The 144,179-nt window shown below is 41.7% G+C and overlaps 3 protein-coding genes across 3 annotated transcripts; 2 read left to right on the forward strand and 1 right to left on the reverse strand.

Annotated features, from left to right (window-relative positions):
- The first annotated feature begins 19,393 nt into the window (after window positions 1-19,393).
- On the forward strand, window positions 19,394-76,670 carry LOC135498959 (plasma kallikrein-like). The gene is made up of 7 exons (XM_064789534.1): window positions 19,394-19,467; window positions 39,067-39,329; window positions 40,355-40,461; window positions 49,222-49,347; window positions 56,413-56,564; window positions 65,233-65,375; window positions 76,428-76,670. The coding sequence occupies exons 1-7, from the start codon at window positions 19,413-19,415 to the stop codon at window positions 76,587-76,589; spliced, it is 1,008 nt and encodes a 335-aa protein (XP_064645604.1). The 5' UTR covers window positions 19,394-19,412; the 3' UTR covers window positions 76,590-76,670.
- On the forward strand, window positions 52,060-53,452 carry LOC135499150 (uncharacterized). Its single transcript, XM_064789824.1, has 3 exons — window positions 52,060-52,637; window positions 52,908-53,071; window positions 53,278-53,452. The coding sequence occupies exons 1-3, from the start codon at window positions 52,251-52,253 to the stop codon at window positions 53,426-53,428; spliced, it is 702 nt and encodes a 233-aa protein (XP_064645894.1). The 5' UTR covers window positions 52,060-52,250; the 3' UTR covers window positions 53,429-53,452.
- Window positions 76,671-77,668: 998 nt separating the features above from the next.
- On the reverse strand, window positions 77,669-80,998 carry LOC135498664 (arachidonate 12-lipoxygenase, 12R-type-like). The gene is made up of 3 exons (XM_064789048.1): window positions 80,771-80,998; window positions 79,738-79,977; window positions 77,669-78,585 (listed from the first exon to the last, which is right to left on the reverse strand). The coding sequence occupies exons 1-3, from the start codon at window positions 80,996-80,998 to the stop codon at window positions 77,797-77,799; spliced, it is 1,257 nt and encodes a 418-aa protein (XP_064645118.1). The 3' UTR covers window positions 77,669-77,796.
- Between the last annotated feature and the right edge of the window lie 63,181 nt (window positions 80,999-144,179).

Below are 144,179 nucleotides of genomic sequence, written 5' to 3' on the forward strand. Positions count from 1 at the left end.
AGTCGCTTGTTGTTCAGCGAGCGGTTTGTAGAATTGTTGTTCACCTTGTTCAACTTGTTCACCTTGTTCAACTTGTTCAACTTGTTCAACACACTCTTGATTACACTCATAGCAGCTCGTGAGTGTAGCGCTTTGTTCAATTTTATAATGTCCTAGAGCCAATGTACTTATTCCATCTGGTAAAATTTTTCGCTTATCATCCGCTGCATCTAATGCTACTTTGGTGACTTGCTCTGTGTAAAGTTGATGATTTCTTGACCTAAACACATTCATCTTTTCTCGATTGGGATTTTACTCAGAAGCACAGACTTGTAGTCTTCGAAGGTGACTTCACTTTTCACAACTTGGCGCTTAATTCCTTTACACTTTTTGACTTCTTCTTCTTTGTCAGTTGTATAGGAATATAATTTAGCCCTCAAAGCGATGAACTCACTGATGACATGTCCTGCTTCTTCGTCTTTGAACTTGCCAGTGATCTTCTTGTTCGTTTCATCAAACAATGAATGATCTTTAGGAAAATTAAAGAAGTCAAACAAGTGTGCATCTTTCTGCATGTCTTTGTAGGTATCACTAGTCTGTATGTTATAGACTAGTGAATCTGTATCAGTGTAAAGTAGTTGTGCTACTTCAGGATACTTCTTTAACATGTGATTATAGTGAAAGTCAAACATGCACTTTAGAGAGGTCTAAAATCGCTTGCCCCATAAATATGGGCTTATTGAGATAGACTTCTGCTTTTTGGCGTTCAACCATCACTAGATCTTTACAGAAGATTTTATGTGATGTGTAGTTGTTACTATTGACTAATTTTCGAAGCTGATCGGCAGTTGTAGCTAAAGTAATATCTTTTCTACGCCTGACTGACTCCATAGTCTTGCCAAATATCGAATTATTCATCAATTTGAAGAAGTCTTTTTCGAAGTCATTTTTGGCATTTGCGCGTTGACTTGTGTTGAAGTCAATGTATTCTTTCAAGAAGTTAGACTCTTCGTATGAGATGCCTCTATGTATCTTAGTCAATTTGAGACCTTGACTCAAATAGAACTTCAAAGTTTCGTGATGCACAATGTAATGTACTTTATCCTGTAAGTGAGGAATGAGCTTATCATTCAAATGCTCAGGTGCAAGAGGATAGTCATTGTGCAAGTTGTGTAAATGCTTAGGATATTCTAAGTCAACTTCAAGTGTGCAAGGGAACTCTTGCCAATTTTTTAAGTCAGTTTGAGACAACCATTTGAAATGTTGATACGGTAGTTTTTGACTCATAGCTACTCCATACAAGTTATTCGCATCCAAGTAGGAAATATAGCTTGTAGGCTGTTTTTCATCATAGTCTTTCAGGAGTGGATTATTTGCTTTGGCATAGCGATGAGTAGCCATGCACATTCATCCACGAATACCTAATTCGAAGAAGTTATACATGTCTACATCTGTGAGGAGTTCGATTTCAACTTTAGTCATTTTTAGCATCGCTTGCCATGACAAACCTGGTGATGTGTAGAAGAATGCGGGATCTAAATTATAGATATCCATGCAGGTCTGTCTAAAGTTTTCCAGAATGTCAGCGAGTTGAACTTATGCCACACATGTTGTGTATGTAGGTACTCTTCTTGTGAAATTTTGGTATAATTGAATGTGGAATAAAATGCTTCAATTGGAGGTAATTGTTGATGTTCAAATTTTTCATAAGAATCTACCCATTCATAAGGATAAACACCTTTTCTTGTTAAGAGGTCAAAGTGTTCACCATTAAACTTTGTAGCTAAATTTTTCTTTTGCTGATTAGGCAAATTCTTAGCTAGATTTGTTAGTGATGACTGCATTAACCTATAAGAATCTAGGAATCTTATTTCAATTTGGCTATCATTGATAGGTAACACCTTGCTGAAAGATATGTAATTTTCAGAGTTTGACGCGATGACATTCAGTCTACCTTTTAAATTTTTCACAAACAGATGTGCATCATAGCCTGACAGATTGTGTAAGTACACAGGTATGAACTTTGGGGAGCTAAAGAGTAGATTACAATTTCTATGTGCTGCTCCTCTGTATTGACCTGTGAAATGATTATGATCACGAACTTTGAAATTTTTTGCTGTGAACATTTTGTCACAGAGATAGCAGTTTCTAGCATAATTGTAACTAGTTTGCTGCTCGTGAGTCAAAGCATCCATTGACTTAGGGTTGAATAGTAATTTTTCCCCAAGTTGTTCACAGATAGAAGTGATTGAATCAACAAAGTGTTCGCCAATGTCTTCATCTTCTGACTGTTGAATGTATGTAAATATTTTATTTTTCTTTGCTATTTCTGACTGGTCATATTGGATGTAGATCGAATAGCTGTTTGGAATATGTTGTTGTATTTGAAGTGTTTTTTTGCCAAGATTTTGACTCACTTTCTTTAACGAGCATTCAAAGTCAGCGATGATCACAACTGGATGTTTTTGTTGTGCTTTTAAGTTAGTGAATAGCAAGGTGTTCTTTTCATCAGAAGGCATCCTGACTTTAACACATTCAAATTGTATGCAGTTATCAAGATGTTCATGATATATTTTATCGAGGAGTTCACTCGTTGGTGCCGAAATAACTTTCATGCATCTGAAGCATACTTTGACTTGTCCATTGTGTTTTGAATGCGAAGCACTAACAAGTCTTGAAAAAATTTTAATCCAAGCATAGTGATAATTGACATTATCTTTGACATCTTCTATTTTTTCACTCTCAACGAACTCGTCGAAAGCGTTAGGATTGTCTTCCATGCTGTCATCTTCTTTATAGTGAAGAAGATTGATGTACTTGTCTTCTGATAAAATTCTCTCAGAGATTCTAACAGGAGAAATTGGGAACATGGTAGATTCTTCACCATTTTTATTCACTACTTGTCTAGGTACAAATGTAAACACATTGACTCCAATGTCAGGATTGTTGTTCTCAAATTTGTCTATATCTTTTATTTTGAGAGGATAGTCAAGGCCTTTGAACATGTGATCAAATTCAGGCTTGTTGTAATTTGACACTCTCTCTGTGTTGTTTGAGATATTTAACAACGCAGCTTCAACTGAGTATCTGAAACATAGCTGATCAGAATTTTGTACATTAATCGCAGCTTTTTTCTTATGAATCTGTTGAGGCAAAGGAATGTAAGAAGATCCTCCAAGTGGAGTGTAATTTACAGTGTGTAACTCAATCTTTGTTACTTCTATAAATTTCCATCCAGATCCTTTCTGAACTAAATTTTTCAGTTCTTTAAGCATATCTTCGATGAGTGTGTCATAATTAACTTCTTGACCCACTCCAAGGATGTGCCTAGATCGAAGCTGAAACTCTTGAACTTCAGTCTTCCTTTGCATTGAAATATATAAGACAATGCTAATTTTTAAACTGCTATGCTGAGTTTCTTCTTTAATTTTATCTTGTAAAGTGGTTTCAATTTTCTCAAGGAAGGGCTGTATCCCAAATTTAGGCAGTCCTTGCATTCTAAAATGTTTGACATAACCTTTGAAAGCAGAGTTGACCTTTACGAAGGAAATTGATTCAGAATGTTGTTTGATCAACTCCTGGATGAATTTTTTAGTCATTGATCTTTTGACATTGATGCCAAACTCTTTCGCTTGTTTGAAAAGATCAGATTTTAGTAATCTTTTGACTGGTTCTTTGGTCAAGAGTTCCTTCAACTTCTCAATGTTGAGATTCTGAAAATTTTTATGACCAAGTGCTTTAACTTGTTGTAAAAGCGGCTTTCTGATAGAAATTTTTTGTGCCACTGGTTAAGGTTTAATATATTAACCAAATTTTTTTGCTGAATTTTGCCTTTTAAAAGGGTGTTCAGCTGTTCTTTTTTAAATTTCCTAGGATTTATTCCTAGTCTTTGAGCAAGAACCCTTTTTTCGATTTGAGACAAGCCATCAACTGGCTTGTCAATTTTCACTTCAACATCATTGAAACCATTCGGAATTTGTTGAAGTTGTTCAAGTAGATTAGCTCTTGAAAGTGATCCATATTTTTTCACCTTATTTCTGTAGGCGAGTATTTTCAATTCGTCAGTAGATAGGCCCTCAGCTGAATAAACGTTCAGTCCTTTTGGGGCAAAATTGTTATATTCAATTTTGGTTGGGGTGTACGTGTTTGTGTACATTTTATTAATACAAAATAATTTTTTATTGGATATAGGTTTGGAAAGGGGATTCCCCTTTTTAGTTTCGGTTTTGGGTAGTGAATTTATAGTCAAGTTGTTTTGACTATAAAATGACAACCACGTAAAAAAAAGGACGAACATAACAAATCTGCCCAACAAGCCTGAACTTGTTTGTGAATTTTAGTATCCTATATAATCACCACTTGGTCGAAAACGTAGGATTCAGGGCTCACCACACCCATGATGATTTTAGCGAGTTAAATCATCATGGAGGTGATCATTTATATACAGAGTAAAATTTTTTTATTAAGTTATGTCATGTGATTACTTTTGAAGAAGCGCAAACTCGTTCCCCAAATTTGGGGAACGAACGCATGCGAAATATTTTTTATTCTACCAGGTCAAACCCGTAGTAATTCTTACCATTGTTTGACTCTTTCATACCTGTGGACCGTATATACTGATGTTCGGGTGTGATTTTTCGCTTAATCACACTCGTAGACCACACGGTGACATTGTCACCTTTTGAATTTTCGAGTGAGAGTAACATTGACTCACCCACTTTAGTTGTTAAATTTGTGATAGAGATGATTTTGTACCATGTGTTCAACAGGAGCTCTTTCCACTTTAGATAATTTGTTGATCTTGTGATACGTGATTCAAGTTGTTCGTCGGAGAGGAAGGACATACTTTATTATGTACAAAAAATTTTTTTTTTTTTTTTAAATTTTTTGTATTTTGTGTCCGTTGAAGAAGTTGTTCCGTTGAAGAAGTTGTTCCGTCGAAGAAGTTGATCCGTTGAAGAAGTTGTGTACTTTTGTAGAATTGTAGAATTGTAAAATTGTAGAATTGTTGTTCAGCGAGCGAAGCGAGCGGTTTGTAGAATTGTTGTTCAGCGAGCGAACACTCACGAGCGAAGCGAGCGAATTGTAAAATAGTTTGACTAGTGTTTGACTGTGAGTCAACTCTCCAAAATTGAAGAGTTGTTTTAACTGAAGAAGTTGTGTTTTGACTGTATTTGACTGTGAGTTGTGTCTTCAAAATTGAAGAGGTGTTTTGACTGGTGTTTGACTGAAAGGAATTGAGAGAAGTTGTGTGAAGTGTTGACTGGTGTTTGACTGAGAGAAGTTGTGTGAAGTGTTGACTGGTATTTGACTGAGTTTTGTTTGACTAGGATTTAACTGAAAGGAAATGAATTAAGTGTTGACTGGTGTTTGACTGAAAGGAAAGTCAGTCAAAACGTCAGTGAGTTAGAACTCTCATTATTACCCTACTCCGGCTCTTAAAAGGGGTGATGGTTTACGACTGGGCAGCCGAGATTCCACTCGGAAGCGTTCGGTGCGTCTTTCTGGATTCGGACACCCAAACTTTGGAACAGTCTCCCGGCTCAAATACGTATTTTAAAAAAGAACACTTTTAAACTCTCAATAAATGTTTTATCTGTCAACAGGTTGGATCGTCTGGATATTGATTACATGTGCACCTTCGTCACTTTCTGCCGCTGTACAAAATGTCGGCCTGCCTAGTAGGTGCGCATGCCGCCTGCATCCCGACGATTCCTGCTTTTCTCCAGGTGCCATATAATAGGTCTCGACCTACATGGTCACATGTGTAGTACATGTACATTTTATCATGTTGTATATTGGTTGTAAATGTCTTGTTATGTTAATTTTAATATTGTACATGTATTTTACACGAAATAATTAAACTAAATTAAATTAAAAATCATTAGGGCATGATGGTCCAAAGATTGATGATGACATTGACACAAATAGTGACTCTAATAATGACCTAATTAATTCCAGTAACATAAATGGAGAGTGATAACATAACTCAAGTTACAAGTAATACAGATGATACTAAACCGGTAGTAACTAAGAAGGTTAGAACTGATGAACAATTAGAATGGTCTAGAGAGTTGGGTAAAAGGTCTCAGGAATTTAAGAGAAATAAAAAAGAAAAGACAACATTCAAAGAACCTAAACCAGAACCTAAACCATATAAAGTATTATTACTAGTAATGAAGAAAAATATAATAGAAGTTCAAAATCTAGTGCAACCAACCTCTATGTAGGTGTAGGTGTAGTTATTTTGATTAGTTTAATTTACTTCAGTCCTTTTGTTAAGAAAACTAATAAGAAACCTGTAGTTAAGGAACAAATAAACAAGCTAAAAGTTCTAGTAACAGTTATTTTATTAAACCTTCTGTCTTAAAAAGTAACACTTCTATTCCTTTAATGGAATGATTTCCACATCAGTTATGATCTCGTCAGTTATGACCTCATCATCACCTGCGTTAATACAACGGCTCAACTCTATTAAGAATTCAAGAACAATATGTATTTCTCTGAAATCAACGATTTTACCACCATCATTAGTTATTTCAAATTTGATATGATTAGTACATTTGTTAACTTCTTTAGTACAGTTAAGTTCATACCTTTGAAGCTTAATCTGATTACCATCCTCTACAGGTATGATACAGAAAACATCTCAAGGTTTATTTTTTATGAGTGTTTTACTAGTATCAACCAGATTTGATCTAAAAAACTAAATGACCTTTTAAAAGATTTAGGTAATTAGAACCGCAAATTTCATAATGTTTTAAAAGGCCATATTCATGAAATGGTAAAAAATCAGTTGTCCACGTGTTGTAAAATGTTATCGCTTTCAAAGTAATGGATTTGATGTTTAATTCCCTTGATAAGTAGTACTCAAAAGATGCTTCCTCACATTCCTTCTCACTAATAATGTAATCGAGCTTTGCTCTCTTGACGAAGCGAGCTTTGCTCTTTATGATGAAGTCATAGTCATAATCCATTTATTTAATTAACACTTAAAATTAAAAAAAAATACTTAACTCTAATCTACATCCCGAATGGTAACGTAGTTATCCCATCCTCTAGTGTGAATATCTTGTCATCAAAAGGACTAAGACTTTTCTTCTTTACTTCTTCTAAATAAATCTGGTGTTTATCTGATATTAAGTATCTCATCTTATGATTAAATGACAGTCAACATAATCATTGAATGCAATACATGTATTTCTCTTCACTACATTATTTCCAATACCCTTTAATTTCTTAGTATCTGAATGAGAATCAGATAATGTTTCTTTGATCCAGTCTTCTAGCTTCAATCCTGACACTTTGTCATGTTCTCTGGACAAAGTCATAGTCATAGTCTTGGTCCTGTAAGCATACATCTTACTTCTAAGTGCAATAAATTCAGTCATCTCTTCTCCTCCTAGCTCATCCTTAAAATAACGTGGCACATTCTTCTCGTTAGTGTCATTTATTAGTGTTGATTTATTCCCAGATATTATGACAGATTTGTAGTTTGGTAGTTGACATGAATTAATTGGTGTGGATGAAGGCTGTCAGTATTGAGGGTTTTCTAAGATATAGTTGCAGAGAGAGAGTGTGATGCCTGCAGCTGATTGCATGAGTGAGACTGGACATACGCCATAACAGAGATTGGCACTATGATGATGATACCACCAACAGTTGAGGAGTCTGGTATTTGAATGATTGAGAGGATATAGTGCTGAATGAATTAGGGGCAATGTATGCAATTTGAATAGCTATATAGTCTACAAATAGAGAGGAGCAAATAGACAGATAGGAATCACACTGACTTGGTAATTTTGGCTGTTCTACCAGAGGGGGTTCATTCCTGGCACTGCTTTGATATTGTTGTAAGTAGGCATGCAGGCTATTTACATACTTACTGTTGAAATATTGCCTAATTTAGCTATAGTCTTGAAATAGAGAGGAGCAAATACACAGAGAGGAATCACACTGACTTGGTCAAGTCATGTGTAACCTTGGGAAACACAATTTTCTATAATAATGTCTTCATAGGATTTTACAAACTTGACCTACTTATCACTGAAAAGTTGGTCACATTGACCTACTTTTTGGTCAACATGTAGAGATGCTCAATAAGTGTCTACATACCAAATTTAAAGAGTCTACAACAAGTGATGACGAAATGTGCCACCTGCGGTGAAGTTATAGAGTTTGACCTCTGTAACATTGAAAAGTACGTCAAATCAAAAATCCGGGTATTATGTCATGAAGTCTCTTCAGAGGTATCCACAGAAAAAAATTCAAGATCCTAGCTATCAGCATTCATGAGACATTGACAAAATAAGGTTTTCAAAGATGGCCGCCTAGAGCCCAGGAAGTAGGTCAAATTGCAATGATTTTCGGTATGTCAGGTCCTGCTGTCATCAGACATCCACACACCAAGTTTTAACCTCCTAGACTCAATGGTGAGCAAACGTGCCACCATTGTTGACGGACGTCGGACGGACCGACGGACGGCCCGACGGACAAGACATGACGACATAAGCTCACCCAGGTGAGCTAATAAAAGGCTAAAAATGTTTAGTCGTTTACGGATTTTACATTCTTCAAAACACTGAGTGTGGGCACGAGTGGCATTTAAAACCCTGGGGGTGGCACCGAGGGCCTGCAACGCCACATTTAAAAAACATGAGTTACCAAGATTTGGTAACACAATGTAATCATAATCTACAAAACAAAAAGAAATACATAGTGGGAGAAAATTTTTTTTGCAACTGATTTGAAACATATCTTAAACGATATGTGCTGGAGATGCCGAGCCTCTTTCATGCCGTCATTGCCATTGCTGGCTGATGCTATTGCGTCCTGTCAATCAAATATCCTTAAAAAAATTGTATTTTGTAAAACATCTTGACAGTGCATCATGCTGTGCACACATGTGCTACCCGCTGACCGACTTTCGAATGTGGTCTCGAGCCAATGTGCATCCTTTTCTGTAAAGATCTATTGTAAACATGGTTTGTTTTGGCGACCCTAGGTGTTGTGGCTCACAACAGACGAACTCCTGGAACTGGCTCTTGATTATAGACAGGACTGATGAATTGACTTGACAACGGTTGTATTACTCATCAAACGACAGAATCCTTTATTCTTGACACGGTGTCTTGTATCATTCAATGACGATTGAAGGTTTAACTGCAAAACATAAACAATATAAATCATAAGTTCACTTACTTCACAAATCACAACCTGTTCCCTGGTCACAACCACCAGAGGACAGAACTGAAGACAATATTTCGTCCTGTACGGTGGCGACGCCTATACGAACAACGTTCAACTACAATGTAGATGATGGATAACCAGCTGGCAGAGGCTCTCATCATTAGGATTCTAAATACCTCAAATCCACAAATATTTCACTGATTAACAAAGCTTAGACAATAGTTGTTTATCAATAATATCTGGACCTCCCAAAGTGGTATATTGTTACATAAACAGACAGAATAAAAGAAAACCTGAACTTTAGGTTGGTGGCGGGAAAAGTCCGGACAGCTCCTGAAGACGACAAAGCACTGCCGCCTAAACATGTCTTATACGGCCATACTATGGCTCACCATTCATGTATTTTAGCTTCTACATGTACACTTACATCTCGTTGTTCCTTCCACTGTCTATAAACACTATGGGGGCACAGCTTGAGCCAAAACTTCCCATTCTTTGGGACAATTTACTAAATTTTGGTTGTGAAAATCTCGTGGTTGTTGTTAGTGTCGTTACACTGGGCGACACCGATTCCATCTCGGACGCGGAGATCCCCGAAGACCAAAACAAAAGGGAAGGAGACACGACACTAGGTGGTGCCGGCGTATCTGGCAATGCTGCAAAGGTCCTATAAATAGACAAATTCGAAGAAGTTTGTTTTGGTGCTGACCACTCCCTCAAGTGCATGCACACAGTCCCTTCACTGCCAAAACCTTCTACCAAAATAACATTGCGCAATATTGTTTCACCACTAGGCCTACACCTCGTTATTTCACCAGTTACGTCATTACGTTGATAGACGAATTCGAAGAAGTTTGCACTGACCCTTGAACAAAGGATCGCCGTGTCTCTCAAGGCACTATCCGAAGTCGGCTTTCTACGCCTTCCGACGTATTCCGAGTGTGCGCATTCGATTTGATTTGGCACCGATTCCGTCTTCTTCCAATTCGTCTATTCCCTAAGTGGTGATATAGACCTAGGCCTAGTGCCGATATATATAGTATGCACTCCACGACGTGGTGGCAATACAATATCATGATTAACGCACACCCAATTAACAGCCACAGAGTAAGACTGAGCTGAGAGTGACACTAGGCTTACACAGACATGATGTAGCCTGTAGCCTGAACGCCTGTTGTCTTAAGTCTGCACACACTTGACAGTGTCAATGACACACACGCCATGCATTGATTGAATGAATGATGATGCAAACGCAAAGGTCTGTACTCTGTGGTACCGGTACGGTAGACCTACGGGTAAACGTCTTTTTCTCACAGAATCAACGAAAAAAACTTGTTCGTCTTCTACCATACTTTTCTCTAAATCATCCAGACCGTTAAGAAATAATATTTACTGATTACATGATGGCGAACAGCAATCCCAACGCTAGTATTTCGGAACAAATAAAATGAAAAGGCACAAGCAGTATAACATGTATAACAGCGGCAAAAGCACGAAAAGCAGCGACAAGACAGTGTCCAAACGCAAGGGAAATCGTCGTTAATTTGTAAAGTACGCCCTCTCGCGGAGAACGACTGACCCCGTCTCGGCCATTCCAATAGTGACCTATTACAGACGCCCATCTGAACGAAGGGGACCTGACCGTCAAGGACACGTGGTCAGCGGAGGATTCGTGCCTCTCGATCAATACATACTGGCGGTGAGGGCCTTCACATCTCGGTATTAAGGGGTCACAGGGTTTCTCTCTTCTCTAACAATTCAACAGTGGTTGCTTATATTCAGAGACAAGGGGGAACGAGGTCCGACACTTTGTGTCGCCTCACTTGGCAGCTCGTGCAGCTTTGTCGCCGCTTGAACATTCAGCTCCTCCCCGTCACATCCCAGGCAAGAGGAACATACTTGCCGACGCCCTTTCCAGGGCGGAACGTCTGGTCCCGGTCGAGTGTCGTGGACTTGTTCGCGACTCGGCTAAACAAGAGATTCGCCCTGTGTTATTCGCCTCTTCCGGACGATCCGAGGAGGCCTTCGGATGGACAGCCTGTTGGCCTCCTCGGCCGGCCTCAATGCTTATGCATTCCCGCCAACCCCTCTGTTGCTTCCGGTACTAAACAAAGTGGCCACGGTTCTCGGGTCAGAGTTTGTCTGATAGCCCTAGCTGTGCTGTCCGAACCAGGCTTGGTTCCCGGTTCTGCTGGAGCTCCTGACTGACCAACCCCGCCGTCTGCCGGGTGGGACCGTCTGTTGTATCACCTGATCGGCCTGGTCTATCATCAAGACCCTTCTTTCTACAGGCTTCACGCCCGGAGACTATCGGGTGTTTCCTCCGAGAGAGAGGCTTTTCGGAGGACGTTATCCGTAAAGGCGCTCAGCCTCAGAAACAATCTACCCCTGCTTCATACGACAGAAAGTGGGATGTCTTTCGGGACTGGTGAAGGGAGCACGGAGTTTCTCCGATCGGTCCCTCTCTCTCCTAACTTCCTCGACTTCTTGAATTTCTTATTCTCAGTCCGGAAGTTTTCGGTTCAGGGGTGAAGGGCTATTTCGGTCACTTTAAAGTTGACCGATTCCTGGCAACCGTCTTGGGAAGACGCTGTCTCATCGTTGCTTCGCAATATGTTTCTTTAACGTCCCCGTTCCATTCAGCGTACCCCCAAATTGGATCTCTCGATGGTAGCTCTCATGACGTTCCCGTTTGAGCCTATGCACCAGCCATCTGACCTTTAAGACCGTCTTTCTCGTAGCTTTGGCCACGGTACAGAGACAGTCCGAGCTCTATGCCATAGCCTTTGATTAATTGGCTTTTATTGAGAGGGGCGCGGTCCTAGAATTTGTCCCAGGTTTTCTTACAAAAAACCAGGCGCCGCACACCTTCAGGCGCCCGGTTTTCATCCCCTCCTTGTCCGCTACGGTATCTAGGGATCTCCCGTACACAACTCTCTGCCCGGTTTGGCCTTGAAGTTCTATTTTGATAAGACCAAGGAGCCTGCCGTTCGCCTCAGCAGGAAGTGCCTCTTTGTGTCTTACCGAGAGGGGTTTACTAGGGAGATAGCTGCTGCTACGGTTGCTAAGTGGTTATTTTTTTCTTATTCTTTCTGGCCCATTGGCTGGGTTTGATGTGATGTCACCATTGTTCTCTCCTTGTGACAAACCCGTCACCGTTTTTTCTTAACACCAGAAAGGTTCTAACACTTCAATTGTTTCTGGTTTATATTTTTTTCCTTGTCGCTGGTATTCTATAGCCAACACGAACATTTCACAAACACCCTAACATGTAACAGGCACGAACTACATTTCATTCCTTGATACACTAGATGACCACAACGATGCCACTCTGGACGGGCAAGAACCATTAACTTTTCTACATGATTCCCCATACACTGATGATAAAACGCTTATAGAGATCGGTAAAAAATACTCAGATAACTTTTTTATCTTCAGCATGAACTGTCAGAGCATCAATGCAAAATTCAATGACATTATAATATATCTCGACCTCCTACACAAAGAGGGTTTCCACTTCAGTGCTCTGTGTTTTCAAGAAACTTGGGTTTCCGATAATCATCAAGGTAGCCTTTTCCAAATTCCTGGTTATATCCTCATCCAACAAAGCCGAACGTGCTCAGCACACGGTGGACTAGCGATACCTGTATATATAAAAGAAGGCCTCACGTTTAATTTAATTCAGACTCCTCGATATAAAACTTGGGAAAACCAGTTTATAGAAATAATCTGCGCTAACAAACGGCTAACTCTCGGCAATCTCTATCGACCACCACGTGATCGTAACGAAGACTATTACTCCTTCATCGATGAATTCTCCCAAACACTTACTCAATTTCAAAATACGCATGGCGAGCTTGTAATTGCTGGTGACACTAATATTGATCTACTGAAACATAAGAACAAACCTGCATTCTCCGACTTTATCGAAACTATTTTTACGCATTCAGTTTATCCAACTATTACATACCCAACTAGAATAACCACACACAGTAAAACCCTAATTGATAACTTCTTCTATAGGTTCTCCCCCCTCATCTCTAAAACTGTCACTGGCATCCTCACCAACCGAATATCAGATCACCAAGCCTATTTCATTGGAATAAGTAAAATTCACTCAAATCAACAAAAACATAAACAAATAGTCAAATACCGGAAGTATACCGAAGCGGCAACTGAGAACTTCAAATTATAAATAACAAGGGAATTAGCAACTCAGGAGACGACTGACAATGACGTTAATACAAATTTCTATAAATTTCATGACTTACTCTGTAAGGCAAGGAACGATAACTTTCCCTTGATCACAGCTAAATTCAACAAATATAAGCATAAAAATTCCCCATGGATAACAAATGCACTTATAAACTCGATTAAAACACGAGACAATCTTTACAAGAAACTAAAAGCCACTCCGCAAAACTCACCCCACCTTGAAATACGCACGTTGCAACTACGAAACTATAACAAAGTCCTTAGACGGCTTATCAATAGCACAAAAAAAGTTATTATACTAATGTTCTAGAAATGAATAAAAATGATACCCGTAAAACTTGGTCAACCACCAATACCCTTTTAAATAAATCATCGAGGTCTAGTACCAAAGTTCCAGAATCCTTTCAAATCAACGAAGTTCAAACCTCTGACAAAACCGTATTAGCAAATGAATTCAATATTTTCATGTCAAATATGGGCCCAAACTTATCTGCCGCCATCGGGGTTTCAACTTTTCACTTTACAGGCTATTTTGGGCAACCACAACCTTACACCTTTAGTTTCGGAAACATTACCGAGAACACAGTTGCCAAAACAATAGATCAAATACAATCAAAAACAAGTTGTGGGTGGGATGGAATCTCAACCAAGTTATCAAAAGCATGTAAAAATGAAATAGTGAAACCACTGACAGTTATGATAAATCATTCAATGTCCATTGGTGTTTTCCCTGATCGTCTTAAATTAGCACGTGTTCTCCCATTATACAAAAAAGGCGACAATGCCTTCTCAGACAACTACCGCCCCATTTCCCTGTTGCCCTCAATATCTAAGATTTACGAAAGAATTATCCACGATCAATTAAGAAACTACTTTGCCGAAAATAACCTTTTATACTCCAGTCAATACGGTTTCAGACCAAAACACTCTACCGACTTGGCCGCAGCTGAACTTATTGATAGAATTGTAAAAACACTTGACGCAAGGGCCCAACGCGCCGCGTAGCGGCAAAAAAGCGAAGCTGGCGAAACATTTATAACGGGTCACCGTCACTTATTATTGGACTTATAGCGCATTTACGGGGTTGCAACTAATAATGCTTTAAAGTGTCACCAGGAAAGAAAAGCATGCGACCTAACGCCGATCTATTTGTATAAAGTGATATTTGGAAGGTATATAGTAGGAAATATCAATAAAATAATCATTCCATGTCGTCTTTTGAGGGCATTTTTGATTGTAAAAAATATATGTGTACGTCACCGGAGTCTCTGCAATGATAATTTTATCACAGCAGTCTCGCGCAAGTAGAAGTTCTTTACCTATTAGTTCTTCACTTATTAGTCTCAATGTCTGGCGCAAAGCCAGACGTTTTCCATTACGATTTCGCTACTATGTTTGACAAGAAGGAGCAGTGCGCGAGATATGCTAATGAGCAGACTTCCCTCGCTTGAGTTTCGGAAGAATGTTCCATATCGCGCTAAGCTGACCACTGCTGACCATGACAGGCGTGCATTGGACTGGTACAGGTTGGAACTGAACATTGAATATGCTGGTGGTGACGGTCGTGACTGATGCAGTATCCTTGGACTTGTCCACAGCATCGTTCAATCATTGCTCTCTGAGCTGCCTTGATTCTGTACTTACCCAAATACTGAGACCAAATGCCTGTTGACTGTGCTTTAAGAGAGACTGGCGCCATGCCTAGTCTCTCTTAAAGCACAGCCACAGTCAACAGATACCAACCCCCTCAGACTCAGAAACCACAAACGCCCAACCCTTCCTGCTACCTTAATACTTCTGGATGCTGGCAATAAATCTCTTTCTATTTTTATGGACCTTAGCAAGGCTTTCAACACTCTATAGATCACAACATACTACTGCGTAAATTGAAACATTATGGACTAAATTCAAAAGCTCTTTCACTTATGAGTAACTATCTTTTCAATTGGGAACAATTTGTTGACTACTGCGGTACAGAATCCACTCGTGCAAAAATCAAAACAGGGGTCCCCCAAGGATCTATTTTGGGTCCTCTATTATTTATCATATATATTAACGATCTCAACAAAGCAAGTGATAGTTTTAACAGCGTCATGTTCGCTGATGACACTACTCTAGAGAGCGAATTAAACAACCTTGGGTCTGAACTAAATCTGAACGAAATGAATGTAAATATTAACACAGAATTATCAAAATTGGCAGATTGGCTAAAAGCCAATAAACTGTCACTAAACCTCCCCAAAACTAGATATATCATCTTCGAACGGTCTAACTCAAAAGCCATCAACATCACTCCAAAAATCCACGATATCCCGACGGATCGAGTGGAACAATTTGATTTTCTTGGCTTCACACTCCATAAATACCTCAGTTGGGTCCCTCATACACGTAAGATAGCCTTAAAGGTATCACGAGCAATTGGAATTTTGAAACACCTCAAATCCTATGTTAATCAAAAAACCTTAGTTACTGTTTACCACGCCCTCATTAGTCCACATCTAAATTATCAGCTGCTGTCCTGGGGCTACGAACATGACTCCATCATTAAACTTCAAAAGAAGGCTTTTCGAGTGATCACAAACAGAAAGCTTATTGCCCATACTGAACCTCTATTAAATACTTTAAAAGTATTGAAATTAACAGACTTACACTCACTTCTACAAATGAAATTCCTATACAAATTTTTTAACAATGACCTTCCGGGCTAAAACAAATGACCAAGTACATCCTCACAATGCTAGAAACGGGCAGAAATTGACAACTCCACGATGCAGACTTAACTTTAGCCAAAAAAGACCACTTTATAATATTTTCGCTATCTTCAATTCCCTCCCTTCCTTGGTCTCGGACAAAATTCACACTCACAGTCTTCATGGCTTCAGTACCTATTTAAAAAAATATTCATTGGGATTATACAGTTCTCGCTGTGTAATTCCACACTGTTATGTATGTGCTCATTCCTGATTTTTAATATCAAAAACATTACAATTCGAGTCGATTTCATACTAACCCTTTTGTGTATCTAGCTGTTCCATGCAGGTTCTTACCCAGAGGTACTTTTGTGTTGTTTGTTCTTTCTCTTAAATGTATTTTATTTCAGCAGGGGCACAGCCGTAAGCGATCTAATTATTGATCTTGGCTGTGTCCCTGGCCGTTATTTTCACTGTTAAAAATCTCATACATGTACTTTAATTATTATGTTGGCAAAATAAATTACACATTACAAATTACAATTAGTGGCCACCATCCAGCTGGCCTATTCTATGACTCTCGTTTCTCCAGAGCTTCGCCGCCTGGGCGCCATAACGACCCAAGAGATTCGTGCCATCTCTACTTCTTGGGCCGAGTATAAGGGAGTGGCGGTAAACGAGGTTTTAGATGCGGCTATATGGAGTTCCCACTCCACTTTCTCCAAGTATTATATGCGCGATTGTTGCGGTCTGTCATGCCCCCGCATTCGCCCCGTCTGGATGACTTAGGGTTAACCACCTAGGTGTCTTGGGCACCAACTAAAACCACTTACCACTTCCCGGCCACTTACCACTTAACGGGCACTTACCGGGCACCTTCGTTCCAGCCCATGTTCCCTGTTTTCTCTTCACCCATGTAGGTTGGTTCCAGGTCTCACGACAGATGGCAGCACCGTTCAGGTTTGATTTTGTTCAGGTTCAAATTTGATATACATGTATACTTTGAAGTTACCCACCTATTTTTTTTAATTGGCCATGTAAAAGCTCCAGAAACCATCCTCAGACTAGATCCATACAAAAAAGTACATGCACGGACCACAGCTTTGTGTTATCAATGTGCGTGGTCCCCTAACCCAGAAACAATATGTGAAAAAAGTTGGGCGCACATAACCAACTTTTTGAGAAGGACAAGATTCTGCCTGATTAACATGAAAAAAAGCTATTTCCTAGAGGTGGAATTCACCTGATTGCGAACCGACTCCAAATTCCCGATCTGTGTACACTCCAGTGTAAACAATTCTTACAAATCGGATCATTTTCAAGGCGGGCTGGAGGTGCACCTCTCAGTAGTTGCTCCGGTACCCGGATATTTCGCCCCTTGACAACCCCCCCACGGATATTTCCCTGTGTCCGGTTGGGGGCAAATGTCCAGGGGAAAATGTCCTAGGATCGTTGCGTAGTTGGGGTATAGGGGGCAAGGATGACATTGCCAAGTGTTTTAACCAATTATCCACACGTTACCAGTGGCATTACCAAGGGTATTGTCCAGGCCCCACACCTTACCACTGGCATTGCCAAAGTATCGTGTCCTAGGCCCCAAACTTTACCACTGGCAAGGCAAATTATCTTGTCCAAGAAGGCTGAAGCCGTCGCCAAGGGCACAAACATTACCAGTGGCATTGCGAAAGTGTCTTGTCCAAGGACCAAAACATTCAGTGGCATTGGCAAAGTGTCTTGCCCAGGGCCCCACACGTTACCACTGGCATTGCCAATGACCCAAACATCACCAGTGGCATTGCCAAAGTGTCTTGTCCAAGGACTAAAATATTACCAGTGGCCAAACTGCAAAGTGTCTTGTCCAAGGACCCAAACATTACCAGTGGCATTGCCGCAGTGACTTGTCCAGGGACCCAAACACCACTAGTGGCATTGCCAAGTGTCTTGTTCAAAAACTGAAACACTAGCATTGCCAAAGTGTCTTGTCCAGTGACCCAAACATCATCAGTGGCATTGACAAAGTGCCTTGTCCAAGGACCCATACATTACCAGTGGCATCGCCAAAAAGTCTTGTCCAAGGACCCAAACATTACCGGTGGCACTGCCGAAGTGTCTTGTCCAAAGACCCAAATATTACTGATGCCACTGCCAAAGTGGTTGTCCAGGGACCCAAACATTACCAGTAGCATCGCAAAAGTATGTCTTGTCCAAGGCCCCAAACATTACCGTTATTCCATAAACCGCGATCATTGTGTGCGTGCCTGGTGTAATACATCTGACCAGTGGCATTGCCAAAGTGTCTTGTCCAAGGAACGAAATGTTACCAGTGGCATTGTCAAAGTGTCTTATCCAAGGAACGAAACATCACCAGTGGCATAAAGTGCCTTGTCAAGGGACCAAAAACAAGTGGCATTGCTAAGTACACGGCCACAGCAGCAGTAGCGCCCCCTTGTGGGAATAGCAAGAGGTAGTCACAAAGCCTGATATTCATGAAATTAGCATAAATCACTGAAATTATACTGTCAGGAACCGCCTACCTGAACGGTGCTGCCAGCTCTCGTGAGACCTGGAACCAACCTACATTGGTAAAGAGAAAACAGGGAACATGGGCTGGAACGAAGGTGCCCGGTAAGTTGTAAGTGGTCGGTAAGTGGTAAGTGGTTTTAGTTGTTGCCAGGTGTCTTGAGAGTTATTCCGTGAGTCCCGTTTTTGGGTTCTCCCTATTTTGAATCGCAGCATTTCTTGTAATTCCACAGTGTGCCTCTTGACGAAATGTGCTGAGCGTTTACCATGTGAGGTTTTTTCCCCTACTCTAGCAGGGGTGGGTTCCCCAGTTTGGCTCTCCTTTGTTTTTCTCAAAGGGTATTTTGGCCACTAGCCCGGGTTGCCCCATGCTTATTTTCTGGGTTCCCTTGGTCTCACCCGTTAGGGTTCTGCTATGCGGCTCTGGAGACTCACTTCACTACATGGTAAGTCACCGTTTACCCACCTTCCTGAGTTGTTGGTATTCGATGCAAAAGTCTGACTACCCGCCCTGCCTGTCCCAACAGCAACGGGACTTACTCTTGTGCTCGAGTAATGAGTACTATAAAGTAATGGCGGCTTTCACGAGGCAGAGGCTGTATTGGGGCGCCACCTAGGTGTAGCTACGTGAACTAGCTAATCATTTTTCTATTTTAAATAACTTAATTTTTCCTCGGGTGTGTCCGATAAGGGCACACATGCAAAAGTCTGACCTGGGTTGGTATGAACTAATAAAATGACATTTCCACAGGAAATGGAAATTCGAGATAGTGGCTTCGCTTGCCAGATGTTCAGTTGAGCTTCTTTCGTTCGGACGTGATGTGGTATATGCTCTTGCTGCTGCCCGCTGTGGCCTTCGCTCAAGATACCGCAGGTAGGGAGAATTGAAATATCTAAAACTGAAAACAACATCATTTATTAGCTGAACGTCTTTGAGTCGGACACACGGTGGTGTACTAAAAAGGTCACTAGTGACATTGTGCAAATAGAATTGATCGTTGATGACTTGTTTGGTAGAAGGCTTGGTGTGCGGACGTCAGTTCGCCGTTCTCCTCTTAAGTGTTTGTTTGAGGCCCGGTCTGTTGAGTTGGGTGTTGGTTCTTGGCCACGTTCGTGGCCAGCAGTTGTTAAGGGTAGGCAGTACGTAAGAAGAAAATCTCTAAATTGTAGCCAAGTGAAAAAATTACACAGTGCAATAACTATGCAGTGGAACACACATAGCTATGCACCAGAGCGATGTACACAATTTATAGACACAGTACATCATATAGTGTTCGACTAGAAGTCTATTGTTTTCAAAAACAATGCATCACAGCAGACCAATTAAATCACCGTCTGGCACACATATTGTAACAAAGTGTTGTCGCCAAAAATGGTTACACCTCGCATCTACAGCTTCCCACATAGAAGGGAGTGAATTTCCTCTGTAGATGTTACTGTTAGAAATCGATGAGGGACCTCCACTGGAAATTACGAAAATGTATGACAGAATCTGCCATATTTGTTTGGAACTACTTTGACCTAGTTTTCGTTAACCCTTTGGGCCAACCTGTTGTTGTTGTTGTTGTTGTTGTTAGGCGCTCTGTCCATCCCTATGGCAGCTGATGACGATATCATCCATGCAGTCCACCAACTTCGTTTATTTCATGGGGGGGGGGGATACCCAGATGTCCATATTTCCTTCAAGTGGTGTTAGATTTAGGAAATGTTTTGGGACAACAATGCATTCCACTGTAACACAAGAGGACAAGGGCAGCATAGGCAGCAGATGTAGATTTTGTCCTCAGCAACATGCAGAAACTCCCATCCCACATGTATCCCAATTTTGAGGGTTGTTTCTAAGTAACATCTTCATTCTTCTACGCACATGGTGCAGCATTTAGTAAATAAACACAAATTTTATGATAATGTATTTTTGTTATATTTTTTGAATGTAACACATTTACATAATGAAATGGAAACAAAATATCAACAAATCAGATTGCTGATTTCGGATTTCAACACCATCAATCTAATATTTTTTCAAGTCAACAATTTACCATCGGTGTAGAGAAATGGCCACACTTGCCAAACCAGCAACAAAGACATAACACATGTTTGTACACTTGAAATATATTGTGTTGGATACTTTGGATATTGTTTTGGGTACCGGTATGGAACTCGACAAATAGAGGGGATCTATGGGGATCTATGCTAGTTTTAGGTTCTACAGGTCTCGAACTTGTAAGATCTGTAACCACGCCTCCAAATCCCATTTTGGTAATGAAGAGATTGCCCCATATTTGGGAGACTGTTTTGAAACCATCACTAACTTTGGAAGATCGGTGCCCGGCTATTTGGTTTAAAAACCCCTATTTTTCCCCATCAAAACAGCCCTTTCCATTATTCAAATGATAACTTATTGTCTGAAGACTTATTTCATAGCAGAAAATTACTAATAACTCTGATTTGATGCGAAATATCTAACTTTATTTGATGACTTGATTTTCCCTTGGCCGTGGATCGAGTTTGTTTACAATCTCCAGCGCCATCTTGGAAAAGCCGTGACGTCACCGCGGAATCCTCCTTATTGGTTCATCATACATTTCATGTAACTTCCAGTGTCTTCCTCAGTTCAAATTGCCCCTTTCTCCATACAGTGTTTACCATACCTATTGCCTGCAACCTTGCGAAGGCGAGGGCAGATATTGTGCTTTGCGAAGGGCAAAAAAGCCCTGCGATGGCCAGATTGTGTAGAGCCGAGCAAGGGTGTGCCAACCTCTACATCCAAGATCTAATTGATTAGCAATTCAAAATGGCTGCACCGTAGACCCTGGACACTCCCCTATAACATATGCCGCGTCACTGCCAGAATCTTGGGTTGACGTAGTATGTTTGACCTATGACCCGTCTTCTATTCGGGTACTACGTGTCAGCACAGTTTCAACATCACCAAAAACCATTTGTAGCTGATCAAATAATTGTAAAATTTAGCAATTATTTAGGTGTCCTGTTTCTCTTGTGGCCCCAAGCACCATACCGGGAGGAAAGTATTTTAATTTCCAAGGCTGCCTGAGAGACTTTGAAGCCCCTCACTCAGTTTAGCTGTGATGTTTAAAATGACTATGCTATCTCTAAGATACTATCTACTATAGCGGAGCTTTAGTCTCTCTGGCACATCCCCCTTGGCTACATTTAGACGGACGCTTGTTGTAAAATTCCCTTCGTGATGATTGAGTATTGGGAGAGTTTTGGGGGAAACACTCGATCATCTAAAAGTATGGAGGGTACTACTATTGTGTAGTACATAGGAAAGAGGGGAGTTGACGAATGCCATTTTCCCCCAATACTCTATTGTTAACCTGAAATGGGAGGTGCGGGAATCCCCATAGGGTCACGAGTGACATTGAGCAACGAGCATTGATCGTTGATCACTTGTTTGGCAGAAGCCCTGGTGGAGCTACAGTGGGAGATGGTTCGGAACATTGTCGGTATCGTGGACAGGAGTATAGGCTTTTTTCTAGCCCGCCGCCCCCTTTCCTTTACTCCTATTTAATTTGTCATCTCTCGTTTCTCGTTGACGAATGTCATTTTCCCCCAATACTCTATCTCCAACGTGAAATGGGAGATACGCAGTGTCCCTAGTGCTCTTTACTGCTGTCGTATGTATGCCCTAGTTCAGTAAACGGCAGTTATTGATAATTAATGCCATTGTTGCTGACCACTGTAGCCCTTTCTCAGGATTCTGCAGTTAGGGAGATTTGACTTTTTATCAGATTCAGAATTCAAATTAAAGAAAGACTAAGAAATCTACTTGAGTTTGAATGAAACTACGATATATATTACTGAAATAAGCGGTCATATTTATGAAAATACGATGAGACGTATTTTATTCAAATTACCAACATTGTCCGACGCAATTCATCCAGCCACTGACACTGGTGCTAGGAGTCTGAAGGTGAGTGACAGAAGTTTCTCCGGTTTTTTTTGCTCCCTTTTAATGAATGTGTGGAAAGAACTGCTTAACAGTAATTTTTGCTATTCTGGTAGTTAATATTGCACCGACTGTAAAATTAGTTGTTTTTAACTATCGAAATAGTACCGTTATTCTTAAACATTTTGATCGTTAATTTTTTGCCTTATTTTTTTACCACTAACTTTTTGACTCACCGTAGGGGAGTCTCTACAATAGTGAGTTTTTGCAAAACCCCGAAACGCCAATGTGAACGCCTGTCCCATTGTTCTACATCATGATCAGCAGCTCGAACAAGGCGATTAGGCATTCGCGTTGGCGTTTCGGTGGCTTTGCGAAAGTTTCCAAATACCGCAGTCTCCGGCGTCCGTCGTCGTCGTCTGTATCCTGTTTGAAAACAGATCGCAAGGGCTATGAACTTGGAACTTTGTACATAACCCCTGGGGCAGGTATCCTCCGACACTGAATTACCACCTGGTCTAATTCTTCACTTGGGCACCAAAGGTGTGAAAACCTAAAGAGTGAGTTATCTTGCTTCTCCTTCGGTCACCTTGGTCACAATGGTGTACATCACAATGCGGTGTACTGCACTGACATGCGGTAATTTAGCAGCATTCATTTACACTGTCCACAATTGTGAATCCAAAGGCTTTCTGTAAGTATGAGTCAGACTGTGCTAATTTATATCAGATGATAAACGTTGGGGAATCTACATGCTTGACACTTGGAGTGGCCCCTCTTGAAACTGGTGTCACACTTTTTTCACCCTTACAATACAGAAAGAAAAGTAGTCAGTGCTCATAGAAGGTTTTGGGCATGTTTGTTTACCTTAGAAGGGGCTGAGTGCTTAAGGAACAATCCCTTGGATTGTGATTGTATGAAAAACTACTTGAAACTTGGAACACATGACCTTCTAGGTCAGATCACCTCTGACACTGACTCGGTCCAATCTGATTCTCCATTTGGCCACCAGGGGGCAAAACTGAAAAGGTAAAAAGTGCAATATTTTGCTTATTGGTCAGACTTGTTTTCGATGATATGTTTAAGCAAGCATATGTCACGTTAATACCGATTTTGATTTGACCAACCTTTCAAGGTTGCAGATGTCAAATGGCGTTAATTGGTCGTTAGGCTTTAACTAGGGCACCTTTCTTAACTGCAGTGAACATTGATCTCACATTTGGTAACTATGTACGGTACCCTATAGTAAGGTCATCCCAGGGACCGAAGTTCGGTTCGCTTTGATTCACAATTCAGGGGGCAAAATCTGAAAACCTTAAAAATGCGATTAATTGATTATAATTAGTTGCCCGATTGCCACCAATCTGATATCATGGGTACATCTAACCACCATACAGTATTATAATATGTCACGTTGGTTTTTTACTTGACCTACATTTCGCGGTCACAGACTAGGTTAAATGGCATAAAATATCCAATTGGCCATACATAAACTGTACTATAGCATGTTTCTTAACCAACATGAATTCCTATAACCAAATAACTATACGGTGAGCAAAATGGCCCTTGGCCTTTTCGTTTTAAGCGAGAACAATTAATGAATGGTTTGTTTCAAACATATTTTAATAACTGCACAGTTGCGGGTGCAATAGGAACTACCAAGTTAATAAATGTTAAGACTATGTGGAAGCTCAAATACATACAGCCTGTGAAAATTTCTGCACGGCCTTACGTAATATGCCACGTTTTCATTGTTAATCTAAACATAGTGGTTGGGCTCAAGTGATACGAAGTCGACGATCATGTCTGATTGACGATCAGTCATTTTGAAAACAGTGTGCACGTGTGCATATTGATGGAGGTCGTGCGTTCGATTCTCGGAAGGGTCACCGCTGTTTCGTCTTTGTGTCCTTGAGCAAGCCACTTAACCCTACTTGCTTCTCTCCACCCAGGAGTAAATGGGTACCTAGCTGGCAGGGATGGCAAACTATGAATGTTAGTCCTGAGCGCTGTATAGCTGCAGCTCGGACCTGTGATACTTCCAGAGAGTAGAGCTTGAATCACGAATGCACAGGTCAATAGCTAGGGGTAATAATGTGAAGCGCTTTGAGCGACTGAAACCAGTTGGATTTATGATTATTATTATGTTAGAGGTCACGTCAAGTAACGGCCAAGGCGATTTAACGGAAACTGCGGGTTCTACAGAAACTTGGCTTTCCATCCTAAAAACTGTATGAAAATATCGATATTAAATATATGATAAAGATAAGTAATATTTGCCACGTTTGTCTTCTCCTCACCGCGGCCGATGTGTAAATGGGCCTCACGCATGTTGCGGTTGGAACAGACCTGAGGAGCATTGACCGCTATTACTCAATCTTCAATGTTGTACACATGCACATCTGCTCTGGTCTCCTGACAGAGAGGTCGCGGATATGAATCCTTCAAAAGCACTTTCCTGTCAGTAGCTTCTCCGTGGCAACCCTGGAAGCTTCTGTGATGGTGAAGCGCGTTGAGCAAAGATCTGACTATGGAAAAGTGCTATATAAGAATTGAACAATAAAATTGTTTACACACTTGAGAATAACATGTCCAATAGTGTAGAGTGAACCTCAAAAATGATCTTAATAGATTCTGTGACCCCTAGGACCTATAATTCGATACCAAGATATTCATCCTGTGTCAAATACGAAGCGAGATTTAGCCCACAATATGTTTTGGCGATCCTTCTTTGACGTCACATTTTGAACCTTTACGGAACCTAAACCTTCCGAAAACTTTGACATGTTGTTCACAAGTAACGCGGAAACACCATAAAATGTTTTCTATCATTTTAAGGGGGGGGAGCAGGTGCCATATTGTCCCCAATGTGACAGAAAATCCAGACTTCCCCGTAATTTTCAGAGTTGTGACCTTCAAATTACAGGTCATAGGTCACCAAATTTAAATACCCCATTCATATTACCTTTCAAAAAACATCAGGGGGTCCCAAAGAGTTGATTCCAGTTGCACTTTCATTTATAACTGTTTCGGGTGGTAATCTTTTAAGCATTTCTTCGTGAAAAGTGCTAGATGTTAGGCTCAACCCCTTTTGGTGCCCTTTTGACCTCTGGTGGCCTTGAAGGTCAATTAATCAAATTTTATTCAATACCACCTTGAAGCTTACATTAAGACAATGACTAGTCATAGAATGTTCTACTGCTACGCTTTAGCCAATTTAATTTCCCCTACTCCCCAAAAATAGGCTTTGGTGATGCTGTCCCTCTATCACAAAAACGTGTCTGGAGAAATTGCGCAATTGAGTTCATCTGTCAAATAACAGTTTTTATATGTCCATGTCACCCACCGACATGGTCCATGGGTCAAATGAAACGGCCAGGGGCCATTGTGCTCACCGTATAGATATTTGGTGGTTAGGAATTCATCCTGGTTAAGAAACATGCTACATGTATATTACATGAATATTGGTCAAATCAAATTCAGTATGACATGTGATGTATCGTTGCTTGGAGTACCTACCATAAAAATATCATCGAAAAACAAGTCGCTAATAGGCGAGATATTGTACTTTTTACCTTTTTTAGTTTGGCCTCCTGGGGGCCAAGCCTAGTCTAGGAGCAGATCGGATCGAAATTCGGTGTCCAAAGATACATGACAGAGGGAGTCATGTGTACCAAATTTCAGGTTCACAGCTTTAGCGGTTAAAAAACGTGCAATAGTTACACTCAAATGGCCAATTTACGCCATTTGACCTATGTGACCTTGAAAATTAGGTCAAATCAAAAAACCCGTAGGTTATGTGATGCATCCTTGCTAGGAGTACCTAGCATAAAAAAATTGAAAACAAGTCACTAATAAGCGAGATATTGCACTTCTTTACCATAAAAATTTCATCAGTAAGCGAGATATTGTACTTTTTACTTTTACTTTTTTGGCTCACCGTAGGGGAGTCTATACAACACCGCTGTGTCCGTTGTCCGTCGTCGTCGTCGTCGTCTGTCGTCGTATCCTGTTTCAAAAACAAACAGTGGCACCTTTCTTAACCACTGGGGCTGTGAACTTGAAACTTTGTAAAAAAGACCCCCCCCAGCTCAGGTGACATCTGACAATGAATTTCGGTCCGATCTGATTCTTGACTTGGCCACCAGGGGGCCAGAAGTGGAAAACCTAAAAATGTGATATCTTTCTTATGAGTGATTTGTTTTCAATAACATTTTCAAGGTTGGTTCTCCTAGCAAGGACACATCACATATCATATGAGTTTGTGATTTGACCTGCTTTTCAAGGTCAAAGAGGTCAAATGGCGTAAATCGGTCGTTTGAGTGTAACTATGGCACGTTTCTTAACCACCGAAGCTATGAACTTGAAATTTGATACACATGACTCCCTACGTCATGTTTCCTCGGACACTGAATTTTCATCTGATCTGGTACTCAACTTAGCCACCAGGAGGCCAAAACTAAAATAGATAAAAAGTGAAATATCTCGTTTATTAGTGACTTGTTTTTGATGATATTCTTATCGTACTTACTCCAAGCAACGATACCTCACATGTCATACCGAAAACGAGTCGCTTATAAGCGAGATATCACACTTTTTAGGGGGTTTTTGGCCCCCTGGTGGCCAAATCGATAATCAGATCAGACTGAAAGTCAGTGTCAGAGGTCACTTGACCAGGGGGTTATTTGTGAAGAAGTTTGTAGCCCTAGCAGTTAAGAAACGAGCCAGTATTACCGGATACAGACGACGACGACGACGACGGACACTGCGGTGTTGTAGAGACTCCCCTACGATGAGCCAAAAAGGACAGCAGGGGAAGTGCTTTTTTGCACTTTCTGACTAATAATACAACTACTCGCCGTTGTGTAGAAATATATAGAAACACTATAGTATGTCCAAGAAAGTTTGTCGAATTAAATTTGATAAAAGTGGCTGTACATCGCAGCGATAGGGTTAACATAAGATCTTATCCAAAAGGTTACTTGTCATTGTGACGGGTGGCGTAGAATTACTGCCCACGCGGAACTACTAGACGTAACGCACCGCTCGCGGTTCACTGCGTTGGGCACATTTGTAACACCATGCCGAAATTATGCAAAGCCGTTGGTGATAATTGGTTTTAAAGCCGTTTTTGAAAAGGTATGAACTGCCGTGCGTGGTCGACTGATCGTGTTTGGCGTGGATTGTTTTACTCGTTTTCAGATTTTATTTTCTGAAGGTTAGATTTTTTCATTTATTGACATTTGTCAACAGTTTCATCAAAATTGGAATTTTTTTGTGAATCAAATTTGTTTGTTGTTTGCCCTAAGGTTACGAAGTAAGGAGGCCCTGACGCCATGCCCGGTTGAAGGTGAGCGGGTCATTGTCCTGCCGTACAATGGCTTGAAGTGGGCTCCACTGTTTTTCTATCCAGTAATTCATACACTTTTTTCTCGGTTTTAAACGACCAGTTCAGAGTGTAGTTTGTCCATCACCTTTTCAAAAATGATGCGGTCATAATAGCACTCAGGCCAATTCCGAGCATAGGCCTTAGCTTTGCCGCTTATTGAAGAAATGGTGTCGATTTCTAGTGATTCGTCAGAATACCAGAATGATAACCAGCAGGTTATGTCAAATCTGTCAATTCATTGCTGAACTAAACAATCCAGACAAAGTTCGTGCTTGAATACATGATGTGGCTATGCAGTATTATAATCGTGGGTTGGGGCATGGCCAACGGACTGGTCGTCTAGAACCGAGAATAAAGTATGCAAGAGGATATGTACACAGTTGCATAGTTTTATGTTTACAGCGTTTTATATTAATATTCATTAGGCTCATTGTAAAGCCCCGCCTTTGATTTTATGCTAACTGATGTGAATCCCAGCAAACATTTTCTCTTGAACACACAACATGCTGTGTATACAATGTACAAGCACGCGCATTGCCTAGAGTACACAGCAGGCTTCGTTGGCTGGAGAAAACTGTTTTGGTCATATGGCACACATGGCATCCAAAAAGCGGGGCTCCATGGGGGGGGGGTCATAGCCAGATATATAATGGGGTAAGAAACATGACCACAGGAGGTTCTAGAGTGCCGTATTACAAACGTGGTGTTGCTCCTGATACCAAAGGAGAGATTTTTGGATGGCGGGAAAGGATGAGAATTTGGCCCCAACTTGAAAGGAAGCGGCGTGTTCTTCCACCGCCACCGCCATTTTTTCTCCAGGTAACGTCATTGATGACGCGGTTATGTTATTTCGTCTCTGCCGTGCATGCAATCAACTTGTTCCTGCGTACACAGCATACTTCGTTCATATATTGACCCTCTTCAGACGGATGGTGCCGCATAAATGCCAGTTTAATTCGACGAACTTTCTGGGACACACTTTAAATACCGGGTTTCAGGAAATTCGTACGCATAATATCAGCACCACGGCATTGTGTATGTCTGCATTTCTTTTTTCCTGGATCACCAGAAATTACGAACGGCGTACCCTTTTTAAAGCTTGCAGAGAAAACGAACATGCAATGACACAAAGGCATCAATTGAAATGCATGATGTGATAAGATAGTGCTAAAACATATACAACACAGGTGTGACATTCTCCCATCCTAAATGTACATAGCAACAACAAACGCCTTTCGTCATGACTTGTTGTTTGATTAAGTATAGAAAGGGAAATCGTATAATTTGATCAAACAATGTAACACGGTTTTCATTTTAAGAGTTGCAGTTATCTTAAAGTGATACTATAGGCAAGAGGTAGGTAGGTCAAATTAAGTCACGCAAAGGTCTCTCCTCAATTGCAGCACATCGAAACTAGTGCTAGTCCGTGGAATACAACTTAAAGCTGAACTGCATGCACAAAACCAGAGCGTCCCATGCGGCAATAGTGAGAAATTCAAACGACCGAAAGGTCCTTCTGAATACGGCCTGAAACATGATAGACCTCCAATGCTTCGATGTGCTTGATTTCGCAAACCAGCAAGCCACAGGACGATGCGGACAGTCTCGGAGAATTATGGAGGAGAAGAAAATCTAAATCATCTCCAGGGATTCGAAGCCGGGAACTCGGGCTCAGAATACGACCGCTCTAACCGTCTGAGCTAGGGGGCTTTCTTGTGAACTGCTGCCAGCAAATATATCTTATATGAATGGCGATTATGCATTATTTTTTAGAGATGAACCAGAAATTTGCTCAAGTACATGTAATAGAAGAAGATACCAAGACAAAGGCGAACATTTCTGAGAGAAAACGTAAACTCCGCATACTTAATCACGCACAGCAAAGAAAATATGACTTTCTTCCTGCAGTTGCCCACTGGAAGCCGCTCAAAGATGTTGAACGAAGATAACACACAAATGTTTGCACATTCCATAAAGGTGTATAAAACGACAGGCATTTCAAGCAGCCCAATAGCCTTGAGGATAAGAGTGTTGGCAAATAAAACCAGAGATCTCGAGTTCGCGTCCCGATGAGAGGACTTTTTATATTTTTTTCTTCCAGAATTCTCTGCGAAGGTCCGCATCGTCCCACAGCTTGCTGGTTTGTGAAATCAAGCGCATCGAAGCATTGGAGGTCCATCATGTTTCAGGCCGTGTTCAAAAGGGCCTTTCGGTCGTTTGAATTTCTCACTATTGCCGCATGGGGTGCTCTGGTTTTGTACATGCAGTTCAGCTTTAAGCAATAGGAAAATGGAACTACGACAATCCACGACGTTTTTTTTTAAACGACCCCAAAAACATTGTCTTTGGCATTATTTTTAGGAAAAAGACAATTCCTAGAGGCATTTGAGCTCAATTTAAAAAAAGACAATTCCTAGAGCCATTTGAGCTCAATTTCAGTAAAAAGGCAATTTCTAGGAAAACGAATTTCCCTATTACTACTATGATTCCTTGTAAATTGATATTTTCCCTAAAATTAATGCAAAAAACAATGTCTTTTTCCTAAAATTTATGCCAAAAACAATGTTTTTGAGGCCTTTTTAAAAACTGTCTTGGATTAGTCCTACCATTTTTCATATTACCAGGGTTTAACAATAAACATTTGTTTTACCTTATAAGTTAAATTTGGTGGCAAAAATACTTGTTAACTTACGGGCGTTCATAGCCACGCCAGAGGTCAAGTATTTTTTTTTCAGACGAAAGGTATCTGCGAAACTACGAAACGAAAGCTATCTCAGCTTTAAAGCTGAAATGCATGAACAAAAACAGAAGCGTCCATGTTTTTAAAAAAGAGAGAAATCCAATCGTCCGAAACACCCTTCAGAAGTCTGCCAGAAACATGATAGTCAACGCCGAAACAGTGGCGCTGCCGTCAGTCTGTAGCAGAAAACCGGAAGTACTGGATCATGAGTGTAAGTACATGTACAAGTGCACATAGGCCATGTTCTGTATGCGGGCGGCCTGCAATGTACATGCATTGTGTGCGTGTGTCCTGATGATAACCTGGAAAAAAAACAAACGTCGACAGCGCCACTGTTTCGGTGTTGACTATCATGTTTCTGGCAGACTTCTGAAGGGTGTTTCGGGCGTTTGGATTTCTCTCTTTTTTAAAAACATGGACGCTTCTGTTTTTGTTCATGCAGTTCAGCTTTAACACCATAACATGTTTTCTCTCATACGAAAGTTATTTATGAGATCCTTCATTGATGTAAGGAGATATTATCTCAACATAAACAGACATGGTCATGTCTCTCTCTCTACACATATCCATCACAGGGGTATTACATTTTCTAATTGATTCTATGTAGGCGCCATACATAGAAACAATTTGTGCGTAATACTTTAATTCCTTGCGAATAAGAACCGATCCTGGCCACCAGTGAGGCCTAACTTGTCCCGCCCACGACATGTGAGTAGGCGTGCTTGATTTGACTACATGAATAGGCTTCGGGAATTGACATAAAGGGGAATTCTTTATCGATGTCGTTGACTTGTGGTCAAATCCCACCATGTTAACCCTTAGTATACCATAATGGGAAAGATGGTTACACACTGTTTCAATTTTATGCTCGGCAGGGTGACGTCGGTGAAGGAATTTTGAATGCATTTTAACCTCTAAGAAAAAAGCAAGTTTTGCGGATGCCTGCAAGAAACAAGATTTGATGTGGTCATTTAATGGCAAAATGAACACTTCTACAGGGTAGCCCAAAAAAGGTAATGGCATGAGACGGCTTCAAGAAGCCTGCAGGTCCTGTTATTCATCAGGGTCCTCGACAAGGTCTTCCTCTGGCAGGTTAAAAAATTCTAGTCCCTCATCGACGTCCCCAGCAGGTTGTTCGAGATCTTCTGCCCCAACCAGTGGAACCCCACGCCCAATACCAGCAGCATGAAATGAATTTTGCACCACCTGTTCGGGTACTTCCTGCCATGCGTCTCGGACAAGGCGTGTCACTTCTAAAATTGAAATCCTTGGACAATTTCCATCCGGCGTCGTGTGTTCCTGTTTCCACAATCTCCATAGCAGACGAAGACGGACTTTGAAGCTGTGGATGACAGAAACATCCAAGGGCTGCGCAATGGGGGTACAACCTGGTGGAATAAACTCAATAACACCGCCATTCTCAATGATGAGAAGGGCAACTTCTTCTGTAAGATGCACACGGCAGCGATCCCATATGAGAAGGAAAGGTAGATACCCGTCTTCCTGGTCGTCCTGGTCCTGATGCATGAAGGGGATGAACACCTCTCCGAGGTAATCTAACATAACATTTGCTCTCATCCACCCCGTTGGTGATTGTGCCACGACTACATCTTCAGGCAGATTGTCTTGAAGCTCTTGCCATGCGGCTGCAGTTGGACGTCTGAAGGTGATGTGCGGGGGTAATTTTCCCCCTGCCATTGTGACTGCTAAAGTGACGGTACATCCCAGCCTAGGATTGCCCCACGAAGATTTGATATCAATCTGCGTTGCCCCTGTTCGGTTGTAGGTATAACTGCCATGGTTGTCAAAAAGGGTGAAAACCTCGTCTACATTTGCCACTTGATAATCTTCATAATGTTCATGCTGTTCATGCACGCTTTCCCTAAATGCAGCTACTAGGGCGTCAGCATTATCTGGCACCTGTCGGCTGTCCTTGGTCTTCCTTCTAAGGGAGATGCTGTACCTTTTCTTAAACCCTGATAACCAGCCATTTGATGCTGTAAAGTGAGATTTCCGTGGGTAATCGTTCAATATACGGGTCTGTTCTGCAATAGCCAATCCAACCCACCACTGTTGATACAGTTCCCTCGATGCATCTTTGATGTTGTGATGTGATATCGCCATTCCCAGGGCACGCCTCTCATCGAGCCAATCAGCCAGGTCTGCCTCCATCTCTTCGTATAGGCCTAAAAGATAACAGTTCATTTTACTCTGTCAGCAAATCACTAAATTTGTTCTTTGCCACATTCCATGCAAAAATGCATCCTTCAGTTTCCCTTCACTTTAGCTGTACCCTTAATGTTCAGGGGGCTTTGCCATGGTTCCCTAGACTTACCAGTGCCACGTTCTCTCCACGCTAATTCTGAACCCTTGGCTTTTGACGATGCTCTATGATGATGAATGTCATCCTCACTCATTAACCATTTCATCATTGTAGATTTTGGCAAACGGTTTGTGATGGCAAACGCTCCCACGGTTTCATTACCGGCATGGAAGTCAGCGAGAAGCTTTACTTTTTCGCGCAGAGTGTAGCGCCTGCGTCTTCTAGGATGTTCAGCCATAGTGCAGACAGACAATCCCAGAATTACCCTTCCTTTTATTCTCATCCTGGTCCACATAACCATTTCAGCATTTCAGTAACTAACATGTCTCATTGCATCACAGAAGAAACCACAGATTGTGTCACGCAATAACTGGTGCTAGGCCTGGTCTCGCCTATATGCATATGAATGGCAAGGGCGGCTGTCGTATGCATTATGACATTGGTGGATCTGCCCAGACAAAAATGGCCGCTGGTTCTTATTCGCAAGGTATTAAAGTATCTGTGTATGCATATGTGGTGAGATTCATGAGAAACGAGATTATTCCTAAGTAGGCGCCATACATAGGAACAAAGACACATTTAATTCACACCATCTCACATTTGAACAACCCTACTCAAATTGCATATTGTCTTCTCCCACTTAACCGAGCGCGGCAGAATCGTAATATGAGTCCAAATGAATAGGCCGATTTTACTGGTGGCACGCGAACATAAGAAAGAACAGCCACAGCTGATAACTGACTCCCTGTTCTTGGGCAATGCCAATGCCTTCCACGTAAGTGGATAAAAGACATGAACATTGACATGGGGTAGTCCTGTACTGAATGAATGAATACATTACAACTAGCGTCCTCATTTTATGCCCACAGTGTTGATTGACCAGAAATTTCTAATCTGGGGTCTATGATAAAGCCAGCTTCATGGGTCTGCAGATTGTCCCAATAAAGAAGTCTTGCTGTCAACTAATAAATTAAAGAAGATCACAGATTTACTTATAAATTTACCAATCAATTTTATTATCCAAACGGGGTTTACACGTCATCATCAATAACATAATCATCCTCTTCTCCTTCCGAAAACTCAATCCCCTCAACAAACTCCTCAATCTGATCATTTACCATCTATACCCCCTCCCCGACTTCGTCATCGTCCTCAGGAACTAGGCCACTGGCTCTCTAACCGTTCATAATTGTCTGTTGTGTGACCCTCTCCCAGCCGAGGCTGATCATCCTGACCACTTCCCGCCTGGTGATCCGCTCACAATGTCCTTGATCATCGGTGTGGCCGATTTTCCACACTTTCCATATGGTCCTCAGGTGGTACTTGAAGCTCCTCTTTACGCTCAAGTCCAAGAGCTGCAGCAGCGAAGTACATCGTCCTGGGATAAAAATGTCTGTCCCATTCTCTGCGGTGATTGCATCACGAAACTGCTGAGTCACCGTGCATCCAAGTTTGGGGTTGCCTTGGGATGATCTAATGTCAACTTTCTTAGACCCAGTCGCTTCGATCCGTTCTTGATCTTGGCACCATGTCGAACAACACGAATGTCTCATTCATGTTGATGATGACATCAAAATCAGCGTCTCTGATGAGGTCCGCAAACTCTCCCCGGTAGTAGTCGGCAACCAAAGCCTGGGCGTTGTCAGGTAATCCCCTTGAATCTTTGGTCTTCCTTCGATAGCTCATTTGTTTCCTGAAATGAAATTTGCATATTATCAAAATTCACCGAATGCAATCCATTCCGTACGTTAAGGCCGATCCATGCAACAGAGAAATAAAGTTCACCTTTCCATAAATTTGCTAAGCCAATGTGCAGATGCATGGAAAAGGTATCGCAGGGGTCTCTGTTCTTGTCTTTCGGCCTTCGTTTCGATCGGAAGCTATGCCCACCATTGCAGAAATTCTCTTCCAGTTTGCCCTTCAATATTTTCACCAGAAACAGGAAAAAACCAAGTCTTCGGCGCTCAAGGAACCAGGGGCCTTCTTAGGCCTTAGTAAGCGTTTACGTACTCGTAGGTCGTTCTTAGCGAGTTGTGTCATATTCATGAAGCACTCGTAACTTCAATCGATTTCGTAAGTCGTTACTAGTGTTACCTGGGGTGTTTTCGGGTTCGTAGCGTTTTCATAGACAGTTGGCGACACCTTATGGCAGCGGCGTTGATCTGGTTAGATGTAGAAGCCAGACGGGCTTTACGAAGGCAGCGTGTGTTTAGAGACCGATTGCAGCCTTTTGACATCTATGATGACGTAGATTTGTATCAGCGCTACCGGATGACTAGACCAGTCCTTCTTGAAGTCATCGACCTGTTGGAGGACGAAATTGTCCCGGACACCTTGCGCTCCCATGCCGTACCAGCATCTCTCCAAGTTTGCGTTGCGCTCCGATTTTTCGCTACCGGAAGTTTGCAGCTTGCCAATGGCGACATGGCAAGTGGCTTGAGTCAACCTACAATATCAAGGATTGTCACCAGAGTTGCAGCCGCTTTAGAACGCAAAGCACGGCAGTTTATAACATTTCCTCGAACGGCTGACGAGCAAGAACGTGAAAAGGAGGGGTTTTACACAGAACGGCACCGGATTCCAAATGTCATCGGCTGCATAGATGGACCCCTTATTCCAGTAAAGTGCCCATCCGTGAACGAGGCATCATACGTGTGCAGGAAACAGTGCCATGCGATAAATGTGCAGGGTATTTGTTCTCATGATATGAAATTCACAAATATCGTTGCCCGATGGCCAGGTGCCACACACGATGCGTTTATTTGGTCAAACTGCAACTTGAAAGTAAATATGGAACGTGGACTACTTAATGATGAAGGATGCCTGCTAGGTGCCAGTGCCTATCCACTCAGACCCTGCCTCATGAAACCAGTATCCCGCCCGGCAGATGCAGCCGACAGACGATACAACGTTCACCACAGGCGAGTTCGAAGTATCATTGAACGTACGTTTGGAAGATGGAAAAATCGATGGAGGCTCGGTTCATCACCGTTTTCCTTTTGGCAGCCTTCTGCTTTGCCTTCGACTTCAATCATCCCATTTGTGATGAACCGCTTTGGTAGTCCTTAGGATTTTTCTTGTTATTTCTGTCCACGTGTCGGCCTTCCTCTTAAGCGTTACGACATCGGAAAATTTGTTGTTAATCACGGACCAATTCAATTCGACTAGATCAACTAACTTCATAATTCCGGCGATTCCCCTTTGCCTCCTCACCTTGCTGGCTAACGGTCTTGCTCCTCGATTTCTGACTCTCCATGTTAACCGTGTGACAAATATCTCCGAAAAGACGTTAGCTAGTCCAGCCACTGTATAAATATTCGTTTTAGACAATGAGGTCGTGCGCAACGGAATTACATAACACATCCATGACTGTTATGAATATGGTCCCAGGTGTTCAAATTGTTTTCCATTTCGGGCCAGTATGCTGAAATAAAAAAGCTAACACGTTTAACATCTTAAGAAATATTGATTGGCGATGACCACAGGTATGAACGAAATGTTCGTCCTAGGAATAAAGGTCCCAGGAACAATAATACTGATATTGTTAAAGGCATGGTCAGGGTCAGTCGCTTTGATGTATCATGCGACTTATTCTTCCATCCATGACACAGAAGCGGACTTATTCCAGTCGGAATAGGCCAACAAAGAAGGAAATTCATTTAGCGAGGAGTAGAATGCTTGAAGACACACTACCTTGTGCATCAGTGCCGTGTTGCCGTTGTCTCCTACCTAGGCCTACCCACAAAATCCATCGGATTGCGTGCATCTTACCAGAAGATGTGGTCAAAGAAAGATGGCTGACAATAATTATGGCATTTGACACAAAAGTGCCCTTTATTGGATTTCGCCCACAAGAAAACGATTCCATAATCGATTAGATAAAATAAATTCATTTAAAATACTCTGGATTGGTCAACCATCTACATGGACTTGTAATAGACTTACGTAACTTCAATACTCATCACCCTGACTGCAGGGATTACAGGCCCTGGCCGCCACCAGGCGTTATTGAATTGACAACATTTACAAGGTTGTCTTCCTATAACCTTTGATCACTATAATTGGTTGTCATATTGCATGTTTGCAGCCCACGGGTAAAAAACTAAAGACTACCATATTTCTGGACTAAGTCATTTTCGAGCCATTTTCCTGGCACTCGGTTAAGTGGGAGAAGACAGTAATTGAATCTTTTCTGGTATCGCTTCTCTGAAAATCACTTTAAATATGTCTCTTATTTCTTCTCCTCTCTTACTCTTCACTGGTAGAGCCCAAGCGTAATGACTGAATAAATCTATTACTGTCAGTAGTATGTATCTATATCCGACTTCGCCGAACAGGACAAAGTCCTGAGAACAGAGCTCGAGCAAAGCTCTCATGACAAAGTCAGGCTCGAACAGAGAACAGAGCTCAAGCGAAGCTCTCATGACAAGGGGTGATATGAATAAAGACTAGCAAATGCTTTTACTTCAATTTTGTACAGAAAGGCCAAGTGTAAATGTACATGGAGTTTCAGATAAAAGCATTTACTACTCTTTATTCAGGTCAGGTTTATTTTTACTCTCAAACTTCTGCATGTCAACCAGGTCGGCTTGCCATTGTTGATCCATGTAAGATACCATTGTCTTTCTAAAGGTGAATTTCCTTATAGCTGATTTATGTAGTTGATAGGTTGGCAGTGTGTCTTCTTTGTACGAAACTTATTAAAGCATTAAAATATTGAGATCGTTTAGGAATTGTTACTGGGTTATCCTGGTTTAAGTGATTGTACAATGAAAGTGCAGCGTCAGCATTTCTAAAATCTACATCAGCCTCCTTCTCTCTCTTGTTTTTTCTTTTCTTTTCTTTGTCTTTTCATTTCAGCTAAGGAACCATTCTTGTCTAATGAGTTAAAAAGGAAACTAGATCCACTGAAGCAAGTGCATTGACCAAAGCACCACCAATCATCATACCAATACCTGCCATTTAATTAGGTTGATTTCCCTTTATTAACAATTGATATCTTACGTCAAAAACATCAAGGTCGATAATGTTATCGTTTGTATCAGTTAATCTGATCTCTATTTTATTGAATCTTGATTTACATGGTATTTGTATTGGTTTATCAAATGTGTATGTAATAGTATCTCCAGTATCAGCTTCCTTAATCGGTCTAATGGCTAGAACATCTGATGACTCACCATTACTAATTACTTTATTAGTGTTAATTATGTCACAGTGAAAAACAAAATAGTGTATTGGTCTGAAATTCATTTGATAATCACATACGATCAAACCATCTTAAAAAATTAAAGCCATTCAGAACGTTTAAAACCATACAGTTCATTGCTTTTATCCATAAGCATAATTTGATATCGATTCTCATTTCTTCTTTTAGGTAAGTGTATGATAACCTTACCAATGGGTTATTCTAAATCAAATCTAACAGCATTTCTACTTAAGAAGTTTTTTTTCAGTTGATATGAAAATGCTTTTGAAAAGCTTTCTAGGTCATAAAAACCATCAGGTATCGTAATAAGTGTCATGTTTTTATCCCTTAACTAGAATTTGTTATTCTTTCTAGCTTCACTTATGTTGCGAAACGAGCAATGTATTCCTGCATAAATTGAACGAATACTAGATGCATTCTGAATTTCTTTGTTCGGACTGATAACTAAATCACTTGAACTATGTTCTGGTTAGTCTCTAGAATCAACGTTCAACACAGTTTTCATTTCATTTAACTTAAGGTAAAGTTAAGGTAAAAGTTACCTTAAGTCCAACATTGTTGTCAAGAGCACAGCTCGAGTCGAGCTGTGCTCTCTTGACTAACTCAAGCGTAACTTAAGCTAAAAGTTAAGCTACTCTACTTCATTATGTTTCTTGGTAAGATACCTTGATCGTAAAGATACTCTAATGTACTCTAATGTTCCATTGCAAACAGCTACAGTTCCACCTAGTTTAAGAACCTCTTCTAAGTTTGCCTGACTTGATGAACCAATATTAATTCTTAAAAACCTTCTTAGTAAGTTAGAGTAACCAATAGTTGTGGTTGCTAATAGTACACTTTGGTACAGCTTTGAAAACTATAGCTACATTACAGCATGTTCTGCATTAACATTGTAACTTCAGATTGCTTTGAAGATTTCCGCGGCGTTTGCGTTAAGCAGTCTGTTGGTCGCTGTCCATTCAGACAGGGGGGTTACTCGTGGTTAGGATGTGCCAAGGATAGTATATGCTGCTTCCCCAGCAAGACTACCACCACCAAGCCCACGATCACCACGACCACACCAGACCCCGGTCAAGGCGCTTGCGGACATTCCTTTGTGAACGGGGCGGGGAGTTACCGAATTGTTGGCGGATGGGCTGCACAGAAGGGCGAGTGGCCCTGGGTGGTAAGACTTCTTTGCCTGATACCTCCTCTTCTTTACCCTCCGATCGACGACCACCAATTCTGAAATTTCCATGTCCTTGCCCCTCCCCCAAGCATATGCGGACAAGTTGACCTTCGTAGTACCAGATGAAATTAAATGTATTAGCCAAACACATATTTGTGTACAGTTGAAATCCCTTATGAAAAGAGTGGCGCAAAGAATTGAAAAAATATTATCTTAAAGATCATATTCAGCCTGAGAACATCAATCACCATTCTTGAGTATTTAGCTAAAACCTAGTACAGTGGTCCCGCGCATACCTCGCAAGTCCAACGAATTTGTCAATTTTTACCCTAACAATAGCGATGGTGACCAAAAATAGACATTGATGACCAGGGATGCTCCGTTACTCTGCGTTTGCGAACAATGTTGCAACACGTTACATGTGTAGTCAAAGCTTCAGAACATTGGGCTGTTCAGCCAAAACCAAGTACATGAACATGCATGTCCAAATTTTAGAGAAACTTGTCTAATGCATTAGGTGGGGTTGCTACATTATACTACAGCCTATAATGCGTATCGATTATTTTATCTATCTACAGAGATAATGTTGAAGTAATACCTAGTAACTCCATTGATTTTCGGTACTTTTAAAGGCTATTGAAAAAAAGCCTGGTAAGTCTGGGGAAAAAATCTGCTTTGAAAAGAAAAATCATCTCATTTTTCTCTTTTTTTAAAAGAAAAAATTATGTCAAGAAGACATGCAATGTGTACATAGAAACTTCATACAAAACAAATTTGGTTCTGAAGTGTAATTTGAGATGATTTAAATTTAAACCTTTTCTCAAAACATGAAAAAAACTGACTCACTCAGTTTGATCTAATACTCAATCATTGCTAACCATCATTGTCAAGTGAAGTCTAACTTGGTGTATTAGGAGAATGTACTGGTTGTGTCTAAAAAGTGACGAGAGATAGAGAAAGATGCAAGGAGATTAGACACATGCGCATTCGTCAATCGGTATAATTCATTATTTTCCTACTAGGTGTCTATTCAAATCCATCAGGAGGGATGGGACGACTTCATGCACTGGTGCGGCGGAGCAATACTTGACGACAAACATATTATTACTGCTGCTCATTGCTTTATGAGGTAAGTTGGGGTTTTTTTGTGGAGAGGTAATGTCGAGGATGGGAAAAAAACAGTCTTGCTACTTTTAAAGCAAAACTGGCAATTTTGTCTAATACTGTTTCTTGCTAATAAATAACTTCTGAACCACTACCATAAAGGAATAAATATAACGGTTGCACTCAGAATTACGTAATTGGGGCATTTTCTACAGATAATTGTGTAGCAATCAGTCATATCTGCCCAAATTAAAGATATCAATCTCTTCTAACGAGAAGTATTAGTTTCGATTTAATCTGTCAAGTACTTTTCGAGAAATTCGCCTTAAAGAGACGGGGTCGGGCCAAAATTCATATACAGTAAAAATCACTTGTTATTGGTGGTGGTCAGAAATGTTGTAGGCCCTGGTTTTGAAGATATTGGAGGCTTGGAATAGGGGTATTATGTGGTAATGTTTGATGGCATTGTGTGATCAGTGAAGCAGACACAAAAAAGCTATGACTGGCGTTGATTTCATGATGGACATTTTTTCTTTGGTGTCCTTATTAGGCCCATTGCGCTTACACCACTGAAAAGAGTGGAAATATCAATGTCTGTCTAATTTGTCGATTATCAAAAAATTTCCGTGGTCAACTACCAGTTTATTTTTCACCATTTACTTGCCCGACTGTCCGGAATATCATAACAAAATTTCAGATTCACAACCGCACGCAGTATTTGATGCGTCGCGGTCAAACATTGACAATTTAACTGCTAAAAGGCTTAAAAAATCAATTGTGGTTTTGTCTCGGAATGAGCCACAGGGACCAAGACGGCATGACAGCTACTCTGTTGCAGCCGGTCTTAGGCATGTCCTAGTATGTGAAACCGCTATCGAATATGGTCATGTACGTGATGTTGCCGAGTATGCCAGGCGTTATCGCCTTGCGGAGACAAGTCTTAGACGATGGATTAAGCGGAACAAGCGGACACTAATGCTGAATCAAGGCGGATTAGTGATGGGGGTCAGGGTTTGTGGTCTGAAGCTGAACAACGAGTTCATGAGGATTTCCTGGATAACCGCCGTCTCACTCTTCCTGTGTCTTGTGCAGATTTACTGCAGAATGCTGAACAGCAATTACAACGTTGGTGGAATAAGCTTGACACGCAGCAGCGTGATAAACTTAGCTTTAAAAGGCCTGAGGTATCTCACTTCAGAGCATCTGTAGGTTGGGTGCACAAGTTTATGCAAAGAAAGCATATTTCAATCCACAGAAAGACGAATGACACTGATTCGCTACCAGCCATTGCAACTGAGCGTGTGCGTTTGTTAGAGCAAAATGTGAGGGACACTGTAGCTCAAAACCAAGTTAATTCTTTGTAAAACCTGAACGAAACGTTCATGCAATTGGACTTATACATTACACACTGCACATACGGCACTGAATCATTGTGTCGTGGTTGGAAAGTGACATTCATTTCATGCGCAAACTGTCTTGAAAAGTATTGGAGGGAAAAATGCCATTGTCGGGTCAAAGCAGGCCATGTCTCTTTGCAATCACTCCGGTGACGATAAGTGAACCCAATATCATATACGCGAAGTATATTTGGAAAAAGGTCCCTTTAATCATTTGCGAATAGAGATCGCCACCTTTGGTCTACATGTAATAACCATAGTGTTCTGTTAGTTTTTTTTTCAGAAGAGCCAAACCCAAAGGAGAAAACTAATTGACTTGGCCATTGATAGAATGGACTGGTGCAGTATTCAACAAAAGCTAGTTCATATGCCAGAAACTCGAATTATGGCCGTTATATAATTGGGGTCTTCATGTTGGCTATTTCGCCCTGTACATACCAGACCTTATTAAATGTAAAAGCCAGTATAGTATGATAAACGTAAAATAGAAGGTGTATTATGGCGGCTTAGATACAGTAGACTCGCGTACACCCCACCGTCAAAGCCAAGGCGCTTCCGAAATTTTCTGAGTCCAGCGAAGTTGTCAATTTTTACTCCAACAATAGCGGGTTCGAGACGGCGCATCAAGCACCTTTTGCCTGGGATTATAGACGTAATTTGATCATAATTGGTCTGACTATTCCCGCACAAAAGTAGCAGGATAATAGTACCGATAATTGACTGAGACTTGTGTGAAGCATTTGCCCGATCAGAATTGTATTACTTGTTTCAAGTAAAGTATTGGTGAATATATATTGATGTTCCTGAGCCGTTGTACATGTATGGCCATGATGACAGATGATGAAGATGGTGAAGGCGGTAATGCTGACATCGATTTGCATCCCGAGCCCAAGGCGACAAATCCATGCCTATTCATCAGCTAAAAAGATTCGATATTTAGATGAAAGTCTGCATCCAGGCCCACCTATTAGGCAATGCGTATGCGAGGACACCGTCGCAAAACACGTGCCGATATCGAGTCCATCCATGGACATTTTGCGATTGGTTAGCAAATGAAGATGACCTCAGAAATTCGTATGAGGTGGTCTCAACTGCAGCGACGATTCTGGCACGTAGGTCATTAATATCTTGTGGAGGTGACTTGTAATCTAGGTTCTTAAGATCCGAGCCAAAAAAATCACAAGGGGTGAGGTCAAGGGCTTTGATGGCCACTCGATCTCATGTTTGATCGCAATTATTCTCGTGTTGAACAGCTGTCGCTGCCGTTCCCTCACGATGAGGTGGAACTCCATCCTGGGCCCACCATAAGCGACGAAACATTCCACCGTGATGTTCAAAGTGTTGCTGCAACTGCGGTACAATTTCGTTGACTTGGCGGGAAAACGCTGACCAAATGCATCTGCTACTTGCTGGAGGCTTCTAGTCCTCAATCACACTGCTACCACGAACAAACGCTGCTCAGTTGTAAGCTGCATTTTGCTGCTCTGAGAAAATTAACAACCTTTCCAACTTTTTAGGAGTGTGCAATGAAAAAACAATCAAAGGATTGCATAATTTGGAGCCCCAACAAAAGCCCTCCACTGGGCAGACAAGGTTCATTACCAAAACATCTGGCGCAAGACCAGTTCTGACATGGTTGATTGAACGCAGTCATGCTCAGTCATCTGTGACGGTAAATTGGATTTCCTGGTGTCATAAGAAAGAGGACATCATTAGGTAATCAATGGTGGTTGCTAATTCCAAAAATATTTAGCCATGTCCAAGAAATTAACAAATTAATATCGGTTTCCTTTTTTAAAACACTGTATAATCCTTGTGAAGATACAAGTGACCTTAGCAATATAGGGGAAAACATTCTGATGAAGACCTGTGATGATAAATCGAATCAATAATACATGTAATAGTCAATGGATAAATATATGTTCAGGCTTACTTTCTTGCCTAACCAATTTCAACATAATTACTGACTACATGACCAATAACTTGATTACATGACCAATAACAAGAATTACAACGCTTCGTTTTCGGGCTGCTTTGCAATATCTTATTGCTTTAGCAAAAACCACAAAGCATATCCCAAATTAGGTAAGGGCGGTTTGTGGAGCTGTAACTTTTACTTTCATCAGTCTGCTTTCAAGTAACTTAGACCTGAACTCATTGGGATAATTTCGCCGAATGGAAGGCTGCGTAAAGTGGCCGTAACAATGTATTCGTATTCATTAGCGAACTGTAGCGCCAATCTGCGCCCTATCTCGCCTTCAACGATGTAGAGATCCTTTGTTGGCAAATGAATTTTAAGCTTTATCTCTGAATTTTCCTTCACCTTAAAAGCTGAAACTAGAGAACAATCCCAGTCGCATTAACAATGTGGATGAAAGTGGAATGCCATTGGATCCATCTAAGATAAAGGTGCTCTGTGATTTATTCCGAATGGTTGGGGATCTGCATCTGTTCAAGGCTGTACGTCAGGTTCGGTACAGATCATACCACCATATGTAGTGTATCCGGGGAAAACTTGTTTTCACGTTGGACGTCTGGTGGTCCTGCTTGTGCCCGCAACAACAACTCGAGCAATAGATGGATGGATACTAAAGTGTTTTATGATTGGTTGAGAAAATGTTCATACCAAATTTCACTCCCGCAAGGCATGTATTGCTGATGTTCAATAATGGACATAGTTCACATATTACGCATTGTCTGTGTGCGGGCCAATGAAGCGCGCATGGCAAAAGGACTTGGTCAAAATCACGCGGCAGAGTATTGGAAAAGCAGTGACAAAGGTCGAATTTACAAGTTACAAGTTGCTCCCACTACGTCCGCTGCCAGCAGCAAAGTCCAACGAGTGAAATATTGCGCGGACTACGTTTCGGGGAAAGCCTTACAGAACAAGAATCTCTGGACCGACTGGAAAAGCAGGGAGCGGAGAAGAGGATATGGAAGAAGGAACATAAAGAGGAAGGAAGAACGAGAGAAGAAGAAACGCGAACGAATTGAAGCGTAATAGAAACGTGAAAACGGAGGGAAAAGGTTGCAGAGATCTTGTAAGGCTAAAAAGCCTTGTACAAACTGAAATCGATGTATGTGCGTTATATTCATGAACAAAATGTTTTGATGGCTTCAATTTTTGGTATCCAGAAGATATTGGACAAACATACTCAACGCTTTTCCAGGAGTTTTGGACAGTCTATTTGTAAATTGTTTTGTTGCCGTAAAATGATTTCTAATTCAGGCATTTGTCATTTATAAACTTAACAAGATTTATTTGCTGGGAATTGATAGATTGGAAAATATCTTCCTTAAAGGTCACCTGCAGCACTTTTAACTTTGGGAATAAATTATACGGCATGTAGAGTAAAGATAACAAACACAGCGGGGAAAAATGCAAATATCGAACTATCCATCCTCAAGTTATGGTAGGTAGAAAATTCAAACATTCCAGGTGGTGCAGGAAGAACAAACAGATGATGTACAGTCCCTCCAGAAAGTAAATGTCCATAGGTTTTTAAAAATATCACAGAGATAGAATTAGACAAGCCTGGTGGCGACTGGGACATGTAGGGTGTGGCTTTGGTCTTCGGTGTGGAAGGAGGGGTCTGTAGGCATGTTTACGCAAGTTGTAACACTACGCACTCATCGCATTTGTAGTCGAAACGGTCAGCGCCGTGTAGCGGAAAAGACGGGAACCAGTTTAATCACATGCCTGGGGAAACCGATAAAGGCTAAAGGATAAAGGCTAATTAGGCGAATGGGTCAGAAATGACTGATTTCCCCCTTAAAATGGCCTTGGCATTCTTCAAAAACAGCCAAGTAACTATACAATCATTCGTTACAATTATTTAGTTGAATTCGTTACCAAAAAATACATATACATGTAATTCGCATATAATTCTATCTGACACGCATTTTTGTTCATCATACCGTCCTGGAATTTTAGGGATTCCCCGACAAGCCAAAAATATATTTGCTAGAAGAACAACGGATTTCCCCTCTTAAAACCACATTTACATTCATCAGATACACCCCACAAACTATACAGTAACGCATAAACATAAGATATAACCATTCATCAATTAAAGCAATTATGTGATTCTATTCAAGACAACTTATCGTTGACGAAAGGAGTTATGTCACAGATGTTCTGACCGATTATAATGGACACTTACGTGATCCAATAATTGAATGCGGTTTTCAGCAGAGAATGGTATATTTAGTTGGTAATGTATCTGTTTTATTTGGGCCTAGCTAATCCTGTCTCTTCATTATGTAACAGGCAATTTTTAAAATGTCCAAAAACAAACTTTTTTATTCTATTTTATTTTCGTTCTTTTTCATAATGTATGGGTGAACTATGCTGCAACAAAGTTTTTTTTGCTTTAATTAGAAAATACCTGCTAAATTCTTCATTTTGAAGACTAGTTTTAGCTCGCTGTAGGTGACCGTTTTTTAAAGACAACTAGTGACCTTTGAGAACTCCCCTCATGGTAAGCAATGCAGTCAGTCAGGGACTTTTTATGAATGGGGCCATATGAGTTGATTTATTGTAATTGCATGGCCCTTGGCTCACACATGAAGGATTGGGGGTCTTTATCAAAGGTAATGGTTGAGATTAAAATCATAACATAAAAATCCGAAGCAAAAAGGTGCATTTGTCACTATTGAACACATTCTTTGGGCTTGCAAGTGCCACAAAATGATGGTCATAAAGCACAGCTCATGGGCTTGTGTGAATTTTTGAAAAAGCACATGAAATAAAAAAAGTAATTTTACGACCTTTTTTGAAATGTTTGTTACATAATGATGGGGTGGAATAGGTGCATCCAAATACAACAGATATATGACCAACTTAAATACCATCCTCTGCTGAAAACCGCATTCAAATATCTTATTTTATCTCTGTGATATTTTCAAAAAACGTTGGACATTTACTTTCTGGAAGGACTGTACATTGGGCTGTACTGAACTAATTTTCTTATACTTTCATGCCTATATTTCAAAATTGTACATTAACATGTTCACTTAAAGCTCATACCGGTCACAATGGGTGAGTTTAAAGTAGGTGTTGGTGTTAGTGTTGGAGATTAGTGTTAGTGTTAGTGCTAATTTCAACCCCCAAAGACTTGGTGTCGTGTCAACACCGGTGTTAGTGTTAATGTTAATACTGGTGTTAGTGTCAATTCCAGTGTTAGTGTCAAGAGCTGCCATTTTGAAAAAAGTTGTTCATTTTCAAAAGGTAGGCTATAACAGTTACTTTTTAAATTGAGGAATCTAAATTGAATAGGCTGGCCTGCAATTTGAGGGCCCTTGCTGCACTTGCAGTACTAAAGTTATCCTTGTTCTGTGAACATACCTAGTCAGCTGTAGGCCTGGCCTAGTAGTCAGTAGTGGTAGCTCCAAAAGAAGCTAATAATGTTCAGCCATCCTAATTCCAGTCCCTGTTATTCCCAAGGTTGCGGCAGAGCGATGTGCCGCGGAGTTATGTCTTGCATGAAGTCTGCAACCAACTTCATGGGTGTATTTCAAAGTAGTGCAAGTTGTTACCCCACAGCTGTAGGCTTGCTGCCTATAATAACCTCTTGGTGCCAATTATGACAGAAAAATGTCCATTCGCCGCTGGGAAGACTTGAAAGAGGCACGACCTTGTCCATGGGCTATTCTGTGCTGATGAAATTCGATTCATAAACCATGTAATTGTTCTTCTTTTAGCCGCAATTGTTTTTCTTGAGGCTCTGTGGAAAAAGCAGCTCTTCTTACATGATTTGGGCCTCTTTCCTGCTCCAAAATACCTGCAACAACTTCTTGAAATGGTATGAAAATATTTTTCTTTTTCTTGTCGCTCACTCTATCCAAGATGGCTGCTAACACCAGGGAAGATCTATAAACTGACATCGGTGTTATCACTTAGGGGTTAGTGTTACTGCAAAGGAAAAATCCATTGGAATTCTGGCCAAGATAACACCGAGTAGAAATTATCGGTGTTAGTGTAAAGCCCTCTTGAACACTTAACACCAACTTTAAAATGAATTAAGCTAACACTCGTTGTTAACACTGAACAGTTTATTTCTGGGGTAAGCCTAGGGGTTAGTGTTGCCTTAGTTTTGACACCAAGTGTTAACACCTACTTTAAACGCACCCAATGTATTTAAAATATAAGCATGAAACTATAAAAACTTTATTTCAGTACAGTACTCTTTTCAAAAATTTATTTCAATGCAGTTTTCGGCTTTCATAGTTGGTCAGTCAGAGATAGGCCCAGTGGCCTGGTTTGCAATTGACCACAAGTGACTACAGAATATCGGAACAGTAACAGGCAGTTGTGGGAATGAAGTGAATTACAATAACAAAGCTTTAACCGGCGGTTGGCACGCGATAATTTCAGTTTTCTCTTTTACACATAGATATATTTGAACACATAGATATATTTTGCACATTATAGCCATCTCTACATTTCAGATGCTTAAGATCTTTTTTTAAACATTTGGGTGGAAATAGGCAATATTTAGAAAATTGTAAATCGAGGCCTTTCAGGGCATTAATTTGTTTTATACCAATTAAATTGAATGTATTTTCAGAAAAAAATGATCGTTAGCACCTGCACGCACCATGCCTTGATGTGAGAGCCCAAATATGAAACGGCTATGTCGCATCATAAAGTCTGCAGATTTGTTCAAAACTCAAATTATGACATCTTATTTTTAAAAAGCTAATTAACTCTATTCTGATCGGTCAAATATGATATTTAATGGGAAGATAAAGGTTGGAACTAAAATATACATTGAAATAATTGGGTACCCTTTTGTGATCAATATGTTATAGATAGTTTTGTTGGAAGCGCACAACAGATGTCGGCATTAGGATATTAAAAACAAAGTCAGTCCCGCCGGTTGTCAGTTGCATTGCATAGACTCAGACCAAGAGATAACTGGCAGATATCTGAAATAAGACCAGCAGAGTGACGTATTGTTTTGTTGGTCTGATGATTGATACATTCAGTTCATCAGGTGCTAAATTTATTATTACATCGTCATCATGGTTACAAAAATTAAAATACATGTATATCCTGTTTGGTTTTGAGGTGAGGATCAATATAAAACTAAATTTCAAAGAAATATGACCAGTAGTTCCAGTATTGCTTTCACATTCTTAGTATTTATGATATATCCGCCAACAACTGATGACCTGACATTTGCAAGGATGAAGATGAATAAGTTTCTCAAACAAACATTCACCAAACTATTTGGATTGATCTCACGATACACGATATTACCCAAGGAGTATTTTTTTCGACACAAGTCCAAATAAAATACCCACAGCTAAAAAAGATGCTGCTTCTAATCGATAGCTGGTTCCATCCAATACTCAAATAGCGATGTCCTTCGTTCTCATTTTAGCCCTGCCGACCCGAGTAAGCCAGCTCAATGGAAAGTTATCGTCGGGGAGCATGACAGGTACCGGGTCGACGAAGGAGAACAGATCATGTCAGTAGAGAAGATCATGCCACATACAGAGTTCAATAAGTAAGTTGACCTTTGACCCCCTTTTCAACAATCCTACCATAAATCATATCTTACAGTTTTTGCAATGCACTTGAGCTTTACATGCCGACTTACCAGCGGTGAACATCAATCTTAAAGGCTCTTCCTTTCAGTCTCCTCTTTAGCTCACCTGTCGGGTGAGCTTATACGATACTGCGGCGTCTGGCGTCCGTCGTCGTCGTCCGTCGTTAACTTTTGACAAAATAGTGGCACGTTTCTTAACAGTTCATACTTGGTGTGTGGGTACCGTTAGGAAAGACCTTCCTTCAGAATGTAAATCAGCGCAATTTGACTGCTTGTCTGCCATATAGGGGGCGGTGTTTGAAAACCTATTTTTGTCATTTTGAAGCTTATGGTTAAAGCTAGAGCGATGAAAATTTTATGGTGGGTGTATCTAATAAAGGAACATCACATATCACACTGGTTTTTGATTTGACCTTCATTTCAAGGTCACAGAGGTCGAACTCAAAAATGTCTTTGATGGTGGCACGTTTATTTACTATTGGTCATAGACTCTCTAAATTTAATATGTAGACACCTATTATGCATCTCTACATGCTGACACAGATTTAGGTCAGTGTGACCTACAGTTCAGTTATAAGTAGGTCAAGGTTAAAAAAGCCCATTTGCTTTATTCCAGCAGATTGAAGTTTGAAATGAAGTTTTAGAGGTCTACATAATATAGAGGTTTCGATATCAAATAGATTAGTTACGTTTCACATCACTAGTTGGCGGTATTGGGCAAACATGTTGGTTGGCACATTGCCAGCAGTTTTGGATTTCGCGGTTCGAGGCAATCCGTCGGTATCCCAGATGCGCAGTATTGTTCTGCGCCGCTAGAGCTGCATGCTACAAGTATGGACGGCAGCCATTTTATAAGTTTGAAGCGAGACGAACAAGGCATTAAATCACCTTCAATCAATGGTATAAGTCGATCAACCGCTCTTCAGACCAGGTGGTATGTGTTGATTACATTCTTGTGATTGTTTTAAAATTATTAGTTTGTTCTCATTGCCGATTGTTTCAGAAAATTTTGACTATGATTGGAAGGTAAAATGACAAACTTGTCGGATTGTCCTTCGGTTTGGAATGGGGAATATTGGTCAATGCAAAACGCAGTTGTGTTCAAGCTGCCATGCCAATACGGGTGGCATAATAATACTGCTAAAGAACAATAAAATGATGAATTGTAGCAGGGTGTGTCAGAAATTATGTGATGTCCATTCCATTTGACGATCCCGAAGTTTCGAGAATACGACAAAAAGGCGGATGCCGTCATCGGAGATTAGCGTCAAGCCGGAACCTTTCGTTACACTATGCGCTTTTAATCTCATGTAACGGCTTATAATGACCCAGACGCTACTCACTGGGTAAACATCCGCTAAAAATAGTTGCTTTAACTTTTGTAAACGTGTCACGAGTGCTCAAACAACCATTTTTGTGAGTGATGGTTTTTCCATGTTCCGTTCTGCGTTCACCGCTGTATAAATTAATATAACAGGACTATACAGCAAATGCATGCGGGAGACGCATGCACTGAGCGTGCAGTGAACGGGTAAATCTTGGGAGTATCATACAGTATGTATACTCCAAGGGTAAATAAATTAACACACGATGTCAACTGGTCAACAATATGATATTGCTAATGGTCATCCAAGCTATTTGAATGTAATATTCATAGGTAATCTTGTGACTGTAAGCAAATCTTTTGTAATAAGTAATTAGGCCCCACAACCCAATTTTCACTTCGAGTACTGAGCTGAATAGGCCTAGCCCTATGCCATGCCATGGATATTTTCGCTATCTGCTATTGGATAGGGCCTATGCTTGACCGGGAGTATGAGTTGACTAAATTGATGATCTTACTCTTCTTATAGTCATATATTTACTACCCCATTTAGTAGCCTTGGCCAGGGCAGGCTTTATTGTTGATGTGGCGAACTGGTGTGTCCATTGATTGTGCCTGCATGACTGCAGCTGAATGAAAAAACATTCAGGGACTGTCTTGACAGCTGTGTTCAAGACAAACCACACCATCCCACAACTATTGCATGATTAACCCCTAACAATGACAAGTTCTTCCTCAAACTCTCCCTTTCATATCGACAGGTGAGCACAATGGCCCTGGCCATTTCATTAGGTGTAAAAATCATTTCAAAGGGGGTAATTTAACTATTCCATACAGAAGGCCATTGGCATAGTCATGTCTGGAGACTACAATTTTAGGGAAGGGAATTTGTGGTAATGTGCTTGGCAACTAGCATCAACAAAATGACATCATGTTAGATGACATGATGGCTAGCGTGACTTTGAACAACTCAATTTCAACGTTATGTTAAATAATGTAGCATTTCGGGGTTTAACGTTTAATTTTATGATAGCATCATGTTAAGGAATGGGCGGCTTTGTATTGCAGAATGTTTGTTCTTCGTCTGGTTCATCAGATCAGTGAGCTATTTTTCTGAACATGTTTGATACTTTCTAATTTTGTTTCAGCTCTTAGATAGTAGAAAAAACGTGTTATTCGTATTTTTAGTACGCACAAGACCTTTCCTGCCACGTGAGTGCGTGCCGAGATCTGAGTTCACGACACCCCACTATTAGAGTTTCTCCTATATCCTGACAGTTCATACCCTTCTAAAGTTCCCAAGTAGCTCTTTTGTATAGGCATTGTTGACGGGACAGTAACCTGCCTTTCACTTGGCATGAGTGCACAAACCTAGGTGGGCTGTTCAGCTTGCCATGAAAAGGATCATCGGCCTGTTGTCAGTAACCTCATGGTGTGTACATTTCCTGAATATTTCTTGGGTCATCTCCCTCTAAATATTATCTAATGGGTGGAACTGTTCAATGAACTTTTTGGCACTTTTGAATGCTTGAATACAATGGACTGGGTGGATAGTTCTTGGTGTACTATCCTTACTCACTCCAAGGGCACAGTTCCTCTGAACAGTTCGGAAATGGCAGCAAGAAGAAACAGACGAGACGCCGTCACCGACGCCGAGATTGCGGCCTACCAAGAGGCAAATCATCGTTTCGGAAATGATAATGTGCGGATAGCTGCCCACATGGCGCAACGGGAGGTGTTGACGGAACACGCCCGCAACATATATGCGGGTCCTGTACGGGGCGTGGCCAACCGCCTGCGAGTTGTCCGCCGGCACATACAGCGAAGGCAATTGGTGAATGGGCATTTGCCGGAGGACCCAAATCGGCGGGACGACCGTTTTGCTTTCAATCTAGAAGGCCTGGTTGATCCGAGGGAACTGCAGGTAAGTAGCCAACAACGACCTGATCACCGATACGCGTCAGGGTTTTAAAAATAGCCCGAAATCTTTAAATTATTACCTAAAGTGAAATCCTTTGACAGGTGTCAAAATACTTCCAGGCATGATGAGAACTAGGGCAATTCTATTTAATCAAGGACGCATTTTAGACCTTGATGAGCTTTACCAGTGCAGTTTAAACAATTAATTTTTAACACCCTGTATAATCCCAGGTGAACCCCCATTGGAATACTAAAAGTTGTTTTCCATTTGCAGGATAACATGAACAATGCGGCTGAGAGAGAGGCGGCGGACCCCCTGGCAAATGAGGGTGAGGCAAACAATCCGGAAGATGGTGGAGTTGCCCAAAACAACCAAGCAGAAGGTGGTGATGGAGCCGGATTTGAAGACAATGTCAATGAGTTGAACCAACTTCCAAGGTAAGCCAGCATCTATGGTTGCCAACATTTCAAAATATTAAATTGATCATTGGCACTAGCAATGTTGCCATCAATTTTTCAGAGGCTGGTGCTACTGAAAGTGTTAACTCGTCCAGAGACTCCTCATGATCCTTTACTTGAGACAACTCTTCTGCGTAATCGTCAATCCTTCCGCATTAACACCAGGACCTTTCCTTTCTTCACAGGGGTGGACTCAGACAACTGCAGGTGCAAAACCAGGTGCTTTTGCAGAGGATCCTGACGAGACTAGAGGCCAGGCAAGATCAACAGGATCACCTCACCAGGTTGCTCATCAACCGCCTGGAACCAGCCGACCCCAACAATGGGGCCAATTAATTGTATTTGTCTAATAAATATGGTAAAAAATGGTAATCCAAAAGTATAGTTTTAATGATTAGGTTCTTAGCAAAATTGTTATTTGCACCATAATCTCTGTTCCATCAGTGAGGTTTCGATCTCCGAGGTTAACATAAACGCCAACGGTAATGATGTCAAACTCTATTGAAATCCATTGGAACATGGCCTGTTGGCATTTACGCTAACGTCAGAGATCTAAACCTCACTATTTGAACACCTTGGTTGAAAGACAGATGACAGTACCCTGTCTACACACAATTTATTATCCTCAAACATGTTCGTTCGCATCACAATGTCCCTTCGAGTCAGATGTGAATGTTACTGACCACCAGCTTATCCAAGAAGAACATTTGCTCTTCTAAATGAACCACGTCGCATATTTCGAAGACCAGCGGCGCATGAAAAAATCGGCGGCACAGTTTTCCTGCGGTGTCGTGATCTTGCACATGACCTGAAAATTTTGACATCGTGCAAGCAATGTTCTACCCTAACTCGGGCTGCACGAAATTCCCTTCCTCGACCACCAGCAACTAGTAAAGGATGCTCATCAGGATATCCCTGGTCGGCTAGTATGGAATGACCATGAGGGACATAAAGTTCGGGTATCATCCTGTCAATGGAATGGAAATTAAATTATGGACTGCGTGCAAGAACAGGGTGTCACAGAAAACCTTCTGTAGTTGTTCGTTGGCTCAAAAGGGTTAATCCGTTGTCACACAGCATAGCGCAACAAATCAACATTGATTCATACGGGTTTAACAGAAGGGCGTCTTCCAGGCAAGAGGGAGACTTTTTGAGAACCCTGTATGCTTCTTTTACCACAGTACTGGTGACTACTGATAAGTGCAGTGATTTTGTGACTCGAGGGATTTTTGGTTTTGTTGTTTTTCGCATCTTTCCCTTTCATTTCTGTACAGGAGTACCATGCAGATTTTGCCAATAGTGGCGGCGTTGCACGTCGTTCTAAAAGTGCTTGTCTTAAAGGGACACATGCGAAAAGTTATTTCACGCCGAGAACTACAGTACTGCCATCTAACGGCAGTGGCAGCAGGCGTTTTCCCCCTAAGATAGAATGCTTCTAAAATCACCGCATGTCATAAATGCGTAATGAAACAGTCTACAAATAGATCATAGTCGCTATACACACACTGTACACATGTGTAGTTGTTGATTTTGGACCCAATTCTGTGGAAATTTACTGGGGAAAACACGTGCTGCCACCTGCCGGGAGACGGTGTCTGGCGTACAAAAACTTTTCGCATGAGTCCCTTTAAGTCAGACTGGTGTTCTTACCGATATGCCAGGGCATCTGTGGTTGAACCTTGAAATCCTGGGCGACACATGATGACGTAGTTTTCTGCGTCGACAACCATTTGGGAATTCATGACATGACAATGCCTGTGTCCAGAGAAGAACAGTCTTTGCAAGTTTCCCCTGAGTGGCCGTTGGATGGGCTGTGGGGTGCCATCAATTATACCGACACAGTTACCAGGAAGTCGTCTCATCATGGCCCATTCCTGGCGGTTCGGCCACCTGACGTATCGCCGGTAGGTTGAGAAGGCTATGACTGGTAATAGCTTGGTAATGGTTTCGGAAATGTATTTCTCGCTTACTCCAAAAATTACTGAAAGAATGGCATAGGATGGGTATTGCCTTGCCCAAACGAGAAAGAGAAGTAATTTGTTTTCAGGGGAGAGAGGTCCAGGACGTCGAGTGGGAACCAGGTGATCACGAAAAGTATTGAACATATCATTGAAGTCGTTTCTGGTAATCCCTGAATGGGTAAAGAAAAGTCGTGGCCGGCCCTCCAGATAAGCAAGGACGTCGACACTAATGTGATCTTGGTAGTATCTGCCAAACAGAGCGTTATAGATGTCACCGATATTGGCTTCTGCTGTAACAACTGCAGCCACAGCCAGAGTAAAATCCTCCAGTTGTTGTTCATTTATCACATAGGCCAAAATCAACATGTTCTCATTATCAAAATCCATGTTCAGTACGGAACGGCGAGTCAAATTCTATGGCTGACCAAGGTAGAGGTGGAACTGGTTTCGTAATTCCCAGGTTAAGTTTCCCAGGAGAGGGACAGGCCCAACAGCATGCGCGTAATTTATACTGGGATGAGGTCAGACAAAAAGGGCATGACAGCACTATTCAATAACCCTCATTAATAGCTTGGACAATATGGTCTCCACAAAATGAATGCCTATTTCATGATCTATAAATTGGCATTGTCCCGTAGCAAGGCCTGATACAAAGGAACTTTCGAGGGCTGTGAACTGTCGGGATTTAGGAGAAACTATATTAGGAACTCATGCGCCAAAAGTGTGACGGCAAAAAAATCGATACCTGCACCAAGTCGTCACAGGGTAGATCCATTGCTCTAGGAAGCGCCTTACTAGCGCATCGTTCCACATGGATAGGAGCTAACTCGGGTCAAATTGGAGTCATTATCGTAAAATTTTGAATTTTTCCATTTTTGTGCAACTTGTTGATGGAAACTATTAATGTAGAATGGGAGATAGGAGGTGACTGGGCAGCTGACAGCTGGGTAATATTGGCCTTGATAATACCGATGGTCCTTTAAGTCATGGGGTTTTGAACAACCGGCCCAGGAGGGAGATTCCCCTATGCGATAAAAACAATCTTGATCACACTACTCTTGCGAGATTCATATCAAACGAAATGAGGGTAGGACCTCTAGCTCATTTTCCGGCCATTATGGTGAAAAATGTTGTTTAATTTTGTTTGATTAGAAAACCAGTCAGAGTCACCGATTTTCTCCGGCCTGGAAGCTCTTGACCGCAGAAATAATACCTGCGGCCATGAGCTTTCAGACCTTGGCCCCCGGGTATTACTTTCATCAGAACGTCTGGAAAAAAGGTTATCAGCCGCTAGATGTCGCCAAATTAACTGGTTAATGCATTAGCATTTCATTACTAATGTGTACCCTTTATTTCTAGCCCACCGAAACAACATGACATTGCCATAATCAAGCTGAGCTCGACCATCCAATACACCAAGTTTGCTCAACCAATTTGCCTCCCGGAGAAGAGCGACCTTTTTGTGGGACAGGTCTGCACCGTGGCTGGCTGGGGGTCAAACAACCCTTACGGTAAGGTTATGAGAAAATATACTGTTGCTATATAAACACCTCAACAAAACTAAGTCCCCCTCTAAACAATTGGTTATAATTTCTAAAGTATCCACGGCATTGTAATAAAAATCGCAGGACATTATTATACCAACATTAGGCAAAACGAGTAAAAAGGACAGGGGCATACCTCTTGTTACGCATGAATGATCTTCAATTGAGTGAAAAAAGTGCCGTTTCAGAAATAACAACATTCGTGGGATGTTTCAGTGAGTACTAAATCACAACTGATTGCATGACCCATACTGCCAGTCAATTTCAGCCTTGGTGTATCAGTTCTGTTATTTTTGAAATGGGACATCTTTCATTCAATTGAAGATCATTCATTCGTAAAAATAGGCAGGCCTTTGTCCTTTTCATCCGATATGCCTAATGTCAGTATGATGATGTCCTGCCATTTTCATTGCATTGTCGTGGATACTTAGGAATTATGACGAATTGTTTAGGGGGGACTTACTTTTACTGAGGTGTTTATAATCAAGTTAGCAAGAACTATCATTGAGATTAACATTGTTTAGCTGCATGAGGCAGTGCGCGGTGGTTAATTGGGTCTGCTATGCGGCTCTGGAGACAGTTCATTTCACTATATGGTAAGTCATCGTTTACCCACCTTCCTGAGTTGTTGGTATTCGATGCAAAGTCTGACCTGGGTAGAGTATGAACGACATAAAATTTCGACTACCTGTGGAAATGTCATTTCATTAGTTCATACCGACCCAGGTCAGACTACCCGCCCTGCCTGTCCCCACAGCAACGGGACTTACTCTTGCGCTCGAGTAATAAGAACTAAGTAATGGCGGCTTTCACGAGGCAGAGGCTGTATTGGGGCGCCGCCTAGGTGTAGCTACGTGAACTAGCTAATCATTTTCTATTATAAATAGATTAATTTTTCCTCGGGTGTGTCCGATAAGTCTGACCTGGGTAGGTATGAACTAATAAAATGATATTTCCACAGGAAATGGAAGTACATTCACTTATGGTTAGCTCTGGCAAGAAAAGCGTACGAAATAAGCCTCCATTACAATTCTAATTCAAGTATGTCACCTCAATAATCATTGGCCAAAGCATCAAGATTCGCAGGATCTGATTGGCTAGTAATTAGGGTTCTCAGACAGGACTCAAAGCAGAAGGTCGTCTTGATACATAGTTCACCACTAAGTATCAAAATGTCTGTCACCAAATTTCTGTCGCACTGAGATTTTTCATCTATCCGTTGCTTCGGCATGTATGGTATCTTGGCCCATCAAAATATTGTGGTAGACGGGTAAATGTTTAGTATCAATACGCTTGCTACTTGCCTACAGCCATAGCGCCAGGGTGGAATCATTTCATCAAGCTGTAGCATTTTACCAACAATAGTTCATTCATTTTCCTACATCCAGATCTGTTAATTACGGTACAAGCACAAAATCCCAACCCGTGTTTGAACAGATTTTTGTGCATTCTCATAATGGTACCCCTTAGATTCGAAGGGCTGCTAAAGTTAATGGAATGACACGATAAAAACGCTAATGACGTGGCATTACCGTGGACTTAAATCCTTCCATTGAAGTACCATAATGGAACCTCATTAAAAATCTTTATGATATAGCCGCCTGTTACCGAGGTCCCACAGGACGGAACCATACAGTGATATACAAAAAGAGTGAAATAATTTCACTTTTGTTTCGAAATTGCAATGATGAAATCTTGATAAAAGGACATTCACTCTTCTGTTAAAATCAGATATTGCCTTGATTACATTTTTATCTTGCGAATCAGGGACCTGTTTCATAAAGCCTAATAAAGTGCCTTTAGCCCTAATGCTAGGATAAAGTCACTCCTTAAAGGCCATATATCAAGGTTTTTTGCCATTTTCTGCTGTAAGACGATTTCAAAAGTGTACCTAACACTTTATACAATACAGAAAACCAAATGCAATTAGCTCCATCCATTTTGAAGATATAGCCAAGTATGTGTTTGACAACTTGATTACCTAATCAGGCTAGCAACTGGCTTGTTAGAGCCAGGCGGCGGGTTCAGCAAAAGTTGTGATGTAGATCAGGTCATCTGTACATGTCATGCAATCATAAAAGCAGGAGGGCCTTAATTAATTATGCACACCTGGAAGTAATGTGTTTCATTCACTATGGTGTATTGTGTGGCTCCGAATTGTGTCAAGGATAGCACAAAGAACAATCGAATGACGGATGGGACCCATTTTCATGAATTTCCAAAGCCAGTTGAACGAGAGAGGAGGAAGCTGTGGATTCGGAAGTGCAAACGTTTGGAGTGTTGGAAGCCTTGGCCTTCGGCCAAACTTTGCAGTGATCACTTTATCGATACGGATTATCACATGAAGCCGGATATCTGCATCCAACTGAATATTAAATGCCACTTGTTAAAAACAGCTGTTCCAACCATGTCAATTGCATTTAATGCCCGAGGCTGCTGAGGTCGGTTGTTATACATAATGTGTAGGCCCTATTGGGGCCTGTGATACCGCATAGTGTCTTCTTGTGTTCCAGCCATAGCAAGGTGACAGCGACACAGGTCAGTGTCAGTGACAGCCACTGTCAATGACAGATTATTGCCATCTGACATCTAGGCCTATCTAACGTTGCACGGCATTATATCGTCACGTCAAGATGATTGTGCATAATACCGTCACTTTTCAATAGTAGTTCAGCGTCATGACATAACTGGCGATACAACACAGACGAGGCGAAACAATATTGTGCAACATAGTCTGTTCAAAATCATACATGTTATGCATCTGCAACCGTCTATCAATGTCTTCTTTGCTATATCGGCAGGTCTGCCATGCAAATTGATTAACCACAAATTCTAATCACTTTCGTCCGAATGATCACTCTCATTATGATCTAGTGATATTAATGGCTCGAACATGTACGGCTCAACGTTTAAATATCCTTCTGTATCGACCAAAACATCCTCAAATTCACTGCTCTCACTCTCTGAACTGTATGCGGAAGCCATCTTGCTTTGTTCTGACTGACCTGATCTACGTCATCAAAAAAATCCCTAGCGGCCACATGTGGAACTAATCTAAAGTTGTGTGTGGTGGGAAATTCAAATAGTTTAAAATTGAAAATTGAAATAACTAAATAATGACTTTATTATTAGAATTTTTTTAATGTCTGGGATCTTGTTTTTTTAACCCTCAACATATTTCATGAGTATCAAGCATGTTTTCAAACCTTGATATATGGCCTTTAAAGGAAGAACGCATTTCATAAACGTGCCTTTAAAATATCTAGGTTAATGTTACCATTAAGAGTGTTTCAGGTAGTGGTTTTATCCTGTCTTTATTTTATTCGGTTCCTTTAAACCTGAAGGTAGTCTAGAGTTCCTTTAGTCGCGAGGACTTCGTCCAGGGTAAACGTGGAATCATGTTGCGCTTGATTCAGGAACGGAATAGGCGAAATCTTCGACGAGAACGGGTATTCAGGGATCGACTCAATCCGCTGGATTCCATGAGAGATGATTTATTCATCAAGAGATATCGTTTCCCGAAGAACATATGTTTCGATTTTTGTCGTCAGCTGTCGGAGGAGTTGGAGCATCCTACTCAGAGAAATGACGCCCTCCCAGTATCATTGCAAGTGTGTATAGCATTACGATATTTTGCAACCGGGCATGATCAATCTATTATCGGTGATATTCACCATGTGAGCATTGCGACAACATCGAGGTGTATTGGCGCTGTGTCATCCGCTTTTGCAGCACACTTGACCAACACGTTCACTTCGAGAGGGACCTCCAGAAGGTCAAAACCAAATTTTTTGATTACACGGGTTTTCCAAGAGTAATTGGATCGATCGACGGGACCCATTGTCGTATACGCAAGCCTCACATCAATGAAAACGTGTATATCAATCGGAAAGGATACCACAGCATTAATGTCATGCTAGTTTGTGATTGGGATATGATCATAAATAACTGTGTGGGATGTTTTCCAGGAGGGTCTCATGACGCCATCGTTCTCCACAGTTCAGCCCTTGGCCAGGCATTTGAAAGCAATCCACCGAATTGTTGAATGTTGGGAGACTCGGGGTATCCTTGCAAGAGGTGGCTTCTGACACCTCTTGCCAATGCCCAAACCAGACAGGAAAGGGCATTCCAGGATGCAAATATGATGCAAATATGAGCCAGATGCATCATAGAACGTTGGAACGGTCTCCTAAGGCTAAGGCAACGGTTCAGATGCCTCCCCAAGGAGATTCAATACACACCACAAAAGGCAAGCATTATTATTCAGTCCTGCTGCCTGCTCCACAACATTGCTGTCCGGGATAGATTGCCCTTAGTGGAGGATTCAGATGACGATGATGATGCTGACGAGGACTCTGATGATGACGCAGGGGATGATGACTTTCCTCCTCGAGACATGGATGTGAACGGCAATCAAATTCGCCAGCTTGTAATTGAGTTCTGAGTAGAACTCCACTAAAACATCAAATTCAGTCTCAGTTCAATTGCCGGCGAGATCGCTGTCTCTTGGCCATGTTCCTGGCACAGAGTTAATGCATGGAAAGGAAGTTTCGTATTTCGAAAGGGCATTCATATAGTATATAGGAACCAAAGACACTGAAATTGACACATTTTGCCACGGCCCGATCATGTATTACGAATCTCAACACAATAAATCACTCGGCGTTCGAGTTGTGTTTTTTTCACCAATGAGGTACACCATACAATCATTTATCAATGGCAGGCCTGTTAAATTTAATGTAATGGCAGAGTAAAAACGAATTATGAAACGCTTTTAATACGCAGCTTCAAATAGACGTTATATCCTTCCTTTATGGTACCTTGAAGGAAGTCTGTTAAAAAGTTTTATGAAACAGGCCCCAGGTCTAATGATATTTTCAAGTTGGGTAGCTGTTGCTTGAACAGGAATATCTTGAAACTTTATTACTATATCATCCACTGTTCCTTTATCAGTCTGAAAAAGTAGGAGTTGGCACTTTGTTGGGTTAAATTGTATCAGGTAATATTTGAAAACTCAACTGCTATTTCAAGCTGGGCTGACAAAGAAACTTTGTCGGATATAGAATAATTATATCGTCAGCGTGAGCATACACTCCTGCGAATGTGACACCAATATAACAACCATATCCTGAACCTCTTAGTTATATTAGTACTCAGCCATATACTGTAGTTTCATGAAAATAACACCACTTCATTAACAGCCGGTGTCGCCGCCCCTGACTCATAGGGTGGCGAACAGAGCTGTTAAGAAGGCCGATCATTGGCTGGGATTCCAGAGAGGGTTGTCCAGGCCTCATATCCAATATACTTCAGTTTCGAGTCCAGTCCTTATTGTTTGGGTTGTTGAAACCGATTCGTAGGTCTCCTATGAATGGGATAATGGGATCGGGCCTTCGGCCATTGTACTGAGTGTCCCAGAACATTTTCAACTAATCGTCATTGGTAGTGTAAGGGGTGTCCCAGTGCTAATGGCTGATAGTGTACAGGGTGTCCATGAAAAAAGTCCAAGTGACATATTGGCTTCTGCTGGTTTTAGGGACTGACCTGCCCTTTCAAAGTGAGGCACTGCTCAGGGAGGTAATGGAGCATGTCTTCGGGTCTTATCATCCCTTACCAGCTTCGGGCTTTCAAAGATACTTTGCAGTGCGAAATTGGTAAGAATGAGAAGTTGTCCGTCACATATCGGGAGACAAAACCGAACATCCCTCTGAATGTACAGTCTTGTCCGAAGTGATCAGTGAAGGAATAAAAAAGAACGATGCAAATCCCGATTCAATTTTTTTTCAAAGCTAAGGATACACATTATTAGATTGTCCAGCTTTCAGAATCGTACCCACAATCATTCACAACACCCACAGTCAATTCAAGTCCATCACAATGTCCTCCTCGACTACATTCACGAACTCTGGTCCATCCACGGCAGTCTCCTCTTCTTCCTCCAAGATAGCATGTGGTCCAGCTTCGATTGGCCTTGGTCGAAACGATGCTTTAAATCAGTTGACGATAACGTCCTCATCAACACCATCCCAGGCATCTCTGATGATGTTGGTCACGTCTCTCAGGCCGATGTGAGGGCAGTCTCCTCGTTCGTCCGTGTGGTCCTTCTTCCACGATTTCCATTGTCGCCGTACGTGACATTTGAAGGACTTCATGACTGCAACGTCTAACAGTTGTACGAGGGATGTGCAACCAGCAGGTACGTAATCCAGGCTGCCTCTCATGTCGCGGACTCTCGCCCGGAAGTTCTCTGTCCGTTGGACCCGATAATGATCGACGATTAACAGGAACTGGTCGGTCTCGTTGTCGGTGACGTAGGGTGATAGGACTTCATCTAACCAGTGGTGCGCCGTTTCCTCCCTCATCTAACCAGTTTCCGATTGGGTAATCTACATCTGCTGGTGGGTTGTCTTGGAGGGCTGCAAACACCCGGACGAAACCTCTTCTGGGGAAGGTGATGTGCGCCGGCAACTTTGCTCCAGCGGCTGCGATGCAGAGGGTGACGGTGTATCCCAGCTTCGTATTGGACCTGGATGATCGGACGTCTATGGCCTTCTCGCCCGTGGTGTTGGCCGTGTACATGGTTCTCATATCAAACAGGACAAAGGTTTGGTCCATGTTAAAGAAGAACCGCATCTGTATATCAAGACGATCGATGCTCCCAGTAACCGCATCTCGGAAGGTCTGGATCCTTGCAGCAGCATCAGCGGGGACGATCGTAGTATTCTTGGTCACCTTCCGTAGGGACACCTGGCGTCTCTTCATCAAGCACTCCACCCAGCCATTGGATGCGTTGAAATCCCATAGCTGAGGGCGACAATGCTGAATCCCTTCTCTGACATCTTGGGCTTACTCATTCCACCAGCTTTGCCACACTACCAACGCCTTATCTTGAATGTCGAGAACGGAGACTGCGAGGCGACGCTCTCTCATCTGCTGCAGCCATTGGTAAAGCTGGTCCTAAACCTGTGGCCATAACAGATCACGGGTCTCCATTACCGTCTTCTTCCGGCCATGCCCTTGTTCTTGCTTCTGCTCGAGGTCCTCGATATTACACCTTCTAAACGTCTCCCAGGGGATGTTATAGTGGGAGGCGAACTCACTCATACTGCGCACCGTACCGTTCACCAGTGCCTCCTTCTGGTCTCTCAGGTAGGCAAGTTTTTCTGTCACGGTGTAGCACCGGCGTCGTTTTCTCAGCAGCTCTACAGCATCCATTGTCGCATAGGTTGTCTGCAATGTGGGTACCCTCAGTTGGGCTTCATTTATAGGCCTAAGAGGCCCTAGAATTACACAAGAAAACCACAAATCCTAGAAACTTCGATTCCGTTTTCTCCCACGTAGGCCTAGGGAGTCTAAATAAAAAAAGAGGGTTGTAGAAAAACAGAGGATGAGCTCCTCGTTTTTCTTCGGAATTTCGTGACTACTATCATTGCCTGAATCTCACTTTGCTTTACTAATGCAAGCATTCGTAGTTTTTCCTTCAGAGTTTCAATAAGGACTTTTTTTGTTTTGGGGGGGTTTGGATCAATCTAAAAGGTACTTCAGTTTTATGAGACAACCTGTATAAACGGTCGGCGAGTGGCCTTACCATTTACGTCATTCCACATGCGCACTCATCGACCAGTAGGCCCACAACACTTCGAATCAATAGGGCTGCGGTAATAAGTGGTTTAGGGTAACCGTGACAGCTCGGCTGAGCCATCACAAGGGCCAGCGAAGTCACTCATTGGTTACCTCTGGTGAATAGACTCGAGAGAAGAGGCCGGGCCTTGAATATCCCAAAGTGGTGTTATTTTCATGAAACTACAGTAATTTACAAAGAGAAAAGGAGAAAGTATCCCTCCATGTTTGACACCATTTGAAACATTAAAATAATTTGAATGGGATTTACCCCAGCGTATCCGCATTTTCTGTTAAATGTACAAGTACGCAATCATCCTTGCAATAACAGGACAAATATCTGTTTTAAACAAAACTTTCACTAATCTACCCTATCAAATGCCTGGCTCGTGTCCAAGAGCATTGCATAAAATTGTCCTCCACCATTAACATGGTATATGATGACTTTGCTTACAACAAAGGTGCAGTCATTGGACGACATGCCCTTTTTGTAACCAAACTGCATAATCATCTTGACATTTATGTAATATGACTATTTCAAAAAGTTTACGCAGAGGACTATTGAGAGTTTTTCCACACCAATTTGCCAAATCATTCAGAGACTTCCTCGAATGTTTCGGTATGGCCATTATTGTACTACAGAGCAAGTTTACTGTAGCATAGCCATGCTTTGACATGCTATTGAATAGAAGCGACATCATTACACATAACTTATTAGTTCCATACTATATTTTAGGAAATGAATGAATATTATTCTGGGCTGTAGGGTCTACTATTATACATTAATTACAAATGGGCTGATTTTGAGGCGTCCTGCAAATTTCATTACTATTTAATAATTCTAATAGCCACTGTGTTTTAATTTACATGCGATATGTAGAACAAAACATCTTTGATGGGTGCATAAATTTTGGACAAGTTTTGTCTATCAAACTTCTTGATGCAGAACTTTAAAGACAGGTTGTTGTTTTTTCTGAATAACCCAATATATCCATCAAAGCACTGTCTCTTTCAGAACTTATCTACAGTCAGATCCCCCAGGAGGTGAATCTACCAATTATGAAGCAGGAACTGTGTGGACAGTATAATGCACCATTCTACTACCCCACCAGTAATGTATGCGCTGGATTTAAACATGGGACCCAGGACGCTTGCGGAGTAAGTTCTAAAACGGAATATTTCTGGATGCATGTGTATGGTAGCTATAGTTGTAGGAATATTCTGGCAGGTCCGTTAAATAGCTTCTCAACAACCAGTCTAAATAGAACAAGATGAGGTTAGTGATCCTATATTAGCTAACCTCCAATCATGGACCTAATCGGACAACGACCACTGGGCTACCCATTAGGACGGCCGGGATCGCTCTTCTCGGCTGATGATTTTTTCCCCTCATCAGCCCAGACCAGCAGAAAGGCCAAAGGGGTATTGCCGAGGCGGTTGCCCTCTGTCCGTCTAGGCATTTCATCTTTGGGTGGTATACAGAGAGGCTCAATAGAAATGTTACACTTACAAATTGGTTGATATCTATTATAATGGTAGCTATAATTGTAGGAATATTCTGGCGTTAAATAGCCTCTCAACAATCGGTCTAAATAGAACAAGATGAGGTTAATGATCCTATATTGGCTAACCTCCAATCATGGACCTAATCGGACAACGACCACTGGGCTACCCATTAGGACGGCCGGGATCGCTCTTCTCGGCTGATGATTTTTTCCCCTCATCAGCCCATCCCAGCAGAAAGGCCAGAGGGGTATTGCCGAGGCGGTTGCCCTCTGTCTCTGTCCGTCTTGGCATTTCATCTTTGGGTGGTATACAGAGTGGCTCAATAGAAATGTTACACTGACAAAATGGTTGATATCTATTATACTTTTGGCATTTACCTCAAACACACATATGTGCTTGAAGAGCAAGCTCTACCAATTAATTTGACACCAACAGATTCAAAATCCTTCCATGGTTGACTGCGCAGGACATATTTTATTTACTTGTGTGAAAGCTGACTTGTGCCAACCTTTCAGTGGTTGAATAGGGCAAAGGACAAAGAGGAAGCAATGTTTAACATTTTAAATTTTATTCACAGTTGAAGATTGACATTAACAGATTCATTCTGTAATTTTCTTCACAGTTGAAGATTGACATTTATCAGATTCAGACTGTAATTGTTTCCCGGAGTTTGTGTAGGGGGACATGGTATTAGTACATGGCACCAACTTTGTGCTCGTTTCAACCCTACAACTTCTAAACGACTCAGGCATTTTAATCGATATATGGTGGAAGGAGTGAAGGACATCTGAAGATGTGTCCCACGGTCAGATTCCCGGCCTGGCCAGGAGGGGCAAAATGTTGCGCCGCTCGGCGCTCGCCTCTCGCCGGACGCACGTTTCCCTTCCGCTCTATAACTTCTGAACGACATAATATTTTGGATTAAAATTTGGTGTGCTGATAGAGGGTGGACCAAAGGTGTGTCGCGTTGAAAAATCGGCCGAGTTTCATCCTCCATTTGGCTGCCAGGGGGCCAAAACCAAAAACACATAAAGTGTTAGAACTTGCTTAATATTCGTCTGATCTTCACCAAATTTTTATGGTAGACTAAGTTAACATAGATACACGATATATCACCCGGGTTTTTTTTCAGTTTCATTAATTTTTCTGCCCTATAGGGGCGTTTCCTGAAAATCATGAAAATTCCCTTCTGCTCTGTAACTTCTGAACGACAAAATATTTGGATTGAAATTTGGTGTGCTGATAGTGGGTATGACAAAGGTGTGTTGCGTTGAAAAATCGGCTGAGTTTGATTCTTGATTTGGCCACCAGGGGGCCAAAACAAAAAACACAAAGTGTTAGAACTTGCTTAGTATTCATCTGATCTTCACCAAATTTTTATGGTAGACTAAGTTAACAAAGGTACATAATATATCACCAGGGTTTTTAGTTTCATCCATTTTTCTGCCCTATAGGGGGCGCTTCCTGAAAATCATGAGAATTCCCTTCCGCTCTGTTAACCAATGAGCCTCAACTCTAATTCCAAATGGAACTAAACAGATCTTTTACATACCAGTGACTTTCGAGTCCTTTCAATCCATAAAAAATGTACAGGAGTACACTTTAGAGGCCCAAATTCATACACCCTCTCAGTGCTTACATACAAAGTGGATGGCCCCATAGTCAGAACATGTCTTAATGTCTGATTGTGACCATTTCATGTTTGAACATCCATGGACACAGTCACAGTCTGACACAGTCTCAAGTTAGACTGCCCAGAGAGGTTTTATACAGACTGTTTAAAACCTCCCTCCACTGCCACACCATTTACTTTTTAAAACTGAGCATGCCTCTTCCACATTTTCAAAATGACCCCCTCCCCTATTGAAGGAACGCTACCAAGGATAAGACCTTACAACTCCCCAAATTTCCTACCTGAATTTCAGACTGAATTGATTGAAATCCCTAAAATGGGACACCCAACTGAACCATAAACTTCAGTCAATGACAGCCAACAACACCACACGGATTCAAACTACACATTTTTCAAAAAACACCCAACAGCGACGAGGGACATTCAACACTATGCTTGTTTTCCTATTTGTGTTCAACTGTGAATAAAATTAAATAATGAGAATGTTTCCTTTTTGTCCTGTTTAACCACTGAGAAATTGGCGCGAGATTTCACATGAGTCAATAAAAACTGTCATGCGCAGTCAACCATGGAAGGATTTGATTCTGCTGACGTCAAATTAATTGGTAGAGCTTGCTCTTCAAGTACATATGTATGTTTGAGGGTAAATGCCAAAATAATAAAAGATATTAACCATTTTTTAAGTGTAACATTTTAATTAGCCACTCTGTAACTCTTAATCTTACAATGCCATTGTGCCTTTCGGTAGCCTTGATGATTTTTCAAACTACGCTCAGTCCCAGGGGGCACGACATGTTATAAAGTACTTTTGGCTATATCTCATGAACGCTGCGAGATATAATCATGAACTTTTTACTGTGAACACTGCTCATAAAACACCATCACATAATGTCTGAGTTTTTGATTTGACCTGCTTTTCAAGGTCATCGGGGTCAAATGGCGTAAAATTACCGTTACTGTTTGTTTTGCTGAAAATATCGAAACGAGTGTTTGAAAAGCTCGCGTTAAAAGTTAGGCCTTTGGCGCGAGTTGCACCTTGTAAAGATCGTCACGTGATCTTAGTGCATGACTTTTTTATGCAACTTCAAGGTATTCGCGCTTTTTGCGGCCATAAGTTAATTTGGAGGAACAGCAGACGGATCGCAGCCCAATTCAGGCAATCTCTTTCTATCATATTACAAAAACAGGAAAAAACAGGATATATGGATTCGTAAGTTACATTTATCATATCTAAACACTAGTTTAATCACTTTTATTTTGTATAGGCTTTTTGGTGCTATAGACATTTGGTTAATTCGCTTATTTCTCTCACCAGCTTAAATCATTGGCTGTGAGAACATTTGCGTTCAAACCACTAGGATTACGGCCAATTGAGTTTAATACATGTTCTATGATTTTGTGCAATATTTAAGATATCATGAAAATTGTTTATTCACAGGTTTTAAAACTGCCATTCTTCTCTGTGTTAAAAATGTATAATTTATTACAGGTTTCGAATAAAACTATTATCTCGAAGATCCAACATTTCTTCCCATCCTTCTGTGTCCTTTTCGGAGATTCGAAACGACCATCGGCAGAAACGAGCTGGAACCCAAAGCGCCAAGAACTGACCGAACCGCCCTGGGCCAACGCATAAACACGACACAGAATGCCTGCCATCAGAACTGAGCTGAAACGACGACAAAAGACATCCTCTGGAAAGCCAAAATCAACCGGATTATGTGAATCACCACGACCTGTTCTGTTCAGATGATCGTGGAATACTGTTCTATTCAGTTAGGAAGTGTGATTCAAAATGTCGTCGGACTTAGAATATGCCAAGAAACGACACAGTGTTGCAAAGGGGTTGCTCACTCGATGAAATTCATTCTTGGTGAAGAACAGCCGCTACTGGGACTGGAGAATGCAGAGGGTAAGTTCAAAGAGGTATTGGATGAAGTCCTCAAACGCCATCAAGATTACCTGATGATTACAGACGCTGATAAAATTGATGACGAATTTGTTTGGATAGAGCCAACAATATCACCGACAGTTTAGATGAACTGAAAATCAATATGAACGATTATAAGTGTTCATTTTATCCCCCACCGCCCGCAACCCTGTGATGAAATCAAAGCCAAGTGCAAGTGGAGGTGTCTCAACCGTCACAACCAGTGCTGATCCAGGTTCCAGTAGAACATCAAAGAAATTGCAGATCAGAACTGATAAAGCCCCTTTGCCCTAGTTCTCTGAGTATTTTGATATCAAACATTGATTTCAAGTTCTTGGATGAAGGTCGTTATTCCCCTGTGGAAGCTTTATACATCCTAAAAAATGTCTTGGTCAAAAACCAGCTGATTGGATTCAGGGTGAGAAACATTGCGATACTGATTGGGACGCTCTTGACAGAAAAAAAGGGACTCCCCGTTTGGCGTTTGATGTCTTGATTGGCACACTCAACCGTTTCAAAACAGTTCCGGAAAATGACCTTGTCCATTTAATTGAGTTGCATCATTTGAACAAGAAAATTTATAATGCACTTAGTGAACTGAAACGTGCAGCTGATTTGGACAATTCCACTACCTCAGGACTGATTGAAAAGTAACTGCATTACAAAGACAGACTGAAATGGGCATCGCACTAGCAAACTAAGAACATTCAACCTTCTATTGATACTTTGCTAGATTGAATGAAAGGTGAAATTAATGGGTCCTGTAGGTTGTCGGCGCGGACATTCGTAGTTCAAATGGTCACGTAAAGCATGCGGTGAATGTTTCTAGTTCGGACAGTGGTGTTCCATTAGACAAAAAGACTGTGACCGCACAACATGAATCAGGTAATAGGCCTAGTGATTCATATTCTAGCGCCAATTGTTGGGTTTGTAAACGTCAACATAAGCCTCACAAAGTTCAAAGCCATGAATTTTGATGAAACTAGATCAGCGGAAGTAAGGAAAGTTAAAGCATGCTACTTCTGCCTGCGCACTACACCGTGGGCCATGTCGCGTTAGAAAGCGTTATGAAATTGTCACCGATGCAAAAATTGCCCTATTAGTCATCATCCGCTCTTACATGGGGCTCCCTTTGACCACGCTGCTAGCACTTTAAACACTTCAGTTCTTTTTTGTAGCACAAACATGTTACCTGTCCTCTCAGTAGATGGCATAAAGTCTGAAACTCAAGCAACCAAAGCGGCACTCTGTTGTTTGATAGTGGGGCGCAACTGTCATTGATCTGGGCCAAATACGCTTGGGACTTAGGCTTGCTGGGCACAAACATTGTCATCAATATCAGTAAAGTAGGTGGCCAAAAGGAATTAGAAACCAGGAAGTACAAAATGCAGGTGTAACCCGTCAATGGAAATTCACGTTTCAGTATCAAAGCCGTAGCCATTCCGAAAATTGGTGAGGGATTTCGCGCGTTGACCCTGAACGTTTAAAAAGGGTTGTTGGAAGCAAATTTGCCGCACTGAATCGAGGTTCAGGACCCATTTATATCCTGATTAGCATTGACCATGCAAAATTTCATGGTGGGATCACGGAGGTGAATGAGTGGTTCGCTATTCGGGATTCTATTCTTGGTCCTGTTGTGTTTGGCGCCTTATCCCTTAATCAGAAGTTACATATGGTGAGTATCATGTCTCCCTGTTGGAACCGGTTGACATCACCGCTTTCTGGGCCACTGAGCAGATGGGAGTCGCAGTAAATCCTTGCTATGCCAAACAGACATACTCAGAAAAGGAGCTGACTTCAGTGGAGAGAGACGAAGCACAGATGATCAGGGACAGTGCAAGAAAGGTGGGAAACAGATGGATGATACCATTACTGTTGCTGCGTGACCCTGCTGAGCTGCCAAATAATTACAGCCAAGTGAAGGCAAAACTGATCAACACGGTGAAACGGTTGGCGAAAAAACACAGACTACGCAAAGATGTACGACGACCAGATAACCGATCTTGTGGAACGTGGTTCAGCCCGTGAATTATCCCAGGATGAGATTGAGAGCCACAAGGGTCCCGTGCAAGCCATCATGCTGTGTATCGTCCAGAGAAGACAACTCACCCATGCCGCCTGGTCTCCAATACCGCCGCAAGCTTTCAAGGACACATCTTGAACAAATATCTACGGAAAGGCCCTGACCTACTGAACAACCTGGTTTTGACAAGATTCCGCGAAACCCCAGTGGCTATAATGGGAGATGTCTCCAAGATGTATCACCAGATACTGGTGGATCCAATCCGAGATGCACACACACATCGATTTCTGTGGAGGAACTATGAAAATCGGCCCCCCAGATATCTACATGCAACAAGTGCTGACTTTCGGAGAGGTATATTCACCAGCAATTGAGAATACTGCGTTGGACCTAACGGGAGAGGAACTGCCCGAGGCTGTCGCAACCATCAAGCATTGCCGGTACATGGACGATATATGCGATTCACTGAAGGATACTCAAGCAGCAACAAAGCGGGCGAGAGAGATTGACAAGATACTCGAGAGTGGCCATTTAAAAAATCAAAGAATGGTTTTCTAATGCACCGATGCATGGAGAGGAAACCAAATCAGAGCTTCCGAATGAAAAGGTTCTAGGAGCTGTTTGGGAATTAGACGCAGGATGAATTTGCAGTCACTGTGGAGCCGCCAAAATCGGTTGTTATGAAAGAACGCCAACTAATGAAAATCCCTAACAAGCTGACCAAGCGAATGATACTGAGCGGGTGTTTTTGACGTCATAGGCTGCCCCTGTCGTCTTGACTGCAAAGATCTGGTTGCAGGAGTTGTGGAAGGAGAGCTACCGATGGGATGAAAGCCTACCTGAGCATGTAAAACAGAAATTGGCGAAGTAGTTCAAAGACTTACAGAAGCTGAAAGCATACCAAGTCGAGTGATGCCTTACCCCTCCCGAGTCTGAAGGTCAACCCATACTATTGTGCTCCGTGGAAAACTTGGCTGAATCTTGGAAGGACGGGCCCACGTTTTTGAAGCTGCCTGAATGTGAGTGGCTTATCGTGAAAAATACTGACTATCAGGATGAAAGTGGTTCAAAACCCGCATGCATGATCGCGAGCGTCTGTGTAGCTGCGCTTGTTCTTGAAGACATGAAGAAATTCTCGTCTCAGTCATGCGTGATCAGAGTAACAGCGACAAAAATGCAATTCCTACGAAACTTCTGCGACAAGTTGAGATTGAAATGCCAGCCAGGCTCAGGACCATTGTCAGTGGAAGAAGTTCAGAATGCGGAGAAAAAACTTCTCATCCATGCGAAATCTTCGCTTCATCCGTTTGCTGGGAACACAGGAGCTTGCCAGTGTTTGTGCCCGAATGACAGAAGGAACTCTACTCGTAGAGATGATACGCCATGTTTATTACAACTGCGTGACAACTGCGTTACAGCTGCATTTCGCTCTTTCAGAGTTACGGTTGGGAAGGCAAGACTTTCAAAAAACATTTTGTGAGGATGCGTGGCCTGAGGGTGTAATGGTTAGGAAGTATGATGATTAACATTGACTACAATGAATGTGTTGCTATTATGTTCATTTAACAGTAATGGTCATGGGCCTGCTAGAAAGCAGTACATGAGGGATCTCCTGGTGAACACTGACTTTCTCTTGTTACAGTAACATTGGCTTTTTCATGAACAACTCCTCAAATTAAGGGGGACATTGGAAACAATGTGAATATCCATGGTGTATCTGGCATGGAGGGTGAGTCATTGTTTTAGTAGACCGTATGGTGGCGTTGCAATAGCTTGGAATGCAAGCAGCGAAGCGAGTATAACTCTTGTACAGCACGACTCAAAACGAGTGTATTATGTTAATATAAAAGCGAGTGTATTGAAAACGGTTTTCTGCTGGTCAAGATTTATATGCTAACCGATTCTGGTACGAGGAAAAATGTATTAGAGCTCAATAGAGTATTACAAGAAGTTTCTGCCATTCTAGCTACAAACAATGGAGAGGTTAATAGGGGAGACCTGAATACCGCCTCCAGTAGGCTTTAATCGGGGCACACCAGAGCTCTGCTGGATTTCGTTGAACGGGAAAAACGTATTTGTGGTCTCTCGCATAATTCACGTAATGTTGATTTTACCTTTGAAAGCAAAATAAATGGTGAACGTTCCCTACAGGATCACTTTATCGTACCTGAAGGTGTTTTTAACAAGATTGTAAATTACAATGATCTCCATGAAGGAGATGATACATCGGATCATTCCAGTCTTCATATGGGTTTAGAAGTGAATGTAAGATCTGCTCACGATGATTTAAGACATGATGTTGAGGCAAAAAAGAAACTGGCATGGGGCAAAGCTACACCAGATAACCATATTAACAAGGGAGAGCTCCGGGTAGAGCTGGGTGGAATGAGGAAGTAAATGAGTGTAAACAAAGGGCTATTTTTTGGCACAATTTGTGGAAGGAAAATGGCAAACCACGTCACGGAGTTGTAGCTGATGTACGCCATCATACAAGGGCACAGTATCACCTAGCTGTTAACAGAAATAAGAAAAACGAAGGCAGAGCAGCTGCCAACAAATTAGCAGAGTCTCTTGGCAATAATAATAACAGTGAATTTTGGAAAGGTGTAAAAAAAGGTCAAAGGGTATTAACAGTTCACAGCTGGCTTCTCTGCCTATTTTATCATCAGTATTATTTGGAAGAACTTTGTCGGACCGGACCCTTTGAACTTTTTTAAATCTTTCCAAAATTCACTGTTATTATTATTGCCAAGAGACTCTGCTAATTTGTTGGCAGCTGCTCTGCCTTCGTTTTTCTTATTTCTGTTAACAGCTAGGTGATACTGTGCCCTTGTATGATGGCGTACATCAGCTACAACTCCGTGACATGGTTTGCCGTTTTCCTTCCACAAATTGTGCCAAAAAATAGCCCTTTGTTTACACTCATTTACTTCCTCATTCCACCCAGCTCTACCCGGAGCATATGAAGACTGGAATGATCCGATGTATCATCTCCTTCTTGGAGATCATTGTAATTTACAATCTTGTTAAAAACACCTTCAGGTACGATAAAGTGATCCAGTAGGGAATGTTCACCATTTATTTTGCTTTCAAAGGTTTCATTGAAAATGGTTTCACCAAGAATGGGGATCTCTAGGTTTTTCATTATTTTACATATTTGATAATAAACAAGAAATCTGTAAAATGACCTTATCATTGTATGACTATGGTTCAAATGGTCTTTAATTGAAACCCCACGGCCAGTTGTTGCAAACCATACAGCCATGTTAAATTGATTCTGGTAAAACGATAGTGGGTTTTTCATCAGTGTTAGACATTCCTTTTTATTTTTCAAACTTAGGAGTTATGTTAGACTATTTTACAGTGAAAAAACTATTTGGGGTAACATAAACATCAAAGTTAAAGAAGTCATATGTAAACATATCCTTATGTTGTGTTGCTAATGGGTAATAAATCATTTATTTAGTGTTAAACACCTTGTTTAGTATTTAATACCACTACTAGTGACATAAGCTTATCTCTAGTGAAGGGAAAAAGTGGTAAGACTAAAAATGGCCTTCTTCCTCAATTTAGCTAGAAAACGAATGTTTTCTAGGCTTGTTTTAAGGAAGGTCTTACTTTGTCTTACTCACATTATCCCTTTACTACTACAAGAGGTGAAGTCTGAAAAGTTCACAAACAATGACTCATCAGTAATCTCATAAGTGATTTGAATTTCTTTTTACCGATGCAACATTCTGTCAACTTTTTAACTATTGATCATGACATTCCATCGCATCATCAATGAGCAAATCAGAGTTTTCGGCTGTTAGAGATGTTGGCTTTTAAAATGAATAGATATAATTGCAGGTGATTTAGCAACTTTAAAGCAATATTTCAGCTACATGTAGTGCAATAAACCTTATGATCACAATGCTTTCACACCCAAGTTGCACTCATAGTTTGTCCACCATTTTGTACGTACTGGTACCATATCTGTTATGGACAAAGTGTCAACTGAGCACCAGGCCCTAGGGTCGCTGGTTCCTATTTTCCGAAGCCACGTAAGGAAAAGGTGACAAACGTACCCAATATACCTTTATGTGTTAAAACAATAACAAGTAGTCATCCGCCACCGACATTGATTTTGGCTATCTCTGATTCGCTAAGCAACAAGGAAAAATTAATTATTACAGGGTGACGTTAGACGTGACGTCAACGTGTAGATCAATGGCCCCAGACTGCACCTAGTACATCAGTCTACATGGAGAGGATCGATGCACAGAGGGCTAACTTGGGTCAAATCTGAGTCAACATCAGAATAGCGTGATAATTCAGTCAGATTTTGAATGTTTCCTCTTCTTTATATGCTATTTCTTGATGAAAAGTACTAATGTGGAATAGGAGGTGACTGCACCCTTAGAATTTATCAGTAAAAATAACATTTTGGTAGTTCCTATTATTGCACCACCTGTAAAATTAGTTAAAACTAACCATTCATTAGTTGTTCTAGTTTTAAAAAGTAGTAAAAACTACCATCCAAATGTTTCGATTGTTAAATAAAATAATTTCACAGTTGGTGCAAGAGGAACTAAAAGAGTAGTAAAACATTACTGATAAAATAGTTACTTGTACCTTAGAGTAACCAGGCTGGTTACTCTAAGCTTTTACCAATTGATTTCAAGAGTGTGGGCATCCGACAGCTTATTAATGTTGCCCTTAATAACGCGACTGGTTCTTTAATGCTAGATAAGGTGCTATTTTACTCCTGTCACATTCTTGGTCTTTTTCAGGTCTTGATGATACGTGCCCAAATAAAACGTGCTCATTGCCCATGCCTTGCTTTGAATTCCAACGCTTTTAAATCAACCCCAAGCCAGAGTTCATTATCCAGATATTTCTTATATTCAAATCAGTATTAGTGTTACATAACTGACCACCTCAATCGAAACCCTATGCCGATAAATCACCCCTTATTCAAAGTCCAGTTTCCAGATAGATCACACTGTGCCGCCATGTTCTTGCAGATAGAAATAGAGGCGAATCGCAAAAACGAGTCGGCGCGAATAATGGCGGTTTACAGTACTCGTATCAGAATTCGCTGATACTATTGATAGCGTGTGCATTGTTTTTCTACAGGGTGATTCTGGAGGACCACTGATGTGTATGGATGACTCGATAGGACGATGGAAGCTAGCTGGTGTGGTCTCCTGGGGTACCGGGTGTGCCTGGAAGGAGAACCCAGGCGTTTACACGAAGGTGTCGGTCTACAAAGACTGGATAGCTGCCCATACAGGCTAAGAATGGAACCACTTTCTCAATTTCAATATAAAGATAATAAATTACATTACATTAAACGCAGACATTGAGAAGAAAAATAAAAGTTTGTTTTTTTTGTCTTGCTCATTTTCTTCTTAGCTTTTTCTTGTTTGGAAGCAAGCATGAAGGTGATTTTTTTAAAATTTCACAAAACTACTTGATCTTAGGATTTTTTATCGTTCCGGAAGCCAAAACGTAGCAGCAAATGCGACGGACGAAAAATGACGTTTTCGTAGAGTTTACATTGATCGTTTGATTATTAAACATTTCTATGCCAAGTGATCAGCGATTCCAACTGACCAGGGAGAGCCAAGTTGCATTCAGTTAGTTGTCGAGCAGTAAGTCTCCACCTGCCCAAAAGTCCATCAGATGTGAAATTGTTAACGCTGACCCTGTCAGGAATTCAATCGTTCGCCCATACTGTCATCGACAATCTTGAAAAGTTACATGGTCATGTTCGTTCCCTTTCTCCATGGCCAGGTCCGGCCTAAGACCTACCAGACCTAATATTGCTCAATGCGGGTTGTTGATTATCATATTCTAAGCAAAAGTACTTCGGTTGGTATACATGTATATCGTTTGTAGACCCGATGAAGATTCTTTAATACACTTAGCATTTTTCACTTTTATCCTCCATTCAAAAACACTTAAAAATTCTATAATAATTCTGTATAGAATCTATGAACATTCTTTACAGAAACTTATATGATGATTTTGTATTTATCTTTTTTTCGTAGATTTTGAAAAACTTGGTAGATTTCTCTTCTTTGTTTTTAATGCCAATTAATGTCAAGTCGGCGACTAATTTGTTTTGAACAACCACATCGATGGTACACATCGATTCCAAATTCAGTTGATGACGCCAAATAGACACACATGTACAATATATCATTATTTACATCCATCTTTGGAAAGAATGAACTAAAATGACCAAGCAACCACCACCCGGAACTAGAGTATATTGATTAATTAGTTAAGTTACGTAAAATTATTTCAATGCGAATCGGGTTATTTTTACAATTGGCTCTACCCCATATACATAAAAATGCGCCTTGTCCACTCTATGCAACAATGAATTGGGTCATTGGAATGTTCTCTCTGTCGGTATAGCAGGGTATGCAAATGACAGGCATTGGAGTATTTGGATCTATTTTTAAATCCGCCTACATTGTATCATTGGTGGTCACTTTTACCCATCTTTGTTATTATTTACAGTTCCTTCTGATTCAAAAGCTCGAAATTTTGATGCAAACTCTTGAAACAGGGTACAGAGAGCGAGTATAGAGGGCGCCTCCAGTCTTCCCGGAAATGACGTCATCAGTGTCATGGTCTGTACTAATCCTTTCATGAGTGGTGGCGTCCTCTTCATGACCAGTGGCGCATTAGCGATGACAGAGGCGCGCTCCCATATGTTTGTTGTCAGCGCAGGGAGACGGAAACTGGCCTCAAATACCATCCATGTGATGAGGGTACAGAGCTGATTAACAGTCCGAATTTTTCCAGAGTATCTATAGCCCTCTGCGTCATACTGGGGAAGGGCGTCCCGATAGATCTCCCGCACCCAACTTTGAACTTCCTCATCATTCATGACGTCATCATTATTTGTGTAGTGCGCTAGGATGAAATCTGTGACGTATGCTGACATGTTGTCCCATGCACGTAACGCCTTCTGGCGGTATGGGTAGTGAGGTAGCTTCTTTGGGTCATGTGTTCCAACTGCTTCAAAACAATTTGGTACAAACTGCTGATCAATGTGGAAATCTCTGTACAAGTGTTCTCCGATTTTGCTGTACTGTCGCCGGTTTATTCCTGTTATTTTCTCCACGAGAGTAAGTACTTCTCGTGAGGACATGTTCATGGCGAGAATGGGTCTAAAATACGGCATCAGGAGCGTGTGGACTGGGTGGAACGAAGGCATTTTCCTCAACGTGGCATTGGCAACTGCTTCCACGATTCTGGCGAGCAATGAATGGTGGATCTGAAATTGTGAGGGAGATGGAGGGCGTGGTGCATCAGGGTCACATCAGAGTGGAGGTTTCAGGGAACGAATGAAAGGGTACAAAAGTTTGGTCACTTATCATCATTCTATCCACAGAAGGCATAATCAAAGCATTACACCTCTGCTATATGAAGAAGACATAATTTACATTAATTTATCAAACCCATGACCCAATTTATTCTGAGAAATTTGATCTTTCAAGCTTAAAAATTCCAACTTGAAATTATGCGAGGATCAGAACTTTTCCTCCAAAGGTGAAAAGTGCCGACATTTTATGGATTAAAATCAACTTATCGCAAGCCTTTTCATGCATGTGTTCGATACTTATGTTCACAAGCGTTTGTGCAAGAATAGTTATCTGATACGTTTTATTGTGTTCGTATTGAGCATTTAGTAGGAAACCGCTTTACATCAGTCGGTACGTTTTAGCCAATCAATTACTCTAGCAAATACCCAGCAACCTTCTTCGTACAGCCGAGCAGTTGTCCCGAACTTTTCCGAGCATAAATTAGGACACGCTAAGGTATCATCGATTTTCCATGACAGGTCCTTACTCAAAGCGCCTCGTCTTTCGGGGATATTAAAGAGCGGGTCCTAACCTAACCTTCGAATTCTAACAGTTAGAGAATCGAACCCCATGATCTTTCGGTCATGAGTCTGGCACTTTCACGACGACGTACGCCACTGCGCTCTCTCTCCCCTATATAGCACGTACACACCCTTGGTAATAAAGGCTTTTGGGGTTTTAAAGACACTTTGAATGTTTTTCGGCCAACACCAATAAACGCGTCACCTTTAGATAATTTTCAGTGAAACGAAAAACCGTTAAAGGTTTTTTAAAATCTCAAAGACCTTCAAGGGTTTTTCATTTCCCTGAAAAACCTCTAAAGGAGCACATTATTGTGTTTAGGTTTTTTAGAAGCTAAAAAACCGTTATTTCTATGGGCGAACTTATGCATTGCACTGGCGGGAGAAAATACTTCCCGTCTGAAGCTTTTTAGTTCATTAGCTTCAAGTAAAAGGCCGAGGAAGTCACATTCATTCCGAGGGAACAAGAGTGTTGGGATGAAGATATTGCAAATGTGAGTTAACTTTAATTGAATGCCCGCTTTTCTTGTTTTTGTAACTTACCAAGTCAGCCTGCTGGTCAGAACACTTCACATACGCTTTGGCTAGCTGCCACTCATCTTCGGGATCTTTTGGTGTCCAAACCTCGCCAGGTCGCTGCCCAAGCTGTACGGCCAAGGGGACGAGTATGCCATCATCATTGACGTGGAAGGCGGCAATTGGTGCGCAGTAGTAGAACCCACGGCCACTCACTTGGGTGAGAGGTGTTAGGAAGGAATAATCGGCAAGGTATATTTTACCCTCCTGAAAGTGCACATTTTTGCATATGTTTTATTCTGTCTCTTTTTAGGAAAATAGGTTGATAATACAATCAATGAGAAAGACGATTCGGCTCTCGTTGGGGTAGATCTCGAATGTAAAAAAAGGAGGATGAGCTTGAGGCCAGTTGACCCTATAACAATTCTACAAATACAAAATGAGCCACACACTAACAACGCCAATTCACCATCTCTGGCCAACCCCTGTTGGACCTGGCTTTTAACATGTCATTTGCACTCAGAAATGCGCCAAATCCCTTTTCGGGGTTCGACGAAGTTTGCGGATTGCGAATTGCTCTATGAGATGTCTCCATTTCAGAGACGAATTCAATTTTCATAGAGATCGTGATGGCCAATTCGGCCCAATTCATGAATAAGCCCTACAACGTCTTTATATGCTTAAAGATTACATACTATGTATGTTTTAAAATTTCCTCAGCAAGCAGCTGCGTGGGTATCCCCGCACCCAAGGCTAAAATCTTGGAGGCGTAATCATCATATATGCGCGCCAACTGTAGCTGGCAACGTGTATTTAAATGCTGCCATTTTGACCTACCATTGGGCCGAATAATGTATTCCAACTAACCTACCTTGGAATTCATCAGCGAGTATTTGCCTAGGCTTGAGAACATCCTGATAATGAGTGTGATGGCATCAGTTAAGAAGTTATGGACCGTCAGGTCTACTTTAAATGCAATGTCATTTGAACTTTGGCCGAATTAATGTCCCGAATCGCAACACTATGAAGACAGTCATTTGGACTTTTGAATGTCGCCTACCTTTATTTCCTCATGAAGCGGTCGCCTTTGCCCAATGATTTCCTGAATTGTGCTGTCATCAACACAGAAGTTCGACGGTAGTCTGTTCTTGCATCGCCTCAGTAGCATCGTCGGGGCAAGGAATTGGTTAACGTACTCCGTGTCCGTGTGCCAGGTAGAGGCGATATGCTTGACTTCCTTGCTATAGGGGAAGACGGCTTGCGCATAGTCTCTGGAAGCAAAAGCCATATTGAATACGAGGAGCATTTGGCTTTTGAGAGAATTCTACAGGGTAAGTCAATGAAAAGGTAATCCAAAAGTAAAGAGTTTTGAATACTTCAAGGATGATTATTTTTGAATGACTTTATAGTTGTACCATAAAGTAGGAGCTACGGCTAATCCACTGACACCTTGATTATATTGCCCCGATCATGCTATGCTGAGCACCATCGTTTTGAATTAAAATACAGTATCGTCAAAATTAACGATTCTTATATGTACATGTATCATTCATTTGATACATCATTTGTGCAGCTTTGCATCAAGGAACGTCATCAATTTAAAAAAACATGACACCGAAGCTTGCTAAATTGTCATGTTCTGCCACGATTCTTAAAAAAACTGTGGTCACAAAGGCATTTCCAAAGTAGTTGTGCTCACCGTTTACAGACCCCACAAATTCGGTAAGGGTATCATTTAAAAACCAAGGACCCCAGCTGTATTAACCGGGTCCTATATTTTGGATTACCTTTTTGGTTCACGGTAGGGGAGTCTATACAATACCGCTGTGTCTGTCGTCCGTCGTCGTCTGTATCCTGTTTCAAAATCAGTAACACGTTTCCCAACCGATAGGACTATGAACTTGAAACTTTCTACAAAGGACCCCTCCCAGGTCAGGTGACCTCTGACACTGAATTTCAGTCCGATCTGATTCTCCACTCGGCCACCAGGGGCATAAAGTTGGAACCTTAAAGTGTGATATCTCTCTTATAAGTGACTCGTTTTCGATATGTTTATGATAGGTTTTCCTAGCAAGGGTACATCACATATCTTACGGGTTTCTGATTTGACCTAATTTTCAAGCTCACAGGGGTCAAATAGCATAAATTGGCCGTTTGAGTGTAACTTGGCACGTGTAAATTGGCACGTTTTGTAACCGCTAAAGCTTTGGTACACATGACTCCCTACGTCGTATAACCTCTGACACCGAATTTCGGTCTGTCCGTTTCTCGACTTTGCCACTAGGGGCAAAAACTAAAAAAGGAAAAAGTGTTATATCTCGCTTGTTATCATATACTCTATGTGCACTGATCCGGCAGACAAGACATCGGAAAAACAAAAAAATACCCTGAAAAATTCATTCAAACTTCACCAGAATCAAGGACAGGGTACAAAAAACCAGCTTTTGTAAGATAACACCGAACTCATCTCACCTGATATCATTGCAGAGTGTATTTTGAAAAAGATTTGCTAAAGATGCACGAAAGAAATATCGCATGGCTGAGTGCAGTCCGCCCATGCAGTAATAATATCCAGACTGCACGAGCGATTTTCTCGTTCGGTCAGGACCCTACGCATTCTCCAAGCGTCGTCAGTGGTGATCATCGTTGCCAAGGCTCACTCGACCTACTGTCTCTGCCACAGTTGGCACGCAAGTGACCTCTTAACAATGGGAAGAATCGCCGGCCATCAATGGTCATAATGGGACGTCTCTAAGGTTGGATACGCATGCGCGCAATATCATTGCGCGTTCTATTTTTTTCTTCAAAATGGTGGACGAGGGCTTGCGAAATGGCTTTTTTTCCTTGAATTTTGCCAGAATGCGATCCGTTCATAAAACTAAAAACAAATCAAAAAGAGGGTTTTCATTGCCCCAGTGACGTCGAGGAAGGTCACATGCCTGAGATAATAGATCCATGCTAGAAACCTGCATTAATACACAAATCCTAAAGTGAGGCGAAATGGCGAAATGGTGCCGTGATCAGTCGTGTTGTCACCTGAACAAGGATCACGGCAATACTGGGCGCCCGTGATCACTGCGCCACTGCGCCATTCATTGTTAAAATCTATATCTTTATCATGCATCTATTTGACACAAAAACGCTTCACAGTGTTATGAAAATGAAATGGTCCAGGGACCATGTGCTCACCGCGGGTAATGTAATGCATGTCATTTGCAGTGGATATGGGAGAACAGTTTTTGGCTAGTTTCACCAGTTTTGATTCCATTGAATAACATCATTCTTCTCGACTCAGTGGCACCAAAGAAAATTACCGGTACCATCTAACTATAGCATTTTGGTTATAAAGTTGACTTAATGTCAGGGTTATTGAAGAGTGTATATGTCACATGGAAATTGGTTGACATCTGTTCAACAGTTTAGGAGTACTAGAACTTTGTTGGATTTTCAAGATGGCGGCCTCGCGCCCATATTTGTCACGGGATTTGACTGAAAATTAGAGATATTGATAAGATTACATTGATACATAATCACATGTAGTTTGGTTTAAGGAATTGAACCCGAGGCGGAGGACCTTGGTTGAGTTACCAAGACACTCGAGGGTGGAGCTAAAATACAGTCCAAACCCGAGCCGATAGGCGAGGGTTTGGACGAAATTTTAGCTCCACCCGAGGATAGGAAGTCCGCATCGGCTCGCTCAAGTGATGCTAAAATCCGCGCAAATGGGCTATTTGGAGCGTTTTTCTCAGCAAATATGTGTAGTGCTCATTAAAAAACTTAGGGTGGTTGATGCTTCCTTGGCTGATTTGTGTTTGAAGCAGTGTTTTGAGAGCCTCAAACTTCTGAAGTGAGCTGTGTGCATGGTTTCCACATTTTAGTGCAACCCGAGGGAACTTTGGTAGAGCATCTTGGTTGCGTGTCCAAAACACTCCACTCTCAGAACGAGGCTTATGCATTTTCCATTTAAAAGTTGACTTTACGGTACCAAGGTATTTTAGAATTAAGGAATTGAACCCGAGGCGGAGGACCTTGGTTGAGTTACCAAGACACTCGAGGGTGGAGCTAAAATACAGTCCAAACCCTCGCCGATAGGCGAGGGTTTGGACGAAATTTTAGCTCCACCCGAGAGTGTCTTGGTAACTCAACCAAGGTCCGAAGCCGAGGGTTCAATTTCTATTCTAAAATACCTCAAACTTAAAAAGATAGGCCACGAAAATAACTTGAATATGTGCGAATTTGGCAAATTCCATCCATCGCCTGCCCGGAGCGCCGGTAGCGCCGTTGTTTACATTATGTTACGGCAGCGCGTATAGGAAGTCCGCATCGGCTCGCTCAAGTGATGCTAAAATCCGCGCAAATGGGCTATTTGGAGCGTTTTTCTCAGCAAATATGTGTAGTGCTCATTAAAAAACTTAGGGTGGTTGACGCTTCCTTGGCTGATTTGTGTTTGAAGCAGTGTTTTGAGAGCCTCAAACTTCTGAAGTGAGCTGTGTGCATGGTTTCCACATTTTAGTGCAACCCGAGGGAACTTTGGAAGAGCATCTTGGTTGCGTGTCCAAAACACTCCACTCTCAGAACGAGGCTTATGCATTTTCCATTTAAAAGTTGACTTTACGGTACCAAGGTATTTTAGAATGCATCACAATCATTAGTTTCGGGGAAATAGGACTTTGTTTAATTTTCAAGATGACCACCTGGTGGCCATATTGGTAGATGGATTTGACTGAAAATCTGGGATGTTGTAGACAATGAAATTTGGTTGCAATCCGACTTTGTTTAATTTTCAAGATGGCCGCCTGGCGGCATATTTGAAGTCCGAGCGGACACATTTTTGGGGTAGGATAGAGGGTCCTAGATACATGTCCTCTCAAGTTTAGAACCTTCTAGCTCAAATAGAAACGAAACGTGCCACCTATCGGTGATTTAGTTAACTTTGACCTCTGTGACCTTGAAAAGTAAGTCAAATCAAAAACCCGGGTGATATGTCATTTACCCACCATAAAAATGTCGTCACTACATACAACCATTAGCTTCAAAAAGGCAAAAAACAATTTCCAGATAGCAGCCAGGAGGCCAGAAAGTAGGTCATATCACGAAAAAGAAAAATACGTCTGGGCATATCGCCCAAAGCCACCATCACACCAAGTTTTAGCCATCTCGCCCTAGCGGTGATGAAACGTGTTCCGCTAAGAGATGACGATGACGTATAAGCTCCCCAGAGGTGAGCTACCAACTATCACGACTTCCTTAAAATGTTTTTTATCGAAACATAACAGGAGGGCTTTTCAATCCATGTTACGAGCAGTGCACTATACACACTGACTCAGTGTGCGGACGATCAAACTATGACAGAGGGACTATGTGAGAATTTCAGCGGGTCCATGTAACATTCGACAGCCGGACCGAAGACCGGAAAATTGGACCCTCCGTTGTTGAAATACGTTTTTCTTTTGCAGCACTTTCATTGTTGCTATTTCTGACGTCATAAATTTAATCCTCGCGTCAATGATTTTGTGTGGTCACGACGTCATCACATCGCTGTCCAATCTCCCGGGCGCCGGGCCAAATGTCCAATTTACATGCACCCGCTGAAATTGTCACATAGTCCCTCTGCCAATTTGATCGTCCACACACTGATCCAGTGCGTATAGTGCGCTGCTTGTAACATGGCTTGCGTAATAAAGATATAGATTTTAACAATGAATGGCGCAGTGGCGCAGTCACGGGCGCCCAGTGTTGCCGTGATCCGTGTTCAGGTGACAACACGACTGATCACGGCGCCATTTCGCCTCACTTCAAACATGATTTGTGTATTAATGCAGGTTTCTCGCATGAATCTATTATCTCAGGCATGTTACCTTCCTCGGCGTCGCTCAGGCAATGAAAACCCTCTTTTTTTAATTGTTTTTAGTTTTATGAACGGATCGCATTCTGGCAAAATTCATGGAAAAAAGCCATTTCGCGAGACCCCATCCACCATGTTGAAAAAATAGAACGCGCAATGATATTGCGCGCATGCTAACCTCTGTTGGATTAGTAATAGGGAGGGCGGCTGATCTATGGAACAGCCTCCTTGCTATTGTTTGGGGTTGAGGAATTAGGCTCACGCTTAGTCTGGAACAATGGACGATCATGTGGGAAGATAGAATAAAATCTGAATCGGGATCAAGGCTCCAGAAACGTAATGGCCGAATTCTAACTGTACTGAGCCAGGTCATCTCAAGAATATGGGCTGTTTAGAACATGTATTTTAGTTGGCTGAAATCAGTGCGCAGGCGTCAATTTGAGGGTTTACACACATCGTGTCTTCTAAGAGATTGGTATTGGATTGTTATCTTCTTTCTTTTTGTGTTCGACTGGTCAAACTTTTACCTTGTCAATTGTTGGTCCTTAAGAACGTGGCAGTGACGAAAATCTGCCTCTGTTCCCCAAATCTTTTCTTTGAGAGATGTGGACTCAGGCCAGGCCTCCCCTCGGTTGGTAAACAGAGGACATTCTTCCAGGATGTGTTCTGGCATCTGTTCCTTTTCTCCTTTCATACTTCTTTTCGTCTCTCATGTTGGGTGCTGGTGTTGCTCTCATTCTGGTACGATTTGGCGAGGATATTAGCAACCGATTTCCCAGAAACGATACCTCGCTCAGTCGGGAGTATGGTGGTGCCTCCTTCTTGACGGTCACCATTCAGAGATTTGGTTACGCACCAGAGCTTTTGAGTATCTTTTTCCAGGTTGAGGGAAGCTGTTTTCTCTAGCCAGCTTGATCGTATTTGTCGCAGATTCTCTCGAGTTACTCTTCCTTCACCTTGTTATGCTCCACTACATGTTGGCCATTAGGATCTATTTCCTCGTCACCCTGGCCTTCTTAATCCTGAGTGCAGTTTGTCAAGTTTAGTGTTCAAGTATGGCTTGCATTCTTGCCTTCCCTCTCTAGGGATTGTATTTTTGGCAGCATTTAGGATGGCATTAGAGATACTGGTTACATTATTTGTACTGACACTCCACTTGGAGAATATCACCTTTCGCGCTTTTCTGGAGTTCCAACTTTGGGGTAGAGGCTTGTTATCAGGCATGCCTTCAGAGCTGATATGTAGCATGATTGTTTGTTATCACTTCCTCCAAGCTGGCTGCATACTTCGCGACATATGCTTTGTTGGATGTCGTCAGTGGCTAGGGCAAGATCTGGACTGCTTGTCGTTCTCAAGGCTCTGGAGTCGAAGCTTGGTGGGTCGTCTGGTTGGTTGATCAGAGAAAGCTGGGAATCTGCCATCCACCTCTTGACTTTTTCCCTTTCTTGTATAGGTGATTGTAACCCCAACTTGGAGAATGGCTGTTAAAATCACATGCTACGATCCAGGTTTCGGGGTCTGGTATCACTTTTTCTAGCTACCTGTCTGTTGACGAGTAACTGCTGCAGACTGCAGAGAGAGCCTTTTGGATGGAACATGTTGGAAATGATGGATTCTGCCAGCGCTTCTTCTGACCTCTGGATCTCTGTTGATGGCATGATGTACACCAGGGTTACTCCTCCTCCTCATTTGGACTGATGTTCTCTGTCCTGTCATTGCACCTCGTACCCTCTGATTGAGAATCTGTGCTCACTTGACAAGTTTCTTGAATGCAGCAGACATCAATGTTGTGTGTCTTGAGGAAGTTGTGGAATTCGATCTTCTTTCTCCTGACTCCTTTTGCATTTCATTGCATTACCCTGATTTTGTGACCATTCACAATCCAACTCCTCCAGTTACATTAGGAGTATTGGAGCCGCCAGTACCTTGAGATGGATTCTTTCGAAGCGCGGAACCCGGCATTGTCTCGACCTGTCTGTGAGCCATGGTGAGTGCCTAACGATAATTGTTTAACCATGTTCTCGTATATGCGTAACATATTTTTTTTAGAAACATCTAGAAATATAAATGCGGACCTTACGCCCCTCAAATGAACTAATCTTTTCTCTGTTTCTTTTGTGTCATCATATCCTTTTCAGGTAAGCACATATTTTTCTTAGGGAAACCGATACCTTTAGCCACCGTGTATCCATGCAGTAAATAACTCACCCGAAGTCGCCCTCAGAAAGGAAGTTCATATGAAGTTCTAATTTAGTATCGCACATTCGATACATGGCATCTATTTTTTGTGTAACATTCCGCACCGGGATGAAATCTCGCGATATCTCGCTTTGCTTGACTGTCAATCTCGCGGGAAGTGTGCTGATTTTCATCCATCCGTATATGTTTTGTTTTTCCCGGATCTGAAATTTTCGGAGCTCAGCCAGGAAGTGGTGCTGTTCGCGGAAACACGTTTTGGCTGGAACATGTGGCAAGAAGACATATACAGTCAATTTACAGACACTCATGAAAAGTTGCATGTATTGCAGTCTTTGTGCTATTTAGGGAAACTTTTCCATTTTATGTGCAATTTGTTGATGGAAACTAGAACTGCAGAATAGAAGGTACCAAGGAAGCCAATAGCTTGGTAATAATGCCGTAACAATGACATTAGTTCTTTAAAGAAACAGGACAAGAACAATTTAAACGTATCAAACGGATACTGGGGCTACTTCTTTTAACTGATGATTGGCATACCATTCTCTGCTGGATTTTATGTTATTTAGTAGAGAGGTTAAACCACAAAATGAAATTTTTCCAATCATTTCAAGCACCCATCGCCAATATGTAGGGAATAGAGTCCCACACCTGGCTAGCGTCGATGCCAAGCGTGATTTTTCAAAAAGGGCCAAAATTATCCCTTTTCCACAGAAGTTGGAATTTTCAAAAAATCACAAAAAGGGGGATAGAGATTTCAATAAAGTGCCATAATTTCCTTGTTACCAATCGGAAATCAACAAATTATATCTAGTATTGGAGCAGATAATGCTGCCTTCAGAATATTGTCAGCGATTTGAAGTTCGACAAATATTTGGGGTCATTAGGGGTCAAAAGGTTACGTGACCATTTATGACCCTTAAATTGTCACTTTTGTGAGTTTGACCCCCCGAAACTTATACTGAACTGGTCGAAATTGTTTCTATTTGTGAGTTTTCTGAAAGCATGCATTCTGAGAGAAAACATGTTAAAGCAGTTTTTGAAAAAGAATTCACCACCCTGCCTCTATTAGGTCAGTAGTTCAAAAATGACTCTTTTTAAGAAAAAAATTAAGAAAAAAATTAAATGCTGGGGATAAGCTTAATTTGGGTTGTCGTTGACTCTTAATGATGTTTGAGACAATGGTTCATCACCCCATTGTTAAATTAGTATCATAAATCATGATAAATAACTAATTGGGGGTGTTACATTAAAAGGGTGTCATTATGACCCTTTTTCAAAAACTGAAAAATATATGTTTATAAAAAAAAAAATAAGTGCATAGAAATGCTGACAAAACATATATTAATATCACACCACCCTTAACATAACTTTTATGCATTTTCCGGTATGCACTTTTATGCACTTTCCAAAAAAGGGTATCACAAGCATGCTGTAGGAAAATACATTAAGATTGCGATTTTCAACAAATGCCTTTTTTCATGCATCTATTGCAACAATCCATCCAAAGTACTTGTCAAAACTGTTATCAAAATCAACTTTTATCCTATCATGCACATGCAGACAAGCTGTCCTTGACATCATCACTTATCTACGGTCTGCCAGTCAGTCAGTGATAATAAATGTTATGTAGTAATATGTAACCCGTTAACTTGGCATCGGCGACCCCCGTTATGAGCCTCCTTACACAAGGTAAGAGGTCAAGGTCAGGGGGAGGATACGGGGTCGCCGGGAAGAAAGGAAACGCATAGAGTCATGCCGTAAATTACTGCCACAATAAATCACTTGTAAATAGAGTTTAGGACGAAATAAACGTTATCAAAGTTAACACAAGGATTCATTATTGTTAGCGGAGTCGCTAAGGAGGAAACATAAGACGCCCAACGTGGAAAAAACACTTTTATTCGCCCTTCGGACTGCCGATTTTTCATCCTCACGCGGGGTTTGATATTACCGAACTTGCTCAATTGATAGTGCTTGGTCAGAATTTCTATGGATATATATGATATGCTGGGGCTGTCAGAGTGACATAGTGGAAACATCCGCGTGCGTCACCTCTGAGGTCCCGGGTCGATTCAGCTCTCAATTGGGTTGGGTCCTTGACGCAAGGACCCAACGCGCCGCGTAGCGGCAAAACAGCGAAGCTGGCGAAACATTTATAACGGGTCACCGTGATCTCATTATGGACTTATAGCGCGATTATGGAGTTGTAACTATTTTGCTGTATATTGTCACGAGAAAAGAAAAGCACGCGACCTAACGCCAAACTATTTATGTAAAGAGATAATTAGAAGGTACATAGTTCAGGAAATGTTGATAAAAAAACATTCCTTATCGTCTTTTGAGAGCATTTTTAATTACAAAAAGTATATGCCTACGTCACAGAGTCTCTAGAAATGGTCATTTTTATCACAGTAGTGTCGCGTAGCCAGACCTTATTCTCCTATTAGTCTGGCGCAAGCCAGGCGATCTTTGTACTAGACGTTTTCCACCACAATGTATCTGAGCCAAAAAAACACTGCGCAAGATTACCTCGAGCTGGAGTTAAGATTAGATTATGCATATGACTCGAGGAGGATACTTCCTCATTGAATTTTCCCAGAATGGTGCATATCGCGCGAAGCTACTTGGCCTTATATCATTAAGCCCGGCGTGGTGGCGCTGAGGCGGCCGCTGTAATCAAGAGAATGGTTGAGTCACTCTAGAAGCTACTTGGTGATAACAAATGACAAACCTAACCAAAATTGCTTACATTTTCGCATTGCTACAATGAAAGACATAATATTGAAACCACGTGTCTGTTGACTAGACACCACTATACCCTCTCATCACACTCAGAAACCACCAACGCCCACCCATTCCTGCTACCTTAATACTTCTGGATAAATATGATGTTGTCAAGGTTTGCTTGTCTGCATGTGCATGATAGGATAAAAGCTGATTATATGACAATAGTTTAGGAACTTAGGGTTGGATTGTTGCAATAGATGCATGCAGAAAGGTGTTTGTTGAAAATCACAATTTTAAAACATTTCACATAATTTCATATATTTTGATACCATTTTGTATCACGTGACCTTTTGACCCCTAGTGACCCCAAATATTTGTCAAACTTCAAATTGCTTACATCATTTTGAAGGCAGCGTTATCTGCTCCAATGCTAGATATAATCTGTTGATTTCCGATTGGCAATAAAGAATTATGGCCCTTTATTTGTGTCCCCCATTTTTTGTGATTTTTTTTCAAAATTCCAACTTTTGTGGAAGAGGGTTAATTTTGGCCCTTTTTGAAATAGTCATGCTTGGCATCCACCCTAGCCAGGTGGATGCTTGTGTCCAACACGAAATGATATTGAAAACCTTATCCATGCCTCTTCTTGAGTTTCGCCGCTCTGATTAGGCAAATCGACTTTGTCAGGAATGGTAATGTGGAAGAAGCTAGAGTTTGACCTACCTTCACAAATGGCGATGATATCTCGATTGCATATCACACGGTGTACCACCATCTTGTTCAGTGATTCATGCTTTTCGTTCATGATGGAAATATCGTGCAGCGCTATGACGTCACTCGCAGTCTCCAGAATGATTTCGAGAGCAAATGGTTTGCCAATGTCTGGAGATTTTATGCTCTTTGCGATGTTGGAGACTGGGAGGGGCTGGGCGTAGCTAGTGACATCGACAGGCGCTGTGGAACCTTCTGGACCTGGTTGAAGTGAAACGAGGTTTTTTTGAAACTTTTATGTTTGCATTTATAGATTTGTTTTATTTGGGCGGCAAGGGCTGCCAACATGTCCTACCTTGGTTGGTAAAAGTGCGACGTCTGCCGTTTCTAAATGCTAACATAATCTTGCCTACTACTGGCAATGCACCCACAGTCTATTTTGGAAGTTTGCATTGGACTTTTGAAGTGGAAGATTATGATGATCGATGAGGGCCGATCCACTTTACAGGGCTATATATAAGTCGGTCCCTTAAGCACTGTCTGTAATTTTGGTTGAATTTGAATGAATTTGGGGGATTTTCAGGAGGTTTTCGTGGTCTTGTCTGCCGGATCACTTCATTTAGGGTATATGATATAAGAAAGGTCGTGTCTGTGCTGAAATTTACACGAAATCTGTAACACGTCATCAGATATGTGTAAAGATCTTAGACATTTTTGTGCATCCAACTCTCTTAAAATTTATAAGTAAACAACTGGTAAAGTTCCTATTACACTAACTGTGAAATTAGTAAAAAAAAGTGAAACTAATAATAATAATAATAATAATAATAATAATGTCACGGATTTATATAGCGCACCTGAGTAATGAAACTGTTCTGCTCTCTGAAGATGGCGTTCACTTGAACAAGAGCAGTTAGGGGAACTAAGCAGTGACTCGGCCGGTAATCGAACTCACGACCTCCTGATCATGAGGTCGACTCTCTTCCACTGCACTACCGCTGCCCCTTCGTTGCTCACCACAAAGTTCAAAGTCTGAAGTATATGTCTTACTTGCCCATTATGGATAATCAATAATTGTGAAAAAGTCATTCTGAATTCATATGCCGTCGTTGTCTCTTCTTTACTTCCTTATTTCGGGTATAGCTGTGGGATTAGCACAACAGTCAGGGACCACGAGCTGGGTGTTTCTTTGGATTTCGCGGTGCTCTCAATCAAGCTCTGGTCTCACAGTAGCCAGTGCGGAGAATGTCTCCAGCTGAACCAACGAGTAGGCCCAGCTGGGATTCGAGGTATGTTCTGGAATCCTCTTGAGGTCAATCCTTTGTTCATAACTTTATTACAACCTATACATTTTTAGACTTGAAAAGACCAAGGGGAGACGTTTAGAGCACTTTCGATGGATTTTATCTGATAGTTTCAAATAGGTGCGCTACCTTTTGTACCCCACGGGTCCTTGAAATGGTGTGAAATGGTCCAAAAAATAAAGGCCTGATGTGTGTCAAGTTCGCCTGGTCATAGATTGGTAAATATAATAATAATAATTTCTTCGTAAGGCAACAGCAATGTGATAGCCAGGGGAATACTATCTTACATCACATAAAAAAACAAAGGGGTGTTGCGGCTTTTCATTGATCAAATTTCACCTGAAGTGCAACTATAGGAATTGACTATCGCGCAACTATCGCCAGACTTGCTATGTTGCATATTGTGTGGGCGAGGTATCAGTTATAACTGCCACACCCTACACATTTATAGGTTCGCAGAGACCCAGCATTTTAGAACAATTTGGACGGATTTAATGTGATAGGGAACCAATCAGGTTGCACTACCTTTGATACCCCAAGATATCCTGCAAACGGTCAAAAATTGGAGAGAAAAAAGTTCCGGAGATGATGCTGAACTGTGTCTGGTCAAAGACTCAAGGAAAAAATATTTATTTTTTTGGTGTGGGGGGGGGTACAAAGTGGACCTTGTCTCCACTGGCTAGTGAGACCTTAGGTTTCACCAGCAAGTGGGAACGAGGTCCACTGTGTCCTTCATGTAAGATATAGTTCCAGCCGTGGGCTGTTTCCACGGACATGAATAAGCTTTTCCTGTTCAAACTGAGGTAAGACGGGGGGGGGGGGGCGATCCCACGGGGAATTATGAACCTAACTGTAACCTTTTCATCCCCCCCCCCCCCCCCCATTGATGAACTGGACCAAACAAGGCATGAACATACAAATAAGTCTTGTTTTCTACCTAGCTATAATTATGAAGTCTACCAGTATTATACCAGTGGCGCAGGCTTGAATTGCATGGGCCGAAATATTGAATTGCAATGAAAATCTAAAGCAATATCAAAGGAACCATATCGAAGAGACAAATTGAACCAACCATTTGTCCACAGACGTGGACCATGTGGCGTGCTGTATTCATAAAAGTACATGTATATCAATTGGTCCATTAGAGATGGTGAGGCAATGTCAATACGCTCGTTCCTTAGTCAGCAATAGGCCCCTTTTTAAACGGAGAAGAAGAAGGAGACCACAGATAGGCCTTCACATGTCGGCTTCCAAATGGCTCGAACCAATTGCACTATCACTACTCCAACTTTAAAATGCGTGCTCCTCCTACATGTAGCAAGGTCTCGGGCTAGGCACTTAATAGTCGACAGGCAAGCTAGAAGTTCAGCACCGTGTGCAGCTCCTTGATAAGGCCATGCCAAGATCAGAGTGCCTCTTCAGATACGTCAAGTATTGAAAGTTGTGGTGAGCACATAGACATACCTTCATTTGAAAATCCCTTCATAATCAAGGGCTAGCTCTGGCTAACTCAGCACTCATAAACAATGGACCACCAATTTGACCCCAGCTCCTAACTGCGGGAAAACCCAAGTCCTGGAACAACTCAAGTACATTTTTGTTTACATCTGAACTGCACACATGCGTTTGTTTACAATTTCATTTCCCGCGAAATCACAAAGATCAGGTGACCAGCAATCGTGGATTGAAAATAACATTCAGGAAAATAACATAACAGCAGGTAAGCAGGTACAGGCCGTTCGAATCATCCCCTACACCCAGCTGTCCAACTGGTAATGTTATTCACCCCACAGGGAGTGCAGGTAATTGATTAAGCCCCTGCATAACCAAACGGCAATGGCTTGGCTTGTGTGAGTGGTAAGGAGAATTGACAGTGTCCGATTAAAAATCCCTCATTACTGCTCCGCTGAAGAAAATTTCCAAAATAAACAAAACGTAAACTATTTTTCTTAATGTGTTTGATGCTTTTCCTATTTTGTTTCAGCTATAAGATAGTAGAAAATCGCTTTATTCGTTATTTCTAGTACGCACAAGCCCTGGCGCGAAAGAACTTTCCCGCCACATGAGTGCATGCCGATATCACGTCACCGCGCTATTAAGACACCACCTCATTTTCATTTATCGTCGCAGTTGCGGGGTAGCTAATCAAGTGCCATCAGCGTGACGTCCGAAAGATCTGTATCAGCACCATGACGTCACAGGGTAGATCCATGGCTCCAGAAAACGCCTTACCAGTGCATCGTTCCACGTGGAAAGGGTCGATGCATGGAGGGCCAACTCGGGTAAAATCGGAGTCCACATCGGAAAAGCATTCAGTCAGATTTTGAATGTTTCCTTTTTTTGTGCAATTTCTTGATGGAAAATACTGATGTAGAAAAAGATGGTGACTGGGCAGCCGACCACAGGCTTATATTGCCCTTAATAATGCCAATGGTCCTTTAAGTGGAAAGGATTTCCGGAAATGCAGCTGCGGGATATAAAAATGAACCCACCCACTGTGAATTGCATGTGATGCATGCATACTGGCATTAACACAAAAAATGATGTTTCGTGATGTTTCTTGATATTTGTACACAAATGCCTTTCATTGTTTGATATACTTCACTTATTAGTATGCCTTTTATCTCACTTTGATGCAAAGTCTGGTGATAAAAGGGTTAATCGTGTTAGCATTATTAAGCCATATTGAAGTATGAAACAATTGTTTATTTTCTTGAATAAAGCTATTTATTTATGCAAAAATAATACGTCAGAGTAACATTGGTCAGGAGGTTCATTTTACCCCGACCCGACTTCAAGTCTGGAACATAATCTCAGGGGCGTTTCCATTGATCTAGCTTCGTGAATTTAACGTCTCACTATCGGAAGAAGTAGCATTACAAGGTCCAGGCAAGCACTGGCGCATTATTTCTAAATTTCCGATGAAAACTGAGGTTCATTTTCCCTCGTCTTACCATACTATTGGCCCAGCTTAACGACTGCCAACTTCCTTGGTTTGTCTTCTGGGCCACAAAGCAAAAAGAGATGTGATGGGGGGGGGGGGGTAGACTTTTGACAATAAACCTCCAGCGTATATATATCTGGGTATCCTAGAGAGGCATGCTCATGTTAGTGCCCGAAAAATCTCCTTCACGTGGTATATGACCATTCCTCTTACCACCAGTCGGGCAGGTGTGATTTGTTCACATTTGTTGGATCTGGGTGGTGTCAAAGAAGGAGTCCCCTAGTTGTCACAAAACCAAACAGTTGCCTCGAGTGTACATAAGAAGCCTTCCCTAGGTCTCTACCTGCCCTAATATATATGTGTATGTAATGTCAACAATTTGGTCTCCGCATCAATGCAATGCGATGGTCGCGCCCGGAGGGGTCCACCGAGCTATAATGAGACCTCACATGAGTTGGTAGGGAACACCAATTTCTCCCATGGTGGGCCTCACTGTTAATGTCTGCGGTGTGATATTTTTTTTCAAAATGACCTGGTATCACTAGTATACCGTGACATTTTTTGGTAAAATGGGGTTTAGTACTACCCGTGGCCGCGGTGTCATGGACCACTGACCATTGTGCCGAATTTCCAGCATATACACCCATTGAACTAAGGAATGTGCACAGTGTTTTTGAGTATACTTGCATCAAATGTTATAATCGCATTTTGATAAAATATCTGTTTCCACATTCACTTTTTCAATTTACTTTTATCATCCTCATCCTCAACAATCATCATCATCATTATAATCATCAATGCGGGGGTCGTTGATATATTGGAAATTTTCCGGATTGACGGAGTCCACTACAGGCACCTGTCCACCTGTATGGGATGTTTACCTCCCCTGGCATATAGGGTAGAAAGGGGTATTTGTAGCCCCGGTTTAATTATAGCCCCTGCATCTGATATTCATTGATATCCCCTAGCATCAAATAATGCAGGGGCTACATATAAACCGGGGCTACAAATACCCCATCCTACCTTACACTCGGAACACGGCTTATACTTTTTTGATTCGTGACTGTTCTTACCGTTAAGTATGATCTTCATCCGGAGAGTGTCGCTCTTCTCTAAAAACAAAGTTTCCACGGCAAGATGAATGTGATAGACGGCACCAACATCGACAGTGTCGTCACTACGGTTCATGTGACTGCAGGCAAGCGATATCCCTTGGACGAATGCGATGGAGTTTGGATCATGCTTTGACTTCGCGCTCAGAAATCCAAAACATGGCGGATGGGATGATACCGAAAAATGGGTGCTCCTACACATTGCATCCATCATCGATGTCGTTAAGATCACTTCCGCTAGAGGGAGCCAGGGGCACTGTGATTCATCCCACGGAAATATGGCATTACACACATGCTCAGAACCCTTCTCGCCCTCTGAGTCTTGCAGCTGTAATTCGAGATAGAATTTCACTGGTCGTCGCCGAAGCCTTGACTTCAGACCTTTACGAAGGTAGTCAACAGACCTTGTTTCCCCTGGGAGACGTTCCTTACTGCAATAAATATGCTATTATGTTTACATTCGCGTACAAATTTAGACAGGTGGTACCAGTGTGAAAGTAAATGCAGTCCTTGTGCATTAGTCCTTAGCTATTGTTTTGTTATGGGTTAAGGTTCAATGCTGTGCAATCGACGGTTGGAGGTCACAACATATTTTAAAGAACCTATCACTATCCACAGACTTTCTCACCAGAGATCTAAGATTCCTCTCACCCCTTGGACACAGATGTCGAGTACAATGTCACGGTGCATTTCATTACTTTTTGATCCCTTCAAGGTTGAATTATAGCGTATCAATCATCAAGGAAAATCTACGCTGATTCCATAAAAGTATTGTCATAACCCCAAACGCATTAAGTATATATTTAACGTTTTGATCTAAACCTTTCTACATACCCGTACTACTGTTATTACTAAGACGTATGACCCAAGGTCACAAGGGTGTCATGGCAGCAGTCTGCAGTGATTCCCTCCTAAGAACTCTCGGTTTATAGAGAATTTCACTTGAGTCACTGGTTTATAAAGAATTTCACTTACCTCATCCAGTTTTTCACCTGGTCCCCAACTGTAAGTAGGCCTGTGTCCTTGACTGGGCATGCTGGAACGAGCCGGAATCTCCCGAAACGCTTTGTGCCATCGTCGGAATTAACGACGTATGTCACCTTTGTGTAGTAGGTCATCATTGAGAAAGAGAGAGGTGCTCGGCGGATTGCTTCGATGTGGGCAGTCAGTCTGGAATAAATCAGATTTCTTTATGAAGAGCTGCGTGGTCTACTAATAATCTAAACATCGCGGGTTTGATACCCGACACAGACACATCACATAGTTTGTGCCCTTCAGTCGATTTCCATGTGTGCCTAAGATCACACTCCTCTCAAAGACGATCCTGTGGGCTGTTCGCTAGAGAGGGGGTCTTGTTAAGAGACACACCTTTGTCGAGTATGGAGAAGGTACTCCTCAGTGGCATGGGTACCATAGATTGCACACCTCTGATTGACAATCTGTTCGTGGGCCAAGTTCTAGAAGAGGGTCACGGGACTCTTAGTGGAGTATGAAGAAGGTACACCTCCCAGGCATGGGTGCCCCACTCGAGATCACACTCCTCCGGTTGAAAATCCCGTGTGTCGTGCCTTAGAAAGAGACGGTAAAGGGACTCACCTTTGTGGCCTATGCAGTAGGAACTCCTCCCTGGCATGGGTCCCTGCCACCACACTCCGTTGGTAAGCGATCTCATGAGCAGCATTTTCAGTGAATTTCATCTGCCCCGTTTCCATGATAAGGTCGAAATTACTTTCCGAACTGAAAGGTTGATGATACGTAACATAAAATGTGGCACATTGCTTCATTTTACTGTTGTTTGGTTTAGTGTTGTTGTTTGTCCAAACTGGTTTCCTGAATTGTAAAATACCTGGATGGTAAAATATCTAAATACGTGATACCAAGCCCCGGTCACTTCGCATGTCTCAAGATTCCAGGTTTACGGTCACTTCGCAAGACTCGAGACTCAAGGTGTACGGTCACTTTGCAAGACTCGAGAATGAAGGTGTACGGTCACTTTGCAAGACTCGAGAATGTAGGTGTACGGTCACTTTGCAAGACTCGAGAATGTAGGTGTATGGTCACTTTGCAAGACTCGAGACTGTAGGTGTACGGTCACTTCACAAGACTCGAGACTCAAGGTGTACGGTCACTACGCAAGACTCGAGACTGTAGGTGTACGGTCACTTCACAAGACTCGAGACTGTAGGTGTACGGTCACTTTGCAAGACTCGAGACTCAAGGTGTACGGTCACTTCGCAAGACTCGAGACTCCAGGTGTACAGTCACTACGCAAGACTCGAGACTGTAGGTGTATGGTCACTTTGCAAGACTCGAGACTCAAGGTGTACGGTCACTTCGCAAGACTCGAGACTCCAGGTGTACAGTCACTACGCAAAACTCGAGACTGTAGGTGTATGGTCACTTTGCAAGACTCGAGACTCCAGGTGTACAGTCACTGCGCAAGACTCGAGACTGTAGGTGTATGGTCACTTTGCAAGACTCGAGACTCAAGGTGTACAGTCACTTCGCAAGACTCGAGACTCCAGGTGTACAGTCACTACGCAAGACTCGAGACTGTAGGTGTACGGTCACTTCACAAGACTCGAGACTGTAGGTGTACGGTCACTTTGCAAGACTCGAGACTCAAGGTGTACGGTCACTTCGCAAGACTCGAGACTCCAGGTGTACAGTCACTACGCAAGACTCGAGACTGTAGGTGTATGGTCACTTTGCAAGACTCGAGACTCAAGGTGTACGGTCACTTCGCAAGACTCGAGACTCCAGGTGTACAGTCACTACGCAAGACTCGAGACTGTAGGTGTATGGTCACTTTGCAAGACTCGAGACTCCAGGTGTACAGTCACTGCGCAAGACTCGAGACTGTAGGTGTATGGTCACTTTGCAAGACTCGAGACTCAAGGTGTACGGTCACTTCGCAAGACTCGAGACTCCAGGTGTACAGTCACTACGCAAGACTCGAGACTGTAGGTGTACGGTCACCTCGTAAGACTCGAGACTCAAGGTGTACGGTCACGTTGCAAGACTCGAGACTCGAGCAGTAATATATGGTCACTTCGTAAGACTCGAGACTCAAGGTGTACGGTCATTTCGCAAGACTCGAGAATGTAGGTGTGCGGTCACTTCGCAAGACTCGAGACTCTAGATGTACGGTCAATTTGCAAGACTCGAGACTCTAGCAGTATTATGGTCACTTCGTGAGACTCGAGACTCAAGGTGTATGGTCACTTGGCGAGACTCAAGACTCTAGCAGTATGGTCACTTCGTGAGACCCGAGACTCTCGGTGTACGCCGGGCCACTATGAGAATTTGGGTGTAGGGTCACTTTTGTATACGTTTCCCATATCAAAGGCTAATGTTAAACTTAACTAGGTAAAGATTAAACTCTTAAACCATCGTGACATCAGTCAGGGGTTTTCGTTAGCCTTTCGAGCATAATCAACCAATGCAGTGAATTTCTTATGTAAAAATATTATATGTAATTCCGATTCTCTTCTACTTGGCACCACTTTGCGTGCTTAAAGCATTAGCGAAATCGCCAGGTCCCTGATTCCTTACGTACCCGACCTCCTCCAACTTGATAGCTGCGCCCCTGACGTCGACACCCGCGTCGTCTGGAATGCTGCTGTTCGAAAAGCGCATGCGCACTCGGAATATTTTCCCCCGGATGAAGAATGGATTGTTTGGGATGTCCTGGTTATCATAAACAGTGCAAAAGCCTGAAGAAGATAATACAATCGTGATTGCGGAAATAGTGAGCGTCGGCTACGTCACTACGATGATTGAATGTACGCACTGTATTACAAGACCACTCATTTATGAAGACCCAAGGAATGTCTTGCACCAGTCATATAGTTTATGTATCATTCATTGATTTGTGAAAATTCCATGTATGGCGAGTATTTTCCGCAAAAACCTAAGGTGGTGGTTTTAACTGTAAAATGCTTGTATTATGTGCGCCGTTGTACACCACGTCCCGTGCTTATCTTCAATACTGAATTCTCCTACAACTGCGTTTAACGTTCCGTGTGCCTTACGTGATTCCACTCATCACCGCTTGGTGTCGCTGTGTTGCAAAAGTTAAGAGATTGGACACCTACCATTGTTGTGAAGGGACAGGTACCCTTTGTTGTAGATTCGAAAGTAAATTCAGTCTTTGATTTTAAAAGTCCTGCTCTATTATTCGATGTTTATTCAGGGATTTTAACTGGAGAGACCAAGACTTAATATTGTCATATTTGTTATACCGATGTGAAAGTGAATATAGTCCTCGGTTTTAAAAAGTCTACCCTACTTTTCGATGAATATTCATGTCTCCGGTGAGGTTGGAGTATCTTGGACTTGAAATAGTAGTGACCCGTTGTAGAAGAGAAAAGCCCGTAACCTATCTTGTAGCTGAGAGTCAGGCACCTTGCAGATGACAACTTGTGATTGTCACAATCAGTCTCAAAGACTTTTCACACCCATTTGAATGAGAGGACAACCTTCGATAGTCACAATCAATTTCAAAACTCGTCACAACCACTTTAATACAAAGACAACCTGTCATCGTCACAGTCAATTTCAAAGTCTTGTCACACCCACTTTAATATGATGACAACTTGTGATTGTCACAACCAGTCTCAAAGACTTTTCACAACCATTTTGATAAGAGGACAACTTTCGATAGTCACAACCATTTCAAAGACTTGTTAGACCCACGCTGATATGAAGACAACTTGAGATCACTACAATCAGTTTCGATAGTCACAATTACTTTTAAAAACAAGTCACACCCACTTTAATACAAGACAACTTTCGAAAGTCACAACCAGTTTCACAATCAGTTTTAAAGACTTGTTATTAAGTCTCTCTAGTTAAAACCCTGAATAAACATCGAATAACAGGGCAGGACTTTTAAAATTGAAGACCAAATTTACTTTCACAGCGACAACAAAGGGTACCTGTCCCTTCACATCAATGGTAGGTGTCCAATCTCTTAACTTTTGCAACACAGCGACACCAAGCGGTGATGAGTGGAATCACGTAAGGCACACGGAACGTTAAACGCAGTTGTAGGATAATTCAATACGTGATGTATATATAATACACAATACGCGCTTTATGATGCCGAAATGGTGATCACTAATACGTCGAATTAGACGAAGGTTAACACGATAAACATCGAAAAACAAGCTTTTGACTGTTAAAACCAACACCTAAGATTTTTGCGGAAAATACTCGCCATATCAATGCTTATATGTTTCTAGAAGAAAGGGTTTAAATCCACCGAAAAATGATTTCTGGAAAGCGTTAATGGCAGAAACCTAAACGTATATCTACCTGTTGCTCCGACGTATGTTTGATGATTTCCTGTTAGCGCATGTGTGACCTTGCTGAGTGACTTCAACCTCACTGCAGCAAACTTTAGGGCCAGTTGGCTGCCGAGCCACGGGGCTGGATACTGACAAGTAAAGAAAAGGCGTCGGAATATGGCATTTTCCGCAAAAACTTAAGGTGGTGGTTTTAACTGTATAATGCTTGTTTTTCGGCATCATAAAGCGCGTATTGTGTATTATGTGCGCCGTTGTACATCGCGTCCCGTGCTTATCTTCAGTACTGAATTATCCTACAACTGCGTTTAACGTTCCGAGTGCCTTACGTGATTCCACTCATCACCGCTTGGTGTCGCTGTAATGCATAAGTTAAGAGATTGGACACCTACCATTGATGTGAAGGGACAGGTACCCTTTGTTGTAGCTGTGAAAGTAAATTCAGTCCTCGATTTTAAAAGTCCTGCTCTATTATTCGATGTTTATTCAGGGATTTTAACTAGAGAGACTAAGACTTAATATAGTGATATTTGTTATACCGATGTGAAAGTAAATATAGTCCTCGGTTTTAAAAAATCTACCCTACTTTTCGATGAATATTCATGTCTCCGGTGAGGTTGGAGTATCTTGGACTTGAAATAGTAGTGACACGTTGTAGAAGAGAAAAACCCCTAACCTATCTTGTATCTGAGAGTCAGGCACCTTGCAGAAGACAACTTGTGATTGTCACAATCAGTCTCAAAGACTTTTCACACCCATTTGAATGAGAGGACAACTTTCGATTGTCACAATCAATTTCAAAACTCGTCACAACCACTTTAATACAAAGACAACCTGTCATCGTCACAGTCAATTTCAAAGTCTTGTCACACCCACTTTAATATAAAGACAACTTGTGATTGTCACAACCAGTCTCAAAGACTTTTCACAACCATCTGGATAAGAGGACAACTTTCGATAGTCACAACCATTTCAAAGACTTGTTAGACCTACGCTGATATGACGACAACTTGAGATCGCCACAATCATTTTCGATAGTCACAATTACTTTCAAAACATGTCACACCCACTTTAATACAAGACAACTTTCGAAAGTCACAACCAGTTTCACAATCAGTTTTAAAGACTTGTTACATCCACTTAAATACGATGACAGCTTCTGATTGTCACAATCTCGGAGTCTCATCGCATTTTCATACCCATTTTAATAAGACAAGTTTCAAGTCGCAATCAAATTCAAAGTCTTGTCAGACCTATTTTGATACGAAGACAAATAATTGTTATCGTCAAAATCAGTCTCAAAGATCATTCTCATCAATTTTGATAAGAATACATAGAATAGTTTGTTGACCTAGACAACAGCTGAATCATGACCGATCATGGGATAAGTTCAGCCTAAAGGGGTTCAATGAGCTCAATGTCGGGGATTTCTAGCCAGAGAGACAGAGGCCAGGCCTAATTTTCCGTAATACCGGCTTGTTATGAAATTCTACAAACCAGGTGCAAAATCAGTCACAATGACGTATAACATTGGGTGATATGAATAAAGACTAGCAAATGCTTTTATCTAAAACTCCATGTACATTTACACTAGGCCTTCCTGTACAAAACCGGAGTAAAAGCATTTGCTAGTCTTTATTCATATCACCCAATGTCGCACCCACCTAAGAAACCTTGTTCCAAGCAACGTCTAGAGCAATCAAAAGATGTATTTATTGAAATTTTCTTAAATATCCGTTACTAGAGTGTCACAACCTAGTTGCCAGAAGACACGTTTGAGACAGAGTTATACGTCGTTTTACTGATTGTGACCTTGGAAGTTGTCATCTGAAACAGTTCTTGTCGTATTAGGTCCGATCTATACATTGGGTGATATGAATAAAGTCTAGCAATTGCTTTTACTTCAGTTTTGTACAGAAAGGCCTAGTGTAAATGTACATGGAGTTTTAGATAAAAGCATTTGCTAGTCTTTATTCATATCACCCATTGTATAGATAGTACGGCCATAGACACAGACCTAGGTATTGATCAGTTCTTATAAATAACTGGACAATCAGTTCCAATTTCCATCGGGGTAACAAATAGCATAAACAGCCGTCTGAGGCTCTCTATAGTTCATTTGAATCCCTGAATAATCATCGAATAATAAGGCAGGACCTTAAGAACGCAGGACCATATTTACCTTAAAATCGGTGTACCCGATAGACATCATAATCACAGTCGTAGGCCTGAACCTCTCTTATAACAATCCCTGAATGATTATCAAGTTATATGTCTATGAAAGATAAAATTTGATTTCGACTTGAAACCTGTCTTCTTATTAAAATGGGTATGAAAAATCGATGAAACTTCGCGATTGTGACAATCACAAGTTGTCATCGTATTTTAAGTGGATGTAACAAGTCTTTAAAACAGATTGTGACTTTCGAAAGTTGTCTTGTATTAAAGTGGGTGTGACATGTTTTTAAAGTAATTGTGACTATCGAAGCTGTCTTCTCATCAAAATGGGTGTGAAAAGTCCTTAAAACTGGTTGTGACAATCACAAGTTGTCTTCATATTAAAGTGGTTGTGACAAGACTGTGACGATGACAGATTGTCTTTGTATTAAAGTGGTTGTGACGAGATTTGAAATTGATTGTGACAATCGAAAGTTGTCCTCTCATTCAAATGGGTGTGAAAAGTCTTTGATACTGATTGTGACGATCACAAGTTGTCTTCTGCAAGGTGCCCGACTCTCAGATACAAGACAGGTTAGGGGTTTTTCTCTTCTACAACGTGTCACTGCTTTTTTAAGTCTAAGATACTCCAACCTCGCTGGAGACATTAATATTCATCGAATAGTAGGGTAGACTTTTTAAAACCGAGGACTATATTTACTTTCACATCGGTATAACAAATATCACAATATTAAGTCTTAGTCTCTCTAGTTAAAAACCCTGAATAAACATCGAATAACAGGGCAGGACTTTTAAAATCGAAGACCAAATTTACTTTCACAGCGACAACAAAGGGTACCTGTCCCTTCACATCAATGGTAGGTGTCCAATCTCTTAACTTTTGCAACACAGCGACACCAAGCGGTGATGAGTGGAATCACGTAAGGCACTCGGAACGTTAAACGCAGTTGTAGGATAATTCAATACTGAAGATCATCACAGGACGTGATGTACAACGGCGCACATAATACACAATACGCGCTTTATGATGCCGAAATGATGATCACTAATACGTCGAATAAGACGAAGGTTAACACGATAAACACCGAAAAACAAGCTTTTTAATGTTAAAACCAACACCTAAGCCAAGGTTTTTGGGGAAAATACTCGCCATAGTCGGAATATTGGTAGCGCTCACTTTAGGTTTGGAATGGTTCGGCCGACACCGACTGGTGGCGCACCCTTCTGGTATTTTTTGCCACCACCGCAAAGCATTATGTGTAAATTAGATATAAAACACACTGGTACATACTTATCTCCGGAACTATAACACCAGATAACTCCTACCCGAACCAGTCTATTCATTTTCACCATGGCTTACAATTATGACCCGCTTATTTCTGGTTGGTTGATGTATGAATTAAGAATCGTAATCATCGCCTAGACCTCAACTCCTACTATTTGACTAGGTAGGACTGTGGCTTTTGCTAGGGTCATGAATATTCACCATTACAGTAGTGTCCAGTGCCAAATCGTCGGAGCCGATCAGATTGCTAGGTTAGGGGTTAGGGTTAGGGTTGGGGTTAGGTTTGGGGTTAGGTTTAGGGTTAGGGTTAGGGTTAGGCATTTATTAGTGTACATGTATATCATACATGCAATACCCGTCCGACGAACCCCCCCCCCCCCCCCCAAGTCGGATTAAGATCAAACCCTTTGGGAAGGAGATTCTTAATACCCCTATTTTATTTGCTGTGTTTTTTTTATGGTCGTTGAAGCGGTAAATGCGACATTTTGCCGTTGAAATGTAAGCTCTAACCATCCAAACAAGTTCTCTCTGCCTTGTTGCGTTGACTGCGCCACGGGACAGATTTTTTCATGCAGATAGAGGTGTAAAAAGGCATCCCTGGAAATAACTGTTTCGCTGCATTTGTTCTTTTCCAGGATCGTCCCATTTACGCTGATGTGAAAGGAATTATGGGCTCCACGTCCTAAAAGTCCTACCCTATTGCTCACAGATTTTTCAGGGATTTATGGCCAGTAAAAACAAATGTCTTGTATGAATGTAAAATTAAATATCTTATTTCGCGTTTCTTTACAAGTGGGGTCACGTGAAAACGGGACTTCTGTGTTAACTCTGCCTTTCACACTGTCACAACGGGACTGCAACCATTTGTCAAAGAATACAATACGTGCTTCCAGTTTAATGAAAATGTTATTGTCGTTCATGATATAATAATATCTATATCTATATATTTTACATCGGTTGAGAGAGGATGTGAAAGGCCTATATCCACAAAAGTGATTTGAAAAGTTCTTTCCAAGACATTTGTTATTTCACGCCGCGTTGCCAACGAACAAAAACCGTATATTCGTCGCGAAACGCTCTCAATCGCTTATTAGCTTGGTGCCTCGTGACTTCTTCTCTTATCAAAATGGCCTTATTGATATGTGCCGTTTCAAATCCAGTCCTCACATCAGACTTAAGAAAATCGAGCACCTTATCCGCGATTACAAGTGTGCCCGTAACGGAGGGTAACGAGTTACAGATTTCCCCAGGATGAAAACACCATGTCCCACTCATGTTCTTTCGATCATATTATTCAGAGCAGATTAAATCCGTAACATAAAAACAACTATGGAATTGATTAAGCCAGTAAACTAAATTGAATTAACTTTAGAGACTGGTATATCCGTTTAGGCCTGACCGGCTCAAAACAAACCGTCTTACCGGTTACGGATACACATAGTAAGTGTAGTCGGCTTGACCAACCGTGCGGTGCGAAAGCTCCCTATCAATCCGCGTCACTCCCACATCGTGTTTGTGACGTCATCTGTGTGGTGTCTTTTTTCTATCGTATCTGTATAGCCAAGAATTGGTAAACAAACAAAAATTTGGAAACATTGCTACAGCAAATTACCTAATTTTGGCATTAAGGGGCCTTTGCAAGGCTGACCAACTATCCGTACTTTGAACACTGCCCAATTATTTGTTCATCAAAAACCAATAAGAATGTGTAATAACGAAGAAAGGAAGCGGAGGCATCAGCTTCCTCGCATCCCCTAACAAGCCGCTAAGCAGAAAACCGGCTACGGAAGAGAAAGTCTGAAATGACCGCGTGCCCCGGTGGCGATGCACGTGGTAATGCACACGATACCACCAGTGGTGGTAAAAAATGGGACCTAGCGCTGGCTAAGCTCGAGAAATTAGATAAGAACGACTCTTTATGTACGAAAATAGCTGAACTTACTACATGTACATCTGTTGAGTTTTGTCGTCAGTAAGTAGAGGACATTCTGAAGGAAAACAAACTCTTGACGAAGAACTCGGCTAAAGTCGAGGGTGAAATTCTTGACTTGAAAAGAAGCCATGAGACGATGGCAGACGATATGCTGGACCAAAATTGGCGGTCAATGAGAGACAATCTGATGTTCTTTGGCATTCAAGAAGAAACAAGTGAGGACACTGAAACATTCTGAGCCAGTTTATTAGTACGTAGCTGGGCATTCACGAGAAAATTCAATTTGCCCGCGTCCACAGAACTGGCAAAAAGGATGATACTAGGAGGGGCCCGCGAGTCATAGTTGCTAAATTTGAGTTCTATAAACAGAGAGAGGTCATCAGAGGTGCTGCCCGAAAATTAGCTGGCAAAAAATTCGGGATTGGTGAACAGGTGCCTGATGAGTGGGCCCGCCGCAGGAAAGAACCCTTGCCTGCCATGAGAGCAGCAAAAGCATCGGGCGAAAAGGCGCATTTCAATCGAGATAAACTCGTTGTCGATGGGAAAGTGATTGCGCGTGCTAAATAGGTACCCCAGGAGTGTGATCTTGAACTAAGTGAACTTAGTGTCCCTAGTGCTGAATACGTCGAACGAGTTGTGTTCTTTTCAAACGATGGAAAACTTTGTCTTTTACTAGAATCCATTGAGAGTTTATTTTTGAACAGATCTTCTGTCGTGTCGCGGATCAATTATCAAGTGGAGGATGAACAAACGGACATCAGTGACTTAAACTTGGTGGACAATAATGACCCTGATTCGGAGAACACTCTTGTTAACACTATCGCTCAGCTCAGTGGTTAATAATACTCATGAAACTATACTTGATACAATTTTAGGATTCCTAGATTGCTGCTGCCTGAAACAGAGGCTTAATCTACCTGAATTTTGTGACTTGGGTGTGGACTCAGTGAAGGACAATATGCCTGATGGGTATACTGGTTTATCTAATAACAGACACAAGGTGTCAAGCTTGATAAAGAGCATTTTCATTTTGAAAATGATCTCGTGCTAGGTGTGGTGTATATTCCTCCTGAAGGAATCAGGTATTTTTCACAAACAGCATTGTAAGAGATCGACCAGCGGTTCAGTCGCTGGTTGAAGTTTAAGTTCTTATTCATAATTTTGTACATGTTATACTGTTGAGTGTTTTATCATTAATGTTTGGTCGCCAAATCTAACAATATTGTAACCTCTATTTACTAATTTTGGTTAGAGTGTCATAAAAGTCATTCGTCATCAGTCATTAGTTACAGAGTTCTCTCCGATCAATGGCCTATCGCTGCTATTGGGTGGTTTTGCCAGATTCTTGTCACATAATTCATGCTTCTAATAGCGCAAGTCGTTTAGTAAAGATTATTAGGCTACCAGGAAAATGTTTTTGACGAAGTTCTAAAACCCCTCTCAGATATAGAATGCCCACTATCACGCCATAGCCCGGGAAATTAAATATTTCATTTTGTCGCTCTGTATCACCTGCATATTTTCGGAGTTTAGAGCTAAATAAGGTTTTATTTTGTTCGTCTTGGTTATATCTTTGCACTAAGAGAATAAAAATTTGTATCTGTGTTCAGGAAATCTGCCTTTTTGAAATTAAAAAAAAATTGTTTTTCGAGGTCCAAATTCTTAGTCTTTATCGATTCTTGGTATAGCTCATCAACCTCCTTGCGCATGACCGGAACTATTTATCGACGTCGTTCCGTCCCAGCTTGAATTGGCCGCCATTCCAATGTAATTGTGGTGAAATAGCAGATCCACGAAACTGAAAGACTTTTTATGGGGTTTTTTATTCCAAAAATTCCAAAAGGGTTCTCCTAAAACAAAGTGATTTTGAGGGGGTTTATGCGCACTATTTTGGTAGCGTATAGAAAATTGCTGTGTGATCAGGTTTGTTTGTGCAGACGGTGACTTGAAGCGAGGTGAGTTTGGCCCTTGAATTGTTTTAATCGGCTCAAAATGGAAATGAATATTCACTAATATTAAACAGGGTTAAACAGGGAATTTTCACTTTAGTAATATTAAACAGGGTTACATTGCAGCAGACTCGAGGAATTATTAGTCAACCACCAACACAATACGGCATTTTGTTCGAGCATTCTTGCCGCGTACATACGTGCAATACACGTGCAATGGAAGCCAATACTCGCAGAGATAATATGCTTGAATAAATTTAAAGTTAAAGTTTAGGGTTTATAGTCTGATATCAACTACGATATAGGCTATCATCCGACTTTCAGTTTAACCCCGGTCTGTCCTGAAACCTTTCAGTAGACCTCAGATGAGCTGCTCAACCAGCGCTACAATCTGAGCATTTCTGACCGGTACCAATTTATACACCTGGGTGCAGAGAGGCAAGTAAGACAGAGAGACCAGCCTACAGTCTCACGCCGACATTGGGAATCGAACCCCGCTGGTCGAGAGTCCAAGCCACTGCACCACAGCGGCTCCCTATCGCTACGCTGGAGAATGATAGTGAGCTAATGAAGAATGTTTGTGGCCGATGTCAACGTCTGAATATTGTAGTCCTTTTGGAAAACAATTTAGAATTGAACCCAAAAGAATAGTTTTTGTGCATATGACGTCATTAAAGGTGGATGTGGACTTCGAGTCGATTTTCTTCAGGAATCGAGTCGAATTTTCGAATGACATTATTGTTGTCCCTACTAACCTTTAAATCTTTCTTCAAGGTCATCTCATACGCTTCATCTCCCCTCCACGCCCTGAAAATCTCCTCCGCCATATTTTTCCACTCCTCCTCCTCATCTTCCTCCGCGAAGGCCTCGCTTTCAATGAGGCAACTAGCTCTACTCAATCCGCCAATAGAGGTTGAGTCATCATATTCAAATCCTGGTCCTAAACCCCTGGCGCTGTTTGTGGTCATGATGCTAAGGACACTATCGCTATCGCGAAGGCCGACTTTCCTCTGAATCGGCATCTTTCAATCACGTGAAAAAAAGGTGGAGAACTATAGTGTATGATGGACGACATCGCCATTTGAATATTCATGAGGTTGGAGGGAATCAGCTACATATAGGGGAGCATCTTTTTCAGCATCATGAATTTCATGGTCTCATACTCTCATACATTTGTGAAATCAAGCGCATCGAAGCATTGGGGGTCTTTCATGTTTCAGCCATATTCAGAAAAGCCTTTCGGTCGTTTGAATTTCTTACTATTGCCGCATGGGATGAGTTATGAAATAAGCATTCCGAGTTCCTAATAAATTGTAAAGAACACAAAACACTTACCGTGCTGGCGCCAAATGTTGATGAAGCTTTAACCAGTCTGCTTCAACGCCGTTACCAATTTGCAAAGACTATCTCCCTGTATAAAGTAGGCCCTTTTGCTAGCTGCCCTATTTCACGATGCATAGCCATTGATATTCATCATCAGATATGCAGGCCCTGGCCCAGTTAAAAAATTTAGAATCATAATATGGCAATTTGATAACTCATTTAATTACGTAAGAACATATGGCGGTCAGGAGATGAGTGCATACATGTATACATGTATAGGGCTTATATTTATTGATGGGGGTGATTGCACCGTACCATTCATAATTTATTTACATGCACAGTCCTTCCAGAAATTAAATGTCCACCGTCTTTTTAAAATATCACAAAAATAAAATAAGATATTTGAATGCGGTTTTCAGCAGAGAATGGTATATTTAGCTTGTCATATATAAACTGTTGTATTTGGATGCGCCTAATTCGATCCCTTCATTATGTAACAGACATTTCAAAAAAGGTCCATGAACTGTGCTTTATGACAGTGCATTCTCCGCAAACAATAGTGGTATATCTACGATTGGTATTAGTGGCTTATAACGTACACTCATGGTCAAAAGTAAATGGACACCAGTTTTTCTTGAATTTCTCAAAAACTAGGCTAAGCAGAAACATTCACCTAACACCGATTGTGGCAAATGATCTTGGCTATTGAATAATGCTAAAATTTTAAAAATCTGTTTAGTTTTGCCTTTGATAGGAGAAATTTGGTAAATGTCTCTTTTTCACTACTTCTTTATTAGCAGGAATTCACCAATAAAAATTACGTCCTGATGTTCGACTCATGAAGGCCTTTCATAATATATCCAGTTTTTGAAATAATTCAAACTAGAAATGTGGTTTTTGGCCACTTTTACGGTAATGATTTTTACCCCACTGGAGACACCTTTGACATAGTCCCATTAAACCATTGTCAACTCCAAATGAAGTGAAGTGGTTGTGAATGAATGCCAATTGTCTTGTATTGTGATCTGTCTGTTTCACAATGACTAGGCACAGGCCCAACGATTATGGTCAGGTCTATTACCAATTGCGTTACATGGTTGTCATTTTAGTTAACTGGTCAGATTACTAATCTGGGAATCCCAACACAATTATTCAAGTGACATGAAGTGGCCTAGATGTTGATTGTTATTTGTTATGAAGAGTCTACAGTAAAAGGTCTGTTGACCACCCTGCCATGAAAAACACAATGCCCACTCATTCACTCAAAAGGTCTATTCAATAGATAAGGAGGGACCATGTCGTAGATGTGTCAAGCATGATCCAAATCATTACCGTAAAAGTGGCCAAAAACCACATTTCTAGTTTGAATTATTTCAAAAACTGGATATATTATGAAAGGCCTTCATGAGTCGAACATGAGGATGTAATTTTTATTGGGGAATTCCTGCTAATAAAGAAGTAGTGAAAAAGAGACATTTACCAAATTTCTCCTATCAAAGGCAAAACTAAACAGATTTTTAAAATTTTAGCATTATTCAATAGCCAAGATCATTTGCTACAATCGGTGTTAGGTGAATGTTTCTGCTTAGCCTAGTTTTTGAGAAATTCAAGAAAAACTGGTGTCCATTTACTTTTGACCATGAGTGTACATATCCCACGATCCAAATCAGGCTGCCCCACCTTTCAGCTAGGGGTGGAACTAAACAGACATTGCGCTACAGTGGGATAATGATGAACTATAGCAACGAAGTATCTTTTAAGTTATGCGTGACGTCAGAGTGACGTCATTTTGTAAACAAAGGTATCCATCTATTCGCAAAACCAGCCCGTATGAATGTTTTAGATTTGCATTAGGTTTGTAGTAATCATATAATTTCATGTCTCTTCAATTATTCTGATTAATCTTCACGCAAGTTTTCGACAGTTTTAAAGTTGTCAATATTTGCGGCAACCCATTTTACTGGGGAGCTATATCAGCTCATCCTCGTTTCTCGTGCTACTTTTTTAGCCACTGCCTCTGCCGCTACTAAAACAGCAGCACAGGCACGTGAAACTTAGAGACCCCCCCGTTCGGTTGCCCCCTTGACTGACAAACGAACCCAGACTACACCGACAGCAAATCTAAAAACGATATCATTTTACATTTGGGGGGGGGGATGGAGGTAGTTAGTCGAGGTGGCCTGAGCTGAATTGAAGGGGTAGGGGGCCGGGGCAATTGAGCTATTATATAATTTCTCGCGCCTGTGCGCAGTAGTTTCGAGATCTCGCGGGTTACAGAACGTGCGACATTCGATTTATCGGATGGTGTTGTAGTATTTCAGTTTTGCTCAATTCCATTGCTATTTACGGTTTGAAGTACGGTAGGCTATGAAACGTAGACCATGTCATAGTTAGGACCGCATCAAATATCATGACCATGGAATTTGGTGGTAAGTATAGGAAGATGGTCGCCAAAGGTGTTGTTTTTTTGTCACCTAATTGTCCTAAATCGATCTGAGAAAAAAGCATGGCCGTCGCCCAGCCCCGGCCCAGGCCCAGCAGGGCACGTGCCTAGCTAGGCCTACCACCTGTATTGATAAATGAGATGCATCCCCATGCTGCTGCCGTAAATGTATGTAAATGCTCGATGCGTGGACATCTTCATCATTATTTGTCATCATTGACATATCACATTGATGTAATGGTAGGCCTAGTCCCCCCCCCCCCACCATGCCCACCCCCTAGGCCTAGCCTACCCTGTGTGTCACATTCATTGACTTAGACCGGCGTGCCTGCCCTTCTGCCAAAAGAGGTAATTCATGAATTGTGGCCTCAAATATGGTGGCGTTTCAATATTTCCCAGGCCGATTACCTGTCATCGCATTAATTATTTCAATGTGAATTGTGATGTCTTGTCACAAGTCACCTCATGCATGCACAGTGATTGACCAATTCGAAAATAACATAGAACATGTATCACGTGAACGTTCAGGGGCGTAGCCTGATATCGCAGTGGGGGGGGGGGGGGTTCTTCGCCTATTTCTTGAGCAACGAAGGCGCCAAGGAGGATACCGCAGTGACGTCACATCACGTGATCCCGACCCATATTAGTGATCGCTATGGCCAATCAGATTCAGTCTACTGACAGCACCAGCACTGAACACATCTCCACGTCTCACTGTCTGGTGCGCTCCTGTACACAAAAACACCAATAGACATGAAATATTGCAATACCTAGTATGGATTCTTCCTGTGTAAAATAAAATTTACAGAGCAGATTAACTTCCACGAATAAAAAAGACGTTTGGCGTGGCCAAAGTGCGGAAATAATGTCTCCGCTAAAATACACTACGAAATACACTAGGCAATGCACTACGCAATATACAGTAGAGATGCAGTTGAGTTTGTTATTGTTTTGACTTAGAAGCCCGCCCATATCATAATATATTCATGTATTCATGAAGTATGAACTCATTTCTGTCCCATACAACTCTAAGAACAGTCAATTTCTCCTTAAATCATCACCGAAAAAGCGATATCCGTAGGAAGATTTCGTTCTAGTGTCCGAAAATGCATGATCTTACAGGGGCGCTAACTCGACAAATAGAGGGGATCTATGGGGATCTATGCAAGTTTTAGGTATTACAGGTCTCGAACTTGTAAAATCTGTAAACATGCCTCCATATCCATTATGATAATGAAGAGATTGCCCCATATCTGGGAGACTGTTTTGAAACCATCGCTAATTTTGGAAGATCGGTGCCCGGCTATTTGGTTTAAAAAACCCTATTTTTCCCCATCAAAACAGCACTTATTATTATTTAAATGATAGCTTATTGTCTGAAGACTTATTTCATAGCAGAAAAGTACTAATAACTCTGATTTGATGCGAAAAATCTAACTTTTTTGATGACTTGATTTTCCCTTTGCCGTGGATCGAGTTTGTTTACAATATGCAGCGCCATCTTGGAAAAGCCGTGACGTCACCGCGGTATCCTCCTTGGAAGGCGCTAAGCCCGTGAACAGGAGACCGAAATCTGGCAGGTCAGCACTCCCAGTTACGAACGACTGTATAAGGTCACTCAGGCCTCTCAATTACATGATTCCTACACCGTACAGGATGTCCCCAAATTAGGTGGGTTTTTTTCTTCTTTTTTTTAAATATGACCCCCCTGCCCTGAAGCGTTTTTTGACCCCTAACATAACCAAATCTCATCCAAATGGCCTCATTTTAAAGTTTTCCCCTAAAATTATGATTTTTCAGGTGTATGTGGTGATATCAGTCACTAACTTTGATTTATGACATCGCTGTTCAGGCGTGATGAAATGTCTCCAAATTAAGCCAAAAAGCAAAAAAAACATGTCCCCCAAAATAGGCTAAAAAAATACAGGGTGTAGAGGCCTGTCACTCTATCGTACAATGGCCCATTTGGATAGAATCATGGGTGTTACAAAACTCAGTAGAAAAGTATTTTTGACTGTCCTCAGCAGATCCTTTTCTCAAGCTGGGGTTGGTTCGAACCCCCCTGATCCCCCCCCCCCCCGGCTACATCCCTGATGTTAGACATTCCTAAAAATAGCACTGCGATAGACCGTATCTGCATAGTAGTAAGCTTAAACTCGTTGCGCAGGAATTTCCTACCTTTATTGGCGCAGATACTCGACTCAATGGCGGATCGGAGCGTAGAACATCGAGAGTATTCAAATGGGCTATCGTTGATTAGGCTCTGCTCATCCCGAGGCCAACCTTGTGTCTTCCTGTTTTGCCACCACATGTAGGTTCATTGGCAAGGATGTGGCCAATCAGGCGCCTCCCCTTTAACTATTGGCATTGTCTGAAGTTATCTTAAGGCCTTCTAAAGCTTCGTGTTCGTTAAAATCATAAATCGAGTGTAGCCTGCATGGAGGCTGTATTTTGTCTAGGCTAAGTCATAGTTTTGACTATTAGTATTTTTTGCACTTTATGTGTTTGTTTTTCAGCATCATCCAATGGTAATGATGACAATCCTTCTGGTGAGAATGCAGGGCATTATGCACGAATCAAAGAGTTGGCTGCCTCCTATCGCAGGAGAAAGAGGAAAACCTATCCTAAAAAGAACTTAAAGCCATATGTGAAGGCTCCATCCAGGGACATCAATGGTGCTATAGATGGTCCATCAGTTCCCAGAAGAGAAAGAAAAGGGAAGAAAACCTCAACGACAGGTAGATTGTTTTTGGTTGACAAATGCCTTCACCTCGTCTGAGCCAGCAATATTCAATTAGGCTTTATTATACATGGAAAAATATTGCTGCTAGACTAGGCTTACATTAGTCAATAGTGCAATTAACTGATAATTTCATGTTCTGGACAAATGGTTTATGCCTTCAAATCCAACCCTATCACTGCTATACCTATTTAAAATTTCTCACCAATCTTTAAAATCAAACCAGAAAAATTAGTCTTTTCCGCCCTTTTTATGTAAGAAATTCCATGGAAGAAATTGCATCTTTTCTGGCGTAATCTGCATTTGGCCTTAATTTCAAAATTGCTTGTTTTTCCAGAGAAACTAAAGGACTTTCCTGAGGAATTGAAACCAAGTAATCATGAAGTAGAAATCGATGCACCTTTCGATTTCAAGTGTTCCAGCAAGGTTTGTGATTTGTCTTTTTAAGGTCTTTTTATTCATCAGCTAGTTGGCTCTATTCCAAGACACAAATCAAGTTGTGTATTTTATAAGGAGTAAGTTTCCGATTTGACCTACCATACTTTTTACGGCTGCAGAGGTCAAACGACGTAAACCGATTCATCTAAATTTTGAATTTTGTGTTGATCACAAGTCAGGTTATAGTTTGCAAATGATTTATTCTTTTTTAAAGGTTAATTGGGCAACACTGGCTGCTGATTAAGGCAAATAATGGTATTTTCGAATCAACACTTAGGAACTTTTTTGGCTCACCGTAGGGGAGTCTATACAACACCGCAGTGTCCGTCGTCCGTCGTCGTCCTCGTCGTTGTCCGTCGTATCCTAGTTCAAAAACAGTGGCACGTTTTTAGCTCACCTCTTAGCAGAGGTGAGCTTATCCCATACCGTGGCGTCCGTCGTCCGTCGTCGTCGTCGTCGTCGTCGTCGTCGTCGTCGTCGTCGTCGTCGTCGTCGTCGTCGTCCGTCGTCCGTTAGCAGGGCACGTTTCGTAACTGTTAGAGCTATTGAGTTGAAACTTGGTACACATGTACCCTTATGTAATGACACCTTGGAGACCAAGTTTCGGTCCGATTCGTTTCATGGTTTGGCCACCAGGGGGCCAAACGTTAAAAGTGAAAATATGCAATATCTCCCTTAATAGTAGTCGGGAAATTTTGAAAAAAATATGGTAGGTACTTCTAGCAAAGGTGCATCATATATCCTCCGGGTTTTTGATTTGACCTCCTTTTCAAGGTCACAGAGGTCAAATGGTGTAAATTGGCCGTTAGGATGTAACGATGGCACGTTTCTAAACTGCAATGACTATTGATACCAAATTTGGTACACATTTACCCCTTAGTCAGGTGATCTCAGGGACCGAAGTTTGGTCCAATATGATTCACCACTTGACCACCAGGGGGCAAAATCCAAAAACCTTAAAAATGTGATTATTCCTTAACTTCTTGCCCGATTGCCACCAATTTGATATCATGGGTACATCTAACCACCATACAGTATATGTCACACAGGTTTTTAATTTGACCTTCTTGTCAAGGTCACAGAGGTCAAATGGCGTAAATTCGCCGTCAGGCCGTAACTATGGCACGTTTCTTAACTGCAATGACTATTGATCACAAATTAAGTACACATGTACCCCTTGGTCAGGTGATCTTAGGTACCGAAGTTTGGTGCGATCTGATTTGCCGTTTGGCCTCCAGGGAGGGGGCCAAATCCTAAATTCTTCAAAATGCCATTATTCCTAGTAATGACTTGCCCGATTGGCACCAATTTTATATCATAGGTACATCTAATTCTAACAACCATTCAATGTGTCACCCGGGTCTTCTTTGATTTGACCTACTTTTCAAGGTCACAGAGGTCGAATGTACTGTAAATTGGCCATTTTGGGGAAATTGTAATTGCTTGGACCTACATCAAACCTAACACTACATGACACAATACCATGCTCTTTATCCATCTTTCCTCCACATGAGGTGAGCACAATGGCCCTGGCCATTTTTTTTTTAACCGCTAGGCCTATGAACTTAAAACTTTGTACACATGACCCCCTAGGTCAGATGACCCGTGACACTAAATTTCTGTCCGATCTGATTCTCTACTTGGCCACCAGGGGGCCAAATGTGGATATCTAAAAAGTGTGATATCTCGCTTAGTGACTTGTTTTCGATAAAACTTTTGTGGTAGGTACTCATAGCAAGGATACATCATATATCTTACGGGTTTTTAATTTGATCTACTTTTCAAGGTCGCAGAGGTCAAATGGCGTGAATTGGCCGTTTGAGTGTAACTATGGCACGTTTCTCAACCACCAAAGCTATGAGCTTGAAACTTGGTACATATATCAGATAACCTCTGGTGCTGAATTTCAGCCTGATCTGATTCTTGACTTTGCCACCAGGGGGCCAAAACTGAAAAAGTAAGAAGTGCAATAGCCTGTTTATTAGCAAATTGTTTTTGATGAAATTTTTATGGCAGGGACCCTTAGCAAGGTTACCTCAGATGTTGCAAGATTTTTCGGATTTGACCTACTTTTTAAGGTCGCAGAGGTCAAATGGCGTAAATTTGCCGTTTGAGTGTAACTATGGCACGTTTCTCAACCGCAACAGTAATGAACTTGAAACTTTGAACAAATGACCCCCTAGGTCAGTTGACCTTTTACACTGAATTTTGGTTCGGTCTGATTATTGACTTGGCCACCAGGGGGCCCAAACTCAAAACTCAAAAAGTGTGATTTCTCGCTTATTACTGATTTGTTTTTGATAAAAGTTTCATGGTAGGTACTCCTAGCAAGGATACATCACATATCTTACGGGTTTTTGATTTGACCCACCTTTCAAGTTCACAGAGGTCAAAGTTGAAAACTTTACCGTTCTCGGTACGTTTTGTCGTTGTTCAATGTAAAGAGTTTTAATTTTGTGTAATGATGCATCTAAGAAGCCACTATTTGTATGCCAAGTTTCAGCCAGATCAGAATTCAAATATGGCCGAAATTGCATGTTTTGTGGGTTTTTCCTCGTATTGTGGCAATCCAAAGGTCATGAGTTCAAACCCCGGTCAAGGACATCCAAAAATATTTTTATTTTTCATCTTTTCCTTTTTTCTTTTCTGAGTTCTATCTTACATTTTCTTCATTTTTTGATTTATTTGGTGCCATAGATTTAATTAGGCGGCCATCTTGGAAATCGTTTTTTGCCGATTGCTGTAGTGTAACGAGTGATGAAATTGTTATGGTCAGGTGGATGTGTCTACATCACATATCACCCTGGTTTGTTATTTGACCTACCTGTCAGGGTCACTGAGGTCAAAGTTAAAAATATATTCACCATTGTCATACTGTAGCACTTTCTGTAACTGTCTACTAAAAATACTTATGGTGAGCACAATGGCCCCTGGCCGTTTCATTTTTCTTTCCCGGTAGTATTTATCAATGCACTTTTAATTTACAGTGAGAGCTGAACTTATGGAGCTTCTGAATGGGATTCGGGCTTCCAATAGTACTGAAGTGCCAGGCACTGAATCTGAATGGAAGAAAAGGCATTTTGTTGCGCATGCTGACCGGAAGCAAAGACAAGAGGAGAGTTGGGAGGAGGTGCGGGAGCCAGTATTGAGGTCAATACTTAGGAAAATGGGAAAACATAGTTCATCATGTGCAGTTTGTGTCTCATGTGCGTCGTCAGCTGTTATCAGGTATGATATATTTATAGGAGATAAATTTGTTTTCAAAATGTACATGTAACAGGCACTAAAAATAACTGAAGGAACACAGCTCTTTAATCAAAACACAATTTGTTCTCTAGAATGTGATTCAGAGTCTGGAGCTGAAGATAGAAGCTGCAAGAACACCACGGTTTTCCCTTGTGCCATGGTCAACCCAGTTTGTTGACCAGGTTTTCCAGCCTTCTGCCCTATCTTCGGGAGTTTTTCAATTTAATTATATACACACTTTCATTCTTTTCAGATTCTTATAAAGTTCATTGGTTTAAATAACATGACATGATTTGAAAGATAGCAATTAACACGACAGTATTAAAGGGGCTTTCTTCATATTAGCAGTTTGTGCAGTTACGATGCATGTCGAGTTCACTGCTATATCGATCAGTTTAAAAGTTTATCATTTTCATTTCAGATGCTTCAAAGAGTCGGGCTTCTCTACGAAAGCGTCTTGAAAAGGAGAGAAAGCAACTTCAGCATTGTGTTAGTCTGCTGTCATGTTTCTGTGGACGAAGTCACGCAAGAGGACTATTTGTTGCCTTGGCATAATCCTGCAGGTTGGCATTCACTTCATATTCATTTACCCACAAACTTCACTTAGTACATGTAACACAAAGTCCAGGACACAAATAACTCCAAGTGGTAATGTCCTGCAGTCATTTTCGATTGTTCAGAGAAATTGATCCAGCTGTTGTTTATCAAGCAATTTGAGGTTTAAAGCCTGGGTCGGCATTTTGCTCTAGGCACGTGGCCGCTGTACACGGTCAATCATTTTCATCAAACTTTTTCATCAATCTTTTTGGTCAAATTTGTATGTAGAGGGTCCCGCCATACACGGTCAATCATTTTCATCCAATCATTCACAAAATGGCTCCCGTGCAGTCAAGACTGCTTGTGGCCGTTGCTGCGTCAGCTGCCGTTGCTGCTATGGCAATAGCCATGGCCGCATTGAAGAAGAAACGACGACGACGACGCCGATATTGGACACGGCCATGGATCCTTCGAAGAGCATCCAAAGGGGCATATGCCATGCTAAACGAGGAGCTCAGGCTGGAAGACCCCGCTTCTTACAAAAACTATCTGCGTATGGATGAAGCGATATTTGCTGATCGTTAAGAAAGAGCAGCTTCTGGAACCACCATACTGTTGGCTTGTGCACATCCTTTGCCGCAGCACCACTTCTTTTGGTCTTGTTTATCTTCTCCATTTCCCTAGCAAAGTTGCTACGTAGCCCGTTCATTTTTTTCTTCACGTCATCAACCGTGCAGTCACTCTTTTCCTTGCAGACATCCTCAAGTACCTCTTGGTAGGCCAGTTTCTTCTTAACGCGATTGTGGTACAGGGCATCTTTGGTGTTGTATAGGATTGGGTGGGCCCTATACGACTCTATCATGATTTCCACTGCCCTCTGCGTCCAGCCCATGTTGTCGTCTATGAGAGGCAAACTGTGGAATCTAGGCCTTGCATTACAAACCCGTCAAATTGCATAACCACCGTCATCATGAAGGAGGAATGGACGATCATTGATTTCGGTGAACCCACGAACAATTCAATTCAATAGGGTTAATTGTTCAATAAATATCCATGCCCGCTGTACACGGTCAAATTTTATCAATTCGTCATTCAAAAATAGGACCGGCTCTATTCCATCAATCTTTGATTGATGGAAAATATTTCATCCAATTTCCCACCATACACGATCAATCTTTTCGGTCAAAATTTTTTCATCCAATTTTGAGGGATCGTGTACAGCGGGCATTACTGGTACATTGGTCTTCAAGTGATGTAAAGTACATTCTACCTTGTACATTTAACACAATTTGGTTGCAATGTAGCATTGGTTGCAAGTAAAATGTTAAGTTGCGCCTCAATCTTATAGTCACATTTCTGACATATCCAGCATGTATTTTTATGTACATGTAGGAGGGATGGAGCAAGAAACTTTTAGCCTGTAGTCCTAATATTTGTTTCTTCAATTCAGGGAACAAGGGAGAAACATTTGCTTTGAAGAAGAAAATAGTTGATATACATGAACACATGACCAGGTACATCGAGGAATTGCCTGTGCTCATTCTAGAGATGGTATCAACTGTTCTTTTCTTCAAGAAAAAAATCAACACCTTGGAAGACAGAATCAACACCGTGAACAATGAGGCCATCAAAAACCAAGGTAGTGGCCATGCAATTATTTTTACCCAACATTTGTGGAGGTTGATGCATACATGTACTTGTCTTGCTGTGGCACTACCTCTGAATTAACCTGGGCTGTGGATGCAGATCTGGATCTGATTGCAACTTCGTTCTTTCCCAGCTCAGGTTCAGTTTACTAATACAAATGTACTACGCCCTGCTTTGAATTAATTCAAACCGAATGCCTTTCATTAATCTAACTGGACAGACATAAACTATTGGTTTGCAGATGTATGTGCATTACCTTTGTTGATGACTTCAGAATTTTAATGTCCAGCTCTCCTTCTATTTAAGAAAACCATGGATTGGTGATGTTGCTGCTGGAATCAAAGGAATTCTACACAGACCTTCTCCTAGAAGCAACAGATGTATTTGAATGTATAGACACTGACATAGAGATCGTGGTGGATTTTGAGGAAGGGGAGGTGCAACCTGGTGGTGAAGAATCAAATTCGGAGGAGGATGGGTCTAGCTCTGAGGAGGAGGATTGTGATGACATTGGCATTGAGTACGTGTGATTAACCCTTTGAAGCCGGATTTATTTCAGAAATCCCAATCTTTTTCGACTTGATTTGGTCTAAGTTTGTCTAAAAGGGTATAGTGTCCCTAAATGTCACTCGAAGCTAACAAAGTATGCCACGAGATGCTAACGTTTTCGGAACTCTGTGGCATCTCTTAAGGCCCTTGCAGAGGTTCTCAAGAAGCATGTTTGTGAATAAGGTGACTTTTTCTAGTGAAAGTTTGAACTTCCAATGCAGTTTATTGGGAAACTACGCCACAAATCAGGTGTTGTGACGACCCTAAAATGACGTCATATGGCAAAAAGTGTCAACTGAGGCAAAACTGTTCAGTGAGAGTTTTTTTTGCTCGTCTGGCACTCAGGAATCTGCCAACTGTTCGACGATACAGCGATGTTCCGGCCCTGGGGACAAACTTAGCCATGAGAGGGGTACCTGCTGCTGGTTAATTTTTTTATCTGACCGCAGGGGGCTAGGCTGATGTCCTGCAACTCCCAAAACGACTTAGAATTATTGCCGGACCACTAGGGACCTTGGAAAATGCCTTTTGTGTAATCTGATATATTGTGAATCCACCAATTATGTATAAGCAGATTTGTATTACTGGCTGAATGTGAATTTCAGCAGCAATAAAATGATTCTTGCATCAAATTACATGCACTTGTTTTCATTGTTGCTCACCTTGGGTGAACACAGCTGATACTATCAGGCTGCCTACATGTATAAAGAAACATCAATTTTTGCCGGAAATGAGCAGACAGGTGTCAAAGATGTGTATGGTCAAGTAGCATCTGCCTCATCTTGCCCTTGTCCTTGTGCCATCCCCTGAAGGCCACGCTTTGAAGTGACTGACCATTGTATTGTCCTGCATGTACATGTATACATGTATCGGGCTGTTGGATTACTGAGAAAAATCAAACTACTCTGAATGACATCTTCAAAGACCGTACTTCAGTATGCGGTAGGTGTATTCTGGTTGAATGTGACATTGTCTCAAGTAAACCATCATTCTGAATTACATACCATACAGTACGTCTCAATTTACCCGCAATTCCATGTAGAAGTTAACTTGTGATAACAATACGACTCGCAAGTAATTTCTGACCCGAGTTTTTGTACTGTTTATTCTCAGAGGTGAGAAGGTCAATACAAAACGTATCAACCAGTTTCATTTCACTTGATCCTGCTTACATATGTAATATTCTACTCGTATTGTACTTCATGTCTAGGCCTACATGTAAATGTAGTCACCTTTATTTGTTTTGGTGAATCCGGGTGTGGATGCAATTACCATTAATCATACAGTGATATATTTGTCTTTTATTGAGAGACACTCTGTAATCTGGGTCATCCTGCCATTTTACGCTGATGTTTTGCAGAGGCCTGGGTTGAGCTCTTTTCGTTTTTCGCAATTTTGTAGGCCTACAGTCTTTCACCATGCGACCGATAATTCTGTCTTTTTGTACAGTACACTAACGATTTTGCGGACTCTCTACCGTGGTAACTATTGAACACTAGTCTTAAGAATTTTGGTCTTTTGATAATTCATTAAAAGCCATTAGCTGAAAAAAAAATTTCCGAACAACCATAAAAATCAGATCACAGATGGCCCTTAAAGTCCTCATTTCATTTTCTGCATCTGTTGGGATGGGCCCCGTCCTGCGTTTTGTACCCGCTGCTGAAACCATGGACTTTTACATAATCATCACGGATATGTCACTCTTAAGAAATCAGGGGTTAATGTTCGCGAAACCGAAACCGTTGTTTGCATCCCATATATACTCCATACTAAATAAAAGGTAACAGCATCTCCCGGGCAGCTTTTTTTATATGGTTGGCTAATTCCATTTCTTATTTCCCGTGACAAAAAGAGGCAACATAAGCCAACGTCTAGCTGGTGTAGTAGTGCTCAATGGCAGTCTGCCCTTGAATGAATCACTTCGTTCTGGATCATTCGTGAAAGTTTACGTCAAGGACGTGTGCGAAATCGGATATGTGTGTAGGGCCTACGTCAAAAAAAAGCATAAATGTAGTTAAAATACGATGAAGACAAGGGTCTTGTTTGGGGACTGCCCGTAAGTCCGAAGGTCCAAAAGACCACAAAGGAAAACTCTTTTGAAAACGTCCTATAATTCTGAAGTAGGCCTACTTGCCCGAGTACTTGCGGGCGGGCAGATGACATGGATGAAAGACAAGCGCGACGGCGTACACGTACATGTAGACAGCAAGACTACTGTAGTACATGATGATCAGGATGGACCCTGATTAAACCTTGCTGACTGAAACGCCGTGATTTTCCGCATTGCTCACGAACAACGATCACGATTACGAATTCTTTGTATATAAGTGCATGTAATCTGTTCAGCTACAAAGAAATCGTGATCGTAATCGTTGTTCGTGAGCAATGCGGAAACTCACTGATCTGATTTGGACACATGAAATCAATAAAAGCAAGAGTTGATAAAACGTGTTTCTTTTTTTTTAGCCGATATAAAAACTTTCCCAGATGTCTGCTGCACCAACAGCTCCATCGAATGATCACGGCTCTGTCTTCCCCGCATGCTTATAAGTGCATGCTATTCCGCCCCCCCCCCCCCCAAAAAAAACCCCAACGTCTATACGTTTTACTGGGCAGCTTTCTCCCTAGAAGACATCAATCTCACAACAGACACACTGGAAAGTTTTCACAATTTCATTAAAAATCGCAATATGTCGTATGAATTGATAGACAGAAATGTAGCACTTAATTCTGAGTCATCCTGCATATCATAATTAGGAGTTAAAAGGAACTATTTTGTGGTGGCAATGAATCTTCAAATCAGGCCTCATTATATCCCAACTGCGATGACCATTTACACCACCAAAGTTTTTGGGTCGTACCAAGATCTACATGTATACTGCCCGGAATGTTCATTCATCCTCCTGCAAACGGGGTCTACAACATGCATTGGACCTACGCATGTTTCTGTCTGAGGGAGTGCGATGTATCGATTGAATGACCTGATATGTCAACGAGGCCGGAGGGAGGCTGACCATAAAGTTCAGGATGTCCATGAAATGTCCTTTTTACAACTACTGTTGACCGCACTGTCACAGGCATGAGCCTTGACCCTAGTCTCGGAAAAATCGGTCGCTCTGCTGTTGACCCTGCCAGGGTCAACAGCAGAGTGCCTAATCATGCCCGGTTTTTCGGAAAAACCGGGCATGATTAGGCAAAGTCTCGCTCAAAAACAACATGACAACCTACTATACATGTATATACGACGCAGCAGCAATTGAGTCCCTGAATTTCTCAGGATGCAATATAATAAACTGTCAGTGAAAATATCGAGACTTACCTAGTAAATCGATTATGATATTTTGACGTTTCTTTATTTCCAAAGGTACTCCAATGTTTAGTCCATGCAATTTGAAATAAGTTATATCCGTGAATTGCTTCAGTTTGTGTCAATGTCAAGTGCCATCCGGTCACCCGCGCTTAATATGTTCACGTGGCTGTCATTATACGTATACCGCCAACACCAGGAGTCGTCGTACATGTAGTTTCGTCAGTGAACTTTTAACAGTTAAAGGGACAAACCTTTTTGAACTATTAGGCTATTCTTGTAGGCATCTTACCGGCCTGGGTTTTACAACACCCTGATTTATGATAGGCCTATATTTATGCTTTACTAGTTTTATGTGTTGAAATAATATATGTTACTGCGTGCTGCCCGATACCAAGAGAAATCGATGGGAAACTATCCATTATGCAAACTTCATCCAATCTGGGACCCCATTTCGTCTGTCGTAGTAATCATGAAGTAATTCAGTTCCTTTTGGAATCACACATGTACTCGTCACAATAAGTTGTTTTCTTCCTCTACAATTCTGAAACCGCAGAACACAGTTGTACCGGTATCTACTGTGATTTAGCCATGCACCTGGGTTTTCTTCCAAGCTGATTAACTCTCCTTGGCGATTGCGGTTGCCGTCCAAAAATAAGTTGGCGGTAAGTTTATACATTGTCACTGGTCTACCACAGCCATCAGATTCGTAGATTTTTTCGCGCTTTTCGGCTTCGTTCCGTCCGATAATCTCGCCTCGATATTCACCGATAACTTCTTCGGTACCGATGTCGCACGTAGCAACTGCACCGAAACCTTTTTGCTTCGATATAAAAACTCGTTCAATTGGAATGTCCGTCGTTCTGTTTTGTTCCAGTTCTTTATTTTGATAACACAGAGAAAGGCACCGGTTGCGTACGTGCGTATTCTTTTGCGGTAACACAAAATACCCTTTTCTTTTCCTGTCACTCCCATGCTGCAGTTTCCTTTGCTGAGCTTTGCACCTAAATTGACATACGAAGCGCCGGTACGAGTTTGCGATTGCCAATATAGATTCCTCTTGTGTGATTCTCATGATGAAGTTGACGTACTCGATGTGTAATTCTTTACTACTAGTGAACGCCTCGGACACTACTAGTGTATCGCAGAATTCATCTAGAAATGGACAATTCACCTTCGTGTCTCTAGGGAAGACAGAACCACCCCTTAATTTAGGATTCCTTGGCATTTCAACCCGTCGTTATCACTGCAGCACATTGCCGTCCAGACCTACTCTGGTATACTAGTAGACCATACGCAGATCTATTTTATAAACTATTTTTTTTGTCGGATACCGGCAGCGACCGAGATGTCCATTTATCATTGGATTGTTTTTGCGATGACTTGGGAAATAGTATGATACACCACTTGTTGCCATTATCAGCCTAAAAAATAAACAATGGAGGTTTTTATGTGTATCGTTAAAATATGATTCAGATAGAGAGTATAGGCCCACATCTATTATAAACACATCGACCGTTTTTAATCGGTGGAGGAAATTTTCCAGGCAATAGAAAAGGGGAACCGCGAATTTCAAGATTATTTTGCAAAGTACATACATGTATGTGTTGATTTGGCTATCCCCGATAGTCCGTCACTTTTTGTTAATGCTAATGTTTTTGCTAATTCTAGTGTCAAAATAAAAATCTGCCATATTAATATGTTCGACATTTCAAAAAAAATTCTCCAAAAGGTTAACTTTCTAATTGCTGCAATCAATCAGGCGTGAATATCGTTAATTCTAATACTCTTCAATGCACTAACGTCAGGAGTGACAAACGTCGAGCTCCTCAAACATTAGTGCCTAGAATACATCTCTTTATCACCATGGCTAGCGGATGACATCAGGAGTGTCATATGCCGACCTCCACAAACATTAATGCCTAGAAAACACCGCTTTACCATTACAGCAAGAGGAAGACGTATGCCGACCTCTTCAAACTTAAATGCCTAAAAAACACCCCTTTACCATCACAGCAAGAGGATGACGTCAGGACTGACATACGCCGACCTCCTCAAACATTAGTGTCGAGATTACACCCCTTTACCATCACAGCGGGATGATGACGTCAGGAGTGACATAGGCCGACCTCCTCAAACATTAGTACCTAGAATACATCTCTCTACCATCACAGCAAGAGCATGACGTCAGGAGTGACATATGCCGACCCCCTCAAACATCAGTGCCCTGAATACATCTCTTTACCATCACAGCAAAAGGATGACGTCAGGAGTGACATATGCCGACCTCCTCAAACATTAGTACCTAAAATACATCCCTCTACCATCATAGCAAGAGGATGACGTCAGGAGTGACATATGCCGACCTCCTCAAGCATTAGTACCTAGAATACATCCCTCTACCATCACAGCAAGAGCATGACGTCAGGAGCGACATTTGCCGACCTCCTCAAACATTAGTACCTAGAATACATCCCTCTACCATCACAGCAAGAGCATGATGTCAGGAGTGACATATGCCGACCTCCTCAAGCATTAGTACCTAGAATACATCCCTCTACCATCACAGCAAAAGCATGACGTCAGGAGCGACATATGCCGACCTCCTCAAACATCAGTGCCTGGAATACATCTCTTTACCATCACAGCAAGAGGATGACGTCAGGAGTGACATATGCCGACCTCCTCAAACATTAGTACCTAAAATACATCCCTCTACCATCATAGCAAGAGGATGACGTCAGGAGTGACATATGCCGACCTCCTCAAACATTAGTACCTAAAATACATCCCTTTACCATCATAGCAAGAGGATGACGTCAGGAGTGACATATATGCCGACCTCCTCAAACATTAGTGCCCAGAATACATCTCTTTACCATCACAGCAAGAGGATGACGTCGGGAGTGACATATGCCGACCTCCTCAAACATCAGTGCCCTGAATACATCTCTTTACCATCACAGCAAGAGGATGACGTCGGGAGTGACATATATGCCAACCTCCTCAAATATCAGTGCCTGGAATACATCTCTTTAACATCACAGCAAGAGGATGACGTCGGGAGTGACATATGCCGACCTCCTCAAACATCAGTGCCCTGAATACATCTCTTTACCATCACAGCAAGAGGATGACGTCAGGAGTGACATATGCCGACCTCCTCAAACATTAGTACCTAAAATACATCCCTCTACCATCATAGCAAGAGGATGACGTCAGGAGTGACATATGCCGACCTCCCCAAGCATTAGTACCTAGAATACATCACTCTACCATCACAGCAAGAGCATGACGTCAGGAGCGACATATGCCGACCTCCTCAAACATTAGTACCTAGAATACATCCCTCTACTATCACAGCAAGAGCATGACGTCAGGAGTGACATATGCCGACCTCCTCAAACATTAGTACCAAGAATACATCCCTCTACCATCACAGCAAAAGCATGACGTCAGGAGTGACATATGCCGACCTCCTCAAACATCAGTGCCTGGAATACATCTCTTTACCATCACAGCAAGAGGATGACGTCAGGAGTGACATATGCCGACCTCCTCAAACATTAGTACCTAAAATACATCCCTCTACCATCATAGCAAGAGCATGACGTCAGGAGTGACATAGGCCGACCTCCTCAAATATCAGTGCCTGGAATACATCTCTTTACCATCACAGCAAGAGGATGACGTCGGGAGTGACATATGCCGACCTCCTCAAACATTAATACCTAGAATACATCCCCCTACCATCATAGCAAGAGGATGACGTCAGGAGTGACATATGCCGACCTCCTCAAGCATTAGTACCTAGAATACATCCCTCTACCATCACAGCAAGAGCATGACGTCAGGAGTGACATATGCCGACCTCCTCAAACATTAGTACCTAGAATACATCCCTCTACCATCACAGCAAGAGGATGACGTCAGGAGTGACATATGCCGACCTCCTCAAACATTAGTACCTAGAATACATCCCTCTACCATCATAGCAAGAGGATGACGTCAGGAGTGACATATGCCGACCTCCTCAAACATTAGTACCTAGAATACATCTCTTTATCACCATGGCTAGAGGATGACGTCAGGAGTGACATAGGCCGACCTTCTCAAATATCAGTGCCTGGAATACATCTCTTTATCACCACAGCAAGAGGATGACGTCAGGAGTGACATATGCCGACCTCCTCAAACAGTAGTACCTAGAATACATCCCTCTACCATCACAGCAAGAGGATGACGTCAGGAGTGACATATGCCGACCTCCTCAAACATTAGTACCTAGAATACATCCCTCTACCATCATAGCAAGAGGATGACGTCAGGAGTGACATATGCCGACCTCCTCAAACATTAGTACCTAGAATACATCTCTTTATCACCATGGCTAGAGGATGACGTCAGGAGTGACATAGGCCGACCTCCTCAAACATTAGTACCTAGAATACATCCCTCTACCATCATAACAAGAGGATGACGTCAGGAGTGACATATGCCGACCTCCTCAAACATTAGTGCCTAGAATACATCTCTTTACCATCACAGCAAGAGGATGACGTCAGGAGTGACATAATTATGCCGACCTCCTCAAACATAAGTGCCTAGAATACATCCCTTTACCATCATAGCGGGATGATGACGTCAGGAGTGACATAGGCTGACTTCCTCAAAAATTAATGCTAGAATACAGCCCTAATACCATCACAGCAAGAGTATGACGTCAGGAGTGCCATATGCCGACCTCCTCAAACATTAGAGCCTAGAATACCTCCCTTTGTCACCATGGCAGGAGGATGACGTCAGGGGTGACAAAAGCCGACTTTACCAAGCGCTGGTAACCACTGGTGAACTCGAATGCATCCCTTTATGACCAGTGGAGGATGACGTCAGGAGTGCCATATGCCGTCCTCCTCATTCGACAAACATTAGTACCTAGAATACATCCCTTTATCTTCATGGCAAGGAGGCAATATCATAAGTGACAAAGGCCGACGTGCTAAAACATCAGTGCCTAGAATACACCCCTTTATCATCACGGCAAGAGGGTGACATCTGCAGTGACATAAGCCGACCTCCTCAAACATTAGTGCTGGAATACATCCATTTATCATCACAGCAAGAGGATGACGTTAGAAGTGACATAATTTTGCCGACCACCTTAAACATTAGTGCTTGGAATACATCCCTTTACCATCTTGGCTAGAGGATGACATCAGGAGTGTCATAAGCCGACCTCCTCTAACATTAGTGCCTAAGATACATCCCTTTACCATCATGGCAAGTGGATGACGTCTGGAGTGACAAAGACCGACCTCCTCAAACATTAGTGCCTAAGATACATCCCTTTACCATCATGGCTAGAGGATGACATCAGGAGTGTCATAAGCCGACCTCCTCAAACATTAATGCCTAGGATACATACATTTATCATCACGGTAAGAGGGTGACGTCCGGAGTGATATATGCCGACCCTCTCAAACATTAGCGCCTAGGATACATCTCTTTACCATCATGGGAAGAACATGACGTCAGGAGTGACATAGGCCAACTTCCTCAAACATTAGTGCCTAGAATACATTCTTTTATCACCATGGCCGACTTCCTCATAACATTAGTGCCTATAATTGATCCCTTTACCACCATGGCAAGGGCATATGACGTCAGGAGTGACATATGCCGAGCTCCTTAAACATTTATGCCTAGAATAGACCCCTTTACCATCACACCAGGAGCATTACGTTAGTAGTGACATATGCTGACCTCCTCAAACATTAGTGTCGAGAATACACTTTTTTACCATCACAGCAAGAGGATGACGTCAGGAGTGACATAGGCTGACCTCCTCAAACATTAGTGCCTAGGATACATACATTTATCATCACGGTAAGAGGATGACGTCAAGAGACATATTTGCCGACCCTCTCAAACATTAGTGCCTAGGATACATCTCTTTATCACCATGGCTAGAGGATGACGTCAGGAGTGACATAATATGCCGACCTCCACAAACATTAATGCCTAGAAAACACCGCTTTACCATCATAACAAGAGGATGACGTCAGGAGTGACATATGCCGACCTCCTCAAACATTAGTACCTAGAATACATCCCTCTACCATCATAGCAAGAGGATGACGTCAGGAGTGACATATGCCGACCTCCTCAAACATTAATACCTAGAATACATCCCTCTACCATCATAGCAAGAGGATGACGTCAGGAGTGACATATATGCCGACCTCCTCAAACATTAGTGCCTAGGATACAGCCTTTTACTATCACAGCATGAGGGTGACGTCAGGAATGACATAATGCCGACCTCCTTAAACATTAGTGCCAAGAATACACCCCCTTACCATCACAGCAACGGATGACGTCAGGAGTGACATATGCACATTAATGCCTAGAATTCACCCCTTTACTACACAGCAAGAGCATGACGTCAGCAAGAGTTAATGTCTCCAATAAATGTTGGACTTCGCACTTGGAGAAAATGTGCGTTCCGTCTCCGACGACAATCGAACTGTCCCTGTCTCGATTGTATGTTTGCTGCGTCCTTCAAGAAGACATTGTCTACGACAATGACGAAATTGTCTCTTTCAATGACCATGTCATCTCAGGCTGTCTCTTTAGGTGACTTACATGTCTCGTCTCCGATGGTGGTTGAAATGTCCCTTGCGATTACTAGTATATTGTCCCCAGTGTATGTTGAACTGTGTAACAAGGGAGGCCGTATTGTTTCCGACAATTATTGAATTGGTCACTTTCAAAGACAAATATTTCTCCAATACTCTTTTCTCCGTCGGCAATTGAACTGTCTTTTTCCATGCCAAATATTGTCGGAACTACAATTTGGAATGTCCTGGGATGAGATGTATTGTCTTCGGTGTTGTTTGAAATGTCCCCTGTACATGTGATGACGAATGTTTTCTCCAGTGAATGTTCGATTGTCTCTGGAGAAGACGTATTGTCTTCGACGGTTGTTGAACTTTCTCTCTCAATGAGAAATGTTGTCTTCAGTACATGTCGAACTGTTCCCTGAAAAAAAATTATCATCTCAGACAGTGGTTGAACTGTTGCTTGGAATGGCATTGATATTGTCTCGAGAGTATGTTGGACTCGGTCCCTAGAGAAGACATTTTGTCTCCGGTGTTGGTTGAACCGTCACTTCCGATGGCAATGATATTGTCTCGAGAGTATGTTGGACTTGGTCCCTGGAGAAGACACTTTGTCTCTGATGTTGGTTGAACCGTCGCCTACGTTGGCAATGATATTGTCTCCAGAGTATGTTGGACTTGGTCCCTGGAGAAGACATTTGTCTCCGGTGATGGTTGAACCGTCACTTGCGATGGAAATGATATTGTCTCCAGAGTATGTTGGACTCGGTCCCTGGAGAAGACGTTTTGTCTCCGGTGTTGGTTGAACCGTCACTTGCGATGGAAATGATATTGTCTCCAGAGTATGTTGGACTTGGTCCCTGGAGAAGACGTTTTGTCTCCGGTGTTGGTTGAACCGTCACTTGCGATGGCAATGATATTGTCTCCAGAGTATGTTGGACACGGTCCCTGGAGAAGACATTTGTCTCCGGTGTTGGTTGAACCGTCACTTGCGATGGCAATGATATTGTCTCGAGAGTATGTTGGACTTGGTCCCTGGAGAAGACGTTTTGTCTCCGGTGTTGGTTGAACCGTCACTTGCGATGGCAATGATATTGTCTCGAGAGTATGTTGGACTTGGTCCCTGGAGAAGACACTTTGTCTCTGGTGTTGGTTGATCCGTCACTTGCGATGTCAACGAAATTGTCTCGAGAGTATGTTGGACTTGGTCCCTGGAGAAGACACTTTGTCTCCGGTGTTGGTTGAACCGTCACTTATGATGGCAATGATATTGTCTCGACAGTATGTTGGACTTGGACCCTGGAGAAGACGTTTTGTCTCTGATGTTGGTTGAACCGTCATTTACGATGGCAATGATATTGTCTCCATAGTAAGTTGGAAATGGTCCCTGGAGAAGACGTTTTGTCTCCGGTGTTGGTTGAACCGTCGCCTACGTTGGCAATGATATTGTCTCCAGAGTATGTTGGACTTGGTCCCTGGAGAAGACATTTGTCTCCGGTGTTGGTTGAACCGTCACTTGCGATGGAAATGATATTGTCTCCAGAGTATGTTGGACTCGGTCCCTGGAGAAGACGTTTTGTCTCCGGTGTTGGTTGAACCGTCACTTGCGATGGCAATGATATTGTCTCCAGAGTATGTTTGACTCGGTCCCTGGAGAAGACGTTTTGTCTCCGGTGTTGGTTGAACCGTCACTTGCGATGGCAATGATATTGTCTCGACAGTATGTTGGACTTGGTCCCTGGAGAAGACGTTTTGTCTCTGATGTTGGTTGAACAGTCACTTGCGATGGCAATGATATTGTCTCGAGAGTATGTTGGACTCGGTCCCTGGAGAAGACACTTTGTCTCTGGTGTTGGTTGATCCGTCACTTGCGATGTCAACGAAATTGTCTCGAGAGTATGTTGGACTTGGTCCCTGGAGAAGACACTTTGTCTCCGGTGTTGGTTGAACCTTCACTTATGATGGCAATGATATTGTCTCGACAGTATGTTGGACTTGGTTCCTGGAGAAGACACTTTGTCTCTGGTGTTGGTTGATCCGTCACTTGCGATGTCAACGAAATTGTCTCGAGAGTATGTTGGACTTGGTCCCTGGAGAAGACACTTTGTCTCCTGTGTTGGTTGAACCGTCGCTTATGATGATATTGTCTCGAGAGTATAATGGACTTGGTCCCTGGAGAAGACGTTTTGTCTCCGGTGTTGGTTGAACCGTCGCTTGCGATGGAAATGATATTGTCTCCAGAGTATGTTTGACTTGGTCCCTGGAGAAGACGTTTTGTCTCCGGTGTTGGTTGAACCGTCACTTGCGATGGCAATGATATTGTCTCCAGAGTATGTTGGACTCGGTCCCTGGAGAAGACACTTTGTCTCTGGTGTTGGTTGAACCGTCACTTGCGATTGCAATATTGTCTCGAGAGTATGTTGGACTCGGTCCCTGGAGAAGACACTTTGTCTCTGGTGTTGGTTGAACCGTCACTTGCGATTGCAATATTGTCTCCAGAGTATGTTGGACTTGGTCCCTGGAGAAGACACTTTGTCTCTGGTGTTGGTTGAACCGTCACTTGCAATGGCAATATTGTCTCCAGAGTATGTTGGACTCGGTCCCTGGAGAAGACACTTTGTCTCTGGTGTTGGTTGATCCGTCTCTTGCGATGGCAATGATATTGTCTCCAGAGTATGTTGGACTCGGTCCCTGGAGAAGACGTTTTGTCTCTGATGTTGGTTGAACCGTCACTTACGATGGCAATGATATTGTCTCCATAGTAAGTTGGAAATGGTCCCTGGAGAAGACATTTGTCTCCGGTGTTGGTTGAACCGTCACTTGCGATGGCAATGATATTGTCTCCAGAGTATGTTGGACACGGTCCCTGGAGAAGGCGTTTTGTCTCCGGTGTTGGTTGAACCGTCGCTTACGATGGCAATAGTATTGTCTCCAGAGTATGTTGGACTTGGTATTTGGAGAAGACGTTTTGTCTCCGGTGTTGGTTGAACCAACACTTGCGATGGCAATGATATGGTTTCGAGAGCATGTTTGACTTTGGTTCCTGGAGAAGGCGTTTTGTCTCCGGTGTTGGTTGAACCGTCGCTTACGCTGGCAATGATATTGTCTCGACAGTATGTTGGACTTGGTCCCTTGAGAAGACGTTTTGTCTCCGGTGTTGGGTGAACTGTCGCTTACGATGGAAATGATATTGTCTCGAGAGTATAATGGACTTGGTCCCTGGAGAAGACACTTCGTCTCCGGTGTTGGTTGAACCGTCACTTATGATGGCAATGATATGGTCTCGAAAGCATGTTTGACTTTGGTCCGTGGATAAGACGTTTTGTCTCCGGTGTTGGTTGAACCGTCACTTGCGATGGCAATGATATTGTCTCGACAGTATGTTGGACTTGGTCCCCGGAGAAGACACTTTGTCTCCGGTGTTGGTTGAACCGTCACTTGGAACGGCAATGATATTGTCTCGAGAGTATAATGGACTTGGTCCCTGGAGAAGACGTTTTGTCTCCGGTGTTGGTTGAACCAACACTTGCGATGGCAATGATATTGTCTCGAGAGTATGTTGGACTTTGTCCCTGGAGAAGACGTTTTGTCTCCATTGTTGGTTGAACTGTCCCTTGGGATCACATATTTTGCATCAAGAACAATTTTGACTGTTTCTAGATATGATGTACACTCATGGTCAAAAGCTTATGGAAAAATTAATTAACAAAAAAGTGAAAAAAGATGCCTCTCAAAATTATGTTATAACTTTGTTATGCAATTGGCCCTGATATCAACTATGATAACATTCGATAGCCAAGAAGTTTTTTCACAAGTGGTGAAAATTTGGGTTCAAGAGGATCAACCGTTTTTGAGAAAATGTGCAAAAACTGGTGTCCATAAACTAATGACCATGAGTGTACATGTTTTGTCTCCAACGTTGGTTGAATCGTTCCTGGTGATGACGCAATATGTTATCTCCACTACCCTGAGAAAACGTTTATGTCGTTGACGGTGATTGAGCTGTCGCTTGTGATTGAAAATACTGTCTCCGGTACGAGTTGAATGCTGTCTTTGAACAATGTCTCTGGCGGTGGTTGAACAGTCCCTTGCGGTGGCAAATATTGTCTCGATAGTGTTACTGTTAGTCAGACTGCATCGATCTCCAAGTTTGATGGACTATAGATTCCCGTTGTCAGACATTTGTTGGGAGTCCATCCCTGCCTAGAGAAGACAATTGTCGCCAATGGTTGTTGGATTGCGTCTTTAAACAAAACGAATTTTCTCCGTAGGATGTCTGTCTTTGAACCTACCTCCCCTTTCTGGTAGGGAAGGGTATCACGGAGAAGAGGTTACCTTTCCTCTGCCAGCGTGCAGGAAATAATGGCGACGAAAAATGCCACAAAATGCACTTTCTCTTCAAGTTTTCATGGTTTCTATCACGTTTTATGAACAAGTATTTGTATTACATTGTACATGGGAAATTTACTTTTATTCCGGTAATTTTATTGATTTTTTACCCTTTCTCGGTATTTTCAAAACCAGGTTTTCAACATGTTTTTAACATCGCAAAAGGCTTATTTCTTAATGCAATTGAATATAAGTTCCTGGTGATAAGTGTATAATTTTCAATCATGTCCTCGTCAGAAGTGTTGGCTTTCCAGTCCATTTATGACGTCGCCCTCCTTCAAAGTTCTAGCCGCATGTTTATTTCAAAATAGACACGTGGGGCCAGTAAATGATTTCAGGGAACATTGTACGATGAGGTGCTTTGAAATGGCGAATTAGGTTGACCACATTTATTAGCATAGTCATTTACCACGTTACCTTCAACAACGATGAATGCAATCCCCTTTTCTTATCACAGTATATAAAAGCAACAACGAGCCACATGCAACTGAAGTAACTGAATAGAACCCCCGGACCCTATTTTCCACCTTTTTAGGCCTAATCAAACTGACTGATTTGAGGTGACTTCTCAATAGGACGTGACTTCTCAATAGGACGTGAGACTGTTCATTTTCACCGCCCGAAAAAAATGCAAAAAGTAGGCTGAATTATTGGTGTGAAAATTCCCTTTAAGGGTTGGCTATTGGCTAGAGCTTGAAATCTTGGAGCAACTAGAACTCATTCAAAATGCAGTTAATACCAATTTCAAGACTGGGAAGCAGTTCCCTGGAAAACAAAGAACTGCATACCATCCTTGAAATTTGAATTCACTTAATTTTGAATACACTATAATTGCTCCAAGATTTCACGTTCTAGCGAAAATGGTGGTGCCTATAGCCAACCCTTATTGCCATATACTAAGAGGTCAACTGCTGTGACATTGTTAGTTAACTCTTTTCTAATTACGCGTGTTCACTCTATCAGTGCTGGTATGAGTGGGGTAGGTTTTGAGGATAGGGGAATAGTAGCAAAGCCAAAATATTTCAGGAACTACATGTATAAGGCGGGCCTTACTGGGAAAAGGACCTTGCCTCTGACGATCGTTAACTTCTCTAAATTAAGCCTTACAGAAACTTTTCTTTTACCACCGAACATAGAACCATGGGGATAGTAACCAAGCCAAATTTTTCAGAAACTATAAGGCGGGCCTACTGGGAAACGGACCTGGCTTTTGACGAGTAGGACCTTTATGGCTTTACCATCAAACATAGAATCCTGGGGATAGGGATATTGCCACGCAACCGCACCGGGTGGTCTTCTATGTAATTATGACAAATGAAATGGTCGATGGACCATGTGCTCACCTGTGTGTTATGGTTGAACATGGATACAGTTCAAAAAGGTTTTAGCTTACGACACTGTTTGGGACATTGGTAAAAAAGTGTGTATAATTTTATAGTCGGACCAACAGTTAATAATGACCACACCAGTATGGTCGAAATGATGGGCATTTGTGAATACAAGATCCAATTTAGTGTGATTGGTAGGACTAGAGATCAAGCGGAGCAAATTATCAACAATGACCATGACACTGGCATAGTCCCGGGGTATAGTAAGATCAGGTGGAGGGGATTAGGGGAGATGAAGGCAGACTTCCAAATCCACTCTCAAAGGCCCAGGCCTGGGCCTAGACTTCGACTTTCACATGCCATGGTAACATTTCAAGGCAAGGGAGAGTTGGCGCTCAGAATACCCTCTACTCTAAACCCATGTGGACACAATACAGGCACAAGTCCTAGGTACAAAGAGCGGAACCACTCCTTGAATAGCAGACAAGGGGTTAAGGGAACCATATGACTATATTCGCTTTTTCCAGCCATATGGTCGGGCACTAAGCCACAAATGGCCGTGAAAGAACATTAGGGTAGGCAACTCGGGCCTTGGGACCTGACTAGACCTATTCTGTTTTCATCTTTGGGGCAAGGGCTAATGGTCAAACTCACTGCAATGGTTTAACCCCTGAAATTCACTACCTTATAATTAGCTCCTCTCCTCACTTCAAGGCTATTTCTCTACATGTACAACCAAACAATAGCAATCATGAACAGTGTTCTACTTGACAGACCATTTTTTTAATTGAAGAACTAGGCCCAGTGCGCAATATTTTCACTTTGACCTTTGCCCCCCCCCCCCCCCTCCAGTGGCCAACCCTTGAATCTCATAAGGCCATGTTTTGATCCGTGGGTTGGGGTCAGTTAGGGATCAGTAGCTAAAGTGGTTATAAAAGGTTCTACCATTGTTAAACAACAGTGCTGTCGGGACACTTTGACCTCTGTGACCTTGAAAAACCCGCAAGATATGTGATGTACCTTGACAGAAGTACCTACCATAAAAATCTGACCAGTAATAAGCGATAATCGAACATTTTGACTTTGGACGATTGGTCCCCCGGCGGCCAAACCGTGAATCATAAAAGACCGCGGTTCCGTCTATGAGTAGGGGTCACCATTTGTGCAAAGTTAGGGATCTGTAGCTAAAGTGGTTACAAACGTGCCGTTATTGTAAAACGGCGGTGCCATGGGAAAACTTTGAACTCTGCGACCTTGAAAAGTAGGCCAAATCAAAAACCTGTCGAATATGAGATGTATACCCACTATAAAAATATCAGCATGAAAATCGGACCACTAGGCCTATTAAACGAGTAATCAAACATTTTAACTTATGACACTTGGCCCCTTGGTTGCGAAACCAAGTATTATACAAGGCCACAATTTAGTCTCCGAGTAGCTGTCACCCAGGGGCACATGCTTACCAAGTTTGAGTTAAGTAGCTTCAGCGGTAACAAAACGTGAATACAATAGTCCGATGGCCACTAAAATCGCCGAGATGGTTGGCTTAGTGAAGTGTTTTGCCCAAGGCCCCATCTGCATATGGACTTCAGAAGAATAATGCTCAGCCTGATTTCACCCTAACTTCCCAGTTGTATGTACACCACTCGTACAGCTGATGCGTATAAACAGTGGGTGGAAATGCTTGGAATGATTATTTGAGATTTTTTATTGGTGAATTATGACGAGAATAGGTTGGTATATACTCATACACACCACATGCTGGTAAGATGCAAAAGAACTGGGTCAGGATACAACACATGAAATTTTGTGGTTTATGCCTGTGTGTGTGTTGGACTGCTTGCCACAAGCAATCGATGAGATTGCAGCAAAATTCTAGTTTCGTCGAATGATGTTCTGTTCTATTTGGGTACCTGTAAACAAGCAAGAAATAACGAAATCTTATTGGAATCTTTTAGACCGTTAGACGAGAAATGACTTATTTGGGTATACAAGTAAAATGAAACGGCCGGGGGCCATTGTGCTCACCGTAAGTTTATCTAGTAGACAATTAATTCATGCTAGTTACAGAAAGTGCTACAGTATGAAGCCAAATGAAAGTTTTATACGGTAAAATCAAAAACCATGTGCAAGTAATACTATATGGTGGGTTAGCTGGTCCCATGTTCATCAGACTAATGGCAATTGGGCAAGTAGTTAAAAAGCAATAATCACAATTCTTAAAGCTTTCAGAGTTGGCCCCCAAGGTGGCCAAGTTGAGATTCAGATTGGACTGGAATGTGTTATCTGAGGTTATCTGACCTATACGGCCATGTCTACCCAGTTTCAGGTTCATAGCTTCAGTCGTTAAGAAACTTGCCAAATAAAGTTACACTCTAACAGCCAATTGACCTCTGCGACCTTGAAAAGTAGGTCAAATTAAAAACCCATAAGACATATGATGTATCCCTGCTATATGAGCACCTACCACAAAAGTTTTATTGAAAACAAGTCACCAATAAGCGAGATATCACACTTTTTTAGATATCCACATTCGGCCCCCTGGTGGCTAAGTTGAGAATCAGATCCGACCGAATTTAGTGTCACAGGTCATCTGACCTAGGGGGTCCTGTGTACAAAGTTTCAAGTTCATAGGTTTATCGGTTAAGAAACGTGCCACTGTTTTTGAAACAGGATACGACGACGGACGACGGACACTGCGGTATTACTACACACTGGCAACATTTTAGTAACATTTTTGCAACATTTGTAGCGAAAACACGATGTTGGCACTGGCAGAATGTTGCTAGTGTACACAGAGCAAAAACCAAGTTACAACATGTTGCAAAAATGTTGGGAAAATGTTGATAAATTATATGCAATGCAATTCTTTTTCAACATGTTGCTAAAATGTTTCAAACTCTCAGCCAATCAGGAACAGAATTTGCGTCTTGTGATCAAGCTGAGATCATGTGACTTGGACAAAATATCACCTCCCATGGAGTATGATGATAACTGGTCCTCAGAAAGGACTGAAAGGCACATTTATGCCTATGAGGAACTACCCTTATGGAACACGACATCCAACGTACAGTGATATGCGCCATAAGGCCCCTATTTGGCCTTGTTACCTCTCTCTCTTCGGTCTTTGGCGACGTTTCTTACACCTTTCAACAATAACAGATGAAATTGCTGAAGAGGCACACAAAACACAGCTCACCTTGGAATCATTGATTTTCCCTCCCAAATAACTGTTTTCGGCAAAGAAATCACAATATTTTAGCAACATGTTGTAAGAATGTTGCAAATTTGTTGGCCAGTGTGTACAGGGGCATGTTGCAAAAATGTTGCAAATTTGTTGGAAAAATGTTGCCAGTGTACACCCTGCTTTAGAAATAAAGTTTTTTTCAGTTCTTGCCAACACAAATATGCACCCCGTAGAGGTTTTTCAACGAAGTGAAAAACCCTTAAAGGTTTTTCACGATCTCAAAAACCACGTGGGGTTTTTCATTTTGCCAGAAAACCTCTACGGGGTCCATATTTGTGTTGGCCAAAAAACCCTTAAATGGTTTTTCAGAAGCTGAAAAACCTTTATTTTTAAGAGTGATAAGGTGAGCCAAAAAGGATCGGGTTGGAACGAAGAAGATAAGGCCGTGTGTGTCATGGTGTGCATTCAAACTGCATGCGCTGAAGTTGCTGTCTAGGCTGTCCTCACGCTTTATCTTTGAGGCCATGAACGTGTCATTTGGCATGACGTGATATCAGAGGTATGAATTTTTAGAATCACTTATGGTCTGTCGGCATGCACATGATATAGGCCTACGCAATAATAGCTGCCTGCTGCAGTCTGCACAACTCAGATTATCAACAGTGAAAAGTGTGTGCCTCACCATTCGCAACCATCAGTGCTATACTCGGTTCGTTACCTCCCCCCCCCCCCCCCCCACACACACAGAGTCCGGGTTGGCGGCTCGAGGGTCGAGATGGTGCCTCATTAGACATCTCCTATGGATGCCGTATTCGTTACTGCCAACTGAATAGGTTGAAACAGTGAAACCTAGGAAAGGATAAGTTGCTGTATAAGTTGGATTGCCAAAAACGAAATTTTTCACTTCGCACATTGTATAATGTTCTCTCAGTTAAGGGTTTGCTATAGGCACCACCATTTCCGCTAGAATGTGAAATCTTGGAGAAATGAAGTGAATTCAAATTTCAAGGATGGTATACGGTTCTTTGTTAGTTTTCCAGGGAACGGCGTACCAGCCTTGAAATTGGTATTAACTGAATTATGAATGAGTTCTAGTTGCTCCAAGATTTCAAGCTCAAGCCAAAATGGCGGTGCCAATAGCCAACCCTTAATAGATATGCTGAATTGCTTGCACTAGAGATATTAAGCGTCCCCGTGCTAGAGCCAATACAACGTGAACGCATTATGTAACTAACAGTGTTCAGTCGGCACCTGGATACGCCGTTGTGGCAGGGAAGAGACTAGAGAAGCAGGTGGGAAATTTTATAAATAGCTTGGAAAGCAAAATGTTGACGTCACCACGGAATTCCCTTCTAGCTCCCGCCATCTAGAACGTCGATCATTTGAAATTTTTCAATTGCCACTAACAGTCCTGCTACTTTATTTTTGTATTCTGAATATAATTCGTATAGAATATCAGTCATTTGTCACGAATGAAGGGAAATAGCGTGCATTTAATTTCAATGCATCAAGGAATTCTGAATGTTTTATCTGAATCGTATTTGTTGTTACAAAACAAAACTTTTTTACTCCAGAAGTGTTCCCGTAAATATTACCATTATGGCTGTGCACATACTAGCACAAATGTCGGACTTGCAAAATTCCAGCACTGCATTTTGATCATGGTGACATCACCATCTTGTATGAGGCTATTTATAAATTTTCGCGGCAATATATGGCCTAGACCTGCTTCTCTAGCCTCTTCCTTGTGGCAGGTGTAGATGTATGAAAATGTCCCCTGGAAAAGTCGGATCATAATATTGTATTCTGCTATATAGTTCTATAGAGGCTATGAGCGTCAATAGCTCAGAGATTAGCCTAGAACATTTTAAACTTCTATACCGGGCCAATGCAATAATTTGGCGACATCACTGATTATTATTATGATATTGTACAGCAGGGAAAGGCAGGGCACATGCACAGTGGATCACAAATCCTCCTCATTATGGGCTATTTCTAATTTTCATTTGTGCAGGCTCTAAATAATATACACAGAGTGTTCCGGACCAGATGGATTGGGCAATGGTATTAACTGAAGGGTAATGAAATAAGGGAAATATATCGTTTGCACCATTGAATGAATGTGTTGAGATATCGAAATAAGACTGACTGAAATTATTCCTCCTGCCACGCCTGAAATCAATTAGGCCTACCAAAGATGATTCACGAGTGTCTCGTAAAAGAATGACCACAAGGCACAGACCTGATGACACCACCGACCTTTGAAGTTCGTTCTTAGTCTTTAGTAAATTTGCGAAACCAACCTATTACGAAGAGGCCTACATTCTGTGTGCCAAGTGTCACATGGTGCTAACTAGAATGAAGGGTCTTTGATATCGGCTTAAATATTTACAGCATCATGGCTGAGGACAGGAATCCCGCCAACTGCGAGAACAGAACTTTCGCGAACGAAAACTTCTGTCTCGAATTAATTTCGTCAGCGTGACATACTCTTGCAAACAGGGCCTACAACACAACTTCTCCTTACACATTGAGAGAGTATCTAGTGTAATGGCCTGATATTGTCAGGATGCGCTTTCTAACATTTTTCATTTCTCGTACAAGTTCGACATAGGGAAGCCGGTAAAAATTTTATGTTCCACCGTGGTTTCTGGGACCACTTTAGATATAAATCTTGCCCCACAATTGATATTACGAGTAGGCCTAGACATGTACTTTCTGTTCAGTAATCTCGTATGTTGGAATTGGAGTAGCATTATTTTCGAGCACTAGTATGACGATATTCATAAATCAGTGGAAAAAGCTATGCGACAAAAAAGATTCCGGAAGCTTCAGTTTTTGCGGGAAAGCTTAGGCGAAACGTGGTGTGTATCACACTCTTCTTACAATGCTCCGATTTGGGATTTTCACCGCTTACAAGGTCTTTAACACACAACTGAAAAGGACATATATTGTGAAGTAAAAAAATAAGGTAGGCTATATTGTTTAACTGGTTCTACACTCAATAGGCACTGCCTCATCCGGAGCGGGAAAAATAAAAAAGAATCTGACTTTTCAACCCGCCTCGGCTTTCGAGTTGTACAGTGAAATCTGAACCCTGGTAGGCTATTTCCATAACGAAATTTGTGTACTGATGCAAAATTCCATTGGAGTAATTCTTGGACACGGCGCAAATTTGTTATGTTATGATTACTAGAGCCTCACAATTTCATGCCCACC

The sequence above is a fragment of the Lineus longissimus genome, chromosome 14 (genome assembly GCF_910592395.1).
Source record: "Lineus longissimus chromosome 14, tnLinLong1.2, whole genome shotgun sequence".
NCBI lineage: Eukaryota > Metazoa > Nemertea > Pilidiophora > Heteronemertea > Lineidae > Lineus > Lineus longissimus.

What these genes read in the sequence shown, in the direction of transcription:
- LOC135498959 (XM_064789534.1), top strand. Translation starts at nt 19,413, where the DNA reads ATGTGGTATATGCTCTTGCTGCTGCCCGCTGTGGCCTTCGCTCAAGAT. An exon ending in CCACATACAGAGTTCAATAA is followed by an intron (nt 49,348 to 56,412) that starts GTAAGTTGACCT and finishes CTTTATTTCTAG; the next exon opens with CCCACCGAAACAACATGACA. An exon ending in GGACCCAGGACGCTTGCGGA is followed by an intron (nt 65,376 to 76,427) that starts GTAAGTTCTAAA and finishes GTTTTTCTACAG; the next exon opens with GGTGATTCTGGAGGACCACT.
- LOC135499150 (XM_064789824.1), top strand. Translation starts at nt 52,251, where the DNA reads ATGGACTGGGTGGATAGTTCTTGGTGTACTATCCTTACTCACTCCAAG. An exon ending in TTGATCCGAGGGAACTGCAG is followed by an intron (nt 52,638 to 52,907) that starts GTAAGTAGCCAA and finishes TTCCATTTGCAG; the next exon opens with GATAACATGAACAATGCGGC. An exon ending in GAGTTGAACCAACTTCCAAG is followed by an intron (nt 53,072 to 53,277) that starts GTAAGCCAGCAT and finishes CTTTCTTCACAG; the next exon opens with GGGTGGACTCAGACAACTGC.
- LOC135498664 (XM_064789048.1), bottom strand. Translation starts at nt 80,998, where the DNA reads ATGGCTTTTGCTTCCAGAGACTATGCGCAAGCCGTCTTCCCCTATAGC. An exon ending in CGCTTCATGAGGAAATAAAG is followed by an intron (nt 79,978 to 80,770) that starts GTAGGCGACATT and finishes GTGCACTTTCAG; the next exon opens with GAGGGTAAAATATACCTTGC. An exon ending in CTGACCAGCAGGCTGACTTG is followed by an intron (nt 78,586 to 79,737) that starts GTAAGTTACAAA and finishes TCACAATTTCAG; the next exon opens with ATCCACCATTCATTGCTCGC.